Source organism: Xenopus tropicalis, chromosome 4 (assembly GCF_000004195.4).
Source record: "Xenopus tropicalis strain Nigerian chromosome 4, UCB_Xtro_10.0, whole genome shotgun sequence".
NCBI classification, from domain to species: Eukaryota; Metazoa; Chordata; class Amphibia; order Anura; family Pipidae; genus Xenopus; species Xenopus tropicalis.
Window position 1 is genome coordinate 86776062 of NC_030680.2, and position 144179 is coordinate 86920240.

General features: G+C 37.3%; 4 protein-coding genes across 14 annotated transcripts in view; 3 read left to right on the plus strand and 1 right to left on the minus strand.

The window, feature by feature from the left end:
• The window catches only part of LOC100497775 (ankyrin-3), a 4098-nt gene extending 1085 nt beyond the window's left edge, over positions 1-3013 (plus strand). The window contains exon 1 of the mRNA XM_002931610.5: positions 1-3013. This exon is cut by the window's left edge and continues 1085 nt beyond it. Coding sequence (XP_002931656.2) covers positions 1-1467 — 1467 coding nt within the window. The 3' untranslated portion in view covers positions 1468-3013.
• Positions 3014-8685: 5672 nt separating this feature from the next.
• LOC101733192 lies at positions 8686-27738 on the plus strand. The gene is made up of 5 exons (XM_031900909.1): positions 8686-8823; positions 9937-9977; positions 10974-11048; positions 12508-12706; positions 26703-27738. The coding sequence occupies exons 1-5, from the start codon at positions 8757-8759 to the stop codon at positions 27104-27106; spliced, it is 786 nt and encodes a 261-aa protein (XP_031756769.1). The 5' UTR covers positions 8686-8756; the 3' UTR covers positions 27107-27738.
• Positions 27739-28861: 1123 nt separating this feature from the next.
• Positions 28862-52084, minus strand: mysm1 (Myb like, SWIRM and MPN domains 1). Of its 8 annotated transcripts, XM_012961556.3 has the most exons (21): positions 51900-51991; positions 51686-51813; positions 50261-50336; positions 49931-50001; positions 48872-48949; positions 47058-47087; positions 45907-45985; positions 45264-45362; positions 44295-45073; positions 43038-43168; positions 42840-42943; positions 41619-41696; positions 40499-40584; positions 38058-38112; positions 37883-37933; positions 37719-37793; positions 37144-37332; positions 36654-36786; positions 33017-33122; positions 31668-31725; positions 28991-29573 (listed from the first exon to the last, which is right to left on the minus strand). In XM_012961556.3, the coding sequence occupies exons 2-21, from the start codon at positions 51748-51750 to the stop codon at positions 29343-29345; spliced, it is 2574 nt and encodes an 857-aa protein (XP_012817010.2). In that variant the 5' UTR covers positions 51751-51813; positions 51900-51991; the 3' UTR covers positions 28991-29342. The 8 variants fall into 8 exon arrangements, with proteins under 8 accessions (XP_031756763.1, XP_012817009.2, XP_012817008.2 ...); XM_031900903.1 differs by having other exon boundaries at positions 28862-29573; positions 51686-52084; XM_012961555.3 differs by lacking the exons at positions 51686-51813; positions 51900-51991 and adding an exon at positions 51493-51645 and having other exon boundaries at positions 28862-29573; positions 47058-47084.
• On the plus strand, positions 52058-107614 carry oma1 (OMA1 zinc metallopeptidase). 4 transcript variants are annotated; one of them, XM_031900906.1, is made up of 10 exons: positions 52058-52287; positions 59634-59761; positions 62131-62596; positions 63346-63574; positions 66007-66180; positions 67574-67681; positions 71675-71803; positions 76649-76723; positions 84489-84638; positions 107156-107614. In XM_031900906.1, the coding sequence occupies exons 2-10, from the start codon at positions 59755-59757 to the stop codon at positions 107255-107257; spliced, it is 1440 nt and encodes a 479-aa protein (XP_031756766.1). In that variant the 5' UTR covers positions 52058-52287; positions 59634-59754; the 3' UTR covers positions 107258-107614. The 4 variants fall into 4 exon arrangements, with proteins under 4 accessions (XP_031756766.1, XP_031756768.1, XP_031756767.1 ...); XM_031900908.1 differs by lacking the exon at positions 107156-107614 and adding an exon at positions 98442-98536; XM_031900907.1 differs by lacking the exon at positions 107156-107614 and adding an exon at positions 92708-92763.
• The last annotated feature ends 36565 nt before the right edge of the window (positions 107615-144179 follow it).

Consider the following 144179-nt stretch of genomic DNA (forward strand, 5'->3'; position numbering starts at 1 on the left):
TCCCTAACACCTCTGCACTTGGCGGCAGAGAACAACCATCAGAATGTAGTAAAGATCCTTCTACAGGAAGAAGGGAGGCAATACAAAAATAGGCACAATTTTATACACATGGCCGCTACTCAAGGGAATAACAAGTTGATGCAACTTCTATTAAAAAATAAAGCACCAGTTGATGCTGTGGATGAAAAATCACAGACAGCTTTGCTTTATGCAGTTTCTGGTGGGCATTTAAAGACTGTAAAGATGTTGCTGGAAGCTGGTGCCAGCATTGATTCTAGTATTATTGATGCAGCATTTGCCACAAACAATGAGCGTATCTTTGGCTTATTACTGGAATACTCCAAAGGATTGTCTCCAGATACTATGGTATCAGCTGTGTTTAAAGCTGTCCCGTTGAATCTCTATGGAATTATCAATGCTTTGATTGATAAAGGTACCAATATTAATGCCACAAATGACATACAGTACACACCTTTGCTTCTAGCTGCAGAATTAGGAAAAACAGAATCTGCCCAGGCTCTTATTGAAAAAGGTGCACAGCTTGATGTTAGAACACCAAATATGAGCACTGCTTTGCATCTGGCAGTTCAAGGTGGAGATGCATCAATTACAAAATTGCTCATAAGGAAGGGAATAAATATTAATATTGCTGGCCCTGGAGACCAAACCCCACTTCATGTAGCTGCTTTTCATAACAAACAAGAGCTGGCTGATATTCTAATTGCAGCTGGGGCCAATGTGAACGTTGTCACCAAGGAATTATTCACTCCTTTGCATATTGCGAGCCAGAGGGGAAACCTTCATGTTGCACAGAGCCTTTTACATCACAAAGCTAATGTCAATGCTAAAGATAAGCAATCAAGGACACCATTACATCTTGCAGCTGAGGGAGGTGCATATGAGTTGGTACAGTTGCTTCTCAATAACAAAGCTGACCCTAATTCAACTGAAAAAGACAAAAAGACACCACTACACATTGCTGCAGCAGCTGGACATATTGAAATTGTGAATGTCATGTTAAAAGGTCAAGCCAGATGTGCAGTGAAGGACATGGATGGTTGTACTCCTATGCACTATGCTGCAGCTACAGGCAGCAGCGAAATTGCTAAAGCCCTTCTGAAAGCAGGAAAAAATAAAAATGTGGATGAAAAAAATGTATGGAGGAAAACTCCTTTACATTTAGCAGCAGAACATGGGCACAGTGATTTGATCAATTTGCTTTTGCAAAATGGAGCAGCCATTAATGCCCTGGACAACAACAGAGATACACCACTCCACTGTGCCTGCAAAGCGGGACACCTGAGTTCAGTTCAAACCCTGGTTAGCTGGGTACAGGGGGAGAAAGCAAACTTACAAGCCACCAATGGCCTTAAAAAGACTCCTCTCCAGGTTGCTGAGTCTAGCTCTAGTGATGCTCACCAGCATATTGCTACTTTACTGAAAAAGAAAATGCTAATAATTAGGTAGAAAATATTGGGCGTATTTCAAATTTTTCATTCATGTGTTTTATTTCATCCATGTGTACAAATCTTACACAGAGATGCAAAATTCTCTAGAATGAAACAACTCTGCACTCATTACTGTGGACTTTTGGTGAAAAAAATATTGCCGTATCAGTATGTGTAGCTGCAGTATTCTTTTTCTTTTTATTGTTGTAGTTAAAGTAATTACTATAAGTATGACAAGGAAGCGAAGTGGACAACAATTGTTTAGCTGAACGAACTGTATACAATATCCTAGTTCCTGGCTGCTTAGTAAATAGCTGGAAAACCAGTTCTACAGATTTTTTAATAACACATTTCAGAACCTAGTTTGGAAAGGTTACTTTCATTCTAAAAGTCTGTGATATAATGATCTTTATTTAGAAGAAAATATATTTTAAAACAAATATATTTTATAGACGAAAAATGTATTGTTACATTAAAAAATCATAGTTTGTGCATGTTTTCTATGGTTAAGGATTACACCCTGACTTGTGGTAATATGGAGTACACTTTTTGGATACATACATGCACAGTATATACAGTATTAGTATGTATGTATATATATATATATATATAGTTGTTTATATCTAAAGGGGTTATTACCTGTAATTAACAGGTAAAATTGGTAGCACTTGTAACAGACAACCAGCATGAATCATATACTGGTCACCTGTTTAAAAGCAATCATGATAGATTATTGACTGTTACTAGACCTAGAGCCAAACATTGCTTCTTTTATTACATTAGTCAATCTGTGTTAGTGAGTCGCTTACAGCAATTGCACTCTGGGCTATTTTGAGAGTTTTATTTCCTCTGCGTGGTAATTAATAGCATGGAAGATGGGGAAAAATGCTTAAAGTCACCCCATTCAGTTCTGTGGCAATTGCCTGCAGTTGTACCTGTCGCTCGACTACCTAATATGCTACTGTTTTTTTCAAAACAACAATTACCCGACAAGTGTCTGCTGACATGCATACAGGCGATTGCCATAAAAACGGAATGAGGCATGATTTGGTGCATTTTGTGCCTGCCTCCCGAGCTGTCAATTGCTATGGGTGACAAAAACTCTAAGTAATTATAAAAATAATTAAAATTGCCTTTTGTGCCTTTGCCTTTATGGGTTATGAAATTAAAAACAATTAGCCACACTATTACATAACTATTGCACTTTCAAATCCCACATATAGTAGTGTCTTTTTCCTTCACAACCTGCTGGTGTGAAGTATAACCAGGCCAGGGTTCTGGAAGGTGTAGCTCACAATTGCAAATAATGTAAAGTCTGCCACAATGCCTCAGGACAAATCCCTGTGCATGCAGTTAAGCTGCCCTTTACATGTACTGGAAATGCAGGAGTGCTGGAAGTTGAAATAACAAATCAGGTGTGTCAAACCCTCTGCCACCAAGCTGTTGTTTAACTACAACTACCACAATACCCCTACAACCTTCAGTTTTTACTACACTTAAACTACATTTAAATGAAAGGGGCAAGGGTCATCTCTGTTGTATATAATAAAAATGTATATAACATGTTTTTTTCTGTATTATACATCCTTTTTATTCATGCATGTCTCCCTAAGGTGCTCCTCTGATTCTCAGCCAAGGTTTGATTGCTGCATCATAGCTCTGCCCCCTGATGTCATAGACCTACCATCTGACCATCATCACCCTGCCCACTGACTGCCACCCACACCCATCCCTGACATCATCAACTCTGCCCCCTGTAACCCTAGGTATATTGCAAAAGCCCTTCCTAGCCTTTAACTAAAATAAACCCTTTTTCTGCAATGTACCATATATCTTTTTCAGCCAAAGTAATTAGTTTGAAGGCATATAAAAGATAAATGTTCATAGTGACAAATATAAAATATTTCTTTCATTATTACTAAAGATTAAAATGTACAGGTATGGGATCTGTTATTTGGAATGCTTAGGTTTACCAGATACAGGACCTTCCTATGTTGAGTACTATAATTTTAAGGCTACTAAAAAAGCCAGTTGGATTGTTTTATTCCAAAATAGATTCAATCTTTCAAAGAGTAAAAAAAAGAAATATTTTAAATAAGACTTCTATTCTGTATAAAGGTATTTTACAAAATAGATACCATACTTGTACTAAAAGTTAATTAATGTTCCAACGTTAAGGACACAATGTATTTTACAGAGACTCGCTGTAGTTACCTACCTTTATATTGACCAGTCAGAATATTGCCTGCTGTAGTCAGTTTTAGACTTAAATGAGACATATTGGATAAATGAAAGAACCCTAATCTTTTTGGCAATTATGGATAATATATGGTGCTATTTTTTCTTTGAACTAAAAATTATAAAATTTATATCTGTAAAAATGGCCCCTTTATTCAAGCCCCCTATAGATCGTCTCAGGTCCCTGTCCAAATGAGGGGTTGGCTTGTCCTAAAGGTCCCTGCCAAAAGCACAGTAGAAAGGGAGTTTCCATTCACAGCCCTGCAGGCTGCATCCGGTCAGCCTAGCTGCTGATTGGTTCCTATCATACAGTACAGTTTGCTGAGTGCTGCTGGCTCCCCTATACATCCAGAGAATTCAGCCAGAAGTGGAACAGATGGGCAGGAGTAGTAGGGTTTTGAGGGAATTTCTCAATTTATTGTCAAAACAAAACTTATTTTTTTAAAATGCACTTTTTTATAATGCACTGGTACATTCTTAATTTTTACATGATGTGTCTCCTTTGAAGAGGTGCTATACACCAGTGAGAATTTAGGACTATTTTTTTCCCATGGTAAAGCACTAAAGGATAATTGTTTTGATTTCCTTTACTACCACCCCTCTTCCTAGCTGTGTATTCCGGATAGTTTTTTTAAATAGAAATAATAAGCTCTGTATAAACGAATCCCTCCCTTCTGCCAGTGTTGTATAAAGAGGAAGTCATTATATAGAAAACTATCTTTTTCTCCCACAGATGCTGCACAGAAAGCTGGAAAGCAAAAGAGGCTTATATTTTTAATTAGAATAATAGGCAAAATGTATGTTCACTACAAACCCTATTCAATGATCAAGTCCCTCACTGTCCCTCAAAGGCAATGGTCAGATCAAGCTGTTTCTTGGCCTATGGATAAATACAGGCCGAGAAGCAGCCTAACTGCTTGCCTCCACTCAATTATATGTCTGCACCTGCAGGCACAATGTCAGCTTGAGTGCAGAAATGCAGAGTGGATTTTGGTGTGAAAATGCATTCCCTAGCATTTTCACACCAAAATCCACTCCATGTATCTGCACCAAGGCTGACACAATGTCTGGAAGGGCAGAAACAACACGGAGCAGAGGTTGCAGTTAGGCTTGTCTGAACATAGGCTAAAGAGAATTCATTGAAGGTTGCTGAAATTCTTTTCTCGCTCTTTATCTGTACCGCTAAAAGGACATAATGCCTTTGAAATGTATTCTTGTTGAACAACATTGCATAATATCACATAGCAACAGATACTAGCAATGTGAAGGACACAATACAGAGTAATGCTCTGTAGCTTTTCCCTACTACTTTTCAGAAATGTACACATTCATGTTGAATTTGCATTTTTATAGGATCAAAAGTGTGCTTTAATTTTAATAGCTTTATACCTGAAATCCCATTTGCATTAATAGCAACAATCAGAAATATATTTTATTATACACCCTAAAATACAACTGATTTTTATAAGCCACTTTTTTTCTTAGTGTGCCAATACCAAAAATGTATAGTTTAAGGCTATGGTCAGAAGTAGCTGCCTAGATGTAGAAACCCAGGAGCCTTCATGTCTCCTGCTTGTTGCCTAGGAGTGGCTTTAGGGTAACATAAGGTGCTGCATTATTGAGATATACACACCTGTCATTGACAGGATCTGGTGCATAGTAGCAAGCCCTATTCAGTTGTAAAACGCTACGGTGACAAAATGCTAGAACTTTCCCATTTAAGATTTACCTTAAAGGAGAAGGAAAGGCTAATAAAGAGTTAATCTCAAAATGCAGGCATACCTTCAGTTGTCTCAATAGTGCCCTTAAGTCTCCCCATATATCTCCAGTTCAGATGATCAGAAGCAAAACAGGAAAAAAAACCTCTGAGCTGGGTAGAAAGATTCCCATAATGCATCACTCTTTTCCAAGACTTGGAGACTTACTTTTAAAGGCGACGCATGCGCACAAGCAGGCACGCTCCCCCTAGCGTCTGGTTATGAGACGCTATTTGCCATTAGAACCAGCAGCTGGGGCCATTACAGGACGCAGCCGGCAGGTGCAGAGGCGGAGAGGCAAGCAAGGAGCGGAGACGAGAGGACGCAGGTACAGGGAGGGGGAGAGGTGAGCAGGGGTGAGCAGGGGAGAGGAACCATGTCGGCTGGCGGTGCTGGGGCGGAGATGCGAGCGGGGACCAGAGGACGCAGGTGCTGGGAGGGGGAGAGGTGAGCAGGGGTGAGGAACCGTGTCGGCTGGCGGTGCTGGGGCAGAGCGGTGAGCGGGACAAGAGGACGCAGGTGCAGGGAGGGGAGCGGTGAGGACGGACAGGTGTCAGCTGACAGGTGCTGGAGCGGAGAGGCAAGCGAGAAGAGGAGCAGGGATGAGAGGACGCAGGGAGGGGAGAGGAGCGGTGAGGAATGGTGACAGCTGACAGGTGCTGGGGGGGAGAGGCAAGCGGGGAGGCTAGTGGAGCGCCATGTTTAAAACATGGCTGCGCAGACAAGGAGAAATAGTGTGTACTTCGGGAGGACCGTATTGGGCAAAGGAGCATTTTTAGAAGAAATGATTTCAGCGTTCAGGTAGGGGCAGGGCCCCTCTATTACATACTAAAAAATGAGTAAAACCCTTTCCTTCTCCTTTAAAAGCTGGACCCTCACTCCAGTACCTGGAAGTACTGCAAATGACAGAATGTACAATCCATGGCTCTATTATACACACAATTGAGTCACTGTAATAACATATTTAATTATATCTGCAAACACAAAGCAGTTTTCAGTGAACTGTATTTTCACTTTCCAAAACTATTTACAATTGCATGTATGAAAGCTCATAGATGGGACGATATTAGCTACTGACCTCACTCCACACCACATTAACAGCTTATTGCCCAGTGCATGGCCTCCAAAAGGGGATAGAACCAAGCAGGCCATTGTTGAGGTCCACTTACAATGGTTTTGTGTAGACTTTATTCTGCTATGGTGGTTGGTCCAAAAGGCAAACAGTCAAGGCTACCTTTATTTGGCCAAATCAAATAAAGAAAAGCTCAGTTGGCTTTTAGGTTGACACATTTTTTGAAAGAAATACCAGCTCTTCTATATTTTTTATCTTTATTCCCTATTGGCATTGGCACCAAGCTTTATATTTATCAGCCTGGCTGGCAAAATACCAGTCAAATAGCAACCCTAACTAGCTATCTCACCAAACACATATTTTCTTATCTAATTGATTTCGATCCCACAACAAATATACACAAACCTTATAACAGTCCTCTTTCATTGCATTTTTCACCCTCTCTCAAAAGGAATTCATGAGGAATTCATGTTGAACTCACCATGATGCTTATTTCTACTGTACAGCGCTGCGTACATAAGTAGCGCTTTATAAATAAAAATATACATACATACATTTGCAACTGGATATATAATTACCCCAAACTACAATTAAAACACCTAAAATTGCATTGCAGTGTTTGGGGAAGTAGCTACATGCCCAGGGTGTCTTCAGGTGCTTCTTATACTTGTCAGTATGAAGCTCATTTTTTATTATCAGTTGTAAGTTGGACCAGCATCAGTATTGGCATTCATTTGCACACCTTGTGATTTTGTTGGTCCCAGTGTGTACCTGGTGAATAGCAGGTATAAAGTATATAACTCAAGACACAGTTGTTTTGTAGTACTGTTTTTTTCTCTCAGTTCTATTATGAAACATAGCATCTGACACCAACCCAGCACTTATACATTGTTTGAATTAGACACACCCTATAGGGCACATATACAACAGGTCCGAATACAAAAAATTAGTGTTTTTTCTAAAGTTTACAACTTTTGCGTATTTTCTGCAATATTTTCATAAATTTGCACAACTTTTTTGTACTTTGCTACAAAAAGCGCAACAATTTATGTGACAAAATCACATTTGTTGCGCCAAGTACGAAAATTTTGGATTCATTCAAGCTTCGGTATTGTGACTTTCCTTTGGCCAGGTTGGAGCTGCAGAGTGCCATTGAGCCCTATGGGAGACTTTCCTTGGGCCAGGTTGGAGCTGCAGAGTGCCATTGAGCCCTATGGGAGACTTTCCTTGGGCCAGGTTGGAGCTGCAGAGTGCCATTGAGCCCTATGGGAGACTTTCCTTGGGCCGGGTTGGAGCTGCAGAGTGCCATTGAGCCCTATGGGAGACTTTCCTTGGGCCAGGTTGGAGCTGCAGAGTGCCATTGAGCCCTATGGGAGACTTTCCTTGGGCCAGGTTGGAGCTGCAGAGTGCCATTGAGCCCTATGGGAGGCTTTCCTTGGGCCAGGTTGGAGCTGCAGAGTGCCATTGAGCCCTATGGGAGGCTTTCCTTGGGCCAGGTTGGAGCTGCAGAGTGCCATTGAGTCCTATGGGAGGCTTCCAAAATCCTGCATGGAAGGATCAAAGTCAGAAATCTTTTCCTGCCTTTTATGATTGTCAGATACAAAAAAAATTTTGTACTAGTGTATACGATTTTTGTCTTAATGGCTATATCATGATTTTGGAAGCCTCTCATAGGACTCAATGGCACTCTACAGCTCCAACCTGGCCCAAGGAAAGTCACCATAACAAAGCTTTAATGAATCTGAAACTTTCGCACTCGTTGCGACCAATGCGATTTTGTCGCACAAATTGTCGCAAAGTACAAAAAAGTTGTGCAAATTAACAAAAAAGACACAAAAAACGTACAGTACCAAAACTTCAGAAACAATCATACTTTGATGAATGTGCCCCATAGGGTGTGTCTAATTCAAACAATGTGCTGTGTCTTATGTGTTGTGATCTGCTATAGTGCATTATTACTCATTTATTCCATACTGACTGTATTTTTTAGGACAGATTACATTTAGCTTTATAGCAGCAACATTATTGTTTTCAATACAGACTTGAGCAAGTCAGCACAACAACAACTAAAACAACGTATCTATGAAGCTGTTCTAAAAAGTGAGAGAAATACAGTAGTTAACGCTGCCCAGAGCTTAGGTTTCAGGTGGAAACCTCCTTCTTTACCCGTTGTCTAGGCAACGGTAATGCGCTCCTCTGACTGGGGCTTCGTGACGTGTCAACTCGGAAGCGGAAGGAAACATGGCTAGGAATGAGGAGAAGCAGCACGGGAGGCTGAACCGGCTCTGGCTTCAGAAGGCTAAGGAAGGTAGCAGCGCGTTATTTGTTGGTATAGCCTATATGCACAAGGGGCGGGTATGGCTTTAATCATGTATCAAGCCATATAATTGTGTTATCTGTCAAATGTATATGTTGCTTTGAAAAAATAAATATGGATTCCAGATATTATGGCTGACTAGGATCTTTTAGGTGTTTGTGGATCTGGTTGTCATGGTTACTTTCCTTTATTGAAAATGATCCCAGGCATTCATTGCACCTTCCTGACGAACTAAAGTGTTTTATTAGGTGCGGGAAATGCATGGGACATTGGAACCAATTTGTGTTGCATAGAAAAGGAGATGAGCCAGTTTAATCAGATTGCATGACCATTGCTCACTTAGATTGAAAGCTCTGTGGGTCAGGGACCTCCTTCCTACTGTGTCTCTTACCACATGGTACTTAATCTCTGTATATACTTATTTATTGTATTTTTTATAATACTTGTACACCCCATGTGTATTCTAATTTATTGTACAGCTCTTTGTGTCGAAGGTTGCCAGCTCACCCCTTTAATAATGGGCACATATTAAATCCATGCCCTAAATTACTAATTAACCATGCAGGATGTGAATTCAATGTGTGGCTGGTGTTAAAGGGGTAAGGTGGCAACCCAATGTGTATCCTTGTTGCACTTTATACATACGTACGTACATACATACATACAGGAGACGAAAGACCAAATTACTTATTGTTAGACACTGCACCAAGGATGTAATCACTTAATTCCTACACTTCTCTTCAACTAAAAAAATTCCCTGGCCCAGGGTACATTTCCTCTAATTAAAATGCCATTGTTTTCTTCTGGTGTCTCGGTTATTCCCTGTGCCCATTAAAGCTGAACATAAATTGCTGGAACACTTTACTGTGCCGGTGCTCCCAAGGGTGGTGCATTTTTTTTTAAAAGGGAGTCAGGAAAACAGACACTAAAATGTCTACACCCAACAACTTTGCCTCCCCCTGTGATTCTGCATGATTGAACTGTACAGTTTTCTTGTCATAAATAAGAGTTAGCGTTAACACTGGGTTGCTATGATTTAATTCATTATCAGACATAAAAGGGTTAATTTTAATATTCTCATAATCATGGACTTTTTCTTGACAGAGGGCCACATCAAGGACATTAACAGCAACAGGCCTAGGTTGGTAAGTTAAATGTATTCTATAATTAAAATCTCCTTTTCAGCCTATACTATTATGTTATGGCTCCTATGTGAGTCAAAACGTTGCAATATGGAAAAGTAAAAAAAATATTTTTAAGGAAGTACTTCTTATAATATATAAGTCCAAATATCGGCACTCACCAAACTAATAACCAATGTCCGGGTGCTAACCATAAATTCATGTACAGTCTCTTAGAAAGCACTCACGGTGAAATATAAAAATAAAACAATTTATTAAACAAAAAAGTCTACGCGTTTCGATCCAGTGGATCGAAACACGTAGACTTTTTTGTTTAATAAATTGTTTTATTTTTATATTTCACCGTGAGTGCTTTCTAAGAGACTGTATGTGTATATATATATATATATATATATATATATATATTCTGTTTTGAATTTTTTTTAGTATTGTGTGTGACCATGTTTAGTATACACCACAGGGATAAGTAAGGCATACTTTATAGTAGTTCTCAGAATTGCCACTGAAATTCTTTTCAAATAGCATAGAAATAAAAAGTAATTGCTATAACTTTCCAATGAGTAAGGTTAAAAAGTAGATAAAGCTTTTATACAGGTAAGAAAACTCCTATGTCAAACTATCCTCATAGTTTATGGTTTGTGTGACACAGGTGACATCACTATGAAAGCTGCATTTCTTATTTAGTAAATGCTACTTTTTTAACTTCAATAAAGACAATGATTTGACCTTTCCAGCCATTAATCAAGCCTTTGCAGTTTTTCTTGTGTATTTGCAATACTTATAACTGTTACCTCCTGTTTCTATATGGTGGGCTAGTCATTTACTGTATTACATATGCAAGGGACCAGATAGCAAAATGATAATGAGGCCATTGGAACTCCTGAACAGTCTGAGTTCCTTAAATAAATGTCTTAATGGCTATATCTGGTCTAGGGGATTCCAATCAGGTTAAATGCAATCTTCTAATTGTATTTTTTGTGATACTTTTTTTTTTTAAAGTCTGCCTTACATACTGCTTCAGATGTGAAGAAATGGATCCCTAGCATTAAAAATGAGATAGAATACTATTTAGAGGTAAGATAAAAAGTAAAACAGTATTTGTTCATTTCTGTACTAAATTTACAGGGAAATACACTGAGGAGTTGGTGGAATGTAAACTTCAAAGAAATTGAAGGTTTTAAAGCACTTATTTCACCTAAAAATTGCATTGCAGTGTTTGGGGAAGTAGCTACATGCCCATGGTGTGCTTCTTATTCTTGTCAGTATGAAGCTCATTTGTTGTTTATTATCATTTGTAAGTTTCACCAGCATCAGTATTGGCATTCATTTACATACCTTGTGATTTTGTTGGTCCCAGTGTGTACCTGGTGAATAACAGGTATAAAGTATATAACTCAAGACACTGTTGTTTTGTAGTACTTTTTTTTCTCAGTTCAGTTCTATTATGAAACATAGCATCTGACACCCCAACAGCACTTGTACATTGTTTAAATTAGACACACCATATGTGGTTTGACCTGCTATAGTGCATTATCCCATACTGTTATTGGTTTTTTTTTAGGACAGATTACTTTTACCTTTAATCAGCAGCAGCAAAACTATTGTTTTCAATACACCTTAAGGTGGCCATACACGTTAAGATCCGCTCGCTTGGCCACCTATGGGTAGGCGATATCGGGCAAATGTAGGCTAATTCCAGATATCAGTCAGGCATGCCCGTCGTTGCTGCCCCTACACGGGCCAATAAGCTGCCGAATCGGTCTAATGGACCGATATCGGCAGCTACAATTGGCCCATGTATGGCCACCTTAAGACTTGAGCAAGTCAGCATAGCTACGCTGCTCACCTTTCTACCTCAGATAATTATTTTAGGAAGCTATGGGCTGGGTACGGCTGCAAGGCCTTCCTTATCTTTTTATTTGCCAAGATTAAAAAACCTTTTAATTAACCTAAGGGCTCTGGCACACAGGCAGATTAGTCGCCCGCGACAAATCTCCCTGTTTGCGGGCGACTAATCTCCCCGAAATGCCATCCCACCGGCGAAAATGTAAATCGCCGGTGTGATGGCATAAGTTGGCGGCGCGATTTCAGTGAAATCGCGGAAATTGCCTTGAGAGGAAACTCTCAAGCTTATGCCATAACCACCGGCGATTTACATTTTCGCCGGTGGGATGGCATTTCGGGGAGATTAGTCGCCCGCGAACAGGGAGATTTGTCGCGGGCGACTAATCTCCCCGTGTCCCAGAGCCCTAAAGGCTTAATTAATAAGGAGCAGTGGGTCTCAGGGAAGTTTCTTTGCTCTTGCCTTTTTAGTGACCCAAAACATTTTAAAAAAAAAAAGCCCACTGTCCTAAGCGTGTAACTAGGGTGTCATTATCAAAACACAATTTATTTAAATGTGAATCACAATTGGCTTTTTTTTATTAAAAAAAAAAACTGTAAAATATGTAGACTTTTTTAGTATACCATAAATTAATATTTGTTAATAAATAGGATGGTAATCATTTTAATATTCTGATGTTTTTTCTTACAGCAATCCCAGCTTACACACTATTCAGAGAGAAAAATAAAAGATTTCCAGGACAAAATTGAAACACTGAAGAAAGAGTATCAAAGTTATCTGTGGAAGTTACGCAGGTTGGACCCTTCCTGTAAAGATCATCCTTGGAAACTGAGAGGGTATAAAAGAAAGAGGACAGAGGAAGAGAAAGTGCCATCTTGGGTAGAATCAGGTACAAACATTAAACAATGGCTTTTAATTTTTGCTTTAAGGAACTGTAAAGGCAATTACATTAGTCCAACACAAATTATCCTTGTTTGTGCTTCTGTGGTTTGTAGATATGTTGCATTATATTCACTTTTTTATGCAGAGCTTTATTGGCCCTGTTTGTGGCATAATACCTGAGGAAAAAAAGTGGCTACCTAATTTACAAATATAAATAAATATCTCAAAGAATTGCTGTTGCTTTTTTTCTCATGGTATTTACAGGTCATCTTTTTGAAACCAAGAACAAACACTTCACATGCTGTATGTCTAAATAGCAATTACAGGGATTTACAGCCCAAATGGTTTTTGCATAATAAAAAACCCCTTATGCAACTTTACAATATACAAGTTTTCATTGATTTAAGTTAGTTAGTAGCACAATAACGACAGAGCTACTGCATAGGGATTAGAAAAGTGTGCAACGGCTTCTGTAAAGAATTAATTTTAGATTTAAATTAGCTTAAAGTAAATAACATTTGTGCATGATGTATATGAGTGACAGTTCTCTCTAAAAATGCTTATGCTTAGAATTGAGTGTAGAGGTTAATTAACTCATCTCCCTCTACCTAGCCCCACTCTAATGGGGATGCTCACAGCAAATTAAGCTAGGTCTTAGTTATAGATGCCCTGATCCATAATATGAAAATTTGGATGAAAGGTAAACACTTGAGACTGGTCTTAGATTAATGGCTGACTCTTTCGGGGGAATTTACAAAAGTGGTGATATTGAGACAAAATAAAAGTGGAGATAGATTTGTCGGATTTTTAACCTAATTCACAAACCTCTATCTCCACTTTTGTGAATTTGTCTTTTAAACAGTTTTCAGATCTTGTCATTTTCCAAACATTTTTTTTATGAATTTGCATTTAGCTCTTAGTAAATCTGTTGGTGCCCCCAAACCCAGTCCCACATCTACATGGAATAAGGAACCTTGGAATAAGGATTTTACCAGCAGGGTTTTGCATTTCATATGCAATTTGTCATTTCACTTTGGGGGCATTTCCTGGGGGGTAATATTAGTTTGCCCAGGGAAACTATACATCATTTTTTTCAGGACAATCTGGGCTTTCTAATGTTTTCTATATTTCTGTGTAATTCCACTTCTGTAATGAGATTTAAGGGTCTAAATACAGTCTTCTCTGGCCCCTACTCATTACTGGGCAGCAGCAATCCGGGCCACACACCAACATGCCTGGTGAATAGAGGTCCAACAGGATTAGGGCCCACTGGGTTTTTATCCAGTGCCCTGTTGGGCCAGTCCAACCCTGTACCCCAATATCCCAGTTTGGGTGCCAATGTGTATGTGCTGTTTGCTGATCCCCAAGATGGCTGCTGGGAACAGGTAGGGACCAATGCTGTTAAGCAGCTCTGTAGTTCTGGACATGCTATGGGGGCACAGATAAGTTGGGGCAGATGTCAGTAAAGTTATTAAAGAGAAGGCACTGCTGCTAAAACTAAAAATTTGTCTGGGAGGCTTCACTTTTCCTTTTAATAAAAATGTTTACAATATATTCACACAAAATGTTATTATTGCCTCACTGATTAAGCTAAAACTAGCATAATCATGCAAATGTCAGGTAAAAACTTTTTATACATAAGATATAAATTAAACTTTTTTTAATCAGTGTTTTACTTGTTTATAAAATGTTAATGAGGCTTTTTGCACCTATTGTTCTAGGGTTAGACAGAAACTTGTCCCCTAACAATGAGTCTGCTAATCCCCATTTATATGTTAATGATCCCCCAAAGGGGCTCCTACCTTTGGTGTGAAATGGAGACTGGGTGAAACCAAACAAAACAGAAGAGCTAAAAATTGGTCTGACAGAGTTACACTGAGCTTTACTCCATTTTGAAAATGTCGGGAAAAAATGTCGTTAAAACATCGTATAAATGTCGTTTGAACAACAAATTCACAAAAGTGTCTGTAAATTGTCTTTCTTTCACTAAAATCAGAAAAGTGGCAGTTGAGTCGGAATTTAGGCGGATTTCTGTTTGTGAATCTGGAGAAAGTGTTTTCCACCAGTTTTTCCACCACTTTTACTCCAAAAAGGGCTATCTCGACTTTTGTGAATTCCCCCCAAGGTCTGTAAGAGCCATGAACAAATTTTTTTTAAATTTTGTCACACACATACATTGATAACTTTAAAATACTGAAGTAAAAATGCAGTTTGGAGCAGAAAAAAAAATTCATTTCTTGGTGGCTTTGGCCCTTTACAGCTGAATTTTTTTTTAACTCTGTTCAGTTCCATAACGCTGTCTCTCTAAGAACACTTTATATAAGTTCATATTTCTAGCACCCCAAATCCTTTATCACTCCCTATCATTTCCTAGAAAGATTAATCATAAAAAAAACTATTCCTCTTCAGACAGGGGTGTTTCTGGGGTCTATGCTGCCCTGAGGCAGCCTTTCAGATGCCGCCTCCCTCGCAGAGGTGTGAAGAGGGGGCCACATTGCTAGTACTGAGTTGAAAATGCCATTTAAAATCTGAATTTCAGTTCTTAAAGCTACCAGGAGCAGCTTTTTGCTGCCCATAGTAACTTGCAGGCTTATGGCAGGGGCGCCCCTGTCTTCAGAATATCCAGCTATTGCTGATCTGTAACTGCTTTCAGTCTTTTACTGCCATTGGCATTGGTCTGATCTCTAGTGGGCTCTCATAGTTAATATCACAAGCATCAGGAATGTGTATTAATTGACTTCTTATTGCGAGTGGAAAGAAACTGATTTTTCCTGTGATAGTTGCTTTCAGCTGCCATAGCTCAGTTCCACTAACTGTGGCAGGGACAATCAAGGCAGGCAATTTCATAGCTGGTATTATAAATCATTAGAGGATTGGTAAGGGAAAGCTAAATGTAGCCACTGAAAAAGTAACGGCTCTCAAGCTGCCCGCGCAGCTTGCCTGGCCGGGACGTGGGTATGTAGGTTAAGTGACTTGTCCAAGGTCACAAGGTGCACCTAGGGTGGAATCGAACCCGAGTCGCAGTGGGTCACCACACTGAAGGCTGATTCCCTAACCACTAGGCTATCTGAGTCCTCCCACTTGTAGGAGGATCTTTTCGTTCTGTTGTCTTAGATATGACAGTTGGTGCGTCCTGTGTGAAGGAAACATTCAGGGTTAAAGCTGGCTGCTTGCACCAAGACCTGTATGAGTAGGGGGACTGTTACATAAGTAAGGGGGCCTGTAAATAAGTAGAGAGAATGAATCTGGAAACTGTGCTGCACTATTCATAACATAAAAATAGGCACAACATCTATTTGAAAAGTGTTTGACCTGAAAGCAGGTGCTTGTATGGCTATCCAAGCTGGAGCCAATAAAGCCCTATGTGGGTTATATGAGAGACTTTCCATAGAAGGCTGGCTGGCCACTATTATATCATGTATGTTTCCTGCTTTATAAATGTGTATATTGACAGACATATTGGTAGATAGTTTAGAAGCAGGATGGGCAAACAGGAACAGAGCTGCCAATCAGTGGGAAGTGCCAGAACATAAGAGACTTTTATCAGGGCTGCCATCCGGAACTTTGGGGCCCCATACAGGTTATTTATATGGATCCCCCCATAAACAGAAGGATGGCACTGGGCAGTGAGTGACACATGGGGAATGGCATATGGGTAAAAAGCCTGTTATGACTGGCGTTACATGAGGGATATATGGGGATAGGAGAGAGGGTGGGGTTTATAAATGAAAGTAATGAAGAAGGCAGTAACTGACCCATGGGGGGAATTTACAAAAGTGGTGATATTGAGACAAAATAAAAGTGGAGATAGATTTGTCGGATTTTTAACCTAATTCACAAACCTCTATCTCCACTTTTGTGAATTTGTCTTTTAAACAGACAGTTTTCAGATCTTGTCATTTTCCAAACATTTTTTTTATGAATTTGCATTTAGCTCTTAGTAAATCTGTTGGTGCCCCCAAACCCAGTCCCACATCTACATGGAATAAGGAACCTTGGAATAAGGATTTTACCAGCAGGGTTTTGCATTTCATATGCAATTTGTCATTTCACTTTGGGGGCATTTCCTGGGGGGTAATATTAGTTTGCCCAGGGAAACTATACATCATTTTTTTCAGGACAATCTGGGCTTTCTAATGTTTTCTATATTTCTGTGTAATTCCACTTCTGTAATGAGATTTAAGGGTCTAAATACAGTCTTCTCTGGCCCCTACTCATTACTGGGCAGCAGCAATCCGGGCCACACACCAACATGCCTGGTGAATAGAGGTCCAACAGGATTAGGGCCCACTGGGTTTTTATCCAGTGCCCTGTTGGGCCAGTCCAACCCTGTACCCCAATATCCCAGTTTGGGTGCCAGTGTGTATGTGCTGTTTGCTGATCCCCAAGATGGCTGCTGGGAACAGGTAGGGACCAATGCTGTTAAGCAGCTCTGTAGTTCTGGACATGCTATGGGGGCACAGATAAGTTGGGGCAGATGTCAGTAAAGTTATTAAAGAGAAGGCACTGCTGCTAAAACTAAAAATTTGTCTGGGAGGCTTCACTTTTCCTTTTAATAAAAATGTTTACAATATATTCACACAAAATGTTATTATTGCCTCACTGATTAAGCTAAAACTAGCATAATCATGCAAATGTCAGGTAAAAACTTTTTATACATAAGATATAAATTAAACTTTTTTTAATCAGTGTTTTACTTGTTTATAAAATGTTAATGAGGCTTTTTGCACCTATTGTTCTAGGGTTAGACAGAAACTTGTCCCCTAACAATGAGTCTGCTAATCCCCATTTATATGTTAATGATCCCCCAAAGGGGCTCCTACCTTTGGTGTGAAATGGAGACTGGGTGAAACCAAACAAAACAGAAGAGCTAAAAATTGGTCTGACAGAGTTACACTGAGCTTTACTCCATTTTGAAAATGTCGGGAAAAAATGTCGTTAAAACATCGTATAAATGTCGTTTGAACAACAAATTCACAAAAGTGTCTGTAAATTGTCTTTCTTTCACTAAAATCAGAAAAGTGGCAGTTGAGTCGGAATTTAGGCGGATTTCTGTTTGTGAATCTGGAGAAAGTGTTTTCCACCAGTTTTTCCACCACTTTTACTCCAAAAAGGGCTATCTCGACTTTTGTGAATTCCCCCCAAGGTCTGTAAGAGCCATGAACAAATTTTTTTTAAATTTTGTCACACACATACATTGATAACTTTAAAATACTGAAGTAAAAATGCAGTTTGGAGCAGAAAAAAAAATTCATTTCTTGGTGGCTTTGGCCCTTTACAGCTGAATTTTTTTTTTAACTCTGTTCAGTTCCATAACGCTGTCTCTCTAAGAACACTTTATATAAGTTCATATTTCTAGCACCCCAAATCCTTTATCACTCCCTATCATTTCCTAGAAAGATTAATCATAAAAAAAACTATTCCTCTTCAGACAGGGGTGTTTCTGGGGTCTATGCTGCCCTGAGGCAGCCTTTCAGATGCCGCCTCCCTCGCAGAGGTGTGAAGAGGGGGCCACATTGCTAGTACTGAGTTGAAAATGCCATTTAAAATCTGAATTTCAGTTCTTAAAGCTACCAGGAGCAGCTTTTTGCTGCCCATAGTAACTTGCAGGCTTATGGCAGGGGCGCCCCTGTCTTCAGAATATCCAGCTATTGCTGATCTGTAACTGCTTTCAGTCTTTTACTGCCATTGGCATTGGTCTGATCTCTAGTGGGCTCTCATAGTTAATATCACAAGCATCAGGAATGTGTATTAATTGACTTCTTATTGCGAGTGGAAAGAAACTGATTTTTCCTGTGATAGTTGCTTTCAGCTGCCATAGCTCAGTTCCACTAACTGTGGCAGGGACAATCAAGGCAGGCAATTTCATAGCTGGTATTATAAATCATTAGAGGATTGGTAAGGGAAAGCTAAATGTAGCCACTGAAAAAGTAACGGCTCTCAAGCTGCCCGCGCAGCTTGCCTGGCCGGGACGTGGGTATGTAGGTTAAGTGACTTGTCCAAGGTCACAAGGTGCACCTAGGGTGGAATCGAACCCGAGTCGCAGTGGGTCACCACACTGAAGGCTGATTCCCTAACCACTAGGCTATCTGAGTCCTCCCACTTGTAGGAGGATCTTTTCGTTCTGTTGTCTTAGATATGACAGTTGGTGCGTCCTGTGTGAAGGAAACATTCAGGGTTAAAGCTGGCTGCTTGCACCAAGACCTGTATGAGTAGGGGGACTGTTACATAAGTAAGGGGGCCTGTAAATAAGTAGAGAGAATGAATCTGGAAACTGTGCTGCACTATTCATAACATAAAAATAGGCACAACATCTATTTGAAAAGTGTTTGACCTGAAAGCAGGTGCTTGTATGGCTATCCAAGCTGGAGCCAATAAAGCCCTATGTGGGTTATATGAGAGACTTTCCATAGAAGGCTGGCTGGCCACTATTATATCATGTATGTTTCCTGCTTTATAAATGTGTATATTGACAGACATATTGGTAGATAGTTTAGAAGCAGGATGGGCAAACAGGAACAGAGCTGCCAATCAGTGGGAAGTGCCAGAACATAAGAGACTTTTATCAGGGCTGCCATCCGGAACTTTGGGGCCCCATACAGGTTATTTATATGGATCCCCCCATAAACAGAAGGATGGCACTGGGCAGTGAGTGACACATGGGGAATGGCATATGGGTAAAAAGCCTGTTATGACTGGCGTTACATGAGGGATATATGGGGATAGGAGAGAGGGTGGGGTTTATAAATGAAAGTAATGAAGAAGGCAGTAACTGACCCATGGGGGGAATTTACAAAAGTGGTGATATTGAGACAAAATAAAAGTGGAGATAGATTTGTCGGATTTTTAACCTAATTCACAAACCTCTATCTCCACTTTTGTGAATTTGTCTTTTAAACAGACAGTTTTCAGATCTTGTCATTTTCCAAACATTTTTTTTATGAATTTGCATTTAGCTCTTAGTAAATCTGTTGGTGCCCCCAAACCCAGTCCCACATCTACATGGAATAAGGAACCTTGGAATAAGGATTTTACCAGCAGGGTTTTGCATTTCATATGCAATTTGTCATTTCACTTTGGGGGCATTTCCTGGGGGTAATATTAGTTTGCCCAGGGAAACTATACATCATTTTTTTCAGGACAATCTGGGCTTTCTAATGTTTTCTATATTTCTGTGTAATTCCACTTCTGTAATGAGATTTAAGGGTCTAAATACAGTCTTCTCTGGCCCCTACTCATTACTGGGCAGCAGCAATCCGGGCCACACACCAACATGCCTGGTGAATAGAGGTCCAACAGGATTAGGGCCCACTGGGTTTTTATCCAGTGCCCTGTTGGGCCAGTCCAACCCTGTACCCCAATATCCCAGTTTGGGTGCCAGTGTGTATGTGCTGTTTGCTGATCCCCAAGATGGCTGCTGGGAACAGGTAGGGACCAATGCTGTTAAGCAGCTCTGTAGTTCTGGACATGCTATGGGGGCACAGATAAGTTGGGGCAGATGTCAGTAAAGTTATTAAAGAGAAGGCACTGCTGCTAAAACTAAAAATTTGCCTGAGAGGCTTCACTTTTCCTTTTAATAAAAATGTTTACAATATATTCACACAAAATGTTATTATTGCCTCACTGATTAAGCTAAAACTAGCATAATCATGCAAATGTCAGGTAAAAACTTTTTATACATAAGATATAAATTAAACTTTTTTTAATCAGTGTTTTACTTGTTTATAAAATGTTAATGAGGCTTTTTGCACCTATTGTTCTAGGGTTAGACAGAAACTTGTCCCCTAACAATGAGTCTGCTAATCCCCATTTATATGTTAATGATCCCCCAAAGGGGCTCCTACCTTTGGTGTGAAATGGAGACTGGGTGAAACCAAACAAAACAGAAGAGCTAAAAATTGGTCTGACAGAGTTACACTGAGCTTTACTCCATTTTGAAAATGTCGGGAAAAAATGTCGTTAAAACATCGTATAAATGTCGTTTGAACAACAAATTCACAAAAGTGTCTGTAAATTGTCTTTCTTTCACTAAAATCAGAAAAGTGGCAGTTGAGTCGGAATTTAGGCGGATTTCTGTTTGTGAATCTGGAGAAAGTGTTTTCCACCAGTTTTTCCACCACTTTTACTCCAAAAAGGGCTATCTCGACTTTTGTGAATTCCCCCCAAGGTCTGTAAGAGCCATGAACAAATTTTTTTTAAATTTTGTCACACACATACATTGATAACTTTAAAATACTGAAGTAAAAATGCAGTTTGGAGCAGAAAAAAAAATTCATTTCTTGGTGGCTTTGGCCCTTTACAGCTGAATTTTTTTTTAACTCTGTTCAGTTCCATAACGCTGTCTCTCTAAGAACACTTTATATAAGTTCATATTTCTAGCACCCCAAATCCTTTATCACTCCCTATCATTTCCTAGAAAGATTAATCATAAAAAAAACTATTCCTCTTCAGACAGGGGTGTTTCTGGGGTCTATGCTGCCCTGAGGCAGCCTTTCAGATGCCGCCTCCCTCGCAGAGGTGTGAAGAGGGGGCCACATTGCTAGTACTGAGTTGAAAATGCTATTTAAAATCTGAATTTCAGTTCTTAAAGCTACCAGGAGCAGCTTTTTGCTGCCCATAGTAACTTGCAGGCTTATGGCAGGGGCGCCCCTGTCTTCAGAATATCCAGCTATTGCTGATCTGTAACTGCTTTCAGTCTTTTACTGCCATTGGCATTGATCTGATCTCTAGTGGGCTCTCATAGTTAATATCACAAGCATCAGGAATGTGTATTAATTGACTTCTTATTGCGAGTGGAAAGAAACTGATTTTTCCTGTGATAGTTGCTTTCAGCTGCCATAGCTCAGTTCCACTAACTGTGGCAGGGACAATCAAGGCAGGCAATTTCATAGCTGGTATTATAAATCATTAGAGGATTGGTAAGGGAAAGCTAAATGTAGCCACTGAAAAAGTAACGGCTCTCAAGCTGCCCGCGCAGCTTGCCTGGCCGGGACGTGGGTATGTAGGTTAAGTGACTTGTCCAAGGTCACAAGGTGCACCTAGGGTGGAATCGAACCCGAGTCGCAGTGGGTCACCACACTGAAGGCTGATTCCCTAACCACTAGGCTATCTGAGTCCTCCCACTTGTAGGAGGATCTTTTCGTTCTGTTGTCTTAGATATGACAGTTGGTGCGTCCTGTGTGAAGGAAACATTCAGGGTTAAAGCTGGCTGCTTGCACCAAGACCTATATGAGTAGGGGGACTGTTACATAAGTAAGGGGGCCTGTAAATAAGTAGAGAGAATGAATCTGGAAACTGTGCTGCACTATTCATAACATAAAAATAGGCACAACATCTATTTGAAAAGTGTTTGACCTGAAAGCAGGTGCTTGTATGGCTATCCAAGCTGGAGCCAATAAAGCCCTATGTGGGTTATATGAGAGACTTTCCATAGAAGGCTGGCTGGCCACTATTATATCATGTATGTTTCCTGCTTTATAAATGTGTATATTGACAGACATATTGGTAGATAGTTTAGAAGCAGGATGGGCAAACAGGAACAGAGCTGCCAATCAGTGGGAAGTGCCAGAACATAAGAGACTTTTATCAGGGCTGCCATCCGGAACTTTGGGGCCCCATACAGGTTATTTATATGGATCCCCCCATAAACACAAGGATGGCACTGGGCAGTGAGTGACACATGGGGAATGGCATATGGGTAAAAAGCCTGTTATGACTGGCGTTACATGAGGGATATATGGGGATAGGAGAGAGGGTGGGGTTTATAAATGAAAGTAATGAAGAAGGCAGTAACTGACCCATGGGGGGAATTTACAAAAGTGGTGATATTGAGACAAAATAAAAGTGGAGATAGATTTGTCGGATTTTTAACCTAATTCACAAACCTCTATCTCCACTTTTGTGAATTTGTCTTTTAAACAGTTTTCAGATCTTGTCATTTTCCAAACATTTTTTTTATGAATTTGCATTTAGCTCTTAGTAAATCTGTTGGTGCCCCCAAACCCAGTCCCACATCTACATGGAATAAGGAACCTTGGAATAAGGATTTTACCAGCAGGGTTTTGCATTTCATATGCAATTTGTCATTTCACTTTGGGGGCATTTCCTGGGGGGTAATATTAGTTTGCCCAGGGAAACTATACATCATTTTTTTTCAGGACAATCTGGGCTTTCTAATGTTTTCTATATTTCTGTGTAATTCCACTTCTGTAATGAGATTTAAGGGTCTAAATACAGTCTTCTCTGGCCCCTACTCATTACTGGGCAGCAGCAATCCGGCCCACACACCAACATGCCTGGTGAATAGAGGTCCAACAGGATTAGGGCCCACTGGGTTTTTATCCAGTGCCCTGTTGGGCCAGTCCAACCCTGTACCCCAATATCCCAGTTTGGGTGCCAGTGTGTATGTGCTGTTTGCTGATCCCCAAGATGGCTGCTGGGAACAGGTAGGGACCAATGCTGTTAAGCAGCTCTGTAGTTCTGGACATGCTATGGGGGCACAGATAAGTTGGGGCAGATGTCAGTAAAGTTATTAAAGAGAAGGCACTGCTGCTAAAACTAAAAATTTGTCTGGGAGGCTTCACTTTTCCTTTTAATAAAAATGTTTACAATATATTCACACAAAATGTTATTATTGCCTCACTGATTAAGCTAAAACTAGCATAATCATGCAAATGTCAGGTAAAAACTTTTTATACATAAGATATAAATTAAACTTTTTTTAATCAGTGTTTTACTTGTTTATAAAATGTTAATGAGGCTTTTTGCACCTATTGTTCTAGGGTTAGACAGAAACTTGTCCCCTAACAATGAGTCTGCTAATCCCCATTTATATGTTAATGATCCCCCAAAGGGGCTCCTACCTTTGGTGTGAAATGGAGACTGGGTGAAACCAAACAAAACAGAAGAGCTAAAAATTGGTCTGACAGAGTTACACTGAGCTTTACTCCATTTTGAAAATGTCGGGAAAAAATGTCGTTAAAACATCGTATAAATGTCGTTTGAACAACAAATTCACAAAAGTGTCTGTAAATTGTCTTTCTTTCACTAAAATCAGAAAAGTGGCAGTTGAGTCGGAATTTAGGCGGATTTCTGTTTGTGAATCTGGAGAAAGTGTTTTCCACCAGTTTTTCCACCACTTTTACTCCAAAAAGGGCTATCTCGACTTTTGTGAATTCCCCCCAAGGTCTGTAAGAGCCATGAACAAATTTTTTTTAAATTTTGTCACACACATACATTGATAACTTTAAAATACTGAAGTAAAAATGCAGTTTGGAGCAGAAAAAAAAATTCATTTCTTGGTGGCTTTGGCCCTTTACAGCTGAATTTTTTTTTTAACTCTGTTCAGTTCCATAACGCTGTCTCTCTAAGAACACTTTATATAAGTTCATATTTCTAGCACCCCAAATCCTTTATCACTCCCTATCATTTCCTAGAAAGATTAATCATAAAAAAAACTATTCCTCTTCAGACAGGGGTGTTTCTGGGGTCTATGCTGCCCTGAGGCAGCCTTTCAGATGCCGCCTCCCTCGCAGAGGTGTGAAGAGGGGGCCACATTGCTAGTACTGAGTTGAAAATGCCATTTAAAATCTGAATTTCAGTTCTTAAAGCTACCAGGAGCAGCTTTTTGCTGCCCATAGTAACTTGCAGGCTTATGGCAGGGGCGCCCCTGTCTTCAGAATATCCAGCTATTGCTGATCTGTAACTGCTTTCAGTCTTTTACTGCCATTGGCATTGGTCTGATCTCTAGTGGGCTCTCATAGTTAATATCACAAGCATCAGGAATGTGTATTAATTGACTTCTTATTGCGAGTGGAAAGAAACTGATTTTTCCTGTGATAGTTGCTTTCAGCTGCCATAGCTCAGTTCCACTAACTGTGGCAGGGACAATCAAGGCAGGCAATTTCATAGCTGGTATTATAAATCATTAGAGGATTGGTAAGGGAAAGCTAAATGTAGCCACTGAAAAAGTAACGGCTCTCAAGCTGCCCGCGCAGCTTGCCTGGCCGGGACGTGGGTATGTAGGTTAAGTGACTTGTCCAAGGTCACAAGGTGCACCTAGGGTGGAATCGAACCCGAGTCGCAGTGGGTCACCACACTGAAGGCTGATTCCCTAACCACTAGGCTATCTGAGTCCTCCCACTTGTAGGAGGATCTTTTCGTTCTGTTGTCTTAGATATGACAGTTGGTGCGTCCTGTGTGAAGGAAACATTCAGGGTTAAAGCTGGCTGCTTGCACCAAGACCTGTATGAGTAGGGGGACTGTTACATAAGTAAGGGGGCCTGTAAATAAGTAGAGAGAATGAATCTGGAAACTGTGCTGCACTATTCATAACATAAAAATAGGCACAACATCTATTTGAAAAGTGTTTGACCTGAAAGCAGGTGCTTGTATGGCTATCCAAGCTGGAGCCAATAAAGCCCTATGTGGGTTATATGAGAGACTTTCCATAGAAGGCTGGCTGGCCACTATTATATCATGTATGTTTCCTGCTTTATAAATGTGTATATTGACAGACATATTGGTAGATAGTTTAGAAGCAGGATGGGCAAACAGGAACAGAGCTGCCAATCAGTGGGAAGTGCCAGAACATAAGAGACTTTTATCAGGGCTGCCATCCGGAACTTTGGGGCCCCATACAGGTTATTTATATGGATCCCCCCATAAACACAAGGATGGCACTGGGCAGTGAGTGACACATGGGGAATGGCATATGGGTAAAAAGCCTGTTATGACTGGCGTTACATGAGGGATATATGGGGATAGGAGAGAGGGTGGGGTTTATAAATGAAAGTAATGAAGAAGGCAGTAACTGACACATGGGGGGAATTTACAAAAGTGGTGATATTGAGACAAAATAAAAGTGGAGATAGATTTGTCAGATTTTTAACCTAATTCACAAACCTCTATCTCCACTTTTGTGAATTTGTCTTTTAAACAGACAGTTTCCATTTTGAAAATGTCAGAAAAAATGTCGTTAAAACGTCGTATAAATGTTGTTTGAACTACAAATTCACAAAAGTGTCTGTAAATTGTTCTTTCACCAAAAACAGAAAAGTGGCAGTTGAGTTGGAATTTAGGCGGATTTCTGTTTGTGAATCTGGAGAAAGTGTTTTCCACCAGTTTTTCCTCCACTTTTACTCTAAAAAGGGCTCTCTCGACTTTTGTGAATTCCCCCCTTTGTGTATGGGTCACTCACCAAGCCACTTTGGTGGTCTGGGATGCAGTGCCCCAGACCAGTATCAAGGGGACATTCATTACATTGATACCAATGGGACATGCACTCTGAGGACCCAAGTGTAGCAATTAAATGGTGTATGGTAGGAAAAAATATTTTTTTTTAAAGGGGATAAAAAGTAAAAATTATAATCTGTGTGTGTTAGACCAAAATTTTAATAAATTTGGAATATATACCCATTAAAAATTCTCTACTGCTTTTTTAATAAGAAGCTTTTTCATTTTGTATCTTATGCTAGTCCCCTGAAATGAACTCTGATCACAGCTCCTGGGCCAGTGACTGTCCTGATGTGAAACTAGACTTGAAACCAAAAGCAGTTACTGGCCTATACCAGACTTGAGGGGAAAAAAACCACAGAAGTTATCTTACAGGAGTGCCATTGGTCACTTGCTGATAATAGCAAGTCAGGCACAGATAAGAAAGTGAAACATGGGCAGAGTGTGAAACATACCCACTCCTTAATCTGCTGCAGACACTGAGCTCCAGTTAGCTGTGTTTTAACTGCTTTGCCATCTGATTTTATTTTAAGAAGAATATCTGTTAAAAGTCTTTTCCTATCTTAGGGCTATATATAAACACTGAGTTAAGATTTTGACTTGATTTTGATTTTTAACCGCTACACATGGGTCTTCGAAGTGCACATGTGATTGGTATTTCTGAGCTGAGACTTTAAATGAAAGCATCTGTTCTTTTTGCACCTTAGCATACCAACTGATTTGGTTTTTTTAATGTTACTAACTAGTTTGTTGTGTTTATCATCCTAAAGGATATCACACTGGTGCCAAGTTACTCTGCACACCTATTCTCAATGACTTTAATCAAGAATCCTACACAGACTCTGAAGAAGAAACCTCGACCCCTGACAAAGGAGAGGATAAAGCAACCAGACCAGACAGTCCAAATATCAGTCTTGATGTTCAGGATAAACCTTTAATTTTTGATAGTAAAAAATCCCATCCAAAGCATCTCTGGCTCAGGTCAACTTATAGTCTATCTGCTCGTGGCACAAACCAAATAAAAGACATTCTCCTGTCAAATAATCCAGAACTGAAAGGGACCAGCAGTATGCCAACTAGTCAAGAGGATACTGCACAAGGACCTGTAAGTGGTGGCAAGTTGAATGGGATTCTGGGGTTGGACTGTTACACCTCTTCTGAAGATGATAGCTGATGAAACCAGTTTACAACCTAAAGCTGATAAACAGTATGAGTAAAAAGAGAAAAAAATAATTGCCTAAACTGCCAACTGTAATAAATATGAAGGTACATTTAGAACTGGTAAGCCCTAGCCACCATGTGTATTATATGTGAATGGTAGAACTGTGACTGGTAAATATAGTGGTAGCACTGTGTTCACTAACCGACACTTTGGAGTTGCTACAAACTATATATACAGCCATTATTTGCACACACAAAGGAAAAAAGCTATAATTGCCAGTGCTTGTGTTCAGCCAGTGTGAATGGATTTCACTATGTTGTGGCAATTTTCCTTTAGAAATTCTCTATTGGAAAAAAAAAAATGTTCATATCTTTAGAAATGTAGTCATATGTGCAAATAGTCAGATAACTACTCTATTAAAGGGATATTGGTGTCAATTAATTAACCACCTTTTTCGTAATTTTGTTTTAATGTTCTAATGTTATTGTTATAACATTAGATACAGATTTTTATAACTGACCTTTTCTGTTTTGTTTCAGTCATAGCTTTTATTACATAGCCAGACAGTTTGGACGCATATCTGGAATCGCTGCCATAAAACAAGTCAAGATAGCAGTTAAGAAAAATATACCTTTTTGACATGAGCTCATTTCGTTTATATTATGTAGAAAGGTGCATAAACACTTCACATTGGTCTCTTGCCCAGTCACAATAATACTCAAAAAGAATGAAGAGCTCCTCTTTTATTGTTTTCTACTTCTCATGTGCCACCAAGCCACATGAATCCAAACTGCCTGACATACAGGGGCCCTACATCTGTTCCAGTGCAGCCTACTGTAGATGTTCTTGTTCAGAGATTCAGCTCCTTTTCTTTTCCTGTTGTTTTTATCATTAGTGCATTTTGCATAAACAACTGGAACAACAGAAATGTGAGCTCCCTGTGTGTCAACTGAGCAGAGTGTTTAGGATCAGCCTGTTTATCATCATTATTATTTATTATGGAATCAGTCTGTTTAGCCTTAGGGCTCTGGCACACAGAGGGAGATTAGTTGCCAGTGACAAATCTCCTGGTGGGATGGCATACACGGCGCTGCGATTTGCGGAAATCGCCGAATTTGCCTCGAGAGGCAACTTCGGCGATCGCGCTGCCGTGTATGCCATCCCATCTGCGATTTACATTTTCGCCGGTGGGATGTCATATCGGGGAGATTAGTCGCCCACAACAAGGGAGATTTGTCGCCGACAACTTATTTCCCTCGTGTGCCAGGGCCCTTAATGCAGAGCAGAGTGCTCTTTTGCCTGATGTCTGTCAGCTCTTCAAATCTCCAACTGCTTTTCTGGCCCCTCTACAGCTTCCCTACTTACTTGCATGGTCTGTGACCATAAGTGTCTCATGATTTCTACCAAAAGGATTTACACTTCTTTGTCTCCTAAACTGATTTAGGGATTGGGAGCCCCCAGTATATAAAAATTCCCCAGGCCAGTGTTCTATATGCCCTATATTTTTAAACTTTTCCAGGCATCCCAATCTCAGACTTAGGGGGGCATTTACTTAAATTCATATTTATTTTTTCACAATTGTTTTTTTTTTTTTCTCCCTCTTTTTTTCCTGTTAATGTCTCCGGTTTCTTTCAAAACACAGCTCAGTGGTAAAGCCATATGAACTTCCAGGCTGGGCTTGCTGTATATGCAGAGGAAATGGGGTTGTTGCACCATTCTTTTGTGCAAAAAGGCAGTGTTATCCCTTGAAAATAGCAGAGAATTATGTGTATAAATGCTAATTTAATTAAACACAAACATCTCCCACAGCTTATCCAGGCCTACTTGTCATCCATATAGCAAAAACTTACTCATTACACTATAAAAACCCCAAACACTGCCACGTAACACAATGCCTTGACAAAAAAGAACATGCTAAAACCTTTTAATAGCACAAATTTAAAATGAAGTGCAAAGTCTGTCAGACTGGCCGTGGAATCACAGAAGTGGGGCTGATTTACTATTGATACTGAGTGGCTGAAACCCCTATAAGTCAAAATTAGGGAAACTCTGGGAAATAGCTTTTGCTACTATTTCCACATTTGTTAAACAAATTTGTATATTCAAGGATAAAGTAGAAATAAACATGACAGCATCCCTAGAAGAACATCTTGGACCTTTTTTTCTATTATTCAGCAATTTTTGTGTGTGTGTAAATCCAAAGTACTGTGTTTACCAATACATTAGCAATCTTGAATTGGAAGAGACTCTAAAGAGATTGGTGTCCATTTGGTTCCTTTGAATAGTCTTGGAAACTGTCCCTTGCTACTATGGTATCAACATTTTGTTTATACGGATCATGTTCTTCAGTCTCATAATTGCTTTTTCTGCTGGTGTTGTAACTGGTTAGAAAGAATTCCTCTATACGATGTAGTAGTAATTCTTCTGTTAAAAGAGGACAGGTTGTATTCCCTAAAGTTTTCTTCATACATATCAAAAGCTGTGGCAAAGGAGAAAGAATACATATTGTTAGACTTGCTGCCTGCATTAGGCATATTAGATTGCAGAATTCATTTATACTTTAATATGCCAGTTATTTGATAGAGATATTACAATGCTGACCAACAGGTATGTGAGTTGCATCACACTGACATGGGAACAGATGTAGAGATGTAGCACAAAGGGTTGAACCTTAGAAACAGGCTCTGGATACCCTCTGCTAGCTGACAGCAGATGCTGCATTTTACCTTATTAAAATAATGTATCGGATAGGTAATAAGGAATTTAACTCAATAGACTTTTGACATGAGAAAAATGCCTAAAATGCCAGCCACCATGGAGTGATATAGCAGATGTGTACAGGCAATACCCACATGTGGCTTAAAACCAAGTATAGGTGTAGGACCCATTATCCATAATATTTGGGACCAAGGGTATTCCGGATAAGGGGTCTTTCCGTAGTTTGGATCTACTTAAAAAATCAATAAAACATTAATTAAACCCAATAGGATTGCTTTGAATTCAATAAGGATTATTTATATCTTAACTGGGATCAGTTACAAGGTACTGTTTTATTACTACAGAGAAAAAGGAAATCAGTTTTAAAATTCTGAATTATTTGATTAAAATGGAGTCTATAGGAGATGGGCTTTCTGTAATTCGGAGCTTTCTGGATAACGAATTTCTGGATAAGTGATCCCATACCTGTACTAAAGCACTTCAGCCAAAGGAATTGTTTTCTGTTGCCCACTAGCATTCTAAGTATACCCAAGAGTTGCACAGTGCAGCCCCCTGAAAAGCACTAAAAGTATTAGAATTTTTTTTTAGATTTAATATGTGTAAAAACGGCTATCCATCCAAAAATTCACCAGCTAAAATTTGCTGAAATCATGTAGACATCAATGGCAGATGTCCCTTCCCTGGAGGATCCTTCTATTGCTTTGAAACTTTAAAGGTTTGTGACTTTTCCAGTTCAGACTTTAGTAAATTAAAGATATTCCTGTAAACTAGTTTAATCTCTTTAAAAAGAGAAATGTTAGTCTGTCTCTCTCAGTCTTCGCAGTTTATTAAAGTCAGTGTTCTAAATGATATGCTTGTTTAATCTTTAATTGGTCCTGACAAATAGTTTGTTATTTTCAAGTTTGTAAAACAGACCTAATGTGGTCACCGTATACAGCCTTTAGACCCAGTCAGGAGAACATATATAGACCTGTGATAGACTGAATTAGCTGTTATAGATTGCAGATCAGAATAAGCAGTTTTAATTGTATTTTTAAAAATAAAATGTCTCTAAAAATGTAAATGTAATTATTATTATTATTATTATTCATATTCATTTATATAGCACAGACATACTATGCAATGGTCTACAGAGATTATACACCATTCACATTAGTCCCTGCTCAATAAGATTTACAATCCTATGTTCATATTCTATTCAGGCACCCTATGGTCAATTAACCAAGTTGTTTTTGGAGTTTAGGCTGAAACCAGAGTGCCTGGAGAAAACCCACACAGACCTAAGGGAAACATACAAACTGCTCAAGTTTCCTTGATGGAATCTGACATAGGACCCCAAGGCAGTAGCACTAACCATTGTGTCACTGTGTTGCCAATGTACTTGTGACCAGGCTTGTGACATAACAGCTCTAATTCTCAAAGTCAAAGTGTCAGCTAACTATGCAGTGTTCCCATTGTCAATTATGGTAGTTGAATGAGAGATGTTGTGCCAAAGGCCTGGTATAAGCAGTCTAAAACTGCCGATAACCCAGAAAACACTAAAAATATGGTGCTTAGAAGAACATTTTGAGTAAGGTAACAAGATCCTCTAACAGAAATTAAAAGTGGTTTTCTAATACAAATCTGAAGACATGCTACTGTACAGTTCTGCAGATTTGTAAATGTGCAGGGAAAAAGCAAAGTGAAATAAGGCAGCTGCTAGAGACACTGTGCTTTACAGTACAGAGTTTTGTTGCTTGAGTTAAATAGAAAGCAACAAATAGAACTAAGTATATTTTAGTTGTGCAACATAGTTTTGGCTACAAATTAGGAAATAAAATACGTTATACATCTCTTTAAATTGTACATTGCTTACCTTCTGTAAACATGTCAGCTCACTGTCATGACGGAATCTTTTATTCATTGAAACACTACTGCTCAGAAAGAGAGAAACAGTTAATAATTCTGAAAGCAGAGTTTTGTAAACCCTGTCTTTGAATACAGCTAGCCTGATTGTCCCTGATATGGTATTCAGAACTCTTCACCTCAGGCAGAGCGAAGGGTGAAAGGTACTTTTAATCAATATTCATCGTAAAACTGAGACTGTAGGCATATTGGGAGAAAGAGAACAGCAGAGGATTAATCTGCAACTTAAGGTCCTGAAACAATTATTTTCTATTAGGAATGCCTTAAACCTATAATTTAGTTAAAAAAAAAATACATCATATAAAAATGTAACCTTTAATTGCTTTAATGTTACATTGGTTTAGAGTCTTAGGCTAATGCCACACGAGGCGTAGGGCGGAAAAGCACTTGCTGAGAATTCTGCCCTACACCTACATGTGCCTGCACCCAAATGAATGGAATACACTCGGGTGCAGGCACATGTAGCTGATATACGCATGAAAACGCAAGACTTTGCATTATCTTGCGTTTTCCTGCTACATGTGCCTGCACCCAAGCGTATCTCATTCAATCGGGTGCAGGCACCTATAGGAGGCATAGGGCGGAATTTTCAGCAAGCGCTTTTACGCTTGCCGAAAATATCCACCCTACGCCTTGTGTGGCATTAGCCTAAATGTGGTTTAGCACTAAGGATTCAGCCCAATATAAAACTTGTAAAACTTTTGCAGAATCACAAACCAAATCCTGGATTCAATGCATCCCTATTGCCCATGGGTGCACAGAGATACAATAAAAACTCCCATAGAAAATACGTTCTAATCACTAAAATAAAATGATTAAAGGGACTGTCATGATTTTTATGGTGTAAAATAATTCATTTTAAATGTTATTCTTGAACACTGGTGTGTAGGTGCCATCTCAGTGCATTGTGCCTGAGTCTGAGCTTTCAGGAGGAGCCAGTGTTACACATTAGAACTGCTTTCAGGTAACCTATTGTTTCTCCTACTCCCATGTGGGAGCTGCTATTTTGCTACCTTCCCATTGTTCTGCTGATCGGCTGTTTGGGGGGAGAGGGGTTGTATCACTCCAACTTGTAGCACAGCAGTAAAGAGAGACTGAAGTTTATCAATGCACAAACTATGGGCACCCGGGAAAGTAAGAGCATGTCTAGCCCCTCGTCAAATTTCAAAATTAAATACTGAAAAATCTGTTTGCTGTTTTGAAAATTGGATATTGATGCTGGATTCTGCATTCAACAAAAAAAAACCCATGTTTTTCCATGATAGAATTCTTATAAATTGTACTTTAGTTGTCGAATACCTGTGAGATGATTTGTACTTCTCTATTATCCATCTTGTCTTTTCAAAAACCAGCTCCCACTGTAGTTCTCCTTGCATGTATTCAACATCAAACTTGTAAGGTATTCCTAACAGACAGAAAATATACATCTGAAAAATACAAGTGCAGTCATCCCTACAATTCCAAGTATAGGATGTATTATACAGAATACTTGGTTTTCCAGATAAGGAATATATCCTTAATTTGGATCTCCATATTATGTCTGCTAAAAATAATGTAGACATGAATTAAACACAATAGGATTGTTTTGCCTCCAATATGGATTCATGCAGCTTAATTACCATCAAGTACAAGATTCTGCTTTATTACTACAGGTATGGGATCCCTTATACGGAAACCCATTATCCAGAAAGCTCCGAATTACGGAAAGCCTATCTCCCATAGACTCCATTTTAATCAAATAATTCAGATTTTTAAAACTGATTTCCTTTTTCTCTGTAGTAATAAAACAGCACCTTGTACTTGATCCCAACTAAGATATCATTAATCCTTATTAGATGCAAAACAATCCTATTGGGTTTAATTAATGTTTATTGATTTTTTAGTAGACTTAAGGTATGGAGATCCAAATTACGGAAAGACCCCTTATCCGGAATACCCTTGGTCCCGAGCATTTTGGATAATGGGTCCTATACCTGTACAAGGAAAAAAGGAAATAATACATTTAAAACATTTAAATTATTTGATTAATGTGGTCTCTATGGAAAACAGAAAAGGATCCCATACCCATATTATATAGAATAGATACATGCTCATAATCAGGTGTTATGAGCATGGATTGTTTAAAATGCAGAATTTAAAAAAGGCACTTGGGAAAAACACAAGGGGGGCAATTCACAAAAGTGGTGATATTGAGACAAAATAAAAGTGATAGAGATAGATTTGTAAAATTTTCCCAAACCCCTATCTCCACTTGTGAATTTGTCTTTTAAAGAGACAGTTTTCAGATTTTGTCATTTTACCAACAATTTTTTGTATGAATATGTCTTTAGCTCTTAGTAAATCTGTCAGCGTGCCATCAAACCCGGACCCACATCTACACGAGCCTCGGAATAAGGATTTTACCAGCATTTTGCATTTCATTTTGTCATTTCACTTTAGGGGCATTTCCTGAAGGGTCATTTTAGTTTGCCTAGGGAAACTATACATCACTTTTTTAGGACAAGCCGGGCTTTCTAATGTTTTCTACATTTCTGCAAAGAGATGAAAGGGTCTAAATACGTTCTTCGTGGGGAAAAGTGAATCAAGGGCCCACCCCCTGCACTACTCTGCCCTCACACTACCTTCTCTAGTTCCTACTGATTACTGGTCAACAGCAATCCGGCCCACACGCCAACATGCCCGGCAAAAAGGGGCCCAACAGGACTAGGGCCCACCGGGTTTTTATCCAATGCCCTGTTGGGGGTCAGTCAAACCTTGTACCCCAATATCCCAGTTTGTGTGAGTCAAAATGTTATTATTGCCTCATTCATTAAGCTAAAACTAGCATAATAATGCAAATGCGAGGTAAAAAACGTTTGTATACATAACATATCAATTGTTTTATCAGTGTTTTACTTGTTTATAAAATGTCAGTGAGGCTTTTTGCACCTAATATTCTAGGGTTAGACAGAGACTTGTCCCCTAACAATGAGTCTGCTAATCCCTGTTAACATGTTCATGATCCCCCAATGGGGCTCCTACCAGAGGTGTGAAATGGAGACTGGGTGAAACAAAGCAAAACAGCAGAGGTTAGAACTGATCTGACAGAGAGTTACACTGAGCTTTACGCCATTTTGAAAATGGTGGGGGAAAATTACGTTAAAATGTGGTGTAAATGTCATTTAAAAGACAAATTCACAAAAGTGTCTGTAATCTATCTTTCTTTCACCAAAAACAGAAAAGTGGCGGTTGAGTCAGAATTCAGGCGGATTTCTGTTTGTGAATGTGGAGAAAGGATTTTCCACCAGTTTTTCCACCACTTTTACTCCAAAAAAGGGCTACCTCCACTTTTGTGAATTCCCCCCAAGGTGTTACAGTACTTTTTACAGCTGTAGTCTTTAGCAACATATCAGATTCTGCATTAGTTGGTCTTACTGCACTAGACTAATTAGAGCTAACCTCTGATTTGGGTTTAAGGTTTACACCAGCAGAGAAAAACTGCACCTGCTTTGTGAACTCACCCCCATAGAAAATGTGCTGGTACCTCTAATAGGTAACATACCTAAAATGAACACATGAGGGTAGTGGCTAAAAGTGGGTAGGCGGGGAGAAGTGACAATTTTAGAAACATACCAATAACCATAGAAAACATGAGGGGTAATCCGCACCCATCAGTAAGCAGAATAATAAGAAGAATTGTACCTTTTTTTTTCACCAGCCCTAGGCTATGCAGTCCTGCCTTCCTCAGTTTAGTCAACAAAATAATACTTGGCAAGTAAATAAATACATGTATAACTGATTAATGCAAAAGATTAAAAAGCAGCACGATTTTTACCCATGGGAAAATACTATAAAAAAATCCAATGTTCTCATGCTTTGCATGGAGTCTAATCCAAAGCTGTAGCTAAGGGAGGGAAGACAGACCAGTGAGTTGTAGTAGCTTTGTACTGAAAGCAGCACTCAAATAGCACCAGGTTTGCTTACTAAAGGCAAGAGAGAAAGATATGGTGCCTTACACACACACTGCTCCAATGTGGCCACATCCTTAAATATTGCCTTGTAAATGCACAGTTTGCTGAAAGAGTCACTTACATTCTGCAGTGGGGAGTCTATACACTACATGGAACTATATGCTGAGAATTCAGCAACCTTTATCACTGAGCTAACAGCAACAGTTTATGACAACAAACAGTTTAGCAACAAACACATATGCAACAATGTGTTTGTGTCAAATGTCCGGCACTACTCGGCACATCTTTGCTCTGGGTTTGGAGCTAAAATAAAGAAAATAGAGTAAACATTTTTATGTATTTATTTTTTTAAATACAAACTGAGAATGTTGCCCTGAATCTAAGCCCATGGCACTTAAAAAGCATATATAATTCAATTAAACGATAGACATACATGTAATGCAAAGGTAAGTGTGTCATTATAAAACATTTATTCCTGCTGGATGCTGTCAAATCAGGGATTTTTAGTCTATTGGATAGGATCAAAAAAAACTGATCCCCTTTAATCTTGTTAAAATGTTGTCAGAGTTGAAAGTAGCAACAAAAATAATGTGACTAATAATTCTAATTCTTGGGTCACTAACAGCGTTGGACTAGCCCTCCAGGATACTAGGAAAAATGCTGTCATTAGGCCCTTCTGCTAAACTAACCATTTGGCCTTGTATGGCAATCCCATGGTCATTCTCTATTTTTATATGAGGAAAATTAGGGGGAAATGGAGGGAAGTATAGATTATTATATGTAAAGAGGAGTGGCCAGGAGAATAAAGAGTAAAGCGAATATGTTGTTAAGATTGGACCTGTGCTGTTCAGTTTGTACACTGCTTCTTTTGGGAAAGCTTATTGGCAATAAATACTTAAATAGTAATGTGCAGGGTTTTACATTATATTTCTGCATGCAATGTTGGATTATTTCTAGATCTGCAGCAGATAAATAGCAATACTTACTGTAAGACCCATCTTTGCTCAGCTCATCACTTATAATCAGGCAAGACACCTGGGACTGGGGATGAGGATTTCTTTGATTGTAAGGACTTATTATCATTCCCAAGAATTTTGCTCCACCACGAGAAAAATAATTCTGCAACAAAAAGATTAAACATATACATCACCATACAAATGATGCATTACAAAGGGGTTGTTACATTTATATAATTAAATCTGCATCCACTGAAGCAGACCAGGCATTATTTCTTTTTTTAAGGAGAGCAATTTGCTGTAGAGCTTAATCAATAAGCAACAAAATGCATCAAATTGCTCATACCAATCACAGTTTGATGACCCAAACCAATTATTTAAGAAAGTTATAAACGACCAGTTTGATCAATAATTGTTCAAACTGGCTGACCATGTAGCAACACGTGAAACAAACAAAAGCTATTTAACCCTATGAATAGCCAGTAGATAAAAAAAAAAAATGAGGTCTAATCCGCTATACCTGGTATTTTGCCTGTGTGTCAATATCTCGAATAGAGGGATTTGGATCGAAAGCAGGATGTGAATGGTACCATCCGATTACACTGTATCCTCTGGACGCCAGTGCCTCTGATGCTTGTGTCTGTGAGACAGGGTCCATCTCACACTGCAGTCCGGTGCTGAGACTATTGCATGGCTCTGCTGCACAGATCTGTATGAAGAATGTGTTGAACCTTGTATCAAGGACCTGCCATTTAATACTGGCTAGGAACATGGAAAAAACACTTGCTGTTTCCTGTATACTGAACACCACCAAGTGCTGAAAAACACAGGAGTTCATAATCCCCTATCAATACGGCAGCATGCCATAGACAGCAGAATTCCAACAATATACATAGAAATCGGCCTCAAGGTGATTCTGATAAACCACAGCTATCAATTAATAACTATTTTAACAAGGTATGTTATAAGGAACACACCCAACAGATTTCATCATAACGCCTAGCATACAATTTATACAATTAATACAATTTTATTTATTTAAGATAAGTTAAAATTAATGAAAGATTTATGCTTGCACATAAAAGAGAAACTTACTTCTACAACACTTTCAGATTCTGTATACCTTCCACCTAATAAGCCAATCACCTCAGCCATGGAGACATGTGCATGCTTTTAATAAAAGACACAACAAAACAAATCAGTATACATTTATATAGATCTATTATGTATAAGAAAAAAACTAAGGTCAGATACCTTACCAGGTCTAATATTAGCATAGCTTCACATGTTACTTTCACTTGAAATGGCGCCTAAACAAAAGATTATTTTGTTAAAACAATGCCTTTTTATGTGAAAGAGAAAATTAATCTTTCTTTTGGGCAAACTGCTTTTGGGAATATCATTTTTATCTCTGACAAATATATTAATTTCTACCTTTTTCTCTTCACTGAATGTAGAGCAGGGGATCAACTGGAAAGGATCAAATGAGCTAGTAAACAAAATAATAAAAAAAACACAAATAAAAAAAAATAATAATGAACAATAGCATACAACCGTATGTTAACTGAGCTAAGAATCCAGTGCCAGAAATAGGTATTTGGGCACCCCAGAAAAACCATTGCAACTGCTTTACTCTTTCTATCTGATGGGCCTTTTTCTGTACTTCAGCCCCTACCATATACAGAAGTGTCACTATATAAATATCTATAATAATGTATAGAGAGAGACAGATTCAGATACTAGATATGCAGCCAATAAAGCACATCCAGTATAAAAATCAAGCAAGGGATTATTTCGATGGTAATAAGTACAGAGTGCTGCTGCAGCAAAGAATATTTTCCTATAAGGTGAAACAGAGACTGGAAAAGAAAAGAGGCAGGGCAGACCCACAAAACTGCACTTCTAGTACTCAAGAGCCAAAGGCAGAAGCTGTTTCTGCCTACCCATATTTCCAGCCCTCAAAGAAACAATACTTCTTACAACATGGGGTGAACAGGATTCCATAATGTTTAATGCGCATACAGTTTATATTTACCAAGTTGTTAGCTATTTTTATATTACGTATGCAGTAACTGGCCATTTCTTACTGATTCAACCTGAATGCATCAGTGGAGAATACATGAATGTGCCATACCATAATACACACATACAAACATAAACTGTCCCATTAATTCAATTGTTCATTAGTCAATGCTTCTCCTAACACATATACAGTGGTGTGAAAAACTATTTGCCCCCTTCCTGATTTCTTATTCTTTTGCATGTTTGTCACACAAAATGTTTCTGATCATCAAACACATTTAACTATTAGTCAAAGATAACATAATTGAACACAAAATGCAGTTTTTAAATGAAGGTTTACGTTATTAAGGGAGAAAAAAAACTCCAAATCTACATGGCCCTGTGTGAAAAAGTGATTGCCCCCCTTGTTAAAAAATAACTTAACTGTGGTTTATCAATTTCAATTTTCAATTTCAATATCAATTTCTGTAGTCACCCCCAGGCCTGATTACTGCCACACCTGTTTCAATCAAGAAATCACTTAAATAGGAGCTACCTGACACAGAGAAGTAGACCAAAAGCACCTCAAAAGCTAGACATCATGCCAAGATCCAAAGAAATTCAGGAACAAATGAGAACAAAAGTAATTGAGATCTATCAGTCTGGTAAAGGTTATAAAGCCATTTCTAAAGCTTTGGGACTCCAGCGAACCACAGTGAGAGCCATTATCCACAAATGGCAAAAACATGGAACAGTGGTGAACCTTCCCAGGAGTGGCCGGCCGACCAAAATTACCCCAAGAGCGCAGAGACAACTCATCCGAGAGGCCACAAAAGACCCCAGGACAACATCTAAAGAACTGCAGGCCTCACTTGCCTCAATTAAGGTCAGTGTTCACGACTCCACTATAAGAAAGAGACTGGGCAAAAACGGCCTGCATGGCAGATTTCCAAGGCGCAAACCACTTTTAAGCAAAAAGAACATTATGGCTCGTCTCAATTTTGCTAAAAAACATCTCAATGATTGCCAAGACTTTTGGGAAAATATCTTGTGGACCGATGAGACAAAAGTTGAACTTTTTGGAAGGTGCGTGTCCCGTTACATCTGGCGTAAAAGTAACACAGCATTTCAGAAAAAGAACATCATACCAACAGTAAAATATGGTGGCAGTAGTGTGATGGTCTGGGGTTGTTTTGCTGCTTCAGGACCTGGAAGGCTTGCTGTGATAGATGGAACCATGAATTCTACTGTCTACCAAAAAATCCTGAAGGAGAATGTCCGGCCATCTGTTCGTCAACTCAAGCTGAAGCGATCTTGGGTGCTGCAGCAGGACAATGACCCAAAACAAACCAGCAAATCCACCTCTGAATGGCTGAAGAAAAACAAAATGAAGACTTTGGAGTGGCCTAGTCAAAGTCCTGACCTGAATCCTATTGAGATGTTGTGGCATGACCTTAAAAAGGCGGTTCATGCTAGAAAACCCTCAAATAAAGCTGAATTACAACAATTCTGCAAAGATGAGTGGGCCAAAATTCCTCCAGAGTGCTGTAAAAGACTCGTTGCAAGTTATCGCAAACGCTTGATTGCAGTTATTGCTGCTAAGGGTGGCCCAACCAGTTATTAGGTTCAGGGGGCAATTACTTTTTCACACAGGGCCATGTAGGTTTGGATTTTTTTTCTCCCTAAATAATAAAAACCCTCATTTAAAAACTGCATTTTGTGTTCAATTATGTTATCTTTGACTAATAGTTAACGGTTTTTGATGAGCAGAAACATTTAAGTGTGACAAACATGCAAAAGAATAAGAAATCAGGAAGGGGGCAAATAGTTTTTCACACCACTGTATACTTATACTTAAATAATAACGTACATACCTCTTGACTTGTCTTGTTCCTTTGGAATATTTATAAGATTTGATTTTCTCCTCATGTCTCCTAGCTAATTCTTCGGCTGAGAGATGCTATCAGACAAACGTATGTTTTTATCAACTTGATAATAACTGCACAGCACATGTATGCCTTGCCTTTATATACCTAGTTGGTTATAGACATGTACAAATAGATGCCTAAAATGAAGAAGTTCAAAAGGCAAGCATTGCAAATTAAAAAAAATATATTTAGTATTCTTGCCACTGAGATATGGAAATGTAATTAAAAGGGGGTTATACCTAAAACAAAAGATGACTTTATATGTAGGAATATGAAAGGGTATATGTAACAAACACACATACACAGAAACATTCAGACATTTGGTAGCTCAATGGCTGCTACGCAAAACCAAATATGATCCACTAAAGGGCACACTCATAAGTCTTAATATACAATTTTACTATTTAATCTACCTGTATAAACAGAATGTTAAACCAGAAGTCCTCTAACACTTATTATACATATACATTACACATTTACTGTTAATGTCTCTACAAAATAAAATAAGCAGTCTAGAAGATGTCAGACTGACTACTGTTATACACCGGTACACATCCATACTTCAGCCCAACTACAGTAGATAAAGCCAACTCAAATATGCTGAATGGTGCCAATGTGTTGGCGCCCCCCACCCCCATTGAATATAATCACTTACTTTAAATGCTCCCATTTACTGAGAAGTTCACCGGCCCTGGGTACTATGCCTTGAGCACCACACAACTATTTCTACTGATGTCAACGTGATGCTCTTCACTGTCCAAGACAGCTTGCATGCACAGCAGAGTACAAATTCAAAGTACTATACAGTGCACTATTCAGGAAAGAACAGATGATTCCTGGGATGTTGATAGGGATGACAGTGATTTAATGGGAGGATGCACCTAACACATTGGCAACTCTTAGTGAATTTGCATTGACCTTTATGACTGATTATGATTTGTAGTCATGAAAAAACTCATCCCATCTTCAATAGTGAAATAAAAAACAGGTGATTATTACTGACAAAGACCTTCAAAAATGATATTAAGTTGCTACCCTAAATGATAAAGAGACTATTAAACCTCACCTCATATGTCTGTCCCTCAAGATCTTTTGCATCACACCAGTTTCCCCAGGGGTCTCTGACACGCCTCTTTCTAGTGCGCTTAGACAAAGAAGAAACCCAATTTAAAATTACATAAGCACCGACAGACCAGGTATGGCAATTTATTCATTTTGCAAAGCAAACAGGGATTTTATGTGTTAATCCTTGTTCCTAAATTGTTTTTAAGAGTCAAAGAACACAGTGTTTTCACTGTCATCCTGCAGCAGAATGCAGCCCAAGCTTGCAAAATACAATTACCAGACCTAAGTCCTTTTGCTCTGCTGTCAGCAAAGAACGAAATATGTATTTGTTCTCAATGAAAACTGTAAAACATTCTTTAATCTTCATCGATTTTGTGTGAAAATACATGAAATCCTCTCCATTTTCTCTATTCTCCAATATTCTCTGGAGAAAGATAAAGGAAAAGAAGTAAAATGTGGCAAATAAACCTTGAGCAGGGAGAAACTATGGAAAAATTAAGTGGGATGCCAATTTAGAATCTGAACTTGTAATAAAGCAGACTTTATTTTACTTTCCTAAAAACCCTCTCAACTTATATAATAATAATAATATAAATCTGTATGGCTTAATAGAAACAGAATGAATAGAAATTATGCAGCAATCCCAATTTACACCTGACACATATTGCTCTGGTTCACATCGGGGAGTACACTACTTGTCATGGACAAAACAAAAAAGCTAAAATTTCTTGGGTTTTGTATAGCTGAGCATGTTTGTAACTGTGTGGTACACAATCCAACAGTTTCTAGGGTAGCTGCAATATGAGTTACTTTTTTTTGTAAACAATTCATTAATTTTACTGAATAACAATCTTCATTGGAATTTTTTTTTTCAAACACAAAATTAGTTAGTTAGAAAAATATGTCATAATTACTACATTCCTGTACTGCTGTAAATTACTGCCACTATATCACAATTAAAAACCTACTATTATTCATATGATTTTATGAATCTGAATGACAGCTGATCCCTATAGTTTTTTTGGCCAAATCAATGTGTGGGGCAAATCGTAAACAATGTCATATTGAAAAAAAATTTAGTGCTTTCATGTAAAAATATCTTAACATACTTTTGAAAGTTACTGGCTATTGCAAAATCTTTCTCTCTGTAATATGTTAGTATGGATCTATTATTCAGAAACCCTTTATCCTGATCGCTCCACAATACGACCACATTCCTTACCATAGATTGCAGTCGGTGTGCTAATTTGTATGCCTCCAAAGTGTCTTTTCCTTCTTTGCCCTTTGTTTTATCTACTGGGCGAGGTCTGTTGTAGATAGCTTGCTCTGAAAATATAAAAAAAAAAAAAAAAAAAATTAACATTTTACTGGGTGAACTAAGCCAGCTATTAACTTTTTTTCTATAGAAGTAATAACTCACCACAGCCAAAGTTAATTGCACCAATTAATTCCAAGTAAGTGTGTATGCGTCCAATACAGTTCACATCACCACAGTTTTTTAAACCAGGACGAACGGAGGTCTTATTCAAATATTTGGGTTTACAATTTTCCCTAAACAAAAGCCAAAAAAATGCATTAATAAATATATTTTTTTTATAACTGAATACAGAACAAATCTTTGCATATGTTTTCATTCAGTTTTTCACCATTGTCTACCTTAACATGTCTTGAGGTCTAACACTAGTACAGGTGCCATTATTGCTATTTTCAATATAAAATCTGAATTTGTGTGATGAAATTATTTACTCAAACTTATGTTAATCACATTTGGTAATTGATTACATACATAAATAAATAAACTCAGTACTCTGGGCATGCACACCAAAAAGCTAGGAGCTTAGCTTTCACATCATACTAAACATTCAATTGAAACAGATAGTACAGGTATGGGATCCGTTATCCGGAAACCCGTTATCCAGAAAGTTCCAAATTATGAAATGACCGTCTCCCATAGACTCCATTATAAGCAAATTCTAATTTTTTTTAAAATGATTTCCTTTTCCTCTATAATAATAAAACAGAACCTTGTACTTGATCCCAACTAAGATATAATTAATCCTTATTGGAGGCTAAACAACCCTATTGGGTTTATTCATTATTTAAAGGATTTTTTAGTACGGAGGTCCAAATTACGGAAAGATCCCTTATCCGGAAAATCCTAGGTCCCAAGCATTCTGGGTAATAGGTCCCATATCTATAATAAGTTAGAGTTTTTTTGTACTGATGATTTATAGATATGGAAAGATTATAGGTTTTAAAAAGCAGTTTACTCATAATGCTGTAGTACAGTAACACTTTGGCTGCATAATAATTTCGCTATTGTTGACATTACCAACAGCTTTTAGTCTGTGATGATACAGTTTGACTTATATATTCTCCTGGATCACATTGTGGTAGCCTACTCAGGTGACTGGAAAGAAGAGTCTTGTATAAATATAGAAAAATACATATTTAACTGTTAGCTTGCTAAACTAGTTAAACAATCTTATACAAAGATTATTAACAAATGTCATTTTACACGTAGCAACTTTTACGGTTGCCAAACCTTAAGAAAAAAAAAAAAAATAAGTAAAAAAAGTAAATTTTTAAATATGCGTACAATTCACAATGCTGAAAATACTAAAACTAACAATTTATGACAAGAGATAACATGCCCAAACATTGTCCATGACCCTACCATTGATCCAAAATATAATTACGGATCCTCAGGTAACGATCTGGAGTTTTTGCTTGTCTACCTTCAAAAAACTCTGGGATTGCTTGTTTTTCTTCATCTAAAATTAAATTTCTGTCAATTTCTATATCTTGGTCTGGTGGCTTTATCTCATCATCTTCGTCTTGAGAATCATTTTCATTCTCGCATAATACAGTTAGATGTTCTGCATGAGAAGAGAGGCATTTCTCTTGGAAACAATGCTGTTCATCTGGATGATCAGTTAGATGTTCTGCATGAGGAGAGAGGCATTTCTCTTGGAAACAATGCTGTTCATCTGAATGATCATAATCATCATCTTCGCATTGCTGTGGATACAACATCCATTTTGGGGAGGGTATACAAGTTAATGAATGTACAGAATCCAAGCATTCAATGTCGCTTTGTTGCAGCACATGTTTGGGAATATCAGTCTGCAAAATTTCTATTGTGATATTACTTTTTTGTTGTACAATGTCTGTCTCTAGCTTGTTCTCTTTATTTGCATCTGTTGTATCAGTTATGACTTTAACAAGATCTGGATTATTACGAAGTGGTTCATCCAACTCATCCGTTATGTCTATCTCTTCATCATCAGACAGCTTTTCAATCTTGATAGCATTTAGGTTTGGGTCGGCTCGTCCACGTAAGGTTGGCTTTTCATCTGTTATTTCAGGTTCATTTTCATGGTCCTGAAAATCAAGTATCTGAAGACTTTCAGTGCCAATCTTTGCCTCCTCTTTGACAAAACCCTCCAGCTTACACTGTATAAAACACAAAGCAAGCTTAAAAAAGGATCAAATGTATATTGATTGTGAATCATTTACAGTGATTTAAAACATTTTTAAAAAATAAATAAATATTTCCAGAACCTGATTGCTATACAGGGTTTCTGAGTTTAAAGTATCTGGTAACATTATTTAGGGGACAATATAATTCAAATATCAAACAAACCTTATTTTTAAAGTAGTGCCTTGCATAGCTTTTTACTTGTAATACAGTTCGACTCCCAATCAGCTTTGCAATACTTGTCCATCTTCTGCCAAAAGTAGCCTTTAAGGGGAAAAGAAAAAGTTTTTATTACTCATCTGATGGTCTTGCATGAGTAATAATAGATAATGAATTAGTGGCAGGTGTATTAACAAACTATTACAATAGAATGTGTATATTAGACAAAGAAGCAATCCAACATTATAGTGGCAAAACTGCAGTCATCATTAGATCTCGGATTAAAAACAGCCTGCCAGAGGTAGGTGAGTATTAATTGACTAATTCAGACAATGGTTTTGTTGCTAAAATGTTTTATGTTGAAGCATTGCCACTGAGTAAGCAGACTGCAGAACTGTATTTTTTTTACTATAATAATTTGCCTGCATGCCATACCTTCCTACCTATTAATCCACTAAGGTCTCCAACTCCTGTGCATAGGTAGTATATAGCATTCCTTAGAGACACATCTGTCAAGCTTCAATCTCACCAAAACCTAAAGTTTGATAATTGTTTATGCTACATAAGTATGTTATATCAATGCAGTTATGAACCAATAAAACAAACATGCTGTATTACTGACTGGGTTGCAAATTGTAACAGTTCTTACCAGCCCCTGCTCAAAGAGTTTTTTTTCTTCTGTAGTCCATTTCACTGGGCTACAGCTGGTTTTAGCAGGGGTTCGTACCCTTAAGAGAAAGAAAATAAAATAAATATATCTATGTATATCTATATAACGTTTTAGATAAGGTCACTAATATTTCTGCAATCGTTTAGTTTCGAATTCTATTTTTTATTTTTCTTTTCTGGATACAAAATATTATATGGTAGCCTTGCAAGATTATTCATTGTTGTGGTATCAGTGATACCACCTAGGCTTGCACAAAGTCTATAAAACAAACCTCCCCAAGCAGAAGCAATAACAAATGAAGAAAACTAGGTTTTCTTTAGAGGTGCAAATGAGGAGAAAAATCAATTGCATTGGGTAGTGGTAACACAATAAATGGTTTGCAGTAAATCTGCTAAAGCTTTTTTCTCCTACTTTTTGGATTTGGTTGCAGCACAGAGCAACAACTAGGAGCTAAAGCTTTTTTCGTAACTTTATACAAAGTTCTCCAATAATTTTTTATTTTTGAACTTTGTTGGACTTTCCCTAATTTCATTAACATAATTTTTACGGTTTGGAGACAATCTGTCAATCTATACTCCTTCTCATACAGAACAATACCTTGCTGGCCTTTGCTGCTAATGACAGGCATCAATTGCTACAGCTAACATTATTTTTCACCCCAAGGTCCTGCTTCATCAAGGATGTGTGTAACTTAATCCCACTTAGGGTATTAGTAACTTGCATATTTTTGTATTTATAATGCATAACCTTACATTTATCAACAGTGAATCTTGTCTGCCACGTACCTGACTAGTCTACTAATTTGCCAAAATCTGCCTACATGCCACATCCTGCATAAAGTAACTGGCTTGCATAGCTTTGTGTTATCAGCAAACACATATACATTTAATGGGAATGTTGCCTTGGCAACCACCCTCTGTACACTATACTTAAGTTGGTTTTCTATACAAGTACAAACAACATTACTAATGCCAACAGACCTTAGCTTAAAAAGTAAAGTTCTATGTGGCACCATAATAAAAGCTTTGACAAATCCAAGAAGACCACATCTACCATACTTCTCTCAGATACAGAAAGATGTAATGGGTTTCCAAATACATAGTGGCAATGCTCTGCACAAAATTACTTACATTACTCTAGGTATTTTCTTCTGGGGACTACTGGGAATTAAAAAAAAAAAAAAAGAAAAATCATAAAATTCACATAAGTCATACTATTACAACCAACTGTTAATAAAGGAGCTAAGAGTATTACACAAACGTCACTTCTAGGGGCTGATTTACTAACCCACGAATCCGACCCGAATTGGAAAAGTTCCGACTTGAAAACGAACATTTTGCGACTTTTTCGTATGTTTTGCGATTTTTTCGGATTCTTTACGAATTTTTCGTTACCAATACGATTTTTGCGTAAAAACGCGAGTTTTTCGTATCCATTACGAAAGTTGCGTAAAAAGTTGCGCATTTTTCGTAGCGTTAAAACTTACGCGAAAAATGCGCAACTTTTCGCGTAAGTTTTAACGCTACGAAAAATGCGCAACTTTTACGCAACTTTCGTAATGGATACGAAAAACTCGCGTTTTTACGCAAAAATCGTATTGGTAACGAAAAATTCGTAAAGAATCCGAAAAAATCGCAAAACATACGAAAAAAATCGCAAAATACCGATCACTACGAAAAAAACGCAATCGGACTCATTTCGACCCGTTCGTGGGTAAGTAAATCAGCCCCCTAGCATACACTTTTTATACAACCAAAACAGTCTATCTGTGTTTTCATTGCATATAGTACAGTGACCTACTACTAAGCTGTGAGAACAGTTTGTTGCTGAACCCAAACTAGAAGCTACCTCTTTAGGACTTTTCAGGGTTTATGTAACAACAGGAGCAAAGTTTGCTACAGGTCTAGTCACCTATAACAACTAGGGATGCACCGAATCCAGAATTCAGTTTGGGTTTCAGCCAAGATTCGGCCGAATCAATTCAGAATCCTTAAAATCACATGATTTTTTTTTGTTACATAAACATGGAGGTTGAAAATTTTTCGCTGCGCGCTATGCACATAGTTGTCTTTAACCCTTCTTTGTCCTTATTTGCATATGCAAAATAGAATTCAGATTCAGTTTGTTTTTGGCCAAATCTTTTGCAAAGGATTCGGCCAGATCTTAAAATAGTGGATTCAGCGCATCTTATTGATTCCTATAGCTTGCTGCACCTGGGCAAATGTTGTGCAATCACTCAAACTTTAAACTACTCTTCTCTCTCCACTTCTTTGCTTTAGCTAAGAATGTACCAAATCTAAAATGTTTGTATTGGAACAAGTAGAAAACTGAATCTGAACCCTAGTTAATACATTTAAGCAAAAATCAAAAATAAATTTTATCATGAAAAAAGTTTAACCTTTTGTTGTCCAGTTCTTTAAAGTCTCATGACCTTAGGAGAACAACACCCCCCCCCCGTTATAAAAGCCCCCTTAACTGGTCTGCCTCAACCCCCCCCCCCTCACCTCTCCCTTATCGCATACTCTGTAACTTTAAAAAACTGCCCCTGTCCCAAACCCAAACCTCAAAATGCAGAGCAGCTGTGTAACTGGGCGCCATCTTCTGTTCAATCGTAGAAGCTTCGGGTATCGCCACTGACACGGACCCTGCTTAAGCATGTGCAGTTGGGGCTATCAGGAAATCAGCTTCAACTGCACATGCTCAAGCAGGGTCCTAAGTCAGTTTGGCCAGTTTGGGAACCCCACAGTAGAAACAGACTGTAGTATACATGTAGCTGAGCCTGTGAAAACCATAACGCATTATGCTTCATAGTCTTTTAAGAAGATGAATGAAACCCAGTACAAAACCTTTTTTTTTTTAAAATAACTTTTAAGTATTGTTTAGTTAAGTTATTTATTTATTTTATTTGAAAAATAATGTATATCAAAATAATATTATTTCATACCTTTTGATGCAGCATTTTTCTCCTTCTTTAGAATCTGACCAAAACTTCCCTGCTAGTGGCTTGTTAGATAGATAATATCTGAGTAATTTATAAGGAGGTTAATTAATTATAATGTATTTCTTTTTATATCACCACAATTGTACGCAGTGCTTTACAAGACTCCGAATTATCGTCTCGATAATTTGTGTGCCATGGCTATCGGTCGTTTAGTCGATCACGCAGATTGGAAAATTTTAGTCGGATAATAATAAAAATCTATGCATTTATTGTGTATCTGATGATATCCTTAGGTGACCTACAATGCATTTCTGTACAATTTCTTATGACTGTGTGTTATGTTCAGAACATTCTCTGATTTTTAGGACTTTATCCTACAATTTCAATCTGAATGTTAGTTCTAGATTGTTGCATTTAAACGTAAGATCAATATCTGAACATTCGTTGGAAAAAGACTAAAATCTGAACGTGTATGGCCACCTTTAAGTAATAGGAGTTGGAGGAGAGAGGTTTAAATGCAGGTGAGATAATGCAGCACAAAGTGGAAGTAGACTGCAGTGGGAGGAGATGAGAATCTGGAAGCCAACTAATATGTTGGAGAGGATAAGAGGCTCTTATCCTCTCCAACATATCAAAAGAAATACACAGGTAGGGACTTATTTCTGCAAATTTTAACATACAATGTACAACATTTCCTGGTATTGAATTCAATGTAGGCTGAGAAGGTAAGGATGGGAATCTAAACTGACACTAGGAAAACTAGATCTATGGTGGTGTCTTCAAAAGTAATGTTAAATGGATGAATGTGGACAGGTTAAGACAAGGATATGACTATATTGCTCTCAGTCATATTCTGTTCCAGGATGCTATGGTGGTGAGGCTTGGTGTGATTTTGCCTGAGAAGCAGGGTTAAAAACAAATTGATGGTACTGTGATTCTATTTTTCCAGGTGATAGGCAAGCAAACTGCCATTGGAACAGCAAACTAGACTACACACAGTCATTGTTTGTTTGTACTGACACAAAAAACTACTTTTCAAAATATGAATATACGAAAGGATACTGTTCCTCAAGCAGCATTTTCTTAATTGCTTCTCTGTTTTCTTCACTGATTGAACTGTCCAATGTCCATGGCTTAGAAAACAAACAAACTACTATGAAATTATATATAATAAAAATAACAATAGTAACAAACTGAAACAGGTACCTAGGCAAGAATTAATCTATGCCCAAAATTAATACGGCTGTTATGGTCATTACCAAAATTTACAGTTGACCATTGTAGGATCATAGGCCCTGTACAAGGTACTATTTTCTAATAGCATTAATATCATTTTTTTAGATCAATAAGCAGGGGGAAGCTACAAAAATAACTTATGAAAAAATGACTTACATTAAGGCCTTCATTTTTCCACTCTGATTCAATGTAGTGCTCAGGAGCAAATCCAGTACTGAGGCTGTCATAAATACTGTAATATATATACAAAATTAATGGGTATTAGATTTGCACAAGTCACTATTTGTTACCCTTGATAAAGGTCCCAATATGGACCGAAACGCTGGACACAAGTGTTATGTGAAATAGAGACATTTTGTTGATTTAAATATAATACATTATATATAAAGAGAGTGTTGTTTCTTACCAAACATATGCATTTTTAATTGGCAGTGCACCTCAACAGAATGTTTGGAGATGAGTGCAGGATATATATTAATAAAATTAATATATAGAATATATAACATATTTTAAAGGAATAGTGACAGTATTACATAAATCATTTGCATGTCATGTCCACTACTTACTTTAGACCCACTTCCCAATTCCATAATTGTCATGGGATATTTCACCATGTGACATGGGGAAGGAGAAAAATAGACTTGCATATGGCGGGAGAATAAAGAAATAGAAAAATATGGAACGTGGGAAATAGAGAGAGAAAAGTAATAGGCACAGAGGGCAGTTATGGAGAGGGTAATAAGAGAAGAGATATGCACATGGGGAAAGGGGGAAATGATAAGAGTGGAACATGAATTTAAAATTACATGGTAACTTACAAGAGGAAGGAAAGGCACACTTATAAATATGAAAATGGCACACTGGAAATGGAGAAGAAAGGTGGCTTAGACTGAGGAAGTTGAGTAGAAAAGGCAGAAGAGGCAATGAAAAGCTGAGACGAAAAATGGAGACAGAGAGGGAAAATATAATTAATGTTGAAAAAAGTTAACTAAAACAGAAGAAATGAGACTAGACCAGAAATATAAGAGGATCAGAACACACATCTTAAAAAACTACACATACATGAATGAATACCACCTGAGGGAAGCACTATGCCTTCTTTTCCTAGGGAACCAAAACACCCAGAACCAACACTGCTAGAACATGGTATTCATCCCATGGCACCACACTTCCAAGCAAAGCTGACCAGACAGCTCCACTGGAACAATCAGAAAAATAGTAACAATAGTAAAATACATGACACTCAAGGCATTTTAACTATTTTCCCCAAAAGCTGAACAGTCAGGCCAGCTTAACACAATTAGTTGCCATTAGAATTGGTTATAAAACGTGGATCCAGGAGACATCACGTTTCTAATATAAAATCAAAGTCTGTTCCTTGTGCTTACACTACAAATACCTTCCCGACAACATTCACACATGGCAACGTCTCCCTACAAGAGGCACAGTGCAGGACTACCATGGACTGTATGATGCATTAAAAATATAGAATAATCTCCCTTCGATGGCATGCATGGCTATGGTTTATGAGAAATAAAGAGAGCATTTCACAATCACATGACATCTTTTAACATTTCTCACCTTTTGCCGGATTCATTTATATCTCCCTCTATGTCAATATCAACATCCGCTGCTTCCTCGGCCATGATTGGAGGGGCGGAGTTAAGGGACGACCCTTAGGAGCTACGTTCCCTCCTCGTTTTCCAGGCCTGTGAAGGGGAAGTAAACCTTTAAAATGGTAAACCTTTCACTTGAGCTGCCTATAGAAGAGCATACAATAGGTTAATTTATATACGTTTTGCACATATATCGCGCTTCTTCGTCGTTTCCCTGCCATAGTTATTAGACATTTGGAAAAGTCCGCTCCAGGACAGGACGCGTAGTCCCCGCCCAACGCTACGTCATAGTCTCTGGTGTAGAAGGCAGGCGCGCGTTTGCGCGTTCACGTTGAGTGCGCTCGGGCACTGTACTGTGTGTCACATGTGCGTCGTCAGAGTGAGGCGCGCTTGTTTGTGGGTATAGTTACAGCTGTCAGAGGGCTCTGGTTACTGGGTGCTCATACTGACTTTGGCCGGAACGCTGTACGTGCGTGACACACGGGATTGTAGGTGTATGGCGGGCGCGGGCATGACTGCCTGTAGGCTTTGACCCTTGCTTGACATTTTCACACTTGTATAGCTGGGGTAAGTACAGAACATGGGCTGTGTAGCTTTGGGCCAAAGAGCACAGCAGAGGTAATCAACACTTTCAATGGGCTCTACCTTTTAAGTTGTCTATAAACTACAACTTCCAACAAAATCCCAAATAGGCAAAAGCTGCATGGATATTTGTCCCACCTTGAGCAAGTTTTTCAGTTTTGGAAGGGCACCTGCTAGGGGCCACGGAAAATGTATTGTTGCCCCTGAGCTCTTTGCTAGTGTTTCATTGGCTTCCCCTGTAGCCCAGGAAACCACAGGCAGTGGTTTGAGGGTGCAAAGGATCACTTAGGGGCACATTTACTTACTCACGAACGGGCCGAATGCGTCCGATTGGGTTTTTTTCGCAATGATCGGTATTTGGCAATTTTTCGGAAAATTGTCGCGACTTTTTCGTTGCCATTCCGAATGTTGCGCAAAATCTGGCGATTTTTTCGTAGCGTTACTACTTGCGCTAAAAGTCGCGACTTTTTCGTAGCCTTCGCGCCGAGTACGAAAGTGCGCCATTGAGCCCTATGGGAGACTTTCCTTGGGCCGGGTTGGAGCTGCAGAGTGCCATTGAGCCCTATGGGAGACTTTCCTTGGGCCAGGTTGGAGCTGCAGAGTGCCATTGAGCCCTATGGGAGACTTTCCTTGGGCCAGGTTGGAGCTGCAGAGTGCCATTGAGCCCTATGGGAGACTTTCCTTGGGCCAGGTTGGAGCTGCAGAGTGCCATTGAGCCCTATGGGAGACTTTCCTTGGGCCAGGTTGGAGCTGCAGAGTGCCATTGAGTCCTATGGGAGACTTTCCTTGGGCCAGGTTGGAGCTGCAGAGTGCCATTGAGCCCTATGGGAGACTTTCCTTGGGCCAGGTTGGAGCTGCAGAGTGCCATTGAGCCCTATGGGAGACTTTCCTTGGGCCAGGTTGGAGCTGCAGAGTGCCATTGAGCCCTATGGGAGACTTTCCTTGGGCCAGGTTGGAGCTGCAGAGTGCCATTGAGCCCTATGGGAGACTTTTCTTGGGCCAGGTTGGAGCTGCAGGGTGCCATTGAGTCCTATGGGAGGCTTCCAAAATCATGCTAAGTCTGAAAGTTTCGCCCGCCGCTTACGAGCGCTCAATACGAAAAAGTCGCGACAAGATACGAGCGCATTGTAATGGCTACGAAAAACTCGCGTTTTTTCGCGCAAATCGTATTGGTAACGAAAAAGTCGCGACAATTTCCGAAAAGTCGGAAAGGCGCCGAAAAAATCTCAAAAAATACGAAAAAGTCGCAAAATGTTCGTTTTCCAATCTGAATTTTTCCAATTCGGATTCGTGGGTTAGTAAATGTGCCCCTTAGGGTATATGTATCATGCTGTGTAAAAAGAGGAATGAACCATTACCAATTACCTTTGCCAAGGGCAACCAATCAGCAGTTAGATTTCAAGCGTTAGAAACCAAAGTAAAGCATCTGATTGGCTGCTATGAGCAACATCACCAGTAGTGTTTTACTCCACTATTTACACAGCATGATAAATATACCCCTTAATTTTTGCCCCAAACAGACCTCGGAAAGCAGTATCCTGTGTGAAATAAAGCTAGCCATACACATACCTATCTGTTAATTAGGAGTGAGTCTTTTCCAGATTTGGCCCCAACCATTTTCACATGAGTTGACAACTCTGCAGTTGGCCAGATTGAGATGATTCAGTTGTATCACAGTGGGGGTCTTGAAAACTATGATGTCCATTTCCTAAAGTTTGTGAAATACAGATAAGGTGCTGCTTGTTGACATTATTTATTAAAAGGGGACCTTTCACCCAGTTGTTAAAATGCTGTATAATAAAAGTTATCTTCAAAAGAAATATGGAGCTCAAATGAGATAATCAGAAGCCTCATAGGAAAAAATGCTGAGCTCTGTAAAGAAAGTTCCCATAATGCCTTGCTCCTGCACCAAGACTAGTGTACATGCTCAGTGTGTAAGACTATGAGGAAGCTTCCTTCTGATTGACTCCGATCATGCATTCCTAAGGGATAGGGGGCGAGGAAGTTCTTGGCATTCTTGAGGGAGGGGAGAGAGGAGAGAGCTGCATATCTCTGGCACAGGAAAACAGAGACAACAAATCCTGTTTCTTTTGACAGGGAACTCAGTGCAGCGTTTCTGTGAGTGCTTATGGCTATATTTACATAGACCTTTCTGATAAACCTTAGTTAGTTTTTACCTTTTCTTCTCCTTTAAGAAGAAAGATTGCACTGGTGAGCTCTGTAATCGCAAAAGGAACTGGCAGGCTAAAGAAGGCCTCCACTGCTGATGACAGAAGAATCCTCAAATGTTTAACGATTTTATATAGTAGACTTTAAGTATGGTGATCCAAATTACAGAAAGACCACTTATGTGGAAAACTCCAGGTCTCCAGCATTCTGGATACCAGGTCCCATACCTGTATTTGTACGTAATTGAGGTCAAATTTATTGAATGCATAGATCAGTCTAGGTGATGTTTTTTTTACACCATTTCAAAAGACAACACTACTATAAAGGTTCTGTAAATTACGAATAAATCATATTATTAAACAAATGGTATCTAATAAGGTTAAGTAATATCAGGAATAGGTTATTATTAATTTGTATTAATAATAATGAATTAATTAATACATTTATATGTATCATTCTTGCTCAGTTACATTTATAATGGTCAATGGACGTGTTAACAACTGAAATTGGAGTTCATTTTAGTGTGGTGAGGTGAAAATTTAAGTGCCAGTCTTGTTGCATAATAGAAAAAAAAACATATACATGTGTGAATAAAGTTCACAGTTTAGTAAACTGACTGTAGCTATTTTCTTTTTGTGGCATCATTTTTTCAGAATGTAATTTTTGTACTTTATTGCACTTTAGTACATAGATATGTGAGCAAGGCCGCAATCAGAAAATTTGGGGCCTTGTACAAGTTATTTATATGGGCCCCCCATAAGCGCGCAGTGCTAACATTTTTCCCATGCCCCTTATGTGTGCAATTTAAACAGCTGATGTTAGTTTATAATAAGCACTTCATGTTAAGAGTTCTATTAATTAACAGTCAGCTCATAGGGGGGCAGCAGATTTTGCCCTATGTTTAAACCCTACACTCCTTTATGCCCCTGCTCTGTGCTGTCATTGCTTGTTATGTAAATTACTTGAGTTTTTGCACAAGGTTACGTAAACCACGTAAATTTAGGGATCCGATAACTAGTTAGTATTAGTTCAAAAAATAGTAAAAAGATGTGCTAATAGGTCAGTCTTTAAATTTGGGGGGCAGTTGCATAAGCTTATTTGAAAGTAACGTAAGTTTTTATATAAGTTATGTAAATTGTGTAAGCATGGGGTCTGAATACTGTGGGGCCCAAAAATTAGCCATTACCCTGCCAATGTTATTCTAAATTGTAGATGTTATTCTATAATAACAAGTCCATATAAATAGTTCATAAGATAATTAATCGCTAAAAAGTCACTTAGTTTATTAGGGGCAGTGGAATTTACCTCAAGTTTTTAATTAATTGGTGGTCTGTGGAGTTTGCCCCCCTGCCTGCCCACTCAAGCTTCTCAGCTTTGTATTCTACTTAATAAGCAATTTTATTAAGTTTCTAGGCAGGTTACACTAAGTTTTTGCGTAAGTTGCGTAAATTGCATACGTTTTACCATAACTTTATATGTAACTTACGCAAATTGTGTAACTTTCATGACACGACCGGTTCCCCTTCACAAGAAGAATTCATGGGGCCCAGCAACCCAATAACCCCTCTCCCCCCTGATGGCAATCTATATGTGATGGTTCATACCTTTGTAACTCTTTAACATTTTGTGTTCTATTAACTTTTTTGGGAAAACTTTTAGTTTACCTATATTAGAAAGCGTTCTAAATCTACCTGAATGTTTGTGTAATTTCACCCCAAAAGATTGTTTTTAAAAGTTTGAAAATGTTATTTCATATAAATGTTCTGTTCATCTAACTTTAAATTCAGCGTAAAATCCTTTATTTAACCATTTTCCCACTACAGCCCCCCTAACTTGTATTCTCAAGCTAGCTCTAAGTTGGCCATACACTGGCCAATACGCTCAATACGAAAAAGTCGCGACAAGATACGAGCGCATTGTAATGGCTACGAAAAACTCGCGTTTTTTCGCGCAAATCGTATTGGTAACGAAAAAGTCGCGACAATTTCCGAAAAGTCGGAAAGGCGCCGAAAAAATCTCAAAAAATACGAAAAAGTCGCAAAATGTTCGTTTTCCAATCTGAATTTTTCCAATTCGGATTCGTGGGTTAGTAAATGTGCCCCTTAGGGTATATGTATCATGCTGTGTAAAAAGAGGAATGAACCATTACCAATTACCTTTGCCAAGGGCAACCAATCAGCAGTTAGATTTCAAGCGTTAGAAACCAAAGTAAAGCATCTGATTGGCTGCTATGAGCAACATCACCAGTAGTGTTTTACTCCACTATTTACACAGCATGATAAATATACCCCTTAATTTTTGCCCCAAACAGACCTCGGAAAGCAGTATCCTGTGTGAAATAAAGCTAGCCATACACATACCTATCTGTTAATTAGGAGTGAGTCTTTTCCAGATTTGGCCCCAACCATTTTCACATGAGTTGACAACTCTGCAGTTGGCCAGATTGAGATGATTCAGTTGTATCACAGTGGGGGTCTTGAAAACTATGATGTCCATTTCCTAAAGTTTGTGAAATACAGATAAGGTGCTGCTTGTTGACATTATTTATTAAAAGGGGACCTTTCACCCAGTTGTTAAAATGCTGTATAATAAAAGTTATCTTCAAAAGAAATATGGAGCTCAAATGAGATAATCAGAAGCCTCATAGGAAAAAATGCTGAGCTCTGTAAAGAAAGTTCCCATAATGCCTTGCTCCTGCACCAAGACTAGTGTACATGCTCAGTGTGTAAGACTATGAGGAAGCTTCCTTCTGATTGACTCCGATCATGCATTCCTAAGGGATAGGGGGCGAGGAAGTTCTTGGCATTCTTGAGGGAGGGGAGAGAGGAGAGAGCTGCATATCTCTGGCACAGGAAAACAGAGACAACAAATCCTGTTTCTTTTGACAGGGAACTCAGTGCAGCGTTTCTGTGAGTGCTTATGGCTATATTTACATAGACCTTTCTGATAAACCTTAGTTAGTTTTTACCTTTTCTTCTCCTTTAAGAAGAAAGATTGCACTGGTGAGCTCTGTAATCGCAAAAGGAACTGGCAGGCTAAAGAAGGCCTCCACTGCTGATGACAGAAGAATCCTCAAATGTTTAACGATTTTATATAGTAGACTTTAAGTATGGTGATCCAAATTACAGAAAGACCACTTATGTGGAAAACTCCAGGTCTCCAGCATTCTGGATACCAGGTCCCATACCTGTATTTGTACGTAATTGAGGTCAAATTTATTGAATGCATAGATCAGTCTAGGTGATGTTTTTTTTACACCATTTCAAAAGACAACACTACTATAAAGGTTCTGTAAATTACGAATAAATCATATTATTAAACAAATGGTATCTAATAAGGTTAAGTAATATCAGGAATAGGTTATTATTAATTTGTATTAATAATAATGAATTAATTAATACATTTATATGTATCATTCTTGCTCAGTTACATTTATAATGGTCAATGGACGTGTTAACAACTGAAATTGGAGTTCATTTTAGTGTGGTGAGGTGAAAATTTAAGTGCCAGTCTTGTTGCATAATAGAAAAAAAAACATATACATGTGTGAATAAAGTTCACAGTTTAGTAAACTGACTGTAGCTATTTTCTTTTTGTGGCATCATTTTTTCAGAATGTAATTTTTGTACTTTATTGCACTTTAGTACATAGATATGTGAGCAAGGCCGCAATCAGAAAATTTGGGGCCTTGTACAAGTTATTTATATGGGCCCCCCATAAGCGCGCAGTGCTAACATTTTTCCCATGCCCCTTATGTGTGCAATTTAAACAGCTGATGTTAGTTTATAATAAGCACTTCATGTTAAGAGTTCTATTAATTAACAGTCAGCTCATAGGGGGGCAGCAGATTTTGCCCTATGTTTAAACCCTACACTCCTTTATGCCCCTGCTCTGTGCTGTCATTGCTTGTTATGTAAATTACTTGAGTTTTTGCACAAGGTTACGTAAACCACGTAAATTTAGGGATCCGATAACTAGTTAGTATTAGTTCAAAAAATAGTAAAAAGATGTGCTAATAGGTCAGTCTTTAAATTTGGGGGGCAGTTGCATAAGCTTATTTGAAAGTAACGTAAGTTTTTATATAAGTTATGTAAATTGTGTAAGCATGGGGTCTGAATACTGTGGGGCCCAAAAATTAGCCATTACCCTGCCAATGTTATTCTAAATTGTAGATGTTATTCTATAATAACAAGTCCATATAAATAGTTCATAAGATAATTAATCGCTAAAAAGTCACTTAGTTTATTAGGGGCAGTGGAATTTACCTCAAGTTTTTAATTAATTGGTGGTCTGTGGAGTTTGCCCCCCTGCCTGCCCACTCAAGCTTCTCAGCTTTGTATTCTACTTAATAAGCAATTTTATTAAGTTTCTAGGCAGGTTACACTAAGTTTTTGCGTAAGTTGCGTAAATTGCATACGTTTTACCATAACTTTATATGTAACTTACGCAAATTGTGTAACTTTCATGACACGACCGGTTCCCCTTCACAAGAAGAATTCATGGGGCCCAGCAACCCAATAACCCCTCTCCCCCCTGATGGCAATCTATATGTGATGGTTCATACCTTTGTAACTCTTTAACATTTTGTGTTCTATTAACTTTTTTGGGAAAACTTTTAGTTTACCTATATTAGAAAGCGTTCTAAATCTACCTGAATGTTTGTGTAATTTCACCCCAAAAGATTGTTTTTAAAAGTTTGAAAATGTTATTTCATATAAATGTTCTGTTCATCTAACTTTAAATTCAGCGTAAAATCCTTTATTTAACCATTTTCCCACTACAGCCCCCCTAACTTGTATTCTCAAGCTAGCTCTAAGTTGGCCATACACTGGCGAGGTGAGGTCTCCAAGTGAGCAGATCTTCTCCCGATATGCCGGTAACTGAATTTTGCCAACCCAACCATGCAGCCCTTTGATTTATAAGCTGTTAGTTTTTTAAGATAATTATGGGAAAATTCAGTCCAATAGTTTGGCTTCCTGTTTCTTCCCCATAGCTTAGAAATATGCTTTGGATCATTGTAGTGCTGAATTGTGCACTGATCAAGTGCCGACAACAGGGATTGCACATAGTGATAAGCATGTACACCTGCTAACTTTCCTATACTTATCTACAAGGTGATTTAAATGGATGCCAACATGTCAATCATTTCTTGGTTACCTTAGCATATCCTCCAAGCCTGGCCAGCATGATTGTTTTCTGAAGGCTTGTGATCTTGACCAGGCCTGCCTCTCAAGTCTGCTGTTTTCTTCATTAACCGAATGTTCAAACATTCTTAAGGCGGCCATGCACGGTAAGATCCAGTTGCTTGGCAAAGTCTGATCAAATTATAATTGCGGGTATAGGTGCCGTTGGACCAAAAAAAAAAAGAAATGAAGATCTACAATCAGCATTTAACTAGGGCACTTTGTGTACTTTTAATTTGAAACTGCAATGTGACAATACCGTACTGCTTACAGCTTGATGATGTCACCAGTGGCGCTGACGTGATGACCCATACAAACCTTACAATGTCTCATAAACCACTAATCTATAGAAAGTAAAGATTGCATTTAAGTTTAGTGCATAAATCTTGCCAGTGTATTTTTTCAGATCTGGAAGGATATGTTTTGTACGCAGGCAGAGGAAAGTGGATCTGCTTTCATGTGCTTTTGCCTGTAGCTCCATTGAGAGGACAGCATGGGCCTGTGGACCAACAATGAGTGGATATCAACACGTGTAGCTACAAATGTCAGTGGAGCCACAGGAAGGGGAGCAGAGAGAGGCTAGCTATGTAATATGCGATTCAAGCTCTTCACTCTCTGACGTTCCAAGGTGGTACACGGTGATATTTTTTACGTAGTTATTAAAAATTGCTTGTTCAACATTATTCTTCTACTCTGTCCCATATTCTTGATATGGGACAGAGTAGAAGAGCAGCATTGCTTTGTTTGGACTGCATATACATGTGACCATCATCAGACTGTATGTAAGGTATTATTGTAGTCTAAAGACTTGGTACAGTGAGGGAGCTGACTATCCAGGAAATAGAAAGTGGGGAATGTTCTCATACAGCTGAGATAAAAAGCTATTGAGTAAATTATGTATAGTGTTCTGGATTAAATAGTATAAATAGTGAAGGAGGCATTGTAATTACTTGCCAGATACCCTGGGCTGGTGCTCCTGTTAGCAAAAAACTTCACCGGCCCAGGGTACTTGTGAGTGAGCGATCTTCTTCCTCCTGCTTTCTTTCTTCAAAATCCTGGGTCCAGCACATGCGCAAAAAAAGCTGGCTTTTTTTTTTGTTAAAGTTTGGCTTTTCACTGTACTGCATGTTGCATCCAGCATGAAAAAAAAAGCAGGAAGAGGATCACTCACACAGAAGTACCCGGGGTACTGGGTAAGTAATTACTATTTGGCACCATCCAGTGATTGAAGATTTACTCCTTCTTATTTTTAAGAAATAATTCCAAATCCTTTTCTATCATGTTAGCCAAGGAAAATAAATGTACACTATATAAGTTATTTAAATCTGGTTCCATTCAGTGTTGGGATTCACAATAACAATGAGCAGGCAGGCCCTATTTTGTGGATACTTATTAAGGAAAGCTTTGCATTTTCAACCCAAAATCGTATTTATGCACCATAAATGGTGGTGACCTAATGCCCATGCACAGGCTACACAATTATAGACTTTAAGGAGGGAAGGGGAATGTGAGGAGTGCAGTGATATATATGAAGTGATGATTGGAAACTAAAAGTAATTGCCTGCCCCACCTCTATGCCTGATGTATATAAGTGGGGAAGGCAATATATGACTGACAACAGAGATTTTTAAATACCATTATAACAGGTATGAATGTGGTAATTAAAAAAAAAAAAATGGGTTTCATGTTTAATTTGAAAAACACACTTATTATACAGCTTTTTATGTTTGAGTGACAGGTTCCCTTTAAATAGCTGCTTGGTGAGGTATACAGTGTGCCAGCAAGCCAGTCTGTTCTGGTTTTAGAATAATAATTTATTTGCTTATGGTGTTTGAATTAAAAAGTGCATTATGCCCAAGGCAACCCCTGCTGTCAATTAAACACAGAAGCATCCCTGTGCTAAAAACTACATTGGCTGAAGCCTTTTCATTCTTTGAAAAAGGTTTTGCCTCTTCTGCCGTTTGAGTGAACCTCCACAACATATAAACACAATATATGCCTTTTGGTGTATTCACTATGTATCTAAATAGATATTTTAATGTACGTGTGTAAGGGCCATAAAACAGTATATTAGCAATTACTCAGTAATACCGTAGCAGACTGCACTTGATTCTAGGCAGCTATGTTTTATACATTCTCGTTAACTAGTAATTTTCCATGCTGCATGATCATGGTAGATGTTGGTGCTTACACACAGAGAAGGCTTAGGAACTATGTAGTGAATGTTTTTAAGGCATCATGGTCAGTTTGAGTCAGTTTTTCCATGTATTTGCTAACAAATGCACTGCGAAAAGCCAATAGATATTTGTAATATGTACAGGAGAAATTACTATTTTATAAAAATGTAATATTTGTAACTTGTTTTTATTACTGGTGCCTTAATTTAGAAAATTAACACACTAAGGTACTCCGAAGAACACTGTATTAGTCAATACTCTGCACTTTTTAAAATATATATTTTTATTTACTAATTTAGGTGAAAATACCAGCAAAGGAAAAATGGAAATCTTCTGTTGCCTTCGGCTCTCCAGCAGGAAAAGCTTTGCTTTGAAAAGCCTAATTTCATCAAGAGTACAAGCTTCTAAGAGAATATTCCATAATTCTGCCCAAAGTTTTCAGAATGAAGCTATTTGGCATAGGAAGAACATCAATCCTTTGTCTTGCATTTTCTTTAACAGACTATATATACCAGAAAGCACTCACAGTGGAAAAAGCATTTCATTAAAATATGAAGTTTGTAGAAGACCAGCTGATTTTTTGCACAATCAAAATGCACTGTTGTCAATAGCCACAAATGGAGGGGCTAATCTTCTACCGAATCCATTGCATATCATGTCTTCAAGGTCAATACATACCTCAAAGCACTTGAATGTCCTCATACCACCTCATTTGTGGATACTTCTAAAACCAGCACAAAAACTTTTTGCTATCCTCCTTGGCAGGTAAAACGTGTATGTTTTTTTTAATTTAACTTAGAACTAAGGCCTTTTTGGTAGGGAAATTTGGTTGACACACTTACAGGAATAGTATTCAGTAGTTTTATTTAAGCCTAAGTCTGCACAAAATGTTGTAGAGCCTACAAATTAAAGTTGTCTTTTCAAAGAGATTTTCGACTGTGTGCGCATTGAGTTAAATGACTAAATAACCAAGGCCTTTAACACAGAGAGTCTACAGCAGCTGTAATTTTGGATTCCATTACTAACAGTGACAGGCCGTTAAAAAGTTTCCATATGGTGATTGCTAAAGGATATTTTCCCAAAATTATGGTCATATATCTGATTTTTTTTTTTGTTGCCACAGAGTTTAAGGCTCCCACTGTCAGCTACCTGTGCTGTAGATTCTATGTTACTGTGTTGTTTTTTTTCTGAGCCATACTGGGTGTTCAGCAAGATCAGACATCCCCAGCACCTTTGCAGTTAATTTTTTTTTTTTTCACATTAACCATTTTAAAAATATGATGTTGTTCTACCCTTTGCCCTGGTTTTGAATTTGGCTAATGTGCAAATACTGTCTTAATCTAGTCTCAACAATGAGTCAACAGCCAACAAAACAGTCTCCATAATGCTTTGCGGGATTACTTTATTTCTTCTTAGCACTATAAAATATTTGTGGTTTTGCTGACATTTTTTCAGTATTTTCTATTATGCAGTTATCCCTGTACTGATATGACTTTTTCTTCTTCATACTTCAGGAGTTTAAGAAAGTGGTGGAGGGCTCTTCCTGCTAATAAACAGGAACTGTTTAAAGAAAAGGTCAAGAAGAATAAGTTGAGGCTGTCCCTCAGTATTGGTGCTGTGGGGATCATTTTCAGTCTTTTTTATTTTACTCACTTAGAGGAGAACCCCATCACTGGGCGCAGCCGTTTATTGTTTTTTAAAAATGAACATTATGAATTGCTCACAAACGTGGAGTATGAAAATGTGAGTAAAGCCACATTGATTATTTATTTTTGCATATAATTTGGAAGTAGATTATGTTGTATTAACTAAAAAATGATTGCCTTTTGGTATAACATTCTGTCTATTACTGTCTATCATTCCTGTTATGCTATTTTGGAATGCAGCCTCAAATTTGAGTGATATTTATCATAATTGTTTTTTATTAACATGTTCATGAAATTGTATGAGCCACATGAGCATATACCTTGAGAATTGAGTTTATCTTTTGTTTTCTAAATGTATAGCCTTGTTTTTGCATGGTCACTGGTATTCATAATTCAGGGCAAATATATATTGTATATACCTCAGTGCTGCTGCTTGCTAAGAATGTGATGTGCATATCTAATAAGATGCTGACTGCTTTTTCAGAGCTTAGAGTTGAATGTGAGAAAATGCATAGATTGAGTTTGGTGAAATACAGTTGAGCTAGAAAGCCTTTTTGTGACATTGAAGCATTTGTTAATTTTGAAATTATAACATGATTTTTGCGGTTCTTTGAAGCTTGGCCTCTAGAGTAAGGGCATGGATTAATTAGACTTTCTTTATGGAGCTTTTATTATACTTAGGTAGAACAAACAGTATTTTAACTCTAACACAAATAATATAAAAACAAAACAAGGGAAACCATACTCTTTACAGGTGACATGTTCTTTTAAGAAATTACCGATTCTGGGAATATCCTCATCAACTCCTTCTCAACAGGCCTAAGCTGTCAGCAGATATGGAGCAGCCCGAATTGGCAGTTGGCAACACTAGAACCCTGCATTTTGGGCTGAGCATTGGGTGCTGTGGTTGGGGAGGTTGGCTAGTGTGGGGCCCCATATTTGCAAAATAATATTTACTTTTCCTTTAAAATTTTAAAGCCTGACAGCTGCACAGAAATTGTAAATAAAAATAAATAGAAAGAAAATATAAGAAAATAAGAAAAATATAAGAAATTCTCAATTTTTTCCATTACATAATTCTGACACTTATGTAACCTTTAAAATGAAAGTGCTAAAACTGATTAAACACTTCCAGGATATACTCTTGCATAAGGCTGTGTTTCCTCTGCAGGCAAAGAGAAACCAATGTACTCCACTGTGTCTCTACACTGACAGGCATGGCGTTGGCTTGTGTGCAGCCGCACGAACTCTGTATCAGCAAAAAATCACAAAACTATGGATTTTCTCAGCGATATATTCTCAGAGTGTATGCATGCAGGTCAACACAGAGCCTGTAAGTGCAGAGACCTGAAAAAGCACATCAGCTTTTCTTCAACTGCAGAGGAAATGCAGGCAGATAAAAGTCAAGAGGCAGCCTCGAGTGACTTAAGCCTTAAAACTCAATAAGTGTCATGGGGTGCGATTTTTGGCTCTGTTTTTGGTCTTCATTTGAATTACTTCTGTGTGAAATACTTTTGCAGTGATTCATATTTTGTACATTTGGAGTTGATCTACAAATTTTGGACCAATTGATTTCAGAAGATAACTTAAAGGAAAACTATACCCCCAGAATGAATACTTGGGCAACAGATAGTTTTTATGGATACCAGAATATGTATCAGTAATTATTGCCCTTTTACGTCAAATTTTATGAAGGTCTGTGGGGTCCTTCAAAGATCACCTAACAGTAAATAATGTAGCTCTAACTGTAACAGGAAGTGTGAAAGCAAAAGACTGAATTTTATCTATAAATTGGCTAATGTGACCTATCATATATGTGTGCACTTTGTTTGTGTACATTGTGAATTGTATGATACCATGGGGCGGCTCTTAGTACTTAAAAGTTTTCTATTTAGAATTACCCAATAGCGCATACTACTAATACTACTTACATATGAGTTGTTTTATGCAATTTATTTTGAAAGAGATCATAATTGTTGGCGGGTATAGTTTTTCTTTAAGAAGCTAAACACTATTCACTCAATAGCTATTCCTAAAGTACAGAATATGAAGGTAGAACTGTGTTGAAGTACCAATCTGAGTCTCTGTTGTGCCTAATTGATAGTTCAAAATGTCTTCTGATTATGAAGCAGAAAGCTGTTGAAACAACATTGTATTGTATGTGGTTAGACGTTTTTTATACTGTTATCTCAGATATTGGAATGAGCTTGTGGAGTGCTGCTGACTATACACCAAAGCTAACAGTAAAACCAATTATTTCTTTTTATGTTGGTATGACAGAATATATGCTTTTTCCAGACTCTGCAAATCTCTACTCCTTCATTCTTATTTCTGCTCAGAGATGAATTAACTCACTGAAGATTACCTGAAATGGCCATTCAGGGTCTTTTACTTGAAAGGCAGCTACCACAGAAGTATTTCAGATGTACTGGAGCACATAAATATATTGAACTAAAATAGAACTGCAAATATTGTGCAAAATATGCTGAACCGTTCAGATTGCTGTTATCTTTTCTGTTGCTTTTGCAGCTGATTGAAGAGTTTAAGGATATAATGCTGCCAAAGGAAGATCTTCGTTATCAGCTTGTCCAGATGATTGTTGACCATCTTATCTCTTGCAATGGTGACTTACCAGGAGTGTCTAAGATTGAGTGGGTCGTGCATGTTGTACAGAAGTCCGACATTAATGCTTTCGTGTTGCCGGTGAGAAAAATGCTATTTCATTACTTTAGTAACTTCAAATCTAACCCGCTTGATGCAGATCTGTTGTATAAAACCTCCAATCACAGCCACTTTCACCAAAGCTGGATTTTTATTCATCTTGTTTAATTCTGATACTTTCATCTGTCAAATGTAAGAAATACGTTGAGGCTACAGGAGCACAAAACAACTACAAAGATGCTTCAAAAGAAAACCATCCTTCTGTATGATTTTTTTGCCTGAAGAAAAATGTTAGATAAATGTAAGTGAAACGGACACACAGTTTGACACGCAAATCACTAGAAGTTTTGCTTTATTATATTTCAGAAGTGCATGTAGCTTCTAAAGCTGGAAAATAATCAACAGCATTATTTTTTTCTGTAGGTGTTAAAAGAATGTTACAAAGCACTTCAGTTAAAGATGGGCAGTTGCAGTTATTGGAACAAGAAAGGCATACTGATACAATCTTAATTCTTAAATAGCCAGAGCACTGGCAGATTCAAGGAGAGTCAATTTTCTTTGTACTGTTGCATTTTGGCTTCAGCAAGGTGATAAAAGACAGCTTTAGCTACAAAGCCACAGCATTTAATTCTTTTGTGTTATTATTTCTTCAAATGTAGCACTTAGTATCTCTCTGACCTCCTGGTATAATGAAACTTGGGGATTTCAATATAAAAGAAACACAAGTCATTTTGGCCTGACTAATATCACAATATCTAACTTGCCTTGGTGCACTGTGTAATGGAGCAGTTTTGTTGGATGTGAGAAAATTCAGTTTCTTTTTAAGTACAGGTATCGGATCCCTTATCCGGAAAACCATTATCCAGAGAGCTCCGAATTACGGAAAGCCCGTCTCCCATAGACTCCATTTTAATCAAATAATATAGAATTTTCAAACTGATTTCCTTTTTCTCTGTAATAATAAAACAGAATCTTGCAATTGATCCCAACTAAGATATAAATAATAAAGTTATATATGTCTGTAATAAAGTTGCAACTTCCTGAATTTTACTTTTGAAAAGGTGAGAGTCTTTTATTACATAACCCCCTAAATGTCATATTACTGGTAGTGCTAGAGAAGGCAGGCCACTAGTACAATTACAGATTAAAAAATCTAAAATGTATTCAGAAGTTATTTTATTTAATAAACAAGCTCAAAAACTGAATCCTCATTACTATGAGGTGTACATAGTAGTAAATTTGCTTACAATTTGTTTGGCATTACCTTATATACAGTATAAGATGTAATAAAAAGGTATTGTTGAATTAATAGATAACACAATGTGTTTGGTGTTCACAAGTATAAATTATAAAGAATAAATAAATGGCAATGTATCCATTATTGTATTTTCACCTATTTGCTTCAAGTTTCTAACTGGTCTGTTCTGCCTTACAGAATGGCCAAATTTTTGTTTTCACAGGCATGCTGGAAGCTGTGACAGATGTTCACCAACTTTCTTTTATCTTGGGACATGAATTGGCACATGCAATACTGGACCACACAGTAAGTAAAAAGCATTTACAACTGAGCCGCACTCCAAAGTTATAAAACATAGCTTTTATTCAAGCATCCTTAAAAAAGTTGAATACAATAATCGTTCATAATAGTATAGCAACTATACTTATCAGTCCATTATGCCACATCCACGCGACGTTTCGGGGGCATCCCACCCCCTTTCTCAAGCGTACCTCGTGGCTAAGCACAGTCAATGACGCGCAGAGCATGTCGCTTCCTTGTATAACTGAATACCGGAAGTGACGTGGCGGGTCGCCATGGAGACGGAATACACAGTACAGTATACACGGAAGCCGGCACATCAGTTCAGTATGTTATGTATCTAATCAATGCGCATCAATGAAGAACTTTCAGAATACCAGACAGTTGATCCTAGACATACATTCTATTGAAATAAAACTCGGAACATTGTAATCATATCAGAAACAGGGCATAGAATTTAAACCTGTCCTAGTTGTTCAATGTCAGCATAAACATTCATTATATGGAAAACAATAACGAATATTGTAACAGAAAATGTGAAAAAATAAAATAAAAAAGGTAAAAGAAAAAATATTTTTTTTACAAAAATAAATGTAGATCAAAATCCCTATTTATATATATATATATATATATATATATATATATATATATATATATATATATATATATATATATATATATAGAAACAACAACAAGAGATCCTCTGCACCCATTATCAATATATAGAACATTAAGACATTCGGTGCATTTAAGCTACTAAGAAATGCCCTTCCCTTTAAGCAAAACAGGGATTGTTTGTCCATATATTGCAATATACACCCCCGCCTAATGGTTTAAAATTTAGTGGTTGAGCACAACTTTCCTTCCCTTTTTTTGCTATATATATAAAGGAAGAGCACAGATTGTGCTCAAAACGTTGGAATTTTTTCAATAAAACCACTTTTTCTTTTGTATCAAGTCCCTGTGTGTGCGGCACTCTTTCTACTATATATACACATACACATGCAGTTGTGCTTGAAAGTTTGTTAACCTTTTCAATTTTTTTATATTTTTATATGAATGTGACCTAAAACCTTCTGATTTTCAGACAAGTACTAAAAGTAGAAGAAAAGTTAGTGAAACAAATAAAACAAAAAATTGTTGTATTTGGTCATGTATTTATTGAAAAAAATGATCCAATAACATATCGTGTGTGGCAAAAGTAAGTGAATTGTGCTCTCCGTATTTGGTGTGACCCCCTTGTGCAGCAATAACTTCAACTAAAAGTTTGGGTAACTGTCGATCAGTCCTGCACATCAACTTGGAGGAATTTAAGTCCATTCCTCCATACAGAGTAGCTTCAGCTCCTGGATGTAGTTGGGTTTCCTCACATGAACTGCTTGCTTTAATCTTTCCATAACATTTAAATTGGAATAAGGTCAGTACTTTGACTTGGCCATTCCAGAATATTAACTTTATTCTTCTTAACCATTCTTTGGTAGAACGACTTGTGTGTTTAGGATGGTTGTCTTGCTGCATGACCCGCCATCTATTCAGGTCACTTACAGATGTCTTGATATTTTCCTTTAAAATTCTCTGGTATAGTTCTGAATTCATTGTTCCATCAGTGATGGCAAGCCATCCAGGACCATGGGATGGGAAAATGTTCTTATGTTGGAATGCAGTGTTTTTCTTTCTCCAAATGTAACGCTCCCCCTTTAAGCCAAAATGTTCTATTTTGGCTTCATCCATTCACAATACATTCTAGTATCCTTCTGGTTTGTCCACATGATCTTTAGCAAACTGTAGACGGTTAGCAATATTTTTTGGGGAGAGCAGTGGCTTTTTCCTTGCTACCCTGCCATACACACCATTGCGTTTAGTGTTTTCCTGATGGTGGACTCATGAACATCAACATTTGTCAATGTGAAACAGGCTTCTGTTGCTTAGAAGTTAACCTCTCAGGCTCTTAGACGCCTTGCAGTTGGAGTTATCTTTGATGGTCGATCATTTCTGGGTAGGGTAACAACAGTCTTGAATTTCCTCCACTTGTACACAATCCGTGACTGCTGACTGGTGGAGTCCAAACACTTTAGAGGTAACCTTGGAACCTTTTTTCAGCTTTATGGGCATCATTTTTTTACCTCAGTCCTTTGTTCGAGCCATGATACACATCCACAAGTGTGTTTGTGTGATCAGGCTTTGCTGTATCCCCATTATGGATGATGATCTGTAAGTCTCAAATTGGCACCCTTTTAGGAACCACAGCAGGTGAAAAGGGCTCAAGTTTAGACTTAGAGTTGTAATTGTTTACAGCAGAAACTGTGATGACAGGGTTAATGAGGTCTGCAATTCAAGTTATATCGAGGTTTACTGGCACAACAATGGAGGATATGGAAAGGGTTTTTTCTATACAGTAGCTGCAGTATATTGTAACTCTAAATGCTATACAGCATTTAATATCGGCAACCAAGCTCCCTACTGCAATGCCTCATATGAATAAGCTTCTTTTGATGCTAAACTGTTTGGTCCCTGTAATCCTTGTCTTTAAGATTACTGGTGTTTCAGGCCTGAATACTGACACTACAGTGATAAAATTTGACAGCTAAATCTCCTGAAATGAAAAAGAAAAAACAAAAGAAGGGAAACGATGGGTTTCTTCATTCTGAGCAACAATGTCAAGGAATGCAAGGAGCATTGCGTATAAGATTTTTAGGGCATCTTCATTTAGGGTGTTACTGGTCCTTTAAACCCAACTTCAGTGTGGGGTAAGTGGTGAAAGGCAGAAAGGGTAAAAACACAAAACAATTATCCAATTATCCAGTACCCTAATGGGAATAAAAATAGTTTTTAAGAGCAGTAGTTTTCTGCAGTATACTTTAAACCAGATCTTACAGGTAGATATCAGCTCTTCATTTTTTTTTGTAGTTTTTTATTTATTACACTGTTTGTTCAGCAGCGCTGCAGTTGGAATTTCAACATCTATCTGGTTGCTAGGGCCCAAATTACATCTGCGGTTTGAATGAGAGAATGGTAAATAAGAAAGAATAGAAGAGGACCTGAATGAAACAAGTTATAAAAAGTAACAATAACTATAAAATTGTACGTTCACTGAGTAATCATTTTTTGGCTGCTGGAGTCAGTGATTCCAATTTAAAAGCTGCAAAAATGTAAAAGCAAAAGGCAAATAGATTAAAAAACCTATAAAAAAATAAATAATGAAGACCAATTGAATAGAATATGCAATTTTGTAATATTCTAGAAGTTAACTTAAAGGCGAACCACCCCTTTAACTTACTTTTTATTGCAGTCTCTGGAAGTATACAGTGACTGCATTTGGATGGAAAGTGTAGTCCCACCTATGAATGCAGGCACGGGTATTAGCAATAAAAACATACTTGGCTCACTTTATAGCAATAATTTATTCCCTTGTTGTCAGGGTAAGGTAATAAGTACAGTAAAGATGAAGCTGTTTTGGATCAATAGCCATGCTTGCTCTACCTTGACTAACAGATTTCAGGATTGTCGCAGACAATGTGTTTAAATTATTCGATAGAACTTCATTATAATGAAGGGTGTTCATACATATGATGTATTTTTTAAAATTACCTAAACAATATTTGCTGCCTCTCCAGCGTCGCTTTTTGTTTATATATATATATATATATATATATATATATATATATATATATATATATATATAAAAGTACATAAGTGTATAGCTGGGCATGAGTCTGCATGACAACCTGTTTCCAGTCACAGTGCCAAGTTCACTCAGGTTCTCAACCAGATATTTCTTTCAGCAGTTAGGAATAGCATTTCAGCTTGTCCATGTTTCACACCTTATGCAAAGAAAAATATCTGAAACAATTTTAAAAATAAAGTTATATGATGATAGTATCACTTCAAATTTAAAATTTTCAATGGCATGATATTATATTAGCACGATGACTGCTATAAAGAATGCAAGAAAGAATGTAATTAAAATAATATTGCTTGCTTTTTTTTTTTTTTTTACAGGCTGAGATGCATAGTTTGACACATTTTTTGGATTTTCTTCTCCTCATTTCTATTGCAATGATATGGGCTATCTGCCCTATGGACAGTCTTGCAGTTTTTGGTCAGTGGATCCAGTCAACTCTAAAAGATGTAAGAGCAATACCTTAAAGGTTTGTTACTATTGCCCATTCTATTGTGCAGATGTTTGCTTTCAAGCAGGTGAAGAATAAATTCTACCTGCTGGTTGGTTGCTACAGGTTACTGGATCTGTTATAAATCACAGACAGTGACTCAGTTAGTTAAAGGGACTTTTCACCTTCAATGCCCAAATCTTATTAAACCACCAACAATGCTCTCAGTGTGTTATTTGTGTAAAACCTGTTAAATCAGTCCTTCTGTCTCTCAAAAGTTTTCTGAAGGGATAGGTGTGGCCTAATTTGAACTTGACACACTTAAAACTTCCTATATGTTTACATCATCACGTCCAGACTTTGCACTTACTTTTTCATATTGAACCAGTTCATTGGTTGTTTGTGCACTCTAACCAGTTGCATTCATTGAAAGGTCATTGGTTAATTTCTTCCTTGCAATGGCATAGACTCTGCAAATCACAAATGTAGCATACAGTTACATTTGATTTGCCACACTCTATAACAGGCATAGGAAACAATGACAGACTGGCAGGAGACACAGCCAATCAAAGTTAAGTCTGCTGCCATTAATATCTGTGAAATCATATAAGGAAGTAATAAAGCAATTGTACCGTTTATAGGGTCTGTGCAGAAGAGAAGGATAACGGTGACTAATCTCCCCATGTACTATCGCCCTTACTATTTTTTAAGCATTACACTTAGACATGAGTATATTTAATTATGTTAGGGGAAGTTGCTGTGTTCAATCAAGTACTCCATGAAAGTCTTTAAAAAGGCACTGCAGAATGGCACCAGTAACACCCATAGATGTGTAAGGCAGTATTTTACAGCACTGCCATATGATTCCTCTTAAACATGGGAATGCTGGAAGCCAAACAGTAGTTTGGGGGTGCAGCCATTTTTCCAGCACTATCTGGTAATCCTAGTGGTGTTATCACTTGGGTTCCTCTGTCTTGCCTCCCCAAAAGGGTGGACCTTGATGTTGCTAACTTCTAACTGGAGCTAGCTATTATAAGGTGGCACCTAATTTTTAGCAGAGCAAGCAGGAGGGAAAACCCTGCCTGGTTGCTAAAGCTAGTGGGATCCTAGCAAAGTTCCAGACAGGAAGACCTACATAACAATATAAATAGAAAACAATGCTTATGAGCTACTTCATTGTAAAAGGTAGTATAATATAATACATTAATATGGTCCTTAATTGTTATTCCATGATCACCAGTGTTTTGAAAATGTTATGGGTTATGTAAACTTGGAAAATGAAACTTTATAGGGATTCGCTCATTGTTTACATTGCAAATAATTCACTCCTTCATGTAACTGCAGGAGTCCAAGCCAGACCTGGATTTTTTATTATTGAGTGCTACTCAAATATCTACCATTTTTATCAATACAGGTATCAGGGAGCTCCTATCTTGTCACCTTCCCATGGTTCTCCTGATTGGCTGTGGGGGGGGGGGGGGAGGGAAGGGGGGTGATATCACTCCAACTTGCAGCACAGCAGTAAAGAGTGACCGAAATTTATCAGAGCACAAGTCACATGAATGTGGCACCCTGGGAAATGAAGAATATGCAAATTTAAAAATAAAATTCTGTTTAAAAATCTGTTTGCCCTTTTAAAAAACATGTTTCAATGCAGAATTCTGTTGAAGCCCTGTTAAAGGGTATATATATACCATAATCTTTTACAGTGCACTAAACCATGTAAAATAGTAGTAAGTGTTCTTATTTTAATACCTTTTGGTTCAAATATGTCCATAACTGCTTGAAAACTGTGCTCTACCCAGACCTTTTGCCAGCTTCCAGTTTAGGGAAGGCAGCCTCAGCTACTTAAAGTGCAGTGAATATGCATAGGGAGGGCGGGCTTTGCGATGTCACAGGCAGTCTGTGTCCCCCCCCCCCCCCAGCAGCACAATCAGAGAGACACAGAAGGAGGAAACTGGGAGGGGTTTTCCCTGCTACTGTTGAGTAAAGCCTGTCAGTCAGTGTTGTGATCACTTCCTATGGGAGACTGAAGTGACACTCCCATGTTTCATTTTGCTCTGGCTTCTGATTAGAGAGGTTATGTATGCAGTTCTCATATAATGACAGTTTTAGGAGGGAAAATGCTTTCAAAACATCTTTATTTCTACATCATTTCACATTTTGAGGGATTATGAATATTATAACTGAATATGAACTTTATATAAAATGTCTCCTTTAACTGATGTTTTCCGATGACAGTATTCCTTTAACTGTAAATCCTGTTGAAAACTGCAAAAAATGTTTCCAACCTGAAATAGCACCCTGAATATGGACATTTTTGTGTGAATGTAATAAAAGGTGCAAAGTTTACCCAGCTGTAGTAACCCATAGTAACTAACAAGTTGTTTGTGATCTAAAAGGTGACCAATAAATTCTACCATCTGATCTGCTGACTAGACTGTAGCAAATTTGTATCTTTTATCAGATATCCCCTTTGTTCCCAAACTGATTCAGCAATGCCACATTGCACAGGGTTGTTAAAGGTATCATACCTTGTGAACAAAACCCATATATAAAATAGCGCTATTTTCAGCCGAAGCAACATATAGATATCAAAGCCTGTTACAGATGAACCATTCTTCTGTGACTCCACTATAGCTTGCCCATGCCAAGATGTTCTGATACTCTCAAGGAGCTTTTAAAGTCACTTAGGCAGTAAAAACTGTTAGCCTAAAGCACTATTTCATGCTGAAGGTGACATTTGGGAACCCAAAGGAAATAATTGGCAATTATTGCTACCCAAATGTGTTTTATTATAACCTTGGTATTCCTTAAATCGAGGATAGAAACCAAAAGACTGGCACATTCAGAGCTTATGTTGTGTTGCATAGCAACTATGTAAGAGTATTTTTATGTGCACTGACGCCCTTTGTAAAACCACTATTGACTGCACACTAGAGAAAAATGTCAATAATCACAGAAAATTTCTATGGCCACCGTTAGTTCTGTTGGGTCACAAAGAAAATGTCAAGTCTAAATAACGATCTCATATTTGTCCTTTTGCTTTCTTGTATGGGCCTGCAGTATCAGCAGGACTGTATCGTGTATAAATTTCTTTTTCTCTTATAATTTTTTTAATACCCTATAAAGAAAATTATCACTAATATAAGGGTGCATAAGAATATGAACTTCCAACAAAATCTGCCTTGAATTGGCTTGTGAGCCAGCTTGGCAACCCAAGAATGATTTCGAATTAATGATGGATCTTTCTTAAATTGCTAATTTAGAGCAAAAGTTTTTGGCTGCTGGGGTCAGTGACCCCTGTTTAAAAGCTGGAAAGATGTGGAAGGCAAACAATAAAAAATAAATAGCAAGGACCAATTGCAAAGCTGCTAGGAATAGAACTTTTTTTTTTTTTTTATTTTGCATATTTTATATTTACAAACAATTGAACAAGATAAAAAACAGAGTAGAAAAGAAAGGAAAGGAAGGCAGAAAAAAGGAGAGGGGGGGGGGGGGTGAGGCTAAGGTACCAGTTCTGGCTGCACAGGGAGGAATAGAACTTTCAATAAGTAACTAACTAATACTAAAAGTTAATGTAAAGGTGAACCGCGCCTTAACATCCATCTTTTATTATCCATTTAAACAAATCCAAAGGGACTATTAAAAACTGAAGAGGTTTTTAAAGGACAGTTTAACCCAAAAATAATTTTTGCCTAATGGAAGAAAACATAATTCAAAGCAACTTTCAAATAAAAATGTGTTACAAATTTTTAGTGGTTTAAAAGTTATTTGTAAGTTATTTGCTATTGAAAGCAGCATTTCCTTAACTCTTGGTTATGATTTTTTAAACAATGTTGCAAAAGCCAGTCTCCTCCAGCAAGACAGGTCTGTCAGTCTGCTGGCTTGTTTCAAAAGTCAAAGCTGCCAGGGCAAAGAATAGAAAAAGGACAGACAAATATTGCTTTTAATAGCAATAATATATACAAATAATTTTTAAAAAAATCACACATTTGTAATAAATGTATATTTAAAAGGTGCTTTTCTGACATGCTGACAAGTTAACAAACCTATTCATATTATTACAGAACCTATTTATGTGACTGGATTCTGCCTTTTAGCCCCAGATTTAAATTAAATCTGAAACATGGTCAGAATGTAAACTTTGGCTGTGTATCCACCAAAACATCGGAAAACCCTGAGAACCCTGTTAATTAAAGGTCCGAGTGGGCTATCCTCAGAACACCTGCTTGTCATCATATTTTGTTTGATGCTTACTTTGCCATTTGGATTTATTCAAATTGTTGGCTCAGTTCATTCAAACTTTTGTTGCTGTATCCAAACAGTTTGCATGCATTACTTTGCTGGGCAGTATTTTTGTTCTTAATGGTATCCAACAAAAAAGGCAAAAGTAATGCTATCTCAGTCTGTAACAGAAAAATTAAATAGAAAACAAATATACATATAGTGTTCAGTGTAACTGAATTTTTGACATCCAGTTACAATATATTCTATAAATAGTTCAATTAAAACACTATAGCATGTGAAGTAGTATTGATTTTTACTAAGTCAATACTGATGCAATACTAAGTCAATATTGATTTTTTACTAGGAGCAGTACTAATGTTATAGTCATTTCTACACTTTCATTTGTAATAGTTACTTCTTAACTCTCGTTTATGCAATGGCATTGACATTAATATTCAAGGGTTCTCATGTATGAAATAGGTTGAGCTCCATCTTCTTGTTTAAAGATGTTATGAGTTATTCAACATATGAGTATTTACTTTTGTTTCTGAGCAGATACATGATCTTAGAAGTGAAACATATTTCCATGCAATCTTCAGACTGTGTGTTTTGACGTGCAACTTCCTTTTTTCAGTTCGTCTTCAATAGACCTTTTAGCAGATCTTTGGAGGCTGAAGCTGATAAAGTAGGACTCCAGCTGGCTGCAAAGGTAAGTTACTGTGCTGCAAGGAGCTTTCTACAGCTGTAGATCTTTATACACATTTAGAAGAATGCATCCAATATATTTGAAGTGCTTCTTTACTTAGAAGTCCTTGAGTTTATCCTTTGCCTAACAAATGACAAGCTGGTAATTGTATCGTACAACAGGCCAATCATTGTTTTGTCATTGTAATGTATTTGCAATGAAAGGCTCACCACCCCAGCCGTGGGTGCCCCCACCCCTTCACAAACCCCCTTACCACTTCACCTCGTGCCGGCGCAAACAGCTCCCCCTTCCTGAAGATACCAGGCAGGTAGTGGTCTGGGGCAACAGGGCCATGACCCACTCAGGATTTCTCATGGTGTCCGACAAGTCCAGTAACATGGACTTTTAGAGTCCATATGAACACCTGAAAAACACTACATTATGTGCACAAAAATAATTCTTACAACTTCTGCTTGTGGTGTAAAATGGGCTCAAAACTCCCCTAATATCGTAATATTGTAAAATACAAATTTGCCTGTCAGTATTATATCCTTCAGTTGTACTGCACTGTAGAATATTTTGGTGCTTTAGAAGTATTTAAAAATAATAATAATACATATCATATTGTACTATGTTGTATTTCAGTTGTGTATAGTGCCCTTTTTTGTCACAATATAACTTTTTCAGCAAAAAGTTTTGTTACATACACTGTACTACTCTTTGAGACAAACTGAAAAATGTGAAATTGTTTTTCTAGTGGCAAATTGTTGAGTTGTGCAGATACTTCAAAGGTGCACAAAACACAAAGCAATATTGACACTGGTCTTAATTGTAATGTAAATGTAAATATTGCAGCACTACAATGCCTAGTACCCAATCCTGGGGATAGTACATAATCTTTTCTTCGAAGGGCTGAATCTTGGAATTCAGCCTGAAAATATAAGGCAATTGCTCAAGGAGAACTTTAGGCTGTTGGGTTATTTGCTCCCGGCAAATGACATGTAGCAACCTGACTTCCACTGGCTGACATTGCACTACATTTTGGCAGGGCTGTGGAGTCGGTAGATAAATTCTCCGACTCCTCAGTTTCTGATACTTCCGACTCCACTACTCCGACTCCTCTGTTTTTAATATGCTAATGTATTTTATACATTCATACAGTCAATGAAAAGCATGCTTCATGGTCACTCAACGTGTTCGTTTATGCACTGCGTGCATTGGGCTTTATTCTTATAGCAGAGAAGTAATTAATTATGACTGTTTGTGAATTGGGACATTTAAACTTGCTTTTTTTTTTTTTTTATTCCCATTTAAATTTAGTAGGAGTCGGAGTCGGTTCATTTTTTGCCGACTCCACAGCCCTGCATTTTGGGCAGGTTTTCATGATACTGTGCTACCGTTTTGTTTGATACAATGATTTGTAATGCATACTGCAATTTTTTTCTGGAAATTGTTGTTTCTTCTGTTTTTCTTTTCCCCATTATTATTTTTATGTCTCTCAATGTATATTAATATTTCTAGCTCTGATTGTCTTTAGAAATGTCATGCTGTGAGGCTGAACTTTGCAGGAAGGGTGGATATGATTAGGGTATGAAATAATGGCTGTGCTGTTGCCACTCTAATTTAAATCAATTTGTTATTTTATATGTAGAAAAGATTTTTTGTTATGAACAAAATCGCATTTGATTCTAGTTTTATTTATTTATTTATTTTAGAAATATTGCCATCTAGTGGTATTAACTGAGTTTGCACTATGGCTTTTTTATTCACAACACATATGAAGGAAACTACGTGTGCAGTATTATCATTTTTAAATGTATGGAATATGTAGGACAGATGTTAAGATGATTGTTATATCTCATTAGCTGAGTATGTGTTAAAGTGCCATGACTGAGATAGCGGGTTGTTTACAGTTCCAGCCTGCATATGCTTTCTGGGAATATACTTTGCTAATATTTAGTTATTAGATATGGATGGGTTAATTTAATGTATGACGTCAGAGTTGTGCTTTATAGTGCTTAATAGTTTGCTGACTAAATTCTGCTTTGGTTTATTTCATACTGTCACTGAATAATATATAAATATAGGATCTCTTATCTGTAAACCCGTTATCCAGAAAGATCCACATTATTCGAAGGCCATCTTCCACATTCAATTTTAAGCAAATAACTTTACATTTTAAAAAATATTTCCTTTTTCTCTGTAATAATAAAACAGTAGCTTGATAATAACTAAGCCAAATTAATCCATATTGGTGGCAAAACAATCCTATTGGGTTTACTAAAGTTATTTTTTGCAGACTCCATTTTTATTTTTTAGGTGACCCCCTATCTGAAGCTGCTTTTATCAGAGATCAACAAAGTTGGTATGCAGAGGGTTAGGTGGGAACAGGGGGGCGCCTGCACAAGGAAAGTTTATAGCGGTATAGTGGCATGTTCCTGTTAAAAACTGGAATGTGCCGCCAATTGATTCAAATGTATAGGAAGTGTCTGCAAGATACGAATGACATCTTGACTTCTAGACCACTCAACATCGGTCAAATCGCTTATTGCATCATTAGTTATAGTGCTGTATAACATAAACAAGCAGTTATAATAACCTACAGGGAAATTACTGGAGGAGGTAAAAAAATCTGCATGCAAAATAAAGAACATTTTTCTGTTAAGTATGGCATAGAAGAGAAACAACACCCCTGATTGCTAGAAGAAACAAAATTCAGATTTGTAGGATGTACTGTACCGTTTGAGAGTCATCTTTCTAAATTGTTTGCACTTTGCCGTCCTTTACGGGTTGCAGTGCTCTTTTAAGATGAGCAGATAGCCTTTGCTGCTGTGTATTACAGCTCCATACTGCTTATCATCTCACCGTTCAGCTGATTGCATTCATTCTTTACTGTTCTCTAAATGGCTCACTTTAAGCAGAAGTTTTGAAAATCTATTTTTTGGTTACTTTCCTTGTAGCATTTTCTTTCATCTTTTAAAGGCGCTAAAGATTCACAAAATATTTTTCCTATTGTACAACATTCCATCATGCTTTCAATACACATGTTTAATGAAGTTATTTGTAAAAGTGTTTGCTATTGAAAGCAGTGCCTGTCTGTCCTTTGCTATTCTTTGCACTGCTGATTCATTGAAACAATATAGCAGAGACTATGTGAAAAAACACTTATTCAAGGAAATCTATAGCACCTGAATGAATATTTAAACAACAGATAATGTATATCATATTAAGTGGCCTATGAAAGAATATTACCAGACTGGAATATATATATATATATATATATATATATATATATATATATAGCAAGACAGTGAGCCGCACACACAGGGACTTAGTTAGAAAACAAAAAAAATTTTATTAATGAAAAAAATCCAACGTTTTCGAGCACCAACTGTGTATATTTCAGAAAATATTGCCCTTTTACAACTTTTCCTTTGAGTCACCATTTTGTTCTGGTCTGTGTGATCCCTCAGAGATCACCTGACAGGAAATAATGCAGCTGTTTCTGTAACAGGAAGTAGTGTGGGAGAGAACAAATGAAGCAGGGTTTTACATATGAGCTGTTTAATTCAGTATATTTTTATAGGGCATTGTGGGAAATGGAGTTTTGGCCTGAGGAGAGATGACTATTGCTTATGAACCAACAGTGCTAAAAGTAGGGATGCACTGAATCCAGGATTCAGTTTGGGATTCAGCCTTTTTCAGCAGGGTTCATATTCGGCTGAATCCACGGTCCTGGCCGAACTGAAAACAAATCCTAATTAGCATAAATTAGCATATGCTATGGATTTGGGGGTTTGGCCGACCCCCCAAAAAAACTGGGTTCGGTGCATCCCTAGCTAAAAGGCACAGAAAAATACTGCTTTTATTCTCTATTTGATAGATTGAAAAACTATTGAAAAAATATTGAAAATCCTTTTTTATTTTTATACAGCAAAATTTCATTTTTTGGTTACGTACCTTTTAAAATGCAATAGTTTTTGAGAGTCTTACTTGAATCATGTTAAATATGAAGGTCATATAACACTATAATTTTACATTGTGTGATCTGCTCGTTCTGGGGTCATTTAAGTCTGGAAATACAAGACATAAATGTGATTATTAAACTATAGCCATTCATGCTCATCTTCTTTATTGCATCAGAATGTCAGCATCGTGTTTTAAAGGACATTTTTACATGGACTATGAAAATACCATAATGTTGGTTCTTTTGCATACAATATTTGTTCTTTCAGTCCTTTCTAAGTAAGAAATTTCCTTCAGACCTGCCCTCAGTATTGGATTTTATTCTGCAGCGTCCTTTTTGTTTGGTAATATATGTAAATTAGCTTAATATGTATGTGGGGGTATATATATATATATAAGTTCAAAAAAATCAGCACTCGCCTGGGTGAAGTCCACATCAGCGTAGATACAAAACAGAAAAATGGATCGCATCAAACAGGACTTATCACTAAATCCGTAATTTATTAGATGTGGAACAGAAGGAACTGACGTTTCGGCCACAACAGCAGCCTTTCTCAAAGGAGAGAGAGGAGAGAGATAGATATATATGACGGCACACACAGGAATTTCCACACTGGAGGCATCATCAGCAAAACGGTGGGGGGCATTAGCGCAGGTGTAGGGGAGAGGTGGCCAACCGGGGTGCCTAGGGCGCTCGGTTGGCTCGGCCCGCCCCTGAATACTAATAATATTAATACTATCACTAATACGAATACTGCAGATGTCAATACTTCTAATTCGTATACTGATTATGCCACTTATACTGCCAGTAATACTAATACTTCTGTTGATTATACTAATAATGCCAATGCTGTTAATACTTCCAATAATGCTAATACCACCAATTCTGTTAATTCGAATGCTGCTACTAGCACCGGTAATATTTATATTACCAATAATACTGTTGTTGCTAATATTACTAATGGTAATACTAATACTGCTTATAATACTAATACTGCTGGTATGGAATCCCTTATCTGGAAATCCATTATCCAGAAAGTTCCGAATTACGTAAAGGCCATCTCCCATAGACTTTATTATGTGTAAATAATTCCAATTTTTTAAAATTATTTCCTTTTTCTCTGTAATAATAAAACAGTACCTTGTACTTGATCCCAGCCAAGATGTAATGTATCCTTATTGTATGCAAAACAAGTGATTTCAGTGATTTTTAGCAGACTTAAGATATGAAGATCTAAATTACGGAAAGATCCCTTATCTGGAAAATCCCAGGTCCCGGAATAACAGGTCCCATACCTGTACTAACAAATCTAATGCTGCTAATACTACCAATAATACTAATACCACAAATTCTAATACTGCTAATACCTCCAACAAGACTTATACTACTAATACTTCTTATAATAATGCTAAAATTAATTCTACCAATACTGTGCTTCAAATTATAGTAATATAGGTATGGGATCCATTATCCAGAGACCTGATATCCAGAAAGTTCCAAATTACGGAAAGCCTGTCTCCCATAGACTCCATTTTAATCAAATAATTCAGATTTTTAAAATTGATTTCCTTTTCTCTGTAAAAATAAACAGTGCTTTGTATTTGATCCCAACTAAGATAAATTAATCCTTACTGGATGCAAAATAATCCTATTGGGTTTAATTCATGTTTTATTGATTTTTTAGTAGACTTAAGGTATGAAGATCCAAATTACTGAAAGACCCCTTATCCGGAATACCCTTGATCCCGAGCATTTTGGATAACGGGCCCTATACCTGTACTGCTAATTCTAACAAAACTAATATGACTATATACTAATATACTAATACTGACAATAATACCAAATGCTAATACTATTAGTGATACTAATCCTACCAATAATACTATTAATACTGCTAATTCTAAGGTATGGGATCCCTTATCCGGAAACTCGTTATCCAGAAAGCTCCGAATTACGGAAAGGCCATCTCCTATAGACTCCATTTTAATCAAATAATTCAGAATTTTAAAACTGATTTCCTTTTTCTTTGTAGTAATAAAACAGAACCTTGTATTTGATCCCAACTAAGATATAAATAATCATTATTGGATGCAAAACAATCCTGCTGGGTTTAATTAATGTTTAAGTGATTTTTTAGTAGACTTAAGGTATGGAGATCCAAATTACGGAAAGACCCCTTATCCGGAATACCCTTGGTCCCGAGCATTGTGGATAACGGGTCCTATACCTGTACTGCTTTTACTAATATCGTCAGGATAAGCACTCTCAGGGGCACATTTACTAATCCACGAATGGGAAAAAATCGTATTGGAAACGAAAATTTCGTAAGATCGCAAATATCACGAAAATGCTTACGAAAAAATCGTATTAGTCACGATAATATCGTATTGGCGATCCGAAAGTCACAAAATTTTCGTACCAAACAATTGTAAACAGCGGTAAAACCTTTCCGATTTTTTCGTGCAAACGCCGTACGAAAAAGTCGTGCGGATGCCCGACAAAATCAGCGAAAATACGCTTGGGGCGTTCGCATGAACGCTCGCGCGTTCGTGCTTTTGTAAATGTGCCCCTCAGTGTGGCAGAATTACCATTATCTGTGGCATTAGCATTTGTATTTTTTTAGCAGTATTAATATTTTTGGTAGTATTCATATTATTAGTATTATCATTAGCAGCATTAGTGATATTGGCATTATTGGTAGTATTAGCAGTGTTAGTACTATTAGCATCAGCAGCGTTGGTTTATTTATTGCTGGTGCAATGATTTTTCAACGGTCTGAATATTTCTACATGGTATTATAAATTTAATTTATGAAACTAAGAAAAAAGTATGGTAATTGTTAACATTCTGCTAGCCTAACCTACATTTTGTAATGAATAGTAGCTGACAGAAAGGGATGCAAGAAAAAAATTAAGCTATTCATTGTGTTTGTTCTTGAGGAACACAATTTTTATGAAATACATAAAAAAAGACTAAGGGGCTGATTTACTAACCCACGAATCCGACCCGAATTGGAAAAGTTCCGACTTGAAAACGAATATTTTGCGACTTTTTCGTATGTTTTGCGATTTTTTCGGATTCTGTACGAATTTTTCGGATCCAATACGATTTTTGCGTAAAAACGCGAGTTTTTCGTATCCATTACGAAAGTTGCGTAAAAAGTTGCGCATTTTGCGTAGCGTTAAAACTTACGCGAAAAGTTGCGCATTTTTCGTAGCGTTAAAACTTAACGCTACGAAAAATGCGCAACTTTTCGCGTAAGTTTTAACGCTACGCAAAATGCGCAACTTTTTACGCAACTTTCGTAATGGATAGGAAAACTCGCGTTTTTACGCAAAAATCGTATTGGATCCGAAAAATTCGTAAAGAATCCGAAAAAATCGCAAAACATACGAAAAAATCGCAAAGTACCGATCATTACGAAAAAAACGCAATCGGACTCCATTCGACCCGTTCGTGGGTAAGTAAATCAGCCCCTAAGACTAAGTCCAAAAATGAATGCCAATGGTAGTGTAACTGTTCTTCTGTTCTCTGCTATGTTATTAATTGTCAACATGACTATTTGTCAACGTGTCTACGATATAGACCTGAAGCCTACTGCACTTTGCCTAAAGTGTTAACATTTTTCATATTGCTGTAAAAATCTAACATCATATACGGGAACTGTCAGGAGCAGCCTTAGATGTTTTACAGAGTACTTTTAATCTCACCTGTGAATTAATACTTGTTAATAAATGATCAATAAAAGCCTTTACTCAGGTATGTAGAATGTTTCTGTGTCACTGTGCCATCAATAGTTCAGAAATGTTTGTTTACTTGCAGGCCTGTGTAGATGTAAGAGCAAGTTCAGTTTTCTGGAAACAAATGGAAATCCTTGAGAGTTTACAAGGGCAAGCTCGGACTCCAGAATGGCTTTCAACACACCCATCCCATCAAAATCGTGCAGATCACTTGGATCGGCTTATACCTGAAGTGAGTGTATATGTAATATAATAGAAAAAAGATTTTAACCCTTTAAGTGCCAGCCGAATTCGTCATTTCAGTTCCCCCCAGTGCCAGACGTTTTGTGAACATTCTGTGCTCTCTCAATGTAGGGGCTTTTACTGGGGGCAGGGTTAAGTTTAGGTAGGCAAACTATATATTGTTTTTTTCAGGAGAACCTGAGCTTTCCAAATCTACCTGAGTTTTTGTGTATTTCCACTTCTGGAACAAGATTTAGAGCTTGAAATACAAAAAAAAAAAGAAAAAATGCTATTTTTCATGATATAAGGATTTCTACCAGAAACACATTTTATTTTATGGACAAAAATTCAACTGATTTGGAAAGCCTCATGTCTTCCGAACGTGCCAATACCTGATATGTATAGTTTTATTGAGATTTCTGACTTCTATAGATCAAAAACTCCCAGCAGTAAATTACTAAATTTTCAAAGCATTACAGCAGAATACGGCATACTTTACATTCCAAAGCCAAAAATCCTGGAACATTAGGTTTACCCCAGGAAACCATACATTTTTGAAAACTACACATTCTGACGAATCCGAAATGGGTAACTATGTCTTCCAACTCCTAAGTACCAAACGGCAATGCTTTACTGAATTTAGCATTTTCTATAAAAAATTATGAAAATTCTAAAAAATCACCTCAAATCTTCCATTTTCAAGCACCTTATCTCCCACATAACATTAGGTACGAAGAAAACACACTCTAAATATGAAAGCCAGGGGTCCACTGAACAGTTTGATGCCCATTGTGCATAGGATCCCCGATGTATCTGGATTTTAGAGACCCCAAAAGGAAGTTAGTACATACAAATTGCCCAGGAGATCTCTTTAGCTACTGAAAATTCAACACATTTACTGCATTTTCTGTGGGGTAAAAACACAAAAAAATACATTGACCCCCAAAAATCATATATTTTTGGAAAGTACACATTCGGACAAATTCAAAATTGGTACCCATGTCTTTCTACTCCAAACTACTGAGTCGCAATTCTTTCCCAAAATTGCCAGTTTTGATGAAATACCTAAAAATCACATCAAATCTTCCACTTTCAAGCACCTTATCTCCCACATAACATTAGGTACCAAAAGAACACACCCTAAATATGAAAGCCAAGGGTCCGCTGAACAGTTTGATGCCCATTGTGCATAGGAACACCAATGTATCTGGCATTTAGAGACCCCATAAGGAAGTTAGTGCATACAAATTGCCCAGGAGATCTCTTTAGCTACTGAAATATCAATCCGTTTACTGCATTTTCTGTGGGGTAAAAACCCAAAAAAATACATTGACCCCCCAAAACCATATATTTTTGGAAAGTACACATTCGGGCGAATTCAAAATTGGTACCCATGTCTTTCTACTCCAAACTACAGAGTCGCAGTGCTTTCCCAAAATTGCTAGTTTTGGTGAAATACCTGAAAATCACATCAAATCTTCCACTTTCAAGCACCATATCTCCCACATAACATTAGGTACCAAGAAAACACACCCTAAATATGAAAGCCAAGAGTCCGCTGAACAGTTTGATGCCCATTGTGCATAGGATCAGCTAGTATCTGGCATTTAGAGACCCCATAAGGATGTCAGTGCATAGAGATTGCCCCAGAGGTCTCTTTAGCTACTGAAAATTCAACACGTTTACTGCATTTTCTGTGGGGTAAAAACACAAAAAAATACATTGACCCCCCAAAACCATATATTTTTGGAAAGTACACATTCGGGCGAATTCAAAATTGGTACCCATGTCTTTCTACTCCAAACTACAGAGTCGCAGTGCTTTCCCAAAATTGCTAGTTTTGGTGAAATACCTGAAAATCACATCAAATCTTCCACTTTCAAGCACCATATCTCCCACATAACATTAGGTACCAAGAAAACACACCCTAAATATGAAAGCCAAGGATCCGCTGAACAGTTTGATGCCCATTGTGCATAGGATCAGCACTGTATCTGGCATTTAGAGACCCCATAAGGACGTCAGTGCATAGAGATTGCCCCAGAGGTCTCTTTAGCTACTGAAAATTCAACACGTTTACTGCATTTTCTGTGGGGTAAAAACACAAAAAAATACATTGACCCCCAAAACCATATATTTTTGGAAAGTACACATTCGGGCGAATTCAAAATTGGTACCCATGTCTTTCTACTCCAAACTACAGAGTCGCAGTGCTTTCCCAAAATTGCTAGTTTTGGTGAAATACCTGAAAATCACATCAAATCTTCCACTTTCAAGCACCATATCTCCCACATAACATTAGGTACCAAGAAAACACACCCTAAATATGAAAGCCAAGAGTCCGCTGAACAGTTTGATGCCCATTGTGCATAGGATCAGCTAGTATCTGGCATTTAGAGACCCCATAAGGATGTCAGTGCATAGAGATTGCCCCAGAGGTCTCTTTAGCTACTGAAAATTCAACACGTTTACTGCATTTTCTGTGGGGTAAAAACACAAAAAAATACATTGACCCCCCAAAACCATATATTTTTGGAAAGTACACATTCGGGCGAATTCAAAATTGGTACCCATGTCTTTCTACTCCAAACTACAGAGTTGCAGTGCTTTCCCAAAATTGCTAGTTTTGGTGAAATACCTGAAAAACACATCAAATCTTCCACTTTCAAGCACCTTATCTCCCACATAACATTAGGTACCAAGAAAACACACCCAAAATATGAAAGCCAAGGGTCCGCTGAACAGTTTGATGCCCATTGTGCATAGGATCAGTACTGTATCTGGCATTTAGAGACCCCATAAGGACGTCAGTGCATAGAGATTGCCCCAGAGGTCTCTTTAGCTACTGAAAATTCAACACGTTTACTGCATTTTCTGTGGGGTAAAAACACAAAAAAATACATTGACCCCCCAAAACCATATATTTTTGGAAAGTACACATTCGGGCGAATTCAAAATTGGTACCCATGTCTTTCTACTCCAAACTACAGAGTCGCAGTGCTTTCCCAAAATTGCTAGTTTTGGGGAAATACCTGAAAATCACATCAAATCTTCCAATTTCAAGCACCATATCTCCCACATAACATTAGGTACCAAGAAAACACACCCTAAATATGAAAGCCAAGGGTCCGCTGAACAGTTTGATGCCCATTGTGCATAGGATCAGCACTGTATCTGGCATTTAGAGACCCCATAAGGACGTCAGTGCATAGAGATTGCCCCAGAGGTCTCTTTAGCTACTGAAAATTCAACATGTTAACTGCATTTTCTGTGGGGTAAAAACACAAAAAAATACATTGACCCCCCAAAACCATATATTTTTGGAAAGTACACATTCGGGCGAATTCAAAATTGGTACCCATGTCTTTCTACTCCAAACTACAGAGTCGCAGTGCTTTCCCAAAATTGCTAGTTTTGGTGAAATACCTGAAAAACACATCAAATCTTCCACTTTCAAGCACCTTATCTCCCACATAACATTAGGTACCAAGAAAACACACCCGAAATATGAAAGCCTAGGGTCCGCTGAACAGTTTGATGCCCATTGTGCATAGGGTCAGCACTGTATCTGGCATTTAGAGACCCCATAAGGACGTCAGTGCATACAAAGTGTATACACTGCAATATAAGCTACCGGCATGTGCATTATGCGGCATAAGGCCCCCTAACAGTAAGGAGACCCTAGAAAACTATACATTTTCCAAAAGTACACAATCTGACAAAACAAAAATGGGTAAATACATCTTTCTACTGCAAACTACCAAACTACAAAGCTATGCTAAACAGAACGATTTTTTTGACATTTCTGAAAATTGTCACAAAGCTTGCATTTTACCCCATTATGTACCCCCACATTTTGTACCGTATCAACATGAAACATTCTAAATATGAACACCAGGGGTCTACTGAACAGTTTGATGCCCTATATGCATAGATTTACCAAACTATGTGGGGTACAGGGGCACCCAAGTAAAAATAGTGCATATGAATTTTCACATAAGATGCTTCGGCTCATGCAGTTTTTGCACCCGGTATGTGTATTATGTGCCATACGACCACCTAACAGTAAGGAGACCCTAGAAAACCATATATTTTCCGAAAGTACACATTCTGACAAAACAAAAATGGGTAAATACATCTTTCTACTACAAACTACCAAACTACAAAGCTATGCTAAACAGAACGGTTTTTATGACATTTCTGAAAATTGTCACAAAGCTTGCATTTTACCCCATTATGTACCCCCACATTTTGTACCGTATCAACATAAAACATTCTAAATATGAACGCCAGGGGTCTACTGAACAGTTTGATGCCCTATATGCATAGATTTACCAAACTATGTGGGGTACAGGGGCACCCAAGTAAAAATAGTGCATATGAATTTTCACATAAGATGCTTCGGCTCATGCAGTTTTTGCACCCGGTATGTGTATTATGTGCCATACGACCACCTAACAGTAAGGAGACCCTAGAAAACCATATATTTTCCGAAAGTACACATTCTGACAAAACAAAAATGGGTAAATACATCTTTCTACTACAAACTACCAAACTACAAAGCTATGCTAAACAGAACGGTTTTTATGACATTTCTGAAAATTGTCACAAAGCTTGCATTTTACCCCATTATTTACCCCCACATTTTGTACCGTATCAACATAAAACATTCTAAATATGAACGCCAGGGGTCTACTGAACAGTTTGATGCCCTATATGCATAGATTTACCAAACTATGTGGGGTACAGGGGCACCCAAGTAAAAATAGTGCATATGAATTTTCACATAAGATGCTTCGGCTCATGCAGTTTTTGCACCCGGTATGTGTATTATGTGCCATACGACCACCTAACAGTAAGGAGACCCTAGAAAACCATATATTTTCCGAAAGTACACATTCTGACAAAACAAAAATGGGTAAATACATCTTTCTACTACAAACTACCAAACTACAAAGCTATGCTAAACAGAACGGTTTTTATGACATTTCTGAAAATTGTCACAAAGCTTGCATTTTACCCCATTATTTACCCCCACATTTTGTACCGTATCAACATAAAACATTCTAAATATGAACGCCAGGGGTCTACTGAACAGTTTGATGCCCTATATGCATAGATTTACCAAACTATGTGGGGTACAGGGGCACCCAAGTAAAAATAGTGCATATGAATTTTCACATAAGATGCTTCGGCTCATGCAGTTTTTGCACCCGGTATGTGTATTATGTGCCATACGACCACCTAACAGTAAGGAGACCCTAGAAAACCATATATTTTCCGAAAGTACACATTCTGACAAAACAAAAATGGGTAAATACATCTTTCTACTACAAACTACCAAACTACAAAGCTATGCTAAACAGAACGGTTTTTATGACATTTCTGAAAATTGTCACAAAGCTTGCATTTTACCCCATTATGTACCCCCACATTTTGTACCGTATCAACATAAAACATTCTAAATATGAACGCCAGGGGTCTACTGAACAGTTTGATGCCCTATATGCATAGATTTACCAAACTATGTGGGGTACAGGGGCACCCAAGTAAAAATAGTGCATATGAATTTTCACATAAGATGCTTCGGCTCATGCAGTTTTTGCACCCGGTATGTGTATTATGTGCCATACGACCACCTAACAGTAAGGAAACCCTAGAAAACCATATATTTTCCGAAAGTACACATTCTGACAAAACAAAAATGGGTAAATACATCTTTCTACTACAAACTACCAAACTACAAAGCTATGCTAAACAGAACGGTTTTTATGACATTTCTGAAAATTGTCACAAAGCTTGCATTTTACCCCATTATGTACCCCCACATTTAGTAACGTACCAACATAAAACACTCTAAGTATGAACGCCACTAGTCTACTGAACAGTTTGATGCCCTATATGAATAGATTTACCAAACTATGTGGGGTACAGAGGATGCCAAATTGAAATACAGCAGACAAAATGTCCATGTGCAAAGACAAGTAACAAAGAACAATGTAAAAAGCACTAAAATTGATAAAGATAAAAAAAAAATCACTAAAATCATTTTTTTTTTTTTGCCTAATAATATCTGCGGGCAGAATAACAGTTTGAGTATTTTGGCTAGGGCAAATAAGTTTTACAGACAAAGTCAAGCGAACAACAACTATGCATAACTGAAAATGCTATAAAATGGCTAAACATGCAGTAAAATACCCAAAAATCCACCAAAATCACAGAAAATGTAGTAGAAACACCAAAATAATACACAAAAGGTATTGCGCAGTGCGGTTAGCGAATACACTATCCGCAATGGCAATAAAACATTTTTTTCAGGCAAGAATAAAAACGATGCGATTAGAAAAAAAAAAATAATTACAAAATTACATAAGTGTGTAAGTGTGTGTGTACATGTGTGTAAAATGTGTTTTGTGTGCATGTGTGCGAGTGTGCAAGTAAGTGTGAGTTTTCTCTAAGTGCTGTAAGTGATAAATGTTTGAAAACCTCCCAAAAATGCATGTGTGTGTGTGTAAGTGTGAGTATAAGTGTGTATTAGTGTAATAAATGTGTGATTGTGTGTTTGTGTGTGTATTTGCCACTTACTTGGGGTCTAGGTGAGGATCTGCAGGAGAAACTCGATCTGGCCCAGCAACAGCATCAGCTCATGTGAGGGGGCGTGTCAGGAAGCAGGGGGGCCAGAGGGGGAAGCTGCAGAAGGGAGAGGAGCTGCCGGCAAAGCCACGTGGATGGCAGGTGAGTCCCATGGGGCCCCTGGGCAATCGCTACCCAGGGGCCACTCGTTCCCCACCTCTGACTATTGTCTGGAGGCTGGGGAACGAGTGGGGAGCGAAGGAATGGCTTGAAAAGCCGTTCCTCCGCTCCCAAAACCGGAAGTGCAGCAGGACGTAGAATCTACGTTCTGTGGCACTTTGGTCCTTTGATACACAGGACGTAGATTCTACGTCCTGTGGCACTAAAAAGGTTAATTTTTTATAGTTTTTCTATCAATCCTTTCAACTGATTTAAGGAAAAGGAAAGATAATATTAGGCATGCCTAGTAATTATAATTACTTACCTGAGACCCAGGGCCCAATGCTTTCAGTTCACTAAAATCTGCACCAGCACATGGTAGTCATTTAGGAGCATCATGTCACAATCTTCCTTTACTTCCTCTATCTTCCTGCACATGCCGACTTTTTGCTTGTAAGTTTTTTACTCTAAATGCATGTGCACCCAACCTAGAATGTAGAGAAGATCCAGAAAAAGCAGATGATGTCAATGTGGCACTGCTAGCTTAGTACCCTGGGCCATTTTCAGCAAACAGGAGCAGCAGCCTGAGGTCTTGTAAGTAATTTTAACCCACAGTGATTGTATCTTTCCTTCTTATTAAAAATAAAAGTTGTGCTGTTTCTGGAAAAGTTATATAAAATATATTATAAAATCATTAGGACGATTTTCCAGGATTAACAAATAGCTTAAAAAAATCTGCACCATACCTTCATTATAAATACTTAACCATGTTATATATCATAAAAAGTGACCTTTTAAAAATCTAACTAAATTGGTACATAAGACCATTTTGTAAAGGTCTGTGTGCTCCTTCAGAGATCAGGCAAAAACTTATGTTCTAACTTTTAACAGTAAGAAATGGGAGTTAAAGACAGAGTTCTGTCCATTCATTGGCTGGTGTAATCTAGCTGTATGTGTGTCCTTGGTTTGTGTGTGAGCACAGTGAATCATGTGAGCCAGGGGGCTGCCATTAGTATATAACATACAGGTATATGATCTGTTATCTGGAAGCCCATTATCCAGAAAGCTCTGAATTACAGGAAGGCCATCTCTCATAGACTATAGTTTAATCAAACAATTCTAATTATTAAAAAAATATTTCCCTTTTCTCTGTGATAATAAAACAGAAACTTTGTATTTGATTTCAATGAAGATATAATTATAACACAAAAATGATGTGGACAAGATTTTCTTGGCCAAAGAACAAAATATTTGTATTCTAAGGTGCCCAAGATAATTAGAAAGTTATATTTATAGAGTATAAAGAGAGAATATAATTATATTTTCTGCTTTTGGCTTTTCCATTAGATTGTGGCTACCATCTGAATCCTGCAGTTCATTTGTTGCCCAATCATCTGTAAAAAGAACAAAAAGGTGCCTTTGTGTGTTGGATTCAATAATGCCTTTATCTTTTGCATGTAGCAGGGAGAACAGGGGAGTAAGTATTTGCAGGGGCAAAGGAAGAAGAAAAGGATTTTTTGGCGATCCCTGTTTGGGCTTAAGGGAAAATAAGCAGATACTAAAAAACAATCACTAGGAAGGAGGACAAAAGACTGTGGCTGAAATAATTTTTACTGCAAATGTGACTGCTCAGAATGTTGATCAGTGTAGTGTAAATATAACCATAACCTGTGCACTATAGAATAAAATAGCATGGTATAAAGTGTCATTGTGTGCTCTTTGTCATCAGCTCTGCAAGTGAACAGCTCTTCTATTTATTGGTGGCAATAATTTTTTTTATTTTTACATACTATTCTATATACTAACAGCTGGTCGCTTTAATATTCTTTCTGTTGATATTGGCCATTTTAAACTAGTTCTCATTTACCCACTTCATCATAAAATGTTCCTTTTTCATTGAATTGTTATTACAAAGAAACATACCTTTGCCAGTAATGAACACAGTTGTTGCCTACATAAATTTGCTGTATTTTCTGGGATTCCTGCAGTGACGCTGGCAAACAGTGGTTCCAAAAGGCGGTCTGCCATCCAAGTAGATCACTACTGCTTTTCAGAAAGCCAAGACCCCATTCTAGCTCTGCTAATGTATTAGAGGAGTGTATTGCTAGCTTTTAATGAGGGACAGTGGCCAGTTCATTTTGCTCTTAGTGTGCAAAATATATTTATTTGGAATAAGGCATTTGCAGTTTATTATAGATGGCATGATTTTGAATATCTGCCCATAAAAACGCCTTTGTTTTTTTTTTTCTTGAACGCAAGTTAAAGTACTGAAAGAACATTATCTAACCAAATGCAGAACTGATGTCAAAATTGTGGCTGTATACTAATATTATAGTAATATTCATGTTCTGTACCATATTCATAGTAAAAACGTATATGGTTTCAAGCTCTTGAATATTCTCAAGTTATGCAGCTTCCTTGCAGTGGTCCACACATTAATCCAATGTGTACATAACAAAAAGGGTGTATAACAAATCTAGGAGTACAAGCAAAATTAAATTAATGTGTGATATATTTGCAGAACATAACCCGTGGTGCACACTAAAATAAAACTAAAAATACAAGTTCAAATTAAATAAAGGCTGGAAATGTAATTAGCTCCCCTACAAATTTTACAGGTACTGTATGTGAACCCACTTCCTTACCAGATATAACCAACATTAAAAGCAGTCCAGGTTGAAGAGGCAATGATTCCCTCTCTTTCCATTTTCCCCTGAAAAATATCTGTCTCCGTGTTACTTTATAAGAGACACATATAATTATCAGTATCTTAAGGGCTGTTTATTATCCATTGATTTTCATTGTTGGACAAACCGATTGTAGAAAAGACCAGTGACACACTCTAGTTTTCTGCAATTGATTTCTTGTGTTTTTTTCCAATCCATGAGTGGGTTTTTTTTTGTCTTTTGTTTTATTTTTGCAAAATCCTGCTCATGGATATACTTAATCCGTAATTATTTTTTTAACACGATTGCAGGAAAGACCAGTGACACACTTGAGTTTGCTTACTTTTGTTTTTTCCAATCCATGAGAAGGGTTTTTTGTCTTTTGTTTTGTTTTGTTTTTTTTTGCTTTTTGTTTTTTTGCAAAAATAAAAACAGTTTTGGGGAAAAGAGTACCGTATATACTCAAGTATAAGCCGATCCGAATATAAGCCGAGGTGCCTAATTTTAACCTAAGAAAACTGGAAAAACCTATTGACTCGAGTATAAGCCTAGGGTGGGAAATGCAGCAACTTTTAAGTTTCAATAATCAAAATAAATTCCAATAAAATTAGGATCTATCAATTTTACTGAACAAATACGTGCAGGGAATGAGTATGCGAGATGCCAGGCTCCCCCCTACTGACTCCTCTAGCAGGGTCACCTGGAGAAGTAATCACTCATTAATACCTGCCTTGCTCCTCAGCCTGTCTATCAAAAGGAGCACATAATAAACTGAGAGGATTCAGCTTGAGGTTTACTTCAAGGAGCTCCCTCCCTCCTCACCTCAATAGCATGCAGGCTTGATGTTCCGTTGCCTGCCTGCTTCAAACAGTTCCATTCCTGCCTGCTTGTAAAGGCTCTCCCTCACCATTAGACACAGACACTGGAGCTGAGAGCAGGGAGCATGTGATGTCACGCGTGGCAAGGAACCAGGAAGGAGCGGAGCACAGAAGAGCACACAGGGAACCAGGTAGCAGAGGGTGCTAGTTGGAGGGACTCGAGTATAAGCCGAGGGTCAATTTTTTCAGCATATTTTGGGTGCTGAAAAACTCTGCTTATACTCAAGTATATACGGTAATTGATTGCAGAATAGCCCTCCAACAAACATTGATGTTTTTTACTACAATCAAATGAAATGAAATCACATTTTCCAAATGTACACTGTGAAAGTAACTTTTTATTTCCAAACACCTCTTAAGGGAAATTAAAGTTTTTGATTTTCACAAATTTTGGGGGGTTATTAACTAACCCCCCAAAAAAGTAAAAGTAACTTAAATAAGTGGGTAAGTTAAATAAATGATATTTTAGTGAATCTTCCAATAAATAGTGAAAGAATAGTAATTTAGGACAGTAAACATTATAAAACAGAAGCCCTGTACATCATCACCATGTATACTTGACGTTAACAAGATACAACTAATTACGTTGTATCAATGGACATAATTTTCATGATGAAGATGCTAATGATTCAGTTGCGCTTTGTAACAATGAGACATATTTGCATCCCAAAATACATGTAGTTTATCAAAATTAGCTACTGCTTTGGACAATTGGAACTGATATAAAATACTTTTAATAGGCTGAAGATTCCACTTTATTTTTGAATCCCAGGCTTCATATGCCACATCATAAAAGAACAGAGGATCAGCCCAAGGAACATGCTTCTTTTCTTACTACATCTCACAATTTAAACGTTTTGTTGATTTAACTAAGCCTAAGCAAGATTTTTATTACATGTACTCAAAAACTGTAACTTCACTGTCACTTACTTCATTATTTCCCAAAGGAAACAAAAAGAAATGAATTGTTGAATGTACATTTCAAATCCTTGTATAAGTATTTTGAGCACAAGCTTTAGTTAAACTTTACACAATTAAATCAGTTTATACATTAAACATACGGACATTTTAGAGGAGAAATTATTACAATACATTTGTCCTTCCAGGCCACCTCCATGGGTTTATAGCTTACACTGCAAACTGCCTGTAATAATGAGATACATCAGAATAGCATTTTGTAGGGCAGATTTCCTTGTGGATGAGCTGGGTAATGTCTGTGAATACAGATATAATTGGATATACATTTGGATTTGCTTCAATTGATCTTATTAAGTCCATATACTTCTGATGTGTGTGAGTATATAAATAACATAACCAGACAACTTTGCAGATTCTGTTAATCTCTCTGGTTGCAGACTGTCACACAATTTTTACTTTTGTGAGTTAAGATATTCCTAAACTTTCATGGCTTATTTTTAGATCAAAAACTTCAGAGCTTAAATTTGTGTAGAAAAAAAAATCTTACACCGACTGATGCAGTCTACCTTCATATGTGGAGGTGGTGTTAGATGACAGGATGGCAAATATAGAGTGTTGTACAATATATAATATAGGATGATTGATCTTCTCTTTTCATGATGATTAAACTACTGTATTTTATGGTTAAAAAAAAAAAAAAAGAAACATTGCAGTGACTACCTTACACAGAATGACAAAAATAATAAATCTTTTTTTTTTCTTCTCTGCATAGTGGCACTAGTTTGTAATGGGTAACATTACACAGGCCATATTGTTGCATTCTGTCTCAGGACTTTCCCAGGGAGATTTCAGCAAGACAAGCAGAGATTATTAAAAAAAAGTTCATTATAATGAGATGATATCACACATGGCAGGTGATTATTACCTTAAAACCTTGACATCTCTACATTAAACAAAACATTTTCATGCCTGTTGCCATGACCACAGCAGAGGTTATAGAGACATTTCCTTGTATTTTGCTAAGAGGACTTTACCCTGGCAAAAGCAACCAGGACACAGCACTACATCCCTGCGCCTTAGGCAAATATTTTCATTCATCTTTTCAGAGATGTGGGAAGAAAAGTCAATCACTTGTAAGTAAATTTTTATTATCTTTTTGCAGGAGCAACTAGGCAGTAGTTTAAAAAACTGACTAGAAGAAGGAGAAAGGCCCTGATTTAAGAACGTTATTAGTTTTTTCTTTGTGGTCACTAAAGGTTGGCATATATGGGCCGACTCTAGTGCCAAGCAAGTGGATATTACCGTGTATGGCTACCTCTAGTTTAGTGATTTTAGAATATCTAGAATAGAAAGGGAAATTAATTTAAAAGAAGATATGATCCCTGAACAGAAAATTTCAGATGCTAATGCTGCAACTTTTATCTTTTGCAGTAAAATGTTTTGCAGCCTTGGTTGCCTTGGTTTTTTTTTTACATTTCATTTGGTGTCTTAGCAACAGGGAGCTTCCCAAAATAGTTTCCAGCAGGAAAGATCAGAAACTCTTGCATCCTTTACTGAGGATGTGAAAAGTGTGGTCTGATCTGAGACTATACCAGACTCATGACTGTATCTGTTTATACTTTACCCATATCCGACAGCATTTTCCTTTTTTCTCTTTAAGGGTGAAGATACAAAGAGCTACAAGTAGAAGCTACTTGTCGAGGCTACTAAAATAGACAATTCTTATCATTTACTGAAAACTGTCTCTATGTGTGTCTCTGTGTGTTTAGCGGAGGCAATTCTCAGTATTGTCCATGGCAGGGTATTTTCTGGAGTTTAGTGCCCGTGAAAAAGTAGCTTCTACTAGTAGCTCAGTGTGTCTTCACCCTAAGGGCAGGAGTACACGGTAAGATTAGTTGCCCCACGACAAATCTTTCTTGTCATGGGCGACTAATCTCCCCGCAATGCCATCCCATCGGCTAGAATGTAAATTGCTGGTGGGATGGAATACGCGTCGCTGCGATGTCCCACAGTCACACAAAGTTGTCTTGAGAGGAAACTTCGGGTGACTGCGGGATATCGCAGTGGCGCGTATGCCATGCCACCGGTGATTTGCATTGTCCTGGCTACAGAAATAAACAATGCTGATCATTTGCTGATAAATGTATGTTTTAGGCAATTCCCATGGCAGGGTATTTTCTGGCATTTAGTAGCCTTGACATGTAGCTGCTACTAAGTAACTCCATGTCTTCCCCCTTAAATGGTTAAAATAAAGTCTAATTTACAAGCATAAGTGCAATGTGCGAAGTACAAAGTTACACAGTTTTTTTCCGTGTAATGCAGTGGTTTCCCATAATTCTAATGCCATTGTGTCTGCCAGGGGGAGTTCCCCCAGGTGCAACTGCATCCGATTCATCTGAATAGACTAGTGGGGTAACCTTGTCATAAGGTTGACTGCATTATAAAATATGCATACTTAAGATGCCAAGGCAACAAATGCCATTGCAAGTTATATTACCTAAGAATACTACACATTTTTGCAAAGCACACTTTGTCACAAGTTCGAGATGGAAAAATATTTCTGAGAACTTTTACTGTACAGCATGTTGTTTCTCACATCTTTTTCTATCTACTGTTTAGGGTGCACCCAAGTGATTCGAAATTGAATTCCTGCAGGGTATGGGACGCATTATCCAGAATGCTCAGGACCTGGGGCTTCCTGAATAAGGGATCTTTCCATAATTTGGATCACTATACCTTAAGTCTACTAAAAGATTATGTAAATATTAAATAAACCCAATAGTAATAACTTCCAATAAGGATTAATCATATCTTTGTTGGGATCAAGTACAAGGTACTGTTTTATTATTATAGAGAAAAAGGAAATTGTAAAAATTAGAATTATTTGCTTATAATGGAGTCTATGGGAGATGGCCTCCTGAAATTCAGAACTCTCTGGATAATGGGTTTCCGGATAACGGATCCCATACCTCTATTCAATTTGAAGCTAACAGTAATTAAAAGGAGATAGATAAATCTATAATATAATATAAATCTATCTAAAACTATATAGCTTTCTTCTCATGTAGGGCCCAGATTTATTTTTTACTAATTGTATTATGTTTTATATTGTTAAAAAATATGTTGCATCTATTGTTTTGGTGCTTGCAATATATATATATGCTTATTATTCGGGATGCACTGAATCCAGGCTTTTTTTTTTAAATCCTAATTAGCGTAAATATGCATATGCAAATTAGCATCCGGAAAGGGTTAAATGAACCCACCCTGAAGGCCCAATCCTTCAGGGTGGGTTCAGGGGTTCAGCCAAACTCAAAAAAGTGGATTCAGTGCATTCCTGTTTATTATGAAATCCCCTGTTTAGCTTAAATAGTGGCTGGGGCACTTCAGGATGCAGTTCTTGGGTCTTTGGCTCAGTTCAGTAGTAGATATTAATTAGCACTAGACAACATTGAAAAAGTGCCTGTTCTTGCAAAATTATCATCTCATCAGAATAACATTTAAATTATGCTCTGCCAGAAAAGACATAGAAAATGTTTGTTTTAGAGTGTATAAATGGTCAAGATGACATCCATATAAAGTAATACACACAGTAGTACCAATATGTATGCGTATGTGTATATATATATACTGTATACCACTGCCAATATATATTGCTTTACATAACAAACCTGCAGTTAATTGCAAATTAACAAAATTATATATATATTTACTATATATATTTACTATACTGTTATATTTACTGTAATAGTATTCATTGCAAATTAACAAAATTGCCATAAATATATTTATATATTTTTTTCTCTTTTTGCTATTTTCAAATGAGATATTTACTATTCAGTAAATAATAACAATAAAGTAATAATGTAATTAGTATGAATCCTTTTAAAGACACACCAATTGCAAATGATAATATTTATCATTAAATTTAATACTCAATATGTCCCTATTGTCCAATTCTCCTAATGTTAAGTAAAGGGCATTTATATTAACTGCTGTCACATTATGATAAACGTTTCTGTTTTTCTTAGGCATGTCTACAAGAAATGGTTGTACCAAAACATTTTAAGGCATTTATGTTAGAGCGACAGAAATAGTCTGTCATATATTACTAACATGTCTAATCATTGGTGCTACTGTCACAGTAATTCTATAATAGAAGACAGACATACTTTTACACTATTAAATTGTAAATTACATTAGAGAGGCATCTAGCAGTCTGCGGAGCCAGACCTGAGCTCACTTCCAGATTATTAAGCAGTATTTCACTCAGGCACTCGCTTTGCCAAAGTTTTTCTTCTTTAAAAAAGGAAAGCTGACTAACAGAAACTAATGTATATCTTTATATAGATAAATCACTACATTTTTACAATGCATTAATGGTATAGGGGAAACAAATGTTCCTATAAATATATTGAAAAACACTATACAAATCTTCCTACCCACCTCCAGTTTAAATGCCCCCCCTATGTTTCTCCTCTGCTATCTATGTATCCTGTTGTGTACTCACTGTACTAATATTATTTACTAGAAAAAAAAGGTTTACACATTCTGTGTTAGCAACTGTAGATTCAGATGATTCATTTTCACATGGATGGGGTAGTAATTAATACTGCTGGTTTTATAGAGCAACAGAAATGTACTGAACAGAAGAACAAAGCTATAAACGCAGGCTTTCATTGCAGTTAAATACACACCTGCAGCCACACACACCCCCAATACAATTTGTTTTATGTAGATAATGAAATAAGAACAACACATCTTTACTGCTCCTGAGTTTATAAAGATATTATAGTTGCTAAACATATTCTCATATATGCCTAACCAGCCAATTTATTTTAAATCTAATCTTCCCAGTGCAAGTGGAATGGGCTGTTCAAATATGTGCCTTGTGCCAATGCTTCAATCAGCCAGTTTTGGTGAATAGTAAAAGCAGACAGCTGTGCAGGTCCATGCATCCATTCTGGATCCTTTTGTTCCTTATTCTATTCTCAGCATATTAATCTTAGCATATTAAACTGTACAGGAAGGCTTCCCCACTGGGGGGTTGGGAATGTCATCACAAAGCGCAGGATATGGGTGGGTCTTTGTCAGACCAAACTTACCCATCCCACTGGTTAACCAACAAGTCTTTTGCAAACCTGCACAACTCTAATAGACAGTGTTTGTCTACCACATTCTGTACCTTTACAATGAAGAAAGATTGGATGATGCAAAATCCTGGAATATTCTGCAAGAGATTGAAGCGTGAAGATTGAATACATGTTGTATAGAGTAGAACCCACATTTTACATTTTTCAGGGAAGAGAAAAAATGGTGTAAAATCCAGAAAAATACAAAAGCATGGAAATGCATTTTGTGGGACCACAAAAAAATGTGTCAAATGAGGGAAAACTCAAGGGGGAACTCTGGCTTCTAAACCAAAATTTGTTGAAGAGCCCTACACAACACATATGCCCCTAAAATACCTATCACTGTAATCTTTTCCTTCAAAAAGTATGAATAAATACCATTTTTACATGCTGAAATCCAGCTGCACAATGGTTCTTCTCTTTCTGCATCATTTGAAATCCTGGCAGGAGAGGAGGGACTAAAACATTGATGTTACAAATTGTAACAACTTCTCCACAGCTTACAGACAGCTACATAACCCACAATGCATTGCACTGTGATGTTCATTTCCTTATTGATATGACATGTGCAGGTAATTTGGAGATTTGGAGGATGCAGGCTGAGGACAGTCGACAGTCAAAGTAGTCAGCAAGATCAGCAGGAGAACAGGGGGGCAGGCTTAGGTAACTGTTCCAAACCATATTATTACATTAAACATCATTAAAGGCTGCATATTTTTTAAACCTTTTTTTTCTAGTAAATAATATTAGTACAGTGAGTACACAACAGGATACATAGATAGCAGAGGAGAAACATGGGGGGGGGGGCCATTTAAACTGGAGGTGGGTAGGAAGATTTGTATAGTGTTTTTCAATATATTTATAGGAACAGTTTCCCCTATACCATTAATGCATTGTAAAAATGTAGTGGTATATTGCAAAGTTGCTTGAAATTATGTTTACTTTTCAAAAAGCTCAAGTTGTGTTTGAGTGAAGTTCCCCTGTAAAATTAGGGAATGTAAAATTAAGGTTTCACTGTATCTGATTTTTATTTTACTCAAAAGATTTTTTCTGAAATAGATTAAAAAAAATAATAATTTTGAGTTTAGTGCTTTGAAATAAAACATCACAGAGAATACAATGTTGTTGTGGGTATTTTTATTCACTAAAAAGAGAGCGAGATGGTCAGAGGTCTGAATACTTTTGCACTGAACAAGTATGGGATCCTTTATCCAGAAACCTGTTATCCATAAACTTTAAAATTACAGAAAAGCCATCTCCCAGAGCTTCATTTTAATCAAATAATTCACATTTTAAAAAATGATTTCCTTTTTCTCTTTAATAATAGTACCTTGTACATGATCCCAACTAAGATATATGTAATCCTTATTGGAGGCAAAACAATCCCATTGGGTTTAATTACTGTTTAAAGGAGAACTAAAGCTTAACTGAAGAAATAAGATAGAAATGTTGCACATTATGTTTTGGGCTTTTGTACCAGCCCAAGGTGACCACAGGTCCCTTTAGCAGGGAAGATCTATGCCTTTATAGATATCCCCAGTAGCTCCCCATCTTCTTTTCTGCTGATTCACTGCACATGCTCTGTACTAGAGGTAAGGGATCCCTTATCCAGAAACCTGATATCCAGAACGCTCTGAATTACATAAAGCCTGTCTCCATTTTAATCAAATAATTCAGATTTTTAAAATTGATTTCCTTTTTTCTGTAAAAATAAAACAGTGCTTTGTATTTGTCCCAACTAAAATATAATTAATCCTTATTGGATGCAAAATAATCCTATTGGGTTTAATTAATGTTTTATTGATTTTTTTTTTAGTAGACTTAAGGTATGAAGATCCAACAGAAAGACCCCTTATCCGGAATACCTTTGGTCCCGAGCATTCTGGATAACTGGTCCTATATCTGTACTGTCAGCTACTGAGCTTAGGGGCCAACTCACAATATACTGCATAAATAGAATGTAAATGTAACCGTATAAGGCTGATTAGCAATTAATTTAGATTTGCATTACATGACGTCTAAAACCAAGGCATTTGCATCAGATTTTTGATATATATAATTAGCCCTGTAGCACCAGCTTAAATGAGTGATGAACCCAAAGCTTAGCTTCTCAGCGTCTGCTCAGAGCACTGGACAGTTCTAACAGAATCCAAGATGGGGACCTCCTGTGACAACTGTAAAGACCTATACCTCTACTACTACAGGGATCCTGAAACTTTGAGCCAGTGCAGTCAGTTTATTATATAAAATATGACGTTTCTAGCCATATTCATTTTTTGGGTTTAGTTGTCCTTTATAGGATTTTTTAGTAGACTACGGTACAAACATCTATATTACAGAAAAATCCCTGGTCCTGAGCATTCTGGATAACAGGTCCCATACCTGTAAAATAATTTTAACCGTAAGTGAACTGCTTACAACATTTTCAGGTTTAATATTTGGAACTGGACATTATAGTTGCCCTATAACTAAAGTTTTTTTGTGATCTACAGAAGCTTCCGGAGCTTGCAGTTCTCTCAAGCTGAGTTTTCAATTTAACATCTGTGTTTAATATTGTTCTACTGTCCTTTTCCTTAGAAAGTGGGAGCGTAGCTCATTATGTTAAAAGGCTTCTATGCTTACTGTACATTGCAGTTTTAAAAAAGTTTATTAACCTACAACTTGGATTTCTGCTTGCAGTGGGCAAGCTCACAGCTAAGAATGCACATGACAGATACAAACTACAGTCTTTGTCTGGCTCTGTTATAACTACTGTGCCTGGATGTTAATAGAGATTCTACAATGAATGTAAATAGAATTGAAAGCACATCCTCAGAAATGCACTAGTTGTTAAATTGGATTACTAAATCTAAATGACTAAACTATTTGTGAGGCTGAAATAAAACTATACAAAACATGATTATTTCTTTCGTTCAGGTTCAATGAATTCTATTTTATCTACGAACATTAAGCATTACCTTACACATGGGCCCATGGGAACCCTTGCATAACTTTTTTTTAATAAGAACTTACGTACTTATTACTGCATGGCCACATGGTAAGCTAAAAATCACATCAATCAAGTGAAGACCGTTTTGCAGAAATATAACTGTATATAAAAATTTCCTAATGGACTATAGTTATTATTAAGGCTATGTTCCACTTGGCATATTCTCTGCCAGTGCTCCAAATATGCACACTTGAGTGCTTTCAGTCTAAAAATCTGCTCTGTTTTTGAAAACGTAAGCGGTTTTACTAGGGCATGCTGGGTTATTTGTCCAGTACTGATTGTATCACTAGTCATAGGCATTTTATGTCTAAGCAGCCTCACATGCTGGGTGTTTCATGAGAGGTTACTTTACTGTAGCTTTAGTTCACCTGTCTACCAGGTATACACAAACAAATATAGGGCAGTAAGACAGTATTATCTTGTATTTCATTATCCAAAAATAATGCTTTTTTTTGTTAATGATAACTTATTTTAAGCAGATTAACCCCCCCCCCACCCCAGTTGTAAAAGAGGCACAAAATTGCCCTGGCTGCAGTAACCCATTGCAACTAATATGATGTTTATGTAATTTAAATATTATCCAGGCACTCCACTATATAAATTTAAAAGGAACACATTACAGAAAAAATCTGCACTTAATAGCAAAAGACATTTAGTTAAATAGTTTATACGTACCTGCTTTTCTCTTTATGTAGCATCTCTTCCAAGAAACTTTAAGCTTTCAAGTACTCTCTCTCATCTGTTTTTGAAGGGGTTAGAGTTGGGAGAACTAACACTGAATAAATATTTAAAAAAATACAAGACATTCACATCAGCAATTTGTAGCAGATTGTTTGCACACACACTGGTATGGCACAAATTGGTCATAAAATGTGATCTGATCTTCATCTAAGTCACAATAATAGACAATCGCAGTCTACTTAAACTAATACCACACAAATAATTAAATGTTTCTATGTTTTAATTGAACACACCATGTAAACATTCACAGTGCAGGTGGAAAAAGTATGTGAACCTCTAGACTAATGACATCTCCAAGAGCTCATGTGAGTGAGGTGTCAGCCAGCTGGAATCCAATCAATGAGATGAGATTGGAGGTGTTGGTTACAGCTGCCCTATAAAAAACACACACCAGTTTTTGGTTTGCTTTTCCCAAGAAGCATTGCCTGATGTGAATGATGCCTCGCACAAAAAAGCTCTCAGAAGACCGTCAATTAAGAATTGTTGACTTGCATAAAGCTGGAAAGGGTTATAAAAGTATCTCCAAAAGCCTTGCTGTTCATCAGTCCACGGTAAGACAAATTGTCTATCAATGGAGAAAGTTCAGCACTGCTGCTACTCTCCCTAGGAGTGGCCGTCCTGTAAAGATGACTGCAAGAGCATAGTGCAGAATGCTCAATGAGGTGAAGAAGAATCCTAGAGTGTCAGCTAAAGACTTACAAGTGTGTCTGGCATCTGCTAACATCCCTGTTAGCGAATCTACGGTACGTAAAACACTAAACAATAATGGATTTCATGGGAGGATACCACAGAGGAAGTCACTTCTGTCCAAAAAAAAAAAAAACATTGCTGCACGTTTAAAGTTTGCATAAGAGCACCTGGATGTTCCACTGCAGTACTGGTAAAATATTCTGTGGACAGATGAAACCAAAGTTGAGTTGTTTGGAAGAAACACACAACACTATGGGGCACATTTACTAATGCACGAACTGGCCGAATGCGTTTTTTTCGTAATGATCGGTATTTTGCAATTTTTCGTAGCCGTTACGACTGTTTCGCAAAATGTCGCGACTTTTTTGCAGCTTTCGCGCCGAGTACGAAAGATTCGGATTCATTCAAGCTTCAGTATGGTGACTTTTCTTGGGCCAGGTGGGAGCTGCAGAGTGCCATTGAGTCCTATGGGAGGCTTCCAAAATGCTAAGTCTGAAAGTTTTGCCCGCAGTTTACGAGCGCTCAATACGAAAAAGTCGCGACAAGATACGAGCATATCGTAACGGCTACGAAAAAGTTGCGACTTTTTGCGCAAGTCGTAATGGTTACGAAAAAGTTGCGACAAGTTACGAAAAGTCATAACGGCAACGAAAAAATCGCAAAAAATACGAAAAAGTCGCAAAATGTTTGTTTTCCAATCGGAATTTTTCCAATTCGAATTCGTGTCTTAGTAAATCAGCCCATCCATATGTGTAGAGAAAAAGATGCACAGCACACCAACATCAAAACCTCATCCCAACTGTGAAGTATGGTGGTGGGGCATCATGGTTTGGGGCTGCTTTGCTGCATCAGGGCCTGGATGGATTGCTATCATCGAAGGAAAAATGAATTCCCAAGTTTATCAAGACATTTTGCAGGAGAACTTAAGGCCATCTGTCCACCAGCTGAAGCTCAGCAGAAATTGCAACAGGATAACGACCCAAAGCATAGAAGTAAATCAACAACAGAATGGCTTAAACAGAAGAAAATACACCTTCTGGAGTGGCCCAGTCAGAGTCCTGACCTTAACCCGATTGAGATGCTGTGGCATGACCTCAAGAAAGCGATTTACACCAGACATCCCAAGAATATTGCTGAACTGAAACAGTTCTGTAAAGAGGAATCGTCAAGAATTACTCCTGACCGTTGTGCACGTCTGATCTGCAACTACAAGAAACGTTTGATTGAAGTTATTGCTGCCAAAGGAGGTTCAACCAGTTATTAAATCCAAGGGTTCACATACTTTTTCCACCTGCACTGTGAATGTTTACATGGTGTGTTCAATAAAAACATGGAAACATTTAATTATTTGTGTGGTATTAGTTTAAGCAGACCGTGATTGTCTATTGTTGTGACTTAGATGAAGATCAGATCACATTTTATGACGAATTTGTGGTGAAATCAATATAATTCCAAAGGGTTCACATATTTTTTCTTGCAACTGTATAATTTTAACAGGATGAGAACAAGAAAGCAATTGTGAATTTTGTTTGTGCATTGAGGTGGGTGCATTGTGTGCTAGCCCATTAAGTAGTGTGGGAGGTGGCTGCATTCTTACTTCTATATGTTTGCTTCTATATGTTTGAAATGCAGATTTTCCCTGTTGATTGTATTGAGCTATTTTCAGCAATGTAACAGTCATTTATCTCTTATGTTTGAAAACTTTTGATCAAATCTCTTACATCCCATAGTTTGCTATGCAAAAATAACACAATGACTACTGATATTATTCTCTTTTTCAGGCTATTAAACTAAGGGAAAAGTGTAACTGTCCAGCTCTTCCTTTTCCTGATCCAAGATTGGTTTTCGATTCAAAGCATTTTTTACAAGGCACAGTGGATTGAACAGATCGTGCTATCGTTCCACTCTAAGAGAATAGAAACATCCAGCTGCATTTTCTAAAACTAGAATTGTAGAGGATACAGCATATAATAACACTGTGAAAATACATTTTTAAAATATTGTACTTGAAATTTTGTATATGGTGTGTCTATTTTTTGTGTCCTGAAATTTCTTTATTTTCAACACAGTCTACGGATAGGCAGCTTTCAGATATTTCAGAACTATTAATCCTTGCATTCCTTAAGGATCTCAATTTGTTGGGCACTGTAGTTTTGTTGTTTTTTCTGATATGTAGATCGCTTAGATGTTAATGGTAAACTCTTGGGTTTATTTGTTCAGTGCATTGAATTTCACCGTAGTAGTAATTTTAAAAGTTTTGATGATTAATAGGAGAGTGTCAGCTTGTCCAGGTGAAATTCATGCTTGAAGAGATGATTTATACAAAATATAATGTTTAAGGTGCAGCTGTTAAAAATATACAGATGAATTACATTGTGTTGAAGCATTTGGCTCACATGACAGTACCTGCACCTCACTTATGGCCCATACATTGAATGTTGTCGTTCGGGTTTTTTTTTTCTATCTGACTCCATATGCCCAAGACTCCATGCAATTTTAGTATGACATTTTCCTTTAGTTAGGATAGTCAGGTCCTTAATATGTGGTATAGAAGCAAACTAGTTCACTACATGAATACCACACTGGCATACAAGCCTATTTTAGTTAATGAACTAAAATTTTCAAAAGTTGTTTAAGGATGTAACTTTCACTCAAAATATCTGCATAGTTGCATTGAATTCATACACTAATTACAGTCTTTTCCTATCAAAATTGTATCCAAGAAGCTGTGCTTCTGGAGGATAATAAAAGTATCCATGCCGGCAACATATTCAGGATAACCTTTTTATACTGTACTGCTCAACTCTCAAATTAAGAGTCCCATTGGGGATTCTGAGTAAAAAGTCACAAAACAAAAACTGTAGTACCGTGTTAGCCAGTGTCAAAAATAATAATAAAAAAAAAAAAAAACACAAATACAAGAGTATTGTAGAAATTATACCTATGTTGGATACCTGTATTTTTATTGTTAGCCAATATAGGAATCATTTCTACAGTACTCTTGTATTTGTGTTTTTTTTTTTTTATTATTTATTGAATAAAAAGTCCAAACACAACTATGATACACTGTTGACGCTGTCTTAATAAGCAGATATAAGCAGCTTTTGCAATCTGAACTAATTGTGGTGCCAGATATAATCACCCAACAAGAGATGTAGAAGCTAAAAGAGCTTGGGAACAGGGCATCAGCAGTGAATGCCACCATGTCAGCCACACAAAAATGTCCTGTTGTGAATTCAGTTAACAGACATTAAAAAATCTGACCCTGAATTTTAAAGGTGACAAGTATTCTGTAAATGTAGACTGACATACAGTCTCCATTGTAAGATGAAGGTTTATGAAACTTGTGCCCTTAGTATTGCTGTCTTGCAATATTAGGAACTTATGGAGATAACCGTTTAAGCTAATAATGTTTTAAAATTGACATGTACACTCTTTTAACCCCACATTTGATTCCTTTAGGACTATTGCGAGATAGAATTCTAATGCTAGCAGTGGAATATCAACCCCGCTGATAATCAAAATGTACTATAAAATTGAATATGCTCTCCTGGTGGGGGAGATTTTTTTGTCTTAAGTTTTAATAGAGCATACAGTCATGTAACTCTCTCTTTATCCTTATGTCCTTCCAGACATTAAAAAATATAGTCCACACAATAAGTTATATGATTTTTTGCATTATGGTAATTTTAAAGACCTATTTACATTATTAAATGGCACTCTTACATATGTATATTATTTAAACACTCTGTCTCCTAAACTTTATTTTGATCTATATATACATAAATAGATAAATATCTTAGCATCCGTTAGGTTTAAAATACTAATTATTAATTATAATTAATAATTATAACTACATGGACTGCCATTTAAGGTGATCTGATATTGATTGAGCCTTTTGGAAATGTTAGAATGTAAATGATGTCTCCATGACAAAGATGCATTTTTTTCCCTGGAAAAAAAGCAATTTATTATGCAACAAAACCATGGCCAATCCAAAAGTAAGTTAAGGCAGGTGTCCTTTTTACCAGTGGAAGATCTTTATTTGGGGTTGTTTCAAGCTTGCAATTGTGGGACAATACAAAAGATCTTTTAATAAATGCCTAGACATTTGTAGTTTTTATGGAAATGAGTTAAGTCATGGTTAAAAAAAAATGAAAAAAACACAAAAATCTGAGTGTTGATAAATCTGCCCCCATGTGTTAGGTATGGACACAAACCATTTTGACAAAATTGCAAGCATAAGTAGGCAAAAAGGCTTAGTAGGGTATTCCACAATACTTTTGATTTTGCCATATCGGGAAAGAAGTCCATTAACGTGCTTTTAATTTTAGTTTTAATTCTTCTTCATGAATGCTATTGTCATCATGTTAACAAGTCTGCAGTATAATTTTTTATATTTAAACTAATAACATGGCTACTTGTGATTAGAAAAGATTAGCTAATGGTGTAACAGTTAGTCATTTCTACCTCGTTAACACTTATATATTACATCCTGAGCACTGTGCACCATACCTCTTCTTGTTGACTTCTAGATGACTTTCAATGGTAATTGATTTCTAACTGTATTAGCTTTCATATATGCATAATTGATGTCTTCTTGTTGTTGATCCCATATCATCAAATATACTATTGTATGAAAATTATACATGACAACAAGTGCTCTGAAATATACAGCAAAACAACTGGTGTATTCCCCAGGTCCTTGCATTGCAAATTACCAAGTAACACATTTTCTCTTTGTTGTTAAATAGGTTTAATCATTACAAAGTATACCATATAACAATAGCTTAGAAGAAAGTGCAAACATCTTATACATTCTGCTAGGCAAAGCATTTTTGGGAGGAATATTTGTCAGAGGCAAAGAAAATTCAACAATAAGCCCATCCAAAAACACTGCAGGGCATCCACAGCCAGCTGTATTTTAGAGAATGTATCTTTGAAATATATGGCTGCTTAGAGTATAGAAAATGCTACAGGCAGTCATTTTTTTAATTTTTAAAAAAATTAAGTGTTTACTCCAGTGCAAATATGTTAATTAATGGATATTCATTGGATGACTGCAGACTCATTTATCAAGGTGAGTAAATGAATAGTTTCTGTTCATTATTGCTGCTACTAGTTTGGGTATTCAATGTATAGATTGTGGAATGTTGTTGCTATATAGTACATTATGATTCCGTATTCATTTACTAGGGTTTGATAGAGTGGGTCACCCCTTTTTTCATTCATTCACTCTGGCCATCTTGCAGCTTAGACTTATTCAAACAAAGACATGCTTTGTTTTATTTAGTTGTTGCATTAAAGAAACAGTTCAATGTAAAAATGAAACTTTGCAAAATAGACTGCACAAATTAAAAAATATTTGTAATATAGTTAGGCAAAGATGTAATCTATAAAGGGTGGTGTGGACAGATGTCTAACATAATGGCCAGAACACTACTTCAATTTATTTAGTCAGTGATTTTGGGGGGGGGGGGGGCACATGTGACATAACTGTTCAGTTAGTTTGTGAGCATGCAGGTCAGATTCAAGTGAAAACTAACAGTTATGTCCCATATGCCCCCGCTCAAGTCACTGATTGGTTACTGACTGCTAACAGCTTAGAGAGCTGTAAAGGAGGAAGTAGAGTTCTGGTCTATTTATTTTACCCATTTTCATTATGACACTGAACTACTCCTTTGTTGTTAATGTGCAACCCATTTTACCATATCTTTGGGGGGCCTGCAAAAAGGAATTTAAACCATTTATCCAAATGTATTTTCATACATACATGCATGCAAAACATGTGCTAACAAGCAGAATAACCAAATATCCAACTGAGCTTTGAGTGGAAAACTGGATCCTACAGACAAATATCAAAAAAATAATAATTTAGATGTAATCCCACAGTGACTTGTTAAAGATGAGTATGAGATCCAGGAGGCTCAGTGAGCATAGTACAAACTTTTGGATGATATATTCTATAGAGGAGAAACTGTATTTGATTAAGAAAGTATTGTTTTAATATTCATGAAGAAGCAGTACATGAATATTCATAAGGTTGTGTCCAGATGGAATAATGAGTTTGTATTTTGTTATATAACAAACCATCATTAGCGTACGTATAAGTAATGTGAGGCTTCATGTTTGTGGAATATCCTTTGTAGTTCTTACCTTTAGTTTTGGTTCTCATTAAGCCACTACGTAAACACATTCTGTTCCTTCAAAGCTACCCAGGAAATTTCCCTAAAGTACAGTTGGGGGCTTCTGTCATCTGAGATTCATACAAAAAAGTAATTAAAATCGTTCTTATTTCTATCTATAAAAGAAATTCTGACAACTGGAAGGTTACGCATACTTTTTAAAATGATACCAATGATTTAATGATGGATTGCTCTAATAAGATATGCAGCTACCTGGTTCCTTGTGAAAGAACCTGAAATAATAGGTAACAGGCATGCATAAAGTGGCATATTTTTTGTTGTTGTTATTCCACTGAATTCATGAGGTCAGATTTGGCAAGTTTTAAATGCAATGTATAAAAGGTAAATACAGGATGTGGAACATAAGGACTCATGGAGATGGCTTCTAAAAGGAGTGTGGAGCATTTACCTGAGACTGCTGTATTTAACTATTTTTTTTGTCATAAACTCTAGTAGACTGTTTAAATAATTTAACCTTGCTTAGCTCCAAAAATGCCTTGGCGCTCTGCTCCAGTATAAACTTTTTCACTTTTTTACTCCCATTGACTATATTCCAATCAATATGGGATTGCTGTCAGTATCTTGTACCTGATCTTACTGCTGTTATGTAAATACCTGACTTAATCCAAAATTCATTGTAATCACTGATAAGGTATATTATTTCTATGACAAAATAGTAAAAAAAAAAATAAGGAAGTTTCATTTCTAATAAACAGTGTATATAGAGTGATAACAGAAGAACCCTCTAGTGACCAAAAGAGGATAATACATACACCAAAAATAAACTTCTGCGCTACTCAAAAACAAATTAAAAATTAGTTCATTTCGCTTGTGGTGTTTTTAATGGATTGAAATAAACTAGTTTTTAATTATTTTTTGAGTAGTGCAGAAGTTTATTTTTGGTACATGATTTCTATGGCATGCTACATGGTACCGTATAACATATATACTACAGAGATAACTAGTACTAGGACACCAGTACTAGTGAAAACTAGTCACTTTCATAACGTCAGAGCTACTTGGTGCTATGGAATGCCTGGATGTTAGAATTTTTACAGTCAAATGAGCTGTACATTGTTACTGTAACTAACTGAAAAAGCTGCCAAAACAAAATGTCATCTTTAATACTGCATTAGATTAGAGCTGGCACACAAGGGTACTTTGCTATCATTCTAAAAGTCATTACAGTTTTCCTGTTAGTTAAAATTTGCTCCAGTCTTCCATTTCTAAATTTGTATCAATGCTGCATATCCTTAGCTGGCGGATGTGTAGCTTCTGTACCATTTATTACAAACATAATGCAATGCAACGACTTCTTGAAATAGCAATTTCTATTAAGCCTAAGAAGCTCATGTCATGCCAGTTTTTAACTGCAGTGGTGTAAGCCTTTCCTACCCCCCTCCCCGTGACTGCGGGGGGGGGGGGCTGCTTCCTCTATAGTTACACCATTACTCAAATGGTATCGTACAAATCAATCTCTAGTTTAAACAAGGTGCACCTTGATCATATCTGTGTCTCTTATCTAAGATTATGTTTTTTTACCTTTTACTACTGTTTATGTATCACTTGTGTATTAAGTGACTCCAGCAAAACGCTTAATCTTGGATATGACAAAAAATCCCCATATGTATACACTATGTTTGCCCAGGAGCAGTAACGCATAGCAACCAATAAGATGTTTGCTTTTGAATAGGTGACCAGTGGATACTACCTGCTGATTGGTTGCTATGGGTTACTGCTCCTGGGCAAACGTAGTGCTTAGTGCAAACTTATTACATAACCCCAAATGTGTATTAAAGAAATAACAAGCAGTACGTAAGAACTTTGGCAACTTTTGGCAAAGTAATATTACAAATACAGTATAAATATATTTATATAGATATATGAATTTGTAATGTTTTTTCTAATTTGAGCTTTTTAAAATACATCTGTTTAATTACTACACATGGAAGATTACCTGCAAGAAGGCCATTTAATACTGACCGCATTGCTGCTTTATAGAATAAAGGTTTAGTTCAAACTACCTGAGGTCCAGGCTAAAATGATTTGTATTTTGCAAGCAGTCTCATGTCTAGAGAGATAAATGGCTGCTTGTGACACTAGATGCCTTCCACTGGCACATTTTTTGCTCCACAGCTAATTATAAAAAGATTCAATGCATGGCACAAAGAGAAACTGAATCCATCATACTTTGGTTTTACTGGAGTGTTGCAAAGTTTGACAAGCGTGCAGAGTTTACACAGGTTTAACACTTAAATCAAAATGTTTAGGCGAATTTTTTTTCCAGCCAGGGCTGATGCAATGCTTTAAAATGATGGATGATGGCTCAAGAATGTTTTCAAGTGTAACATTTACAAATGCAAAACAAATAAAGCAATTCCCTAAGCTTTCAGTCTGCACACAGTGACATAAGCTCTGAGTATCTATGTATTTGTTGGGCTGCTTGTTGTCCTCACTGCTGAATATAAAGGTTCTTTATAGGACTTTGCCTCAAACCTCCCAAATTATTTGTTGTAAAGTCTTGATCATGTTTTTTTACAGTGCTTAAAGTGAATTAGCCATTGGGACTGCCTCCTTGTAATCCTACTGCAGGTTGCCACCAAAAAGAAAATACAATATGTTTTTAGGGGAAAAAACATTTTACTAAAAGTGATAATAGTTTAAATATACATAAAATCATTGTAGGGCCCCTATAATACACTGCTTATTTATTGGCACTATATAAGTAAAACATAATAGCTGCCAGAGACCAGCATTCCAGTATTTTTCACAATGCATAACTCAGGTGCTCCCATAACTATGGGTAGAAGTGCTACTTAACTGTTTCCTTTTTGTAATGCAAAGTTATATTCAGATTGTGACTAGTAAAAATACTCAGCATAACTTCTGAAGGAGAAAGAGGTTGATTTTCTATTTTTGGTGATTTCTGAGATCAGTTTTTGACTGATAATACCAGGCTTTCATGTAAGCAGTTCTCTTAGAAAATCAAGAGTCCCAGTGACCCTGTGGTTAAATGGTTACCAAAGTAAGTGTATAATAAGTTAGGGTGGCTGACAAGCTGACTTTCAAATAGAGTTGCTGAGCTAAAGATCTGGTCTTAGCCGCCTAATCTGCAAGGTCAGAAACCAGTAAACAAAAAATGAGCATTAATTGCAAAAGTGTGCAGAAAACCACTCTCATTACTTTTAAATACAGTACATTCATTTTTAGGGTTTAGCACATCTTTAACAAAGTTCCTACTCATTCATAAATCATTCTGGATATTTCTTGCCACAAGCCATATATACCATTGCCTAGGAGGTAGTAAGCATATGCTAGTTCTATGATTTCCATAGTGGTGATATGCATTTAAATTGTGTTAGTCTCCCCCAGTAAAGAGTGGGGTGTGATTACCATAGATCTACATTGTTGCCATTAAGGACATGTTATCCTTCATGATATGTTTTCCTTCAGACTCAGGACGAATGCAACAAGTGCAAGTGTAGGTTAGATGGGACTCCCCCTAGCTGCAAGGCAAAGACCTGGTGGGGCTCACCCACCGATGCTGTCTGTTGGATGGTGCTTGAACACATGAGCAACGGAGTCCATGCCCTCAGGTAGGGCTGAAGGATGATTCTATACATCAGAGAGAAGACACCACTCCCTGCTAGTGGGATGGAGAGGCACTTGAGCCTCTGGCCAAGGGGCTGGATGCTAATAGATCCTGAGATCCCCAAGCTTTGCACTCCTGGGATGCTGTGTATGAGGGGTACTTGCACACTTTAGCTGCTCCTTTAATCCAGACCTTTTGGCATTGGGTGTAATTGAATTTTCAAAATCTGGCCATTAGGCTAAGACAGCATGCAGCCACTTTTTATGATTTTATTTATTTATTCCCTTACTCCATGCATGTCTCTTGCACTTTTTTCTATGTACTATTTTTAGGGTTTGGTTTTGCATGAATCTAGGGTGGAGAACAACACAAAAAACCTGGGGCCTCTTTGAAGGTCATTTTGTTATCCTTTCCCCTTGAAGGTCATGGGGCTGTAGGGGATTGAGCAAAGGGACCCCCTAGTTTTTAGTTTGTATTTGATTTACACCCCTTCTTGCTACCCTGTAGGCCTTTTATTTAAGTTAGATTTCCAAGGGCTAATTAGTTATTTGTAAAATAATTGTTGCCCCAGGGCATACCTCGACAGATGATAGACAGCCCCTTCAAGGGACAAATGCTGCTATAGACTATAGAACTAGAGCAAGTGCAATTTTGGGTGCAAGTAGCCAGTTTTTTACCCAGAATACCTGAATTTGCACTTAAAACATGGCACCGTTTCCAGTGTTCAGCATAAAAATGTGGTCTGTGTCCAATGCTTTAGGCACAAATATTTTGCATCAATTGACACAGGATGCTTTAGGATTAGAACCCTGGAGCTAACACAACAACAGGCTCACTGCATGCATTCATCCAAATATACTGGCAGCAAAGCACACGTGAAAGGGGCAGCTTTAAATGCGAGTACCTTTAATGAATGGCAATGATTTACACAGAGACTGTGCCAAATATTACATGATCACAACTGCTGTTGTGCTTAATATATGAGCCTTTATGACTCCAGAGGGTTAGAGAGCTCTAGGATCAACTCAGCTTTATAAACTGCTCTGGGTTTTGTCCAAAAAGATGAGATTATTTCTGTTTTGTGTGAATCCTTACCACTGGTGCAGTTGTAATATTCTAGGGTTAAGAAAGCTAGGTGTACAAACTAATATATTTAGCTTTACCACAACTCCTGAGACTCATGGGAGAGGTTTAAGAACAACCCTGCATTGTTGTTTACCAATTTCACCCATCACTGCAAGCACTTTAACAAGAACCTATTACATTGTGGCACATATAATAAGAAACAGCTCTCTTACCTCAAGCTGTGCTTGGGCTCTGTGTGACAAGAAAGCTCTGAGAATAGGCTAGGATCAAGCTGTTCTTTATGGTTAAGGGTGAACACACAATTAGTTGCGATTATAGGCAGTATCTGTGTGGCTCTTTGCATTTGATGGACTCCTGACAATTTTTAATGACCTGCAGAAAGTTGCTTAAATTTCCAAGACAATTTCCAAAAAGGTTGGATAAAATAAAGAGAATAGGATGATTCTTAAATCATGTAACCCCTGTATATAATTGCTAATAGTACAAAGACAACAAATCAAACTTTGCAACTGAGAAATGTTATTGTTTTCTAAAAAAGATATGCTCATTTTGAATTTGATGCCATCAACATGTTTCAATATAGGTGAAAGGGGGGCAAAAAAGATTGGAATAGTTGTGTAATGCTAAACAAAAACACAGAGTGTAACATCTCATAAATTGGCAACAGGCCAGTAACATGGTTCGGTATAAAAAGAGCAGATCCTAGAAAGGGTGGGTCTCTTAGGAGTAAAGATGGGGAGGCCTCTATATACAGGTTGATTGGACAACCTTGCTCATATAACTTACATTTGTGTGTATTGGTAACTAGATTGTCTGGGTAACAATGGTAAAATTGGGCAACAATTTCCTTTCAAAACTACAGCTATAGGTCTGCTCAGTTCCCAAACATTTTTTTAAACAACTTATACTAGTTTCTAACTACCTGGCACGCCTAGTGAATTTAGGTTTTATTTTCCTTAAAATTACTAGTTTTAAAATCCTGATATTTATCAAAAAAAAAAAATGCCACTAATTTCGTCAAGTGCATTTTAGGATCTCTGTGTGGAGATAACATTTAGTAATTTTTTTTCATATTTTTTGTGTTGTTCCCCCTGCAAACAAAAGTAATACATATGGGAATACTACAGCAGTATAATTTTTAAAAAAACATTCTGGTTGAACTGATGCAGTATTTGAGAAATATGCAAGACTACCAATAGTTTTGGTCATTGTTGTGTTTAAAAATAATTTTACTGTAAAACTCCTGTCAACAAAATGTTAAAGGACCCTTTTCATTTTGAAATTCACACATAGTAGCATTCTTATATAGTTTACAAACAAATATCTCGAATTGAAAATATGGCTTGACTTTTGGAGTTTTTGAAACAAAATTCGAATTGTGCGAGTTTTAGCACTAGAGTACTTGAATCATGAAAAAAATTAAACTTGAATGTTGATACATCTCCCCCTAAACTAACTACTGACATTCACGAGGTTACTAACCATAAAAAACCAGGATTCGGTTCGGGATTCGCCAAGGTTCGGCCTTTTTCAGCAGGATTCGGCTGAATCCACACTCCTCGAATCGATTCCTTCAAATCACATGACATAAACACAGAAGTTGAAAATTTTTCCCTGCATGCGCGCCGCTCTTTAGCCCTTACATAGTCTAATTTATATATACAAGTTCATTGTTTTATTTGCATCAATTCTATCTCTAGCAGTAAAAGGCAACAGGGGTCATTCTCGATACCGGAGGGGGACACGTGCATGCCCACTAATGCTCACACCTGCATACTATGCTCTCACTGTGGGCTGGATGAAAAATCCAATGCTCAGTACGGGGGACAGCGTCAGTCCTGCTGCTCCATAACTTGTGCCTCTTAAAGATGCGCAAGGTATGGGGTGGCAGGGGGGAAACTACATGGCTTCACCTGCCTCTTTTGAATCTAGAGCTGCCTAGCGTATTTGCACAATACTCTATGCAGTGGGCAAAGTTTAAAAAAAAATAGCTGATTGTGGCTTTATTTTGTACTTTGAGTTGGACATTGTAAATGAGGCCTAATATTTTGCCATAATGTCAAAAATGAACTGTAATTGTGTTGTTCTGGTGAATGATAAAAACATTTTGAGGCTCTTTTACTAACCATTCATTATCTATTTTAAACTTGTGTCAGATTTTTTTTAAAAAGTCACAGAGAAAAAGCGCTGAGAGTTTTCCAAGATTTGCTATATGCATCAGAAGTCAATGGCAAAGGTCCCTTCCCTTTCCTTGAAGTTGTTTATTTTGTCTCAAAACTTTACCGATTTCTCTGGGTTTTATCCGAAAATCCTGACATTCAAATTGTCACAGCAACAATTTGATAAAATTGTGATTTTCTCAGCAACAATTCAAAAAAGAGTTATACGACTTTTCTCACAGTGACTTTTCTTTAGTAAATATCAGACATTTGGGAAAAGAATTTAGTCAAATTTGAAAATAAAAAAAAAATGAGAAATGATGGAGTTTTAGTAAATCTGCCCCTTGATCTATGTACTTTCTCTCCATGTACCATACAGAGTTTTTCCTTTCTTTATCAATTGTTTCTACAATTATACCTACATTATAATGTTTCAGGTGCAATATGTGGACTATCAGACTATTTAGGAATGCAGCTGTCTCTAATAAAAAGTAAAGTAAAAGAGTCATTTTGTCACAAAACTCCCTGAATACAGAAGAGAGTTAAATAGCAATGAGCCTGGAAACCCCTTCACCCATTAGTGCATGGCAAAATACAGGTGGTGGGCACATTTTAGGGCAGAGAGCAAATCACTTTGTTTTTCATTTCATTTTAAATCTCCCTTGATTGTATGGCAGATGATAAGGCAGTAAAACACTTGCTCTTCTTTGGAAATGGTACAGGAGAGTGATTACTCTTTATATTTAGAAGTTTCATTTCATCCTCATATCATTGTTAATTTAGGTTTTCTTGATTTTTCTATTATCTGTCTGTAAAATACCCTTTAAAAGGGCAATAAAACTCTCGGAAAGGCACTAACCTATTAGGAAGCTCATCATCATGGCTTAACAATTCATTGCTTCTTAATGTGCTTTGGGAAAACCGTCTGACCCATATTTTTTGCATTTGCATATAAAAGCAACCAAATGTAGATTCCTTCCTTTAAATGTCACAAAATGTTGAAATGAATGAAATATATTTTCCATAATGTGCTCATGCCCGTTTTTGAACTTTTATCAAAAACTTGTTTCTCCTTTAAATTAACTTTTATTGTGATATAGACACTGATATTCTGAGATAATTTGCAATTGGTTTTCATGTTTTATTTTTGTGGTTTGTAGTTATTTAGCTTTGGTTCATCAGCTCACCAGTTTGGAATTTTAGCAGCTAACTGGTTGCTAGGATCTTGTTTACCTTAGCAACCAGACAGTTTGATTGAGATACTGGAATATGAATAAAAGAAGGACTGAACAAAAAGATAAGTAATAACATGTAACAATAGTTTTTGGCTGCTGGGGTCTGTGGCCCCCATTTAAAGCTGGAAAGATATAAAAGTGACATACTTCAAGTTAATATAAAGGTGAACTACCTCTTTTAGTATGTTATAGATTGTCCTATTTCTAACAATCTACAATTGGTCTTTATTATTTACTTTTTATAGTGTTTCATTACCCACTTTCCTTTCTCTGTTTTTAGCTTTAAATGGGAGTCACTGACCCCAGCAGCCAAAAAATTATTTCTCTGCGAGGCTACAAGTTCATTTTAATTGTTGCATTTTATTAATTATCATTCTGTTCAGTCCACCTTCTATACTTATTCCAATGTCTCATTCAAATCACTGTCTGGTTGCTAGGGTAAATAAGACCCTCGTAACCAGATAGCTATTAAATATTAAACTGGAGAGCTTCTGAACAAAATAAATTTGAAAAGTCACATCAAATAAAAAAGACCAATTTGCAAATTGTCTGAGCATATCACCATCTATATGACACTAAGAGATAATATACATACACACACAGTTATTGTTATTAGATATTAATATGATTTTTAAGATGTGTCTGTCCAAGTAATGATTAGAACAGACTTCCTCAACCATGAGCATAAGTCTTTCCAGGATTAGTTAATATGACGATAATGATAGAACAGTGTTGGCAAAAATGATTACTTGGGTCTTTGAATGCATGGCAAATCTGCCAACAGATCTTTCCTAAGAACAACCATATTTGCAACATAGTAAAAAAAAAGAAAAGTAATAAAGGTCAGAAATAGCATATAAATTTGCATTTTGCAATGTAATGTTCTTTGTTAGTTTAGCCCATAGTTCACATTTAAGGTTTGCTTGAAGGTGCAAACATAACTTTTTCAGTAAGAAGCTTATTACATACACTGCTCACTGGTCCAAAATATAACATTTGAAGTCACTTTTTTCCACTGGGAAGGAATGGTCGCTAAACAATTTTCAGGTTTGCAAAAACTATATTTAATTCACGCAAAGGAAAATGTTGCTCCCCAACCCCTTGGATGTTGCTTTTAGTACCCCCAAACCAGATTATTTTTGAATTCCAGACTTGGTGGCAAGTTTTGGTTGAATAAAAACAAGATTTACTACCAAATAAAGCCTCCTGTAAGCTGATAATGTGCATAGAGGCTGCCTAATAACCAATCTTAGCCCTTATTTGGAACCTCCATGCACTTTTATGATGCTTGTGTTGCTCTCCAAGTCTTTTAACATTTGACTGCGGCTCATGAGTAAGAAAGGTTGGAGACCCCTGTTCTATATAAACAGATGATTGGTATTACAATAATTTGTTGCTTACATAACTTACATTTGTATGGGACCTGTTATCCAGAATGACCTGGGTTTTTCTGGCTAAGGGGTGTTTCTATAATTTGGATCTTCATACCTTACGTCTACTAAAATCATTTAAACATTAATTAAACCCAATAGGATTGTTTTGCCTCTAATAAAGATTTATTATATCTTAGTTGGGATCAAGTACAAGGTAGTATTTTATTATTACAGTGAAATAGGAAATCATTATAAAATATTTGAATAATTTGATTAAAATGGAGTCTATGGGAGATGACCTTTCCATAGTTTAGAGCTTTCTGGATACAGGGTTTCGTTTCCAGACAACAGTTCCCATACGTGTATTTCCAACTTTATAGTTTGGGTTAAACAAGTACTTATCAAGACAAAGCATAGGGGCACCCGAGAGATTTCAAGTGCTCTATATGATTCACTAGGGGCCCGATGGTTTAAAAATATGTGCTTTGATATGGTATATGTTTTTGTCTTTATTGCAAATACTTTGCCACTACAGGGGGAACTACAAGCAACAAGGTGGCTAACATATTATAATCTTTATATCCTGCACCCTTTAGAAACTTGCCTGTTCTAAACCCCTTTCTGAAAATCTTTAAAGGAATACTGTCATGGGAAAACATGTTTTATTTTCAAAAAACATCAGTTAATAAAATCCGCTATTAAAAAAAGCAAACCGATTTTTCTTCTATTTAATTTTAAAATTTCACATGGTACTAGCCATATTCTTCATTTCCCAGGGTGCTACAGTCATGTAATCTGTGCTCGGATAAACTTCTTCTTTTACTGCTGAGCTGCAAGTTGAAGTGATATCACCCCTTCCCAGCAGCGGATCAGCACAATGGGAAGGGAGCAAGATAGCACCTTCTAGTAGATATCAGAATAACACTCAATAGTAAGAAATCCAAGTCTGGCTTGGGACTCCTCCAGTTACATGGAAGTAGGAGAAACAATAGGTTATCTGAAAGCAGTTCTAATGTGTAGCGCTTGGCTCCTTCTGAAAGCTCAGAATCAGGCACAATGCACTACACACCAACTACAAAAATACCGTTTTAAATGGCAGAGTGAATTATTTTCTATGTAAACAGTTTATTCGTTTAGAAATAAAAAGTACACCATAAACATCATGACAGAATTCCTATTAAGAAAAAGCAGTATATTTGGAAAAAGTGAAAATTAAAGAAAGATTAAGCTAGATAAATAAGGTTAGTGTTGAATGTGGAACATTACTGTGAAATTACAGTCCATTTTTCCTGAATTTCCCTATTGTCACTGTTAGACAGGGATAAGGAGTAAGTGTGCCATCACAGAATTTGTAGCTACACTGTGATTTCCAAGAAGCAATTTTCTTTTCTGACATCTTTCCCTCGCTGACCCATAGCACACAAAGCACATGTAGTTAGCTGCAATGTCAGTTACAGCAAGATTTTACCACTGAGCATTTAACCTGACAGACTCATTCTATATAATATTTGTATCTATAAATTACTCTTCTAAACGTGCCTTGAACACCCAATAATTTTCTGTTTAAGATATATATATATATATATATATATATATATATATGTATGTTTAGAAAGAGAGAGAGAAGAAAAAAGTTTCTTCACAGTCTTGAGCAACAAATAAAAATATTTGTTGAATTACAAGAAAAGGTCCAACATTTTGGTCGCCACAACCTTTCTCGAGGTATCCACCAACAAACACTGAGAATCCACCCCCCAATCTAATAAAAACAAAAATGCACTAAAACATGTGCAAAGCATGAAAAATAAAAAACAAAAAATAAAAGTCAAATAGACATAATGCCATAATCAAATGTGGACCATGAAAAGCATTGAAGGCAGTAGAAATAATGTGAATCACTTTACATTAAATAACTAATAGTGCTCCATTGCCATAGCAACCTATACTGTGTTTGGAGGCCAGCAGCGGAGCAGTTTCACAGAAATCTAAATGCGCCCACAACTTCTGTTTAAACCTGTGTGTGTCCCAGAGTGCTATGTGCTGCCTAAATCTGTATAGAAAAGGCCCTGTGTGTACCTTTAACCCAGGCAATAAGGCAAATCCAGTGTTTTACAGACAACTAGGACTACAAAGAAGTAATAACAGGCACTAATGTATTGTAAACTGTATGTATGCGTGCAGTTCATCACAGAATGAATATGCATCACTAATGAACTCACAGAATTTATTGTTTTGGAGACTAATATATCGGCCTACACAAAGGCCTTTAGAGGTACAACCAAATGCCAGAATGCACAATTGCCTAAAATATATCCACAGCCAACCAGGCAGCTCCATGCACACAACATGGGACTGTCCCTTTATGGCCACTAGCTATGAGTGCCACTAGTCTTAATCCTAGTCTTAGTCCAGGGTTTAGCAACTGTGACACGTGTTTTGCCTCCTGTTTGGGTTTATTAGAGTGGGGGTGATGGATTCTAAAAACTGTTAATTTGAGGATATAGTGGTCCTTGAGAAAGGTCACGCTGTAGAGACCTAAACACTGGATTTTCTCATTTAAAACAATAAATATTTGTATTTGTTTAAAAATCTATGCAGTTCTTGGATAATTTGGTGTGTATGTATATATACTTTATACACATAAACTTTAAGGACTCTGAACTGAAACCATTAGTTTTATATCCTAGCATTTTCTTCAAACCCAAACAATCAAACCATTGCTGCTTCAGAGCATCTGTTTTCTAATTTCTTACGCTATTTTGTGTACATTGCAGGTCTGGTGTCTTAAAAACAAGCATGTGTAGGAGTGCAGTTATGTTGTAAATAAGCCCCTTGATGTGATTGTATAGAAGAGGAAGGCATCCAAATTTCGCTGAAGAATAAACAGTGCAATCCGGCTGGAAATTCAGCTGCTTTAGCTTTATATTGTGCAATGGCTTCTTGCAAAATGATTTCTAGTATCTGTGTTCAGTATAAAGGTTCCTTTTTTTTTAACCAAGCAAACAATGTCTGCAGCCATTTTATTCTCAGGACTGCAGGGAATATTTTTAATTAGCGTACAAGTAATATTCACAGACGTGGGGGAACCATACAGTGCATGGCTGCCTTTTTTTAATATTACACATATATCAGCAGCAGTTTGTCAGGGTACTTGTACAGTTCCATGAGATGTAAGGGTGATTGGCATAGAAGGAAGTGTGTTTCTGTAAAATGGAGATCAGTTACATGAAAGGTATTATTTAATTGGAAATGACAGAAAGCAGCAATTACTGCAACTAGGAAAAAGCATAGTTATGTCAGCTGTGAGAGCACCTACCGGCAGTGAAAGTGAATGCACAGTCAATGCCAATATTGTGTGCCTTACAGACAAGAACAGTGAAGATTTTAGCATGTAATTATATGATTATACCAGTTAAATTCCTACTGTTCTTGTGGGCCCTTGGACCTACGCAATAAAGCCCACTAAAGGAATGGAAACAAGCCAAATGTATCTCAGTGATAAATGCTTTAGATCAACACAAGAACATTTTGTGATCAGATAGCTACCAACGGCAAAATGTATAGAGGGCTTAAAGTTTTTTCATCACTGTAGCAGAATTACACTTGCAATAGTCATTCTAGTAACACCTGCACTGTGCTAAAATTGAATGTCAGGTTCCATGCTGAGAAAAGTGAATTTTGCATGTCTTGTTCTATCAATCACCCTGGTCATTGCTGTGAATGTAAGAGGTGCCCTTGGATTTATAGAACAATTCACATATGACAGGCTCATTCGAGAGAATACAAAATAGGAATAACATGCAGGATAAAAGTATTTTCCAAGGTGAATTAAGTGAAGAGAAGCTGGGTCAGAATCTGAATTGACAAAGATAACAGGGAACATAAAGGGGGTATGTACATATTTGTGCTCAGTTACAGAGGCTATGCAATGCAATAACTATTTTACCTGATGAATTGGAACATACAGGATGGCTTCATTGTATATTCTACCTCTGGACAGGGAAGTCTCTGCCAGTTAGAAATGACAGGTGATTTCCCAGTAAATCATGAACTGTGGGCTCTGAATAGCTGCTGCACTTGGGGATGGGGGTTGGTTAGCTGTCAACATACTGTAAACATGCTGGTAAGCACAGATAGGATAGACATTATATATATTCCTCCTTAAAGTCTATAGCTTTCCATAAACAACAAAGTTATTTAAAACTTAAACCAGGTTATTGTATAAGGTGTAATTCACAACCACTGGAAGGCCTCATGTCTGACATTTTTATAAATTGCTCTAAAGTCTAAATCAAGCTAATCTAATGCCATTTGATTAAAAAAACAACAAATTATAGTCAAACTGTAGTCTTATCTACTAATTCAGATCATAGCCATGATAGAAACATGCAACAAATGATGCTGCTTTATGAAATTTAACCATGATATAGAGATAGCTTGAATGTCATAGCTATAGCTATTGTTTTGCTGGTTTTTATAGGAAGATAAAACTAAAGCTAAGCTAATGTTGATATTTTGCAAAAATTGACATACATAAAGAGTGACCTTGATAAGACTAAACTAGTCAATCTACCTAATAAAGGTCAACTGTATTCAACACTACACTTTCTAGAGCACTTCAATCAGAAGATCTCTGTGCGGAACAACAACATCAAAAGAGAGAAGCCTTCCTATTATCTGGTAATAAAACATTGACAATACGCGTAGATAAAAGGAAAATACTTATAATAAGTATATAAGCAATAAGTATTCTGCTTGTGTACAATATGCATAGGGCTTTTGAGATTTGGGCCCTTCCATACAGTAGTTAGTAACCTAAGTTGGCCCAGTGTGTGTGGCCAAAAAAGGCACCCCAGTGATTGTACTCACTTTCCTGTTACCCCGGGCTGGTGGTCAATTAGCAGAAAACTGCACTGGCTGGGGGTTCTTCATAGTGAGCATTACAAAGCGATTCTGTTCTTCCGCTTCTCCTTTTTCAAAATCCTGGGGCTGACACATGCACAGTAGAGTCTTTTTTGTGTGGCTTTTAACTCTACAGTAGTGTGCTGTGCACCCACATGAAGAAAAAAGAAGCAGGAAGAAGAGGATTGCTCCATGGTGTTTGCTGGAAGAATCCTGGCCCATTGCAGATTTCTGCTAACAGGAGCACTGACCTGGGTTATCAGGTACGTAAATGCTATGACTGCCTGGTAACTTTCGTCACCCATCAGTGGTTGTTGACTTTCCTTCCCCTTTAATGGAATATGAACCGAATAATATAAACTTTATAATACATTAATGAGTAACCATCAATAAGACATTTAAGGGTTGATTCACTAAGGTGCGTTAAATCGAGCGCTATTTATAGCATGCGTTAAAAATTTTATCGTGTCTAATTTTTCGTGACTTAACTCACGATTCACTAAAAGGATACTTGCGTTAATTTACACGCGATGCTGTTTGCGTTATTTAAGTCTTGAAGACTCTTTTTGTGCGGTATTTGACGCAACGCACGCTAATTAACGCAGCACGCACAAACTGTCGCCGTGTGCGAAAAAACGCACGCCGTATTACCCATACACGCCATTACTTTCGGAAAACTACTGTTCTGAAAATGACCATTTCCCTGCAAACTGGAGGCTGCATCACTCTAGGGCCAACACAGACTTGAATAAATCACACTGCAAAGTCCATATTGTGTTGCCAAAAGCTCGTGAACTGTACTTTTCTATAATTACCGCCTGCCCCAAGTAGGTGTTACTTTTCGCATAGACTAATGCAATATTTAGCGCGTCTAAGTGTTGGTGAATCATGCGTTAGTATTATTTCTGTGCGAGAATTAAAGCAATGTGTTAAAATTAATGCCTTGCGATTATGCGTTATTTAGCGTGTGCGATATGCGACTTAACGCACGCGATAATACTTTAGCGAATTCCGCGTTTTTTTTGTCAATTTTAACGCAAAAAAGCATGCAATAACACTTAACGCACTTTAGTGAATCAACCCTATTATCTCTTGTAATCAATGCTAAAAGATCATAATTGCATTATAAAAAAGGTCAAAGTACCTTTAATGTTTTAGGATGGACTTCCCCACCCATATGGGTCAAAAGTGCACTCCTTAGGGCTTGTACTCACAAGCGTTCCTTCCCCCTATTGTAAAATATCAGGATATTATAAGTCACAGAGGAGTTTCATGACATCATTCAGGTGCAGGAGTTAGGGAGCAGCAGTAGACACAAGGTGCAGCAGAGCCCAGTACTGTCTGCCTATGGCAGGGCTGTACAGAGTTCAGCAATGCCCTGGACTCAAGTGCTGTGTTATTAAGCGCTATGGGTTAATACTCATGAGTGTTCCTTTCTGTGCTTACCTGCAGTGCGTTCCTCTGTGTTCTCTACAGGGGAGTGCAGAAACAAATGCACTTTATTCTTCCTAATGTGCCCGTACTCACACAGGCGCATGTAAACGCCAAACACAGGTGGTTTGCAACATGCTGCGTCCCACCTGCATTCAGCACTTACATGCGCCTGTGTGAGTATGGGCGCATTAGGAAGAATAGGGTACATTCCTTCCTGCACTCTCCTGTGGTGGAACACAGAGGAACGCACTGCAGGGAAACGCAGAAAGGAACACATGGGAGTATGAACCCTTAGTGCTCAGTAACACAGCACTTAAGTCCAGGGCATTTCTGCACTCTGTACAGCCCTGCCATAGGCAGACAGTCAGTACTGGGCTCTGCTGCACCTTGTGTCTACTGCTGCTCCCTAACTCCTGCACCTGAATGATCAACTGAAAAATATTACAACCTGAAAGTAATGCCTTCTTGGGGCCACCCTCCAAGGACACAGCTCAGGCTTAGAGTATTTCATGCATACACCCTAAGCTCTATCACTGCTAGGCAGAAAGTCCAATCTACCATGAATAGTAGAATACTAGCTCCAACTAGCTATACAACATTTTCTCATGGAGCATTGATATCTGAGAGCTTCCATTTAATATACTGTTGGAGAACAGGTTCTTCTTGATATATTAGCATTTTTTACACTGAAATTTGTGTATTATAATAAATAATGTACCCCTTATTGTAAAATATAAGGCTATAAGGCCTTCTGCCTTGTGCTTTTACAGTGGAGGAAATAATTATTTGACCCCTCACTGACTTTGTAAGTTTGTCCAATGACAAAGAAATGAAAAGTCTCAGAACAGTATCATTTCAATGGTAGGTTTATTTTAACAGTGGCAGATAGCACATCAAAAGGAAAATCGAGAAAATAACTTTAAATAAAAGATAGCAATTGATTTGCATTTCATTGAGTGAAATAAGTTTTTGAACCCCTACCAACCATTAAGAGTTCTGGCTCCCACAGAGTGGTTAGACACTTCTACTCAATTAGTCAACCTCATTAAGGACACCTGTCTTAACTGTCACCTGTATAAAAGACACCTGTCCACAGAATCAATCAATCAAGCAGACTCCAAACTCTCCAACATGGGAAAGACCAAAGAGCTGTCCAAGGATGTCAGAGACAAAATTGTAGACCTGCACAAGGCTGGAATGGGCTACAAAACCATTAGCAAGAAGCTGGGAGAGAAGGTGACAACTGTTGGTGCGATTGTTCGAAAATGGAAGGAGCACAAAATGACCATCAATCGACCTCGCTCTGGGGCTCCACGCAAGATCTCACCTCGTGGGGTGTCAATGATTCTGAGAAAGGTGAAAAAGCATCCTAGAACTACACGGGAGGAGTTAGTTAATGACCTCAAATTAGCAGGGACCACAGTCACCAAGAAAACCATTGGAAACACATTACACCGCAATGGATTAAAATCCTGCAGGGCTCGCAAGGTCCCCCTGCTCAAGAAGGCACATGTGCAGGCCCGTCTGAAGTTTGCCAATGAACACCTGAATGATTCTGTGAGTGACTGGGAGAAGGTGCTGTGGTCTGATGAGACCAAAATAGAGCTCTTTGGCATTAACTCAACTCGCTGTGTTTGGAGGAAGAAAAATGCTGCCTATGACCCCCAAAACACCGTCCCCACCGTCAAGCATGGGGGTGGAAACATTTTGCTTTGGGGGTGTTTTTCTGCTAAGGGCACAGGACAACTTATTCGCATTAACGGGAAAATGGACGGAGCTATGTATCGTGAAATCCTGAACGACAACCTCCTTCCCTCTGCCAGGAAACTGAAAATGGGTCGTGGATGGGTGTTCCAGCACGACAATGACCCAAAACATACAGCAAAGGCAACAAAGGAGTGGCTCAAGAAGAAGCACATTAAGGTCATGGAGTGGCCTAGTCAGTCTCCGGACCTTAATCCAATAGAAAACCTATGGAGGGAGCTCAAGCTCAGAGTTGCACAGAGACAGCCTCGAAACCTTAGGGATTTAGAGATGATCTGCAAAGAGGAGTGGACCAACATTCCTCCTAAAATGTGCGCAAACTTGGTCATCAATTACAAGAAACGTTTGACCTCTGTGCTTGCAAACAAGGGTTTTTCCACTAAGTATTAAGTCTTTTTTTGTTAGAGGGTTCAAAAACTTATTTCACTCAATGAAATGCAAATCAGTTGCTATCTTTTATTTAAAATTATTTTTTCGATTTTCCTTTTGATGTGCTATCTGCCACTGTTAAAATAAACCTACCATTGAAATGATACTGTTCTGAGACTTTTCATTTCTTTGTCATTGGACAAACTTACAAAATCAGTGAGGGGACAAATAATTATTTCCTCCACTGTATATGGTCCTCTGTGACTTATAATATCCTGATATTTTGCAATAGGGGGCACATTATTCACTGTATAATTTATACTTGGTCCCATAGGGAAGTAGTGTGGATTATTATCAAATATATTCTGAGGATGGCTTTTGCAAAAATTATACTGCCAGTTAATCAAGATAATTCTGGCAGTATTTTACATAATATGCTAAAAATCCTTTAAAAAAAAAACTATACCCCCAGAATGAATACTTAACCAACAGATTTATATTATGTTAAGTGACTTATAAAAGAATGTTGCCAAACTGGAACATATATATATATATATATATATATATATATATATATACACATATATATATACCCAGTTTCATTTTACAATGAACTGTTTAACAAAAAAAAGCAGGATGGAATTATCTTGGTTTTAAAGGATTTACCCTCTAAATATCCGTTTATTGTGAAATAAGATTAGTAATGTATTTCATAATAGCCTTGCAGCTTTCTACCACAATTCTGAGTTCATATACGGATGCAGCCAGCAAGTTTTCACATTTTGTCTCACCATGTCCAGACACCTTTTTTGAGTGTTAAATCCTGCCTCTAGATGGTGCTAGAGTGCAAAGACTTGCCAGCAAAAGACTATAGAAAATGGCATAGGACATGACATGCGCCACCTTGTTGGCAAATTTTGGTATTTTTTTTTCCATGTGTTAATTGGAGGAGATAACACAACAACATGGTAAAGGTACTTCTGTGTGTATATATATATATATATATATATATATATATATATATATATATATATATATATATATATATATATATATATATATATATATATATATATATATATATACTACAGTCCAGTAGGTGCACACCATTTATATTATCACAACCTGGGTGCTTGAGCAAAATAGTATGTATAACAAAAAGAAAAAATGTCAGCACTCTCAAGATTGATTAATAGGTGAAGAAACCCTATTCACCTATTAAGCAAGTCACTTGTTCCTTCTGATGAAGGTTTGTGGGGGACCAAAATGTCGAGGTAATAAACAGTGTTTCTTTACCTATTAACTTTGTATATCTAATACAGTATACAGTATATATATATGATATACATTTATGTGCTGGGAGCAACAGTTAGCATGCAAGTCTTCTTACAGGTTGAGGCAAAGGCAATAAGATTTTCTATCTCATTCACCTACACTGAGCAGTATTTAAACTGTTTGTATGCGGGCAATATCTACAATCTATAATGCTTTAAAAGGTTTGTTGCACAATATTGTGCTATTTATTTGCCTTTTCATTCAAAATGTTCTCATTTCCAAACTCTCAGTAGTTGCAAGCAGAATTACATTGGCATTTAAATGACCCTTGGCCTCTTTTAGACACATTATTTGTATTTTACATTCAAGTGGGATCCAAAGTAATTAAATTTCTTCCCTTCCCTTCTGGCTACATTGATCCATACTGGATATACAGTAGTGCCTCTGAGAATGGAATTCTTTATTTCTGTATAAAAATCCTTCTACTCTGATTTATTCTTCATGTGCACAGCATAAATAATAGAACTAGGTGAAAAATGAAAAATAACATTAAACAACAAAACATATATATTGTAAACTCAACATTTATTGCACAGACCATAGGTTTCTAACTGAACAGGAATAATTCATTTCTTCACTATAATACTGCATAATGAATATCTATTCTTTTTCATATATCTATCAATTTCCTTGTTAGGAACACTACACTCGTGGCTGACCTAAACTCATACCCGTGCAGCTTGCATGGACAAAATATTAGCAGTTTGATTTCCACCCAGCAAGCTCCAAACACCCCCAAAGCAAAGGAGATACCCCACAAAACAGACAGTGAAGACAACTTCAGCAGGCTTACAGAGCTGCTTTGGGGAAAATAAACTAGTATTCAGTGACACCGTAAGCACAGAACACAAAGTTTGACATTTCTTCATATGACAAAAGGCCATGCTTATTTTTATTTTCAAAAGCTTGATACAACTACATGACCTTTAATGTTTAAATGGCAACTTGTCCAACATGTTCTAACCCTTTGATTGCCGACACTCTGTGATCTTGCTGTGACGTACATTGCTACCGAACATGTAGCATGGCATAGATCAGAGAGAAAACTAGAAACTTAAAATCAATTATGTTAGCACCATGGTGCTAGCATGGTTTTTATAGTAGTAAGGATAATATTAGTGTTACCAGGACCATGGCACAAACATGCATATTCGATTGCAGCACATTTTTGCTTTAATTTATGCTGCCCCATGTGCTATCTAGGAAAGATCCTAATACTAGATTTCTTTCCTTTTCCCTCCACAACTCATTACTGTACTGCTTCTATTTTTCACTCTGCCAATGGAATTTGATTAACATCTCAGGCTTGACTTACCGTTCTAATATCCTGGCTCAGTTTTAAGCTTACTAAGCACCTCCAGATCTCAGTCATGATTTGAACTTAAACCACTTAAGACTCAGACCTGAACTAGGACCATCTGGCCTTAACCCTAGGTCAGCAGCATGTCTTCTACAGAACCCCTGTATTGGTGGAATACTGCAACTAAAACAGATAGTGGCACAATTGTGTAGACTTTGAAAATATATTCAGTGTAGCAGATTGGGGGTCCCCTGCTGTGCTTACTTACCCCTGCTGTGCTTACTTTCTGAATAAAATGGGGGGAGTTTTCTATAAGCACATCACCTTGCATCTCATCATTTTTTTTTATTACAGTACAGAAGGTTTAGCTGCAGGGTGTAAGATTTATTATTCATGGATATCTACTTTGCAAAACCTTGTAGAACTTACTTTAAATGTACACAGTGTCATATAGAAGTTTGGGAACAGCCTGTTATCATTCTTTGTAGGACTCATTTGACTGTCATTAGCAGGAATGTACACACTGTTTTGTGTGCCGATGTAACAACTGGTGTTAAATGAAGGAAGCATAGGGCCAAATTAACTACAGGGCTGGCTCATTTACAAACGCTGGGTAGATCTACACCTGGGCAGTAACCCATGGCAACCAATCAGACAATTGCTTTTATTGTTCTTACCTGCAGCTGGCTGAATAAATGTAATCACTGATTGGTTGTTATGGGTTACTGCTTAGGTGCAAATTTGCCGAGGTCCTTTTTAAAAACCACTGTAAAACTGCTTTGCAAATGGCCATCCCATTCAGGCTGGCAAAATAAAACAGTGAATTTACTCCCTATTATTTTTTATAACAATTGTTTGTTTATTGAAATGTTCATACATACAGAAAATAGAATGCATTCAGTTGTCTATGTATTCACTTTTCTATACATGAGGTAGATACCCTATATTCAATCACTGCCTGATAATTTTTTATTGTAATCTCTGCAATCGTAGGGTTCTATAGGCTTAAGTGTAGTGGCAGCTGAAGGCATATAAGGAGGTATAGATTCTCAATTATAGAAAAGGGAGAAAAGAAAAGGGGAGGAGATAGGTAAAGATAAAAACATTCCTGATGAGGTAAAGATATAGCTAGGTGTTATTTATTTTTCACTTAGTCCGTTAATTGTCTGAGAAGGTATATGAGTGTCACCGGGGCGGGGGGCAGTATTATCATCTCCCATCATTGGTGGGTGTTGCGGGTTGTTTGGTATGGGGTGCTCAGAGAGGGAAGCAGTCTTTTCTCTAAAGGTTATCCAGGGGGTCCAAATCTGGCCATTTTGTTTGTGTTTTTGGCTGCCATTTGTTCCATTGTGGCTCTGTTGTCTAGGGCTTGCAAGATTTCTTTTAGATTGTAAGGTCCTCCTGGTTTCCAATGTCTTGCTATCATCGTGGTGGTGGCATTTAAAAAATGAAATAGGAGTTTTTTGTTGTCTCTGGTGATGGTGTCCGGAAAATGCATAAGGAGTGCCACTTTGGCTTCTTGGGGTAAATATATTTTTAATCCAGTGTTTATTAATTGGTAGACTTGTGCCCAAATCTGTTGAACTGGTGGGCATTCCCACCACATGTGAATTAGTGTCCCAGTTTGGTTACATCCCCTCCAGCACATGGTTGAGGTCTTTTGAGATTTTATGACATCTTTCCGGTGTTAGGTGCCATCTGTATATGGTTTTTTATAGGATTCCCAGTGATTGGTGCAGCTGGTGGCACCCGACAGTGCGTCTATGGCATCTCGCCATTGTTCTGCTGTTGTGGTCATTTGCATGTCATTATCCCATTTGGTCATGTAGGGGTGTTTGAAATCCTAGGGGTCTAGAGTTAGGTTTTTGTAGCACTGGGATAGGGTTCCTCTGCTATTCCAACCACTTTTGCTTAAGTGTTCCATTAAGGTTGGTTGTGGTCTTATTTTGTAGTTTGGCAGGTGTTTGGCCAGAAAGTGTAGTATTCTGAAGTGTGTATACTTTTCTTTTCCTGGAAGTTGGAATTTCTGTTGTAGTTCCTCAAATGTTCTGGGCCTCCATATTTCATATAGGTCTGCGATGGATTGTATGCCTTGGTCTGTCCATGTTTGTAGCGATAAGTCTGCGATGAAGTATGGTAGGTTTGTGATTGGCATTCTGAGCGAGGGGTAGTGAACAAAAGTGCTGGCTGATAACAGCCTGTCCCAGGTGTCCAATATTGTTTTAGTGGTTGGGAGTAGGTTCGGGTTATGAGGTCTTTTTTGTGGAGGTATCCAGATTAGTTGAGGGAGTGTTGTGTTCTTTAGTTCCTCTGTTTCTAGATCTACCCATTTTCGGCAGTGTTGCGGGGTGTGCATTTTGATCGCTGAATCTAGCAGAGATGCTTTGTAATAGTTTTGTATACATGGTAGTCCAAGTCCACCATTTAGGGTCGGTTGCTGTAGGATCTTAGCTGCTGTCCAGGGATGCTTCCCTGCCCAAACAAAGTTGCTTATCTGGGATTGTAGTAGTTTTATGTATCATGGCGGGAGATCAAATTGGATTGTTCTAAATAAATACAAGATTTTTGGGAGAATATTCATTTTGATGGTAATGATCCTACCCAGCCAGGAAATATGTAGGGGTTTCCATCTTGTGTATTCAGCTTGTAGTCGGTTTTGGAGTGTAGTGTAGTTGTGTTTAAATAGTAACTCTGGATCTTTTGTGAGTTTGATGCCTAGGTAGGTTAAGTATGTTTTCCTCCAATCAAATGGATATGTTTGTTTGTATCTAGTAATGTCTGAGGCAGGTATATTGATTGGTAGGGCTTGGGTTTTGTTTGAGTTTATTTTGTACCAGGATATTTGGTAAAAGTTGTTGAGTTCGAGCATTATATTAGGGAGGGTTGTTTGTGGATTTGTTATTGAAAGAATGTCATCTGCAAACAACACTAGAGTATGGTTTCCTGACCTTGTAGGTATACCTGTAATGTTTGTGTTTTGATGTATGTTGATTGCTAGTGGTTCAACCATTAAGGCAAAGATTAATGAGGATAGTGGACATCCCTGCCTTGTGTCATTTGTGATTTGGAAGGCATTTGACAGTGCTCCTCCGGTACCCACTTTGGCTGTTGGTTTTGAATATAGGGGTAGAATTGCTTTTATAAAATTTGCACCTAATCCAAATTTTTGCAGTGTGGAGGTCATGTAGCCCCAGTGTATCCTGTCGAACGCTTTCTCAGCATCTAGGGAGAGTAGCAGCGCTGGCAGTTTTTGGTGTTTGATAATATGTAGGAGGCTATGTAGTTTTCTCGTGTTGTCTGGGGCCTGCCTCCCTGGTACAAATCCTACTTGATCGTAGATAATTAGGGAGGGTAGGACTTTGTTAAGTCTTAGTGCTAGGATTTTGGCATAAATCTTTTTAGATCTGTGTTTAGTAGTGCTATTGGTCTATAGTTTTGGCATTTGGCTTTTGATATTATGGTTCCACGTATAGTGGCTTTATGTGCTAACCATGTTAGTTGGGTGCTCGTTTCTTCTGTTGTGTTGGTTTGAAAAAAGTTTTGTATTTTGTTTTTAATGTGTGCTTGTGTATCCAGGTGTGTTATCAGGGAGTCGTTGGGTCTCCAACATTAGGCAGTATGTTGTGGGGATGGGGGACGTATGTCTATCCCTAATGGGGCGTGGACTGGCCAACTCTGAATCCCTATCCAGGCTTTTGTTATTTGTGTTGTTGTTTGGGGATCAGCTAATATTAAATCGATCCTTGAGTAGATAGAATGGGTGAGTAAAATGTGTAGTCTTTCTCTGTTGGATGTTTTGCTCTCCATACATCAATTAAAGCAAAGTTGTGTAGGAGCTCCCTTAGTTTCCTGGCTGGGACCTGATCTCTGTTGTTTGGTTTCATGTTTCATCTGTATTTGTCTAGCAAGGCCTGTAGGGTTTGCTTTAGGTCGACAAGCATAGTATTTAATTCCTCTGCATCTGCATCTGATCAGCGTCGCTCGTGGTTAGCTGCTGATCCAAGATGGCGGCAGTGCTCGTCTGTTGGGCCGCGTGAGTAGGGGGAGAAAAGTATGCTGTAACTTGTGTGGCTGCTTGTTGTTTCGGTCCCATGTTTGGCTAGGGTCCGAGACCTTATTGCTGTGGTATTTGTACTGCGATCTCCTGGGCGAAATTGAACTTTTGGGCTTGTGCTGTTAAAGAGCTCCGGTCTCACCTGTCCATCTTGCTTGCTGGCTCATACTCCCTATTATTTTAACTGTTGTTGACCTGTGACTTTCCATTATGTGATTTGGGAGGAACACAGAATACCTACATGTCTTAAAAGCAGGCTTAAGATCATTTAAGGATAAACACAGACATGCATCTATTCCAGAAGAATTTCCTTGAATGTTGCTGGCATTCAGTAGGATGTATCCATCATAGTAAATGCAAGAATGAAAAAAAAATATTTGTTTCCCTTCTGTTCACATGTATACATTTACTTTTTTCTGTTTTGCCATTTGCTAAATACATGAGCTCAGTTCTTTGGAGCACCGGCCTATCAGTTACTTAGCCAGCAAGCTGTCAGGGGCAGGACAGATCATTTATAACTGTCTGGCACCCTGAGATCAAAATCTTCCCAGGGAGCCCAAACCTATCATGGCTTGGAAATAGACTTGCTTACACTGATAACAGCTCTGCAGCATGGCAAAGTGAATCTGGGATGTATTTAGTAAATAATGGTTACTTGTTTCTCCAGTTCAAGCTGAATCTGTGCATATATGTATGTGTGTCTATCTTTGATGGGGTTTCAGATCACTGTTAGCCTTATTTTAATAGAACACAACTGGAAAGGGAAATGCTTCAAACCTGAGGAAAAAAGCTAAAGTGCAATGATAAGCAGGTATATTTATGTGCAACTGTTTGATGTTGCACAGTTAGTAATATATTTATTGTAAAGCCATTGGACTGAAAGGCTTTAGCAAGTCATATTCTGGATACCAGTCACAGAGGAAAAACAAGTTATTCCTTGTTCAAGTGTCAGAATTACAATTAACACCTTAATTTTTCTGTGGGTACTGCAGTACAAGAATGCTCAGTGGTGCTGGATTCAGTTTAGACAAGCCTTAGTATATTTATTGTATAAAAAAACTGTTGAAATTGGTATACAATAAACTGTATATGTCTAAAGCAATGGATTTTTATTTTTTTTACTTTTTTTTTCCATAAAAACAATGCTTGGAGTCCTTTAAAGTGAATGTAAATAACAACCTTTACAACTTGGATATAAGCTGGATATTGCATAACATACAGTACGTTTCCTATGCTGTGCTGATTTCTATGCTAATAAATGTTTGGATCAGTAACAAATTTCACACTGGAGAACCACATCAATCATTCATGGTGTAATGCACAATAAAAAGATGACTATATGATTGATGTGGTTGTCCCGAGTGAAATTTGTTACTGATTTGTAAAGTTGGGACTGCTTGACAAACCCTCCACTCTGTATGAAGAACCCGGATATAGGATTGACAGGGAGAGCATTGCCTATTTTCCAGATATATTTGTGGCTTCACTATTACTTCACTACAACGTCACAAGTTTTTACATGACAAATGGAAATGGGTAAAATGGTGCTGGATATTGTGTTTATGTGCTGCTCATTACCTTTATAAACATGGGTTAGTGCTTTTTAACTGGTACATGTTACTAAAGTTTTTATAAAACTGTTCATTGCTGCTGAATCATGAAACATCAGTCATACAGAAATTTAACACTGGGGATTCATAAAAGAAATATGTTAGGAAACTTTGCCCCGATATCAAGTTGATTGCTAAAATGGATTCTCATTCACTAGCCTGAATATCACCAACCAGAATGTCATGAGTCCTTGCCAGCTGGTGTAAGGTATAAGGACCATTTGTCATCTTGATCTATAAAATTTATTAACCCTTTTCCAAAACCAAAAAAAGGTAGATTGTCATAAGCAGAGTGATAGTAAAGGGCTCATAAACAGTTATGAAAGGAACCATTCTACTGAAACTGGCAATTTTGCATCAACTGGCTCAGGCTTTTCAAATCAACCCAATTTTGTAAACAGGTTTTTTTTCCACACTTTGCAATCAACATTTTTGATTTTCATCCTAAACTGACTGTCCCTTTCATTAAGGGCATTTGATAAAGTCAGACAATCTTGGCAGTAAGCTGCTTCAGCTGAAATGACTAGATTCTTTACTTAAGCTTGCCATAAATGATAAGAAATTGATTACTGATGTGCTGCACTGTTCCTCTCCATATATTTTTATTCAGCTTGCCACAAAATCCTAATTAAATAGCAATGGCTTTCTTGGAAAGATATTTTCAATGTTCATCCTTAACTGAATGCGCTGCTGCTTTAAAATGTGTTGCTGCTAATTACAGATCAGCGATCAGGAAGAGAGAATACATCAATACTGATGCTTTACACATGCAGCCTAGCATGTTCCCACAGTAGTCAGTCCAGCTGTGCTCTTACATTATGTTGTGACAAACCTTATGAATCCAGATGGCACGCAGATAAAATGAGTGTAATATTTTACAGAACTGTGTGCTGCCGTGTAGACCTAAAGGCTCCAATTTGAAATCTGTTCTGGTTCACTGCTGCCTTCCTTGGTTCCTTAGTTGCCCATCCAGTGATAGGAATCAAGTTTCATACATGAAATTGCTTCCAAAAGAACATGAACCAGTAGTAGGGTCTATAACATTAATGCAGTCATAAAATAATATGTATAAAATATGTGTGAGAGCATGTGAGGGATATGCAACATATGTCATCAGGCAAACAATTTCTACAGTGTAGAGACAACAATTCAGCATCCTTTATTGCAGTACAAGGTTTCCTTATTTTACCATGGGGTATAAAAAACTCCAAAGCATTATTTTTATTATTCAATGACCTACCTGACAAGCCACTACTAAAAAGACATTCTCTTTAAGAGAGGATCTACAAAACAGTCTAGGTGGGCTTCAGTAGTACATTTTACCTATTAAAGTGGTACTTTCCAAACTTATCCTACCTATGGTCAACCTCAGTAGATGCAGCAAATCATGCATACAGTTTAGCTTCCAATGCCCAGGGTCTCCAGCTAATTAATACGCTTGTAGCGCAATGTTTCTTATTTAAATGCTTGCCCTGACTTTACCTCACAAAAAGAAACTTTACTGTGGTGCTTTGGGTTTGGATTTTGGCTTACAGTAATGCCGCTGAGAGTCTCTTTGTAATTTAATGGCACTTACTGCTTCAGTATAATTGTCTCAGTTTGCATAAGGCTGTTTACTGAAAGTTTTTCTACTCTATCAAATGGGGTTGTATTACTACATACTGTTCAGTATTAAACAGCCTGAAAACTGCATTTTAAAACATTTTTGGGATGTGTTTTGAAAAATTAAGTACACATTATAAAAGATTCTATATACTGAATACTATATTACTGCCCTCCAACTTTTACCCAAACTTCCTGCCAACAAAATTTGATGCACGTGACAATATTTGGATACATGAGGCAATTTATTTTTGTGGCACACATCATTTTCCACATTTCATGAATTTTTTGCCATTTCGTGAATCTTTTCAAAGTTTCATTGATTTTCAGTGAAACGGGACAGATTCTCTCATCACTAGAAAGGATTGGTCAGTCATCCAAAGTAACCCAGCATGGCCCACTGTTCTAATATGTTGAAAATTTGGAACAACTGACCATTACTTTTTGTGCCTTCTATCAACTCACCCACACTGGTTTCACCTTTTAGGGTATTTAACTGCATCTAGGTTATGCTATGCTAAAATCTTTATTTAAGCATGTAGAGAAAAACAGTGTGTTGGTAACTCCATGTGAAATGTAGCAAGTGGTTAGGACTTACCAAAGCGGTTTACCTTTGCTGGGCTGGTAAGCTTAAATGCTCCATGGCCATATGGTATAACTACTTCTAAATCTTATTTATATTGCTGTAATGCAGGTTTTTTTTTACAAACAAACGTGTCTTGAAGGGTGTGATGGGGTTTTCACCTGATTAGCGTTGGCAAATAGAATCTATAGCCATTATAATCAGATTAGAAATTTGATAGCTGTAATTACAATACAGGGGCCTCTATGGGGAAATAATGACTAGAAAAAAGTTCTAACGTTCTTGAAAGTTCTGGTTGGGTATAGTGCATGCCATGGGAAGAAGATCCACTGGAGAGATCTCCAGATAAGCAGAACCAGCACCAAGTGGAGAGAGGTAGAGGGAGACTTAACTAGTGTTACCTAGTTTTTGTAATAGCACATTATAGTAGTGTGCTAAGACAGCAAGAATGGCCAGCCTATGATCCTATGATCTAGGAGCAGATGATCATAGTGGTACCTTGTGCTAAGCCCCATAAAGGGGAGAGTGCGTACTGGTCCCTTATAGAGGCACTGTAAGCTCACGGTAAGGATCGGAAAGAACACCGAGGTAACCAGGAATGACTGAATGGTTATGTAGAACATTGCAGAACAGATTGTTTAAGTTGTCTAAAAATGTCTGGATTGTGATGTGTACTGATGTTTACTGCAAAGTCTAAGCTGTGTTTAAAGAATCACTGTTGATGACTTAACCCTTGGCTAAAAAGCAGGTGTAAACATTTTTGATGTATAACTTCCAGCACCCTTGTGTTTATTAATGTGGGTTCAGTAAGTTGTGGCTATTATGGCCTACAAATGTGCAAGAAAAGTTAATCAGTGCATAAAAGTTCTCCTGGTAAAATTTAACAGAAGCACAAAACGTGTAACATACAGTAGTACAGAATCCTCAGATTTACAAAAGACACCAATGTCTCACCATATTAGGTTGAATCAGGCTTGAAATGCAAACCACTTAAAATGTGAAAAGCAATCTGCATGAGTGTAATGACAGGGATAGAGTGCTTTGTAACATTTAAACGTATTGTTTTGGCCATTTTCCTTTACCTGGTGAGTAATTAGGCTCACTGTATGTTGATTTTGCAGTCAGTTTGGCACTATTTAATTTTTTCCAGTTTTACACTTTTTGTGGCTCCAGTGGCTCCATCACACCAGTGTTTGCTATTGGATATATGGCAGTGTGATATGCACATTGGTGTCTTTTGTGAGAATAAGGACACTGCAGTATGTTACACATTTTTTGTGCTTTGTTATAGTATTTTTTGTTGGATTTCTCTAAGGGAATGTATGCTAGTATTATAAGCTACGCTGGGGCCAGGAGTGATTTTTATGATGTAGAAACTCTGCAAGGTATTGCAGTACTATATAAAGTATAATAGCATTGTACATTGCCACTTCCTTGCATTTGCAAAGACTACCTTCTTCCCCAACTATTTGTGTGCAGCATGTTTTACCTTTTAGTCCATCGTTTACTATTTTTTATTCGCTCTTTTCACTGCAATCTGTTGCCTACCCAACCTAGCAATTACTAGTATATGCTCTTGGACGGCTGGTTTTGTTGCTACAGAACTTATGGGAAAATGTTCTCTCGAAAGTTGTTGGAAATAACTAACCATGTTTGCTTGTCAAATTCAAAAGTCTAATCAACCTCTATTGTGTAAAATTGAATTTGGTGCTGAAAAAAAATTGAGACACATTTGATTTCATAAAATTTTTTTGAGGATTAATAAATCGACAGTAAAAAATTTGATTTTTCATAACCAAAGGGGAAACAACTTTGTTTTAATGTGAAAATTCCTTTTAGTTTTGCATGTTATAAATATACTGTATATATAAAAATATAGAAAACGCTAATGCATACCAGGAGCTTTATCAAACTCAGATTACTTTTATTGGATCCAATAAAAGTAACTTGAGTTTAATAAAGTTCCTGGTGTGCCTCATATTTTTCTATATTTTTGTATATTTATACTGTTTGCATCCAGGCATTTGAATATTTGAGTAAGTGTGCGCCTAAGCCAACTACAGATTCTTTCCCTCTTCTGGATAGCTATTTTATGGACTGCACTCAAGATTGCTTCACTATACATATGTGCCTGCCTATATATATATATATATATATATATATATATATATATATATATATGTATATATATAGCAAAAATAGAAGGTACCGCACTCACAGGAGTGCACATTCACTGTCTCACTTTGTCTTTGATAAAGGCTGCAGTGGCAGCCGAAACGTTAGATGTGATTTTGCAATAAATTATTTTGATGTTACTTAAGTCCTGTGAGTGCGGTGCCTTCTATTTTTGCTGCATTATTACATTCCCTTTGGATTGCAGCCAGGCATTTTTGATTACCTGTGATGTGAGTGCCTGTTGATATACTGTATATATATATATTCACTTTGAGAAAGGCTGTGGAGACAGCCGAAACGTTAGTTTGACAAACATAAAATGTTTTCTTTATTTTTCACTAAGACCTGTGAGTGCAGCATCTATTCATTTTCTATATATACTATCTTGTATACTGCACCCAGGCTCCTGTGACCTCATTGTTACGTGAGTGCCTGCTTTTCCATTTGCTATATATATACATATATATATATATATATATATATATATATATATAGCAAGACAATGAGCCGCACACGCAGGGACTTTGTTAGAAAACAAAAAAATTTTTTAATGAAAACAATCCAACATTTCAAGCACCAACTGTGCTCTTCCTCAGGGAAGTGGTTTGTCCCTGAGGAAGAGCACAGTTGGTGCTCGAAACGTTGGATCGTTTTCATTAAAAAAAAATTTGTTTTCTAACAAAGTCCCTGCGTGTGCGGCTCATTGTCTTGCTATATACATGGTTTTTGCAAGCACCTGGGGCATTTGATTACTATTAGGGTGTGCTCTGTTCTTTTCTGTATATATATATATATATATATATATATATATATATACAGTATATATATATATATATATATTATACACTCCCAGATGGGCAAGCATGTATGTATAGTGAAGCAATTATGAAGGCAATAAAATAGCTTATCTAGGAGAGAGAAGGAATCATTAGTTGGCTTAGGCAGAGAAAAATACCAGAAATATCATTACACCTTAAGTCAAGAAAAGGTGTAAAAAAAAGGCGTGGTCATATACAAAAAGGCACGGTCATGTCAAAAAAGTCACACGGTACTCGTATTTCATGAATTTAATGGGACAGATTCACTCATGTACCACATAAATACATAAAATAAAATGAAAAAAAAAACAAAAAATACAAGTAGAGCTGCAGGAACAATACAATCTTACATTATTTCATATGAAAGTGAAAATGTGCAATGTACTTAATGAAAAGAAATTTATATATGAAAAAAATGCAATTTTTCTGCCTTGTTGAGAGCCTTGAGAGCAATACCATTTGTTTAAGGAACCTTTGGGATGTAGTGTTTGTCTAAATTTGTCAGCGCCTGCCACGCTGAGAGCTTTGTACATGGCACAGCTCCCTAAGATAAATTATCGAAAGGTGAGCAAGGCTTTCTTTTGTAAATCATTGCTCTATTGATTATCATACTTCAAACAGAAATTGAAAAATGGAAGTAAATATTTTACAAGGGCTGCATATGGTGACGGTTTGGACTCATGAATTAATGAAAACTGTTTTTCTTTTTCTGTTTGTGCGTCAGCTATTATTTCAATCTCTGGGCAGAGTGAATGCCATAGAGGCCTACACTTAGCAACATAAGACTTTAAAATACATTCCGAGTTGCTTGCCAACTCTATTTTCTCCTTAGCAATCAGACCTCTACTTTACATCTGCTCAAATTCAAAAGAAACTTCACGGAGATAAGCATTTTAAAATCTTTTTTTTCACATTTTAATCTTAGGGCCTTAACGTGTCTCTATACCTTTTTTAATTTTGCTATGTAAATTTTAAGTGTTACTGGCTCAGCTTGCAGATTTAGGCAACCTGTCTGCAGACAAACTGTAATTCCTAGTACAGGTATGGGACCCATTATCAAGAATGCTCAGGACCGGACCTAGGGATTTACGGATAAGGGGTCTTTCCTGATAAGGGGTCTTTAATTCGGATCTCCTACCTTAAGTCTGGTAATAAAATTATTTAAACAGCAATTAAACCCAACAGCATTGTTTAGGCTCCAATAAGGATTGATTATATGGGATTAGTTG

Bases quoted from the DNA above. Each gene is read 5' to 3' on its own strand.
- LOC101733192 (XM_031900909.1), top strand. From the start codon at position 8,757: ATGGCTAGGAATGAGGAGAAGCAGCACGGGAGGCTGAACCGGCTCTGG. The intron at 9,978-10,973 runs GTAAGTTAAATG...TTTTTTTTAAAG, and splicing joins ACAGCAACAGGCCTAGGTTG to TCTGCCTTACATACTGCTTC. The intron at 11,049-12,507 runs GTAAGATAAAAA...TTTTTCTTACAG, and splicing joins AGATAGAATACTATTTAGAG to CAATCCCAGCTTACACACTA.
- mysm1 (XM_012961554.3), bottom strand. From the start codon at position 51,566: ATGGTAGTCCTGCACTGTGCCTCTTGTAGGGAGACGTTGCCATGTGTG. The intron at 50,002-50,260 runs GTAAGTCATTTT...TTGTTTTCTAAG, and splicing joins GGAAAAATGAAGGCCTTAAT to CCATGGACATTGGACAGTTC. The intron at 45,363-45,906 runs GTAAGAACTGTT...TTCCCCTTAAAG, and splicing joins AACTCTTTGAGCAGGGGCTG to GCTACTTTTGGCAGAAGATG.
- oma1 (XM_031900906.1), top strand. The intron at 67,682-71,674 runs GTAAGTAAAAAG...TTTTTTTTACAG, and splicing joins ATGCAATACTGGACCACACA to GCTGAGATGCATAGTTTGAC. The intron at 76,724-84,488 runs GTAAGTTACTGT...GTTTACTTGCAG, and splicing joins GACTCCAGCTGGCTGCAAAG to GCCTGTGTAGATGTAAGAGC.